General features: G+C 37.8%; 2 protein-coding genes across 19 annotated transcripts; one reads left to right on the forward strand and one right to left on the reverse strand.

The window, feature by feature from the left end:
• Positions 1-1,688: 1,688 nt before the first annotated feature.
• Positions 1,689-78,284, reverse strand: ZNF829 (zinc finger protein 829). 5 transcript variants are annotated; one of them, XM_072769834.1, is made up of 6 exons: positions 24,771-25,346; positions 24,092-24,160; positions 20,188-20,287; positions 16,449-16,575; positions 16,058-16,153; positions 1,689-3,837 (listed from the first exon to the last, which is right to left on the reverse strand). In XM_072769834.1, the coding sequence occupies exons 4-6, from the start codon at positions 16,567-16,569 to the stop codon at positions 2,858-2,860; spliced, it is 1,197 nt and encodes a 398-aa protein (XP_072625935.1). In that variant the 5' UTR covers positions 16,570-16,575; positions 20,188-20,287; positions 24,092-24,160; positions 24,771-25,346; the 3' UTR covers positions 1,689-2,857. The 5 variants fall into 5 exon arrangements, with proteins under 5 accessions (XP_072625935.1, XP_072625777.1, XP_072626012.1 ...); XM_072769676.1 differs by lacking the exons at positions 20,188-20,287; positions 24,092-24,160; positions 24,771-25,346 and adding exons at positions 76,978-77,112; positions 77,279-78,284; XM_072769911.1 differs by lacking the exon at positions 20,188-20,287 and having other exon boundaries at positions 16,058-16,332; positions 24,771-25,348.
• ZNF568 (zinc finger protein 568) lies at positions 24,940-105,825 on the forward strand. 14 transcript variants are annotated; one of them, XM_072835298.1, is made up of 11 exons: positions 25,155-25,325; positions 26,543-26,609; positions 29,826-30,090; positions 30,289-30,488; positions 32,068-32,123; positions 48,092-48,218; positions 48,486-48,581; positions 79,259-79,308; positions 92,699-92,822; positions 93,150-93,245; positions 99,089-105,825. In XM_072835298.1, the coding sequence occupies exons 5-11, from the start codon at positions 32,109-32,111 to the stop codon at positions 100,528-100,530; spliced, it is 1,950 nt and encodes a 649-aa protein (XP_072691399.1). In that variant the 5' UTR covers positions 25,155-25,325; positions 26,543-26,609; positions 29,826-30,090; positions 30,289-30,488; positions 32,068-32,108; the 3' UTR covers positions 100,531-105,825. The 14 variants fall into 14 exon arrangements, with proteins under 14 accessions (XP_072691302.1, XP_072690848.1, XP_072691487.1 ...); XM_072835201.1 differs by lacking the exons at positions 25,155-25,325; positions 30,289-30,488 and adding an exon at positions 24,940-25,058 and having other exon boundaries at positions 29,833-30,090; XM_072834747.1 differs by lacking the exons at positions 25,155-25,325; positions 30,289-30,488 and adding an exon at positions 24,942-25,058.
• Positions 105,826-120,606: the final 14,781 nt, after the last annotated feature.

Here is a 120,606-nt window from a genome sequence, read left to right on the forward strand (position 1 = left end):
GACCTGAGCAGAAAGCAGACACTCAACCACTGAGCCACCCAGGTGCTCCCAAATTACATTTTTTCCACAAATATTGCATACTTTGTCTAGATTTCCACATATTAGTAATCTCTTAATCATGCCCATTTCTCATGTATTCATCCATTTTTCCCCATCAAATTTACCAACATTTGTATTGATATATTTTTTATCAAAGAAATAATTTTTTCTTGAGCTATTTTTATTTTTACTAATACTTTCTCTATATTTGAAGTGGTTTGTTGTTATTCTCCTTTTTATCTTGTACATTTAGTTCATTTTTTAAAAAGATTTGTTTATTTATTTATTCAGAGAGAGAGACAGAGAGAGAGAGGCAGAGACACAGGCAGAGGGAGAAGCAGGCTCCATGCAGGAAGCCCGACGTGGGACTCGATCCCGGGTCTCCAGGATCACAACCCAGGCTGCAGGCGGCACTAAACTGCTGCACCACTGGGGATGCCCCATTTAGGTCATTTATTAATATTCTCTTGGAGTTTGACTATCAGCATACCTAAAACCAGAAATAGACTCTTAACTATAAAAAACTAAGAGTTACTGGAGGTTTTTTTGGGGGGGGGGGGGAGGCATGGATTAAATGGGTGATGGGTATTAAGGGTATTACTTGTTGTAATGAGCACTGAGTATTGTATATAAGTGATGAATCACTAAATTCTACACCTGAAACTAATATTACACTGTACGTTAACTGTAATTTAAATAAAAACTTGAAAAAAATCAGCTATACTTTATCTGAATACCTATTTAGCTGCTCTCAGGTTTTTCTACATAATGTGCTCATTTTCATTCATTTAAATATAATTCAGGGACTGATTTCCTTCTGATTCATGCTATCTGGAAGGATATTGTTGCACAGTATGAAATATAGGTGTAAACGTAGACTTATTCTTTTTCTTTCTTGACTTTTATATCTTACGATTTCTTTTTCCTTTTTAAACTTCATGCTGAACAAGTAATAAATGCTGGTGAGCAGCTTTTCTACAAACATTATACCCACTGGTCTTTCTCATTATGAATTATTTGGAGTCAATTAAGATATATAACATGGTTAAAGTCCTTTGTACAAACAATAATGGTGAAGATCTTGATACTCATATTAAATAACATCTGCTAGATACTCTTAGTAAAAATACCAAACATTTTATTTTTCTTTTGAGAGAGTGAGCTTAAACGAGGGAGATAGCACAGAGGAAGAGAGAAATCCAAGCAGGCTTCTCGCCCACCATGGAGCTTGACACCAAGCTTGATCTCATGACCCTGAGATCATGACCTGAGCCGAAATAAAGAGTCAGAGGCTTATTAACCAATTGAGCCACTCCAGTACCCCTCACTTTACATTTAACTCATTTAATCCTCACAACAATCCAACACATTAGTGTATGTACAGTCGTACACAAAATTATAAAGCAGTACTAACTTTTCTACAAGTGTTGCAAATATTTATGTATTTGGTTGTGTGTGCACAAATCTGTAAGCAAAAGTAATTTTTAAAAAAGGTCTGGAAGGATAAAGAACAAACTGCTAAGAGTGACTACAACAAGGAAACTACTGGCAGTATTTTTCAAGGAGAAAATATCACGGTTTTTTTTTTTCACCAGTTATTTGACATTGAAATGTAATGTTTTTAAAGAAAAACAAACAAAAGCACTACATTTGTGTTTAGAAGGCAACTTTTATAACTGCAAATTTTCAGTATCATAAAGTTTTTCAGTAATATACAGCAAAATGATAATCTACCATAGAAAAATTATACCATTAAGAAGAATGACAGACATCTATACTTACTGAAATAGCTGCAGGATAGAAGCAGGTTATGGTACAGCATGCACATCATGATTACACTAAATAAAGTCTGGAAGGATATGTTGTAATAATTTGAAAGTAGTAATTTTTTTTTTTTTGGTAGGCTTACAAATAATCTTTCTTCTTTGTGTGTGTGTATGTGGTTTGTTTTTTGTTTTGACAAAATGAAAACAATAGTTTTACAAAAGGAAAAAAAAAAAGAGTAGCACTGCCTTTAAAAACAAAGTTATAATTCTGCCAGGAATTGAAAGATAGCCTATGTAATGTAACTTACTATACAATACTGGTACTATAAAAACAGATCTATGGGTTAGAACAATAGAAAAGACAGCCCTAAAATAAAGCTAATATAAACTCAAATATATAACCAAGAAGTAATGTAATACAATAAGGAGGAAAAAATTATTTAAGAAATAGTCTGGGACAGAATCTTTTTTGGAGGTAAGGGACATTTAACAAGTTATGTATAAAAGAAAATTACAAATATGTTAGAAAAACAATGTTAACAGTGTTATGGGTTAATATGTTCAAGCCTTAACCTCTGGCATCTGTGAATGTGATCCTATGTGGAAATAAGGTCTTTGCAGATGTAATCAAGTTAAGATAAGGTCATCAGTGTGAGCCCTAATCCAATATAATTGATGTCCTAAATAAGAGTCTCCTCTTATACAAGACAGGGACAGATATACACAGAATACAATGTAAAAATGCAGGCAGAGATTGGAGTGATGGATTTACAAGCAAGGAATGTCAAAGACTGATGTTATCAGAAGCCAGGAGAAAGACATGGATCAGATTCATCCTCAGAGTCCTCAGAAGGAACCAACCTTACCAACAACTTTAATTTGGGATTTCAAAGCTCCAAAACTATGAGATAATAGATTTCTATTGTTTTAAGACACCCAATTTTGTGGTACTTGGTACTTTGTTATAGTAGCCTAAAAAACAACTATATTTATTATTTTTTCATTACCTGTTTTAAAGATATTATTAAAAGACTATCAACAGGGTTTATCTTTCACCCAGTATGAATTCCTTCATGGCGAATAAGGTCAGAGCGACTACCAAAGGCCTTTCCACATTCTTTACAGTCATAGGGTTTCTCACCAGTGTGAATTCTTTGATGTCTAGTAAGGTTTGAGCCTTTATTAAAAGCCCTCCCACATTCATTACATTCATAAGGTTTTTCATCTGTATGGATTCTCTGATGTTGAATAAGTTCTGAGCTCTGAATAAAGGCCTTTCCACATTCCTTACATTCATAGAGTTTCTTGCCTGCATGAATTCTGTGATGATTAGTAAGTGTTGAGGCACTACTAAAGGCCTTCCCACATTCTTTACATTCATAAGGTTTCTCACCAGTATGCATTCTCTGATGCTGAATAAGCCTTGAGTGTTGAGTAAAGGCTTTCCCACATTCCTTACATTCATAAGGTTTCTCACCAGTATGAATTCTCAGATGTGGAAAAAGTTGTGAACTCTTAGTAAAGGCTTTTCCACATACTTTACATTCATAAGGTTTCTCACCAGTGTGAATTCTCTGATGATCATTGAGGTTTGAGCAATAATTAAAGGCTTTTCCACATTCCTTACATTCATAGGGCTTCTCACCAGTGTGAATCCTCTGATGTTGAGAAAAATATGAACTACAACTAAAAGCCTTGCCGCATTCCTTACATTCATAGGGTTTTTCACCAGTGTGAATCCTCTGATGTCGAATAACAAGTGAGCCACGACTAAAGGACTTCCCACACTCCTTACATTCATAGTTTTTTCCAGCAGAATGAGTTCTCTGATGTTGAATAAATTGTGAGTTCTGATTAAAGGCCTTTCCACATATCTTACATTCACAGGGTTTCTCTTCATTAAGAGTTTTTTGATGTGAAGTAAGAAATGTGGGCTGAATAAAAGTGGGCATGTCTTCGTGAGCAAATATTACTTGACTAAAATGTCTCTTCTTTAGAGATAATATCTTGGTCTCACACATAGATTCCAGATCTGGGGGGGGAAAAAAAAAAGGCATGTGTTCATTTTTCCTATCTTGGGAGAGATTAAAACTTCTAAACAGAAAAAAGAATTAAGGTGAAAATAACATCTGGGAAAGTAAATGCATAAACAGTTCTCAAATATGGCTAAGCAATTTTCAAAACTGATAACAGAAGCATGGATACTGAGGAGAGCCAAGAGAGGAAATTCAAGAGTGATTAGGGAAATAAAGACCTCCATCCTGAAATTCCAATGTGAAATCAGAATTACCTGAAACTTCCATAAATACACCCTGTTTGGGGATACCCTCCATACTTTACAGTGATTCTAATCATATACACATGCTTATAAGCATACACCTCACACACAGCCTCACACTGTATTTTTTATAATTTGTGGATAATTCTCTGACCTACATAAAAAAAGACTATTGAGGAATAAATGTATTAAAATGTATAAATGGAAGATCACAGTCAGAAACTCCAAAGTGTTTGTTGCTGGTAAATTCACATTGGGAGATACCCTAATCTAAAGTCCTGAATGAAACTGACAAGAATGGTAGGCAGGTACTTCTATGGATAAAGCCTGATATATTGGGGATTCAATGAAAATAGTTTGCCTTGGAATTCTCTGATGTTGATTTTGGAAGAGAAAGGAATGGCATCTTGCTCATACCAGTGAAAAAGGAAAGAGATAGCTTGAATATGAGGAAGAAGAGAGTAAGAATGAAATATACTGTGAGAAGAAGAGAGGTACTCCATGTCCACTTTTTTTTTTTTTTGCCATTCTGCGTATCTGCCATGAAAGCACTGCAAATACTGATTCTGAGTTTATAAATTTTAGCAAGTAGGTAAATTCATACATATGGAATCTCTGAGTAATGAGTGTCTATTGTACTTTTAATAAAAAGGGGGACAGGGATCCCTGGGTGGTGCAGCGGTTTGGCGCCTGCCTTTGGCCAAGGGCGCGATCCTGGAGACCCGGGATCAAATCCCACATCGGGCTCCCGGTGCATGGAGCCTGCCTGCTTCTCCCTCTGCCTGTGTCTCTGCCTCTCTCTCTCTCTCTGTGTGACTATCATAAATAAATAAAAATAAAAATAAAAATAAAAAAAATAAAAAGGGGGACAACTTCTGTTAGAAATCACAGACTGAACATGAGTTTTCCATTGCTTATTCATGAATCCACAAGAAAATTATAATAGAAGCTTAACAAGAGGAAAGAAAAACTTCCCTATGACAATGAATACTGGAGAAGAGACAGTAGCAATAAAATCTGGAAGCTAGAAAGCCAATGAATGAGTGAGTGATGAGTGAGTCTGCAGACGAGAGAAAAGCAAACTGAGCCTACAGTAGATGAATTCCACAGCACTAATTGATAGTGCAGATCCCCATAAATGCACAAGAATTAGAGGCATCAGGCATTTTTAATGTGGGGTATACAGAGAATGCTGAAAGCTGAAGAATGAATTCAAAGATTGCATTAGTATTGAAACCGCTAGGATCCTTTCCCCTATATGGGTTTACATTTTCCTATTCTCACAGAAAACTAGAAATATAGAAAAATGGAACCAGAGGGAATCTGAACTCAGGAGCATTAAGCATAGCTGTGGGTATGGGTACTGAACAAAAGATTAACAGAAAATATATTTACTTGTGATAAAGAATGATTCTGGTCTTTATTCCTGGCACAGAGCTTCACAAACCATTGGGATTTCCTGACTGGAAAGTCTTTTGTTATTCACAAGCTCCTTTTGATCAGACCTGAGTTTTCCTAATGCGGTGATTCACAGTGGGCACTTAGCTTCAAGAGGGAGAATCTAGGCACTCATGACTACACAATCAAACCTCAATAAAAAACTCAGGGCAAGGATTGGAGGGAAGCTTCCTGGTTGGTAACTATAGGATGTACCTGGAGGATGACATACCTTGACTTTATGGGTGTAGAATTTCCTATGTTTGGTACCTCCTAGACCTTGCCCAGTGCTTTTCAGGAGTTTTTTTTGAGTTGTTCTAAGGAATTATCAAACCTGAGAGGGTATGTGAAACTCTTAAATTTAGTCAGACAGAAGTACAGATAGCCTGGGGATTCCAGTTGCAAATGGTGCCTGAACTGGTGGGCACCTTGCCCTTTAACTTGCAGATACGATGTTAACTCCAGGTAATGTCAGAATTCAGTTAAAGCATAAGACATCCATTTATTGTTAGAGAATTTGTGCAAGCCACGATACTGAAATAACCCTGTTGATTTTATCCTAATTTAATGCCCAGAACACTGATAATAGGCTCTTAACTTCCTCAACTAGCAAAATAAAGGTCTCTTCTCACAGGAAAAAAATTATGCATAAGAGAAAAGACCAATTACCAAAAGTAGGCTGTCCTTAGTATATTAACCCAACCAGATCATCCTAAAGTAAACAAGACCCAATTCCTAAACACAGAAGTTCCAGTCACCTTTTTAGTATCTCATACTTAAAAATGAGCAGTAAGCCATTGTTTATCAGACATATGAGAAATGTTTTTTAATGTGAAGAAGAGCCCAAAAGACAAAAAAGTATCTGTGAGGAAACAATGCAAGCAACAGAAGAAAATGTCAAAACATATAATAACCTCAGAGAAATAACAGGATTAAACAGGCATAAGATTCTAAATAAAGAAAGACTAAGAAAACACAAAGTTTTTAGAAACTGAAAATATAATAATGAAAAAATATTTTTTAAAACCCCAAAAGTTCCTGTCTAAACTCGGAATGTGCACAAAATTCTGGCTTCCTTTCTCAATTGACCCTGGAGAAATTATAGAGAATTTGGTTTTGTGTGGAACTGATGCAAATTGCAAAATGTCCTAGGGAGATTGAAGACTGGTGCAAACCTGTGTGTATTTGAGGGTGGAGTCTACTTGCCTGAAGAGATGGTAACAGGAGGCAAGGAGAGGCTAGCCCAGTAGAAAAGTTTCTAAACTCTGATTTGTCCTTTCCCCGAAACGCCCTAGGACCAGTGGCCTGTGCCTTTACCACAGAAATTGGTGGCCGCTGCTCAAGCAGCTGAGTAAGTAGAATAATCTAGTGGTAAAGAAAAAGTCCTGCTGGACAGAAGAATGGCTGACTATCTGCTCTCAGGAATCTGTTCCTTTACCTTCTCAACTATTAAAACCCCTAGAGTTGGTGAATTACAAAAAGGGAAGGCATACTCTTCCTGTAGATGCTGCTGCTTTGTAAATGTTGAAAGATCAAAACATGAGAAGAATTACTTGGTAGAGAAGTAGCAAATACAAGTTATTAGCAGTGAATCATTAGGTCTTAGGGCTCGTCATTCTAAGTTCATCCCCCATTACTTAAATCTACCTGGAAGGACACAGACCTGGGTCTATCCCCTGGCATACTGCTAGACAAGGTGATTGATATCCTCTTGGGAACATGAACTCACAGGCCAAAATGGCTACACATCAGAGGGTACAACTGTTATTGAAATAAGAATACAAACTACCATGATCATCTTGACAGATACAGAAAACCTGTAGGATGTGGCCAACACCTATTTATGATAAATCTGAGCAAATTAGCACTGCAAAGTAATAGCTGTAACTTGGTAAAAGTTATCAGAACTATGGCAAAAACTGCAGCTAAGTGAATAACTTTAGATATGCTCCCTAGAAGATGAGGAAAAAGAAATGGATGCCTATTACCAATATTACTAAATAAGACAACCCTGGCAACCATTATAAGCAAAGAAAAAACAAGCGTGAGGATTATAAGAGATAAATCTAATAATATGCAGATAATATGATGATCTAACTAGAAAAACCAAAAGAATAAAAAATTAACTTCAGTAAAGTTTGGACGTTAAAGATCAACTTATAAAAATTAATTAATAGTATTTTGAGTAACATCAGAAAGATGGTGGAATAATAAGTGCTAGATTCTCCTGACCCCCACAAAAACACCAACTTAACAGCAATACATGATCAATTCCCTTTGAGAGAAATCTAGAAACCAATTAAGAGAATCCTGCATGCTATGCAAGTGTGAAGCCAGCCATATCGACACTAGTAGGAAACCTGAAGACACCCTCTCACCATGATCCCTATTCCTGGCATAGGGACATATAACTGGGAGGAAACTTCCAGCTTCTTGAATACAGAAAAGTTGGAACGCCCATCCAATATCTCAACTTTTCTGACTGTCGTGGAGCCTTGATTAGACCTGCATACCCTAGGCTCCTGGGGACTACAGAGAACAAAAGCACTGGTTTAAACTAGCATGCACGCACTCACCACAGCTCCTTTCCCTGCTCAATGCAGAGTGAGTGGGAGGAAAACTTCAGCTCCCAGCTTCTCCCTGGAGAAGGAAAGAGGCGGACTGTGTGTCAAACATTCCAACTTTTCTGGGGTTTGCCTAAAGGATTGGCTTCTGTCTCATCAGTCTCAGAGTGCTGATGGGACCCAGTAGATTCAAGATATCCAAAGGCCACCAAGAACAAAGAAGGTAGTTTGAACTAGCAAACAAACTCACCATAACTACTCCTCCTGGCCTAGGGCAGAATGAATGGGTGGAAAACACCAATTCCCACCATCTCCTTGAGGATGAAAAGAGTTGGACCATGCATCCACTTTTCTAACTTCTCTGGGAGCTACCCAAAGGACTGGTTTCTGTCTCACCTATCTCAGACTGTGGATAGGACCTGGCATACAGTGGGCCCCCGGGGACTACAGAAAATGAAGGGGGTAATTTGAACTAGCATGAAGGCACCAGATCTTGTCCCCTAGTTTAACACACAGTAAATGGAAGAAAAACTCCAGCTCCCAGTTTCTTTCTAGGTGGGGAAAGAGTGCATCAAATGTTTCAAATTTTCCGGAGATTACTTGAGGAACTGGCTTCTATCTTACAGCCCTGGAGGGACCTGACATATTCTAGACACCTGGGAGCCACTGAGAACAAAGAAGGTGATTCAGACTAGCATGCAAACACTTGCCAGAGCCCTTTCCCCAATTCTAGAGCAGAGCTGGCAGACAAAACACTCCAGTTCCCACATTCTCTCTGGAAAGGGAAAGAAACTGGATCACACATCCAATGTTCTAATTTCTTCAGGAGCCCATGAGAAATTGGTGCTTGTTTCAGAGCATTGATGGGACTTGGCATACTCTAAACACCTGGAAGTCACTATTAAGACAGTGGTTTGGATGAGCATGAACATTTGAGGCTCCCAGAAGGTCTGACTGCTGAAGGTCTTCTCTTCTATGAGGCTAATCCATAATGAATGGGACTAGTGGCATTTTTTTTAAACATGTAGATACCAACACAAAGAATTAGGAAAGAAAATGAAGAAACGGAAACATAATCCAAACAAAGAAACAAAATAAACCTCCAGAAAATTACCCTAATGAAAATTAGGCAGAGGAATTACCTGACAAAGAATTTTAAATAACCACCATAAAAATACTCAATGAGCTCAGGAGAACAATGAATGAGAAAAGGGAGAATTCCAGCCATGAGACAGAAAACTTGAAAAACAACAAACAGAAATCTTGGGAGCTGAAGAACGTAATAACTGAATGAATATTTCAATAGATGGATCCAACATTCAATAGTCTAGAGCAAGCAGAAGAATCAGTGAACTTTGACAGGTCTTGTGAAACTCTCTAATCAGAGGAACAAAAAGAACAGAGAATAAAAAAGAGTGAAGAAAGCTTAAGGTTCTTACGAGCACCAAGGAATGGTCCAATATACACGTTATGGGAATTAGAGGCAGAAGAAAGAATAAGAAAACTTACTCAAATTAGTAATGGATGAAAACTTCCCCAATCTGAGGAAGGAAATGGGACATCCAGACTCAGGTAACCAAAGTATTCCAAAAAGATGTACACAAAGAAATCCACACTGAGACGTATGTCACACACAGACATCATCATAATATCTTTGTCAATAGTCAAAGGCAAAGAGGGGTGCCTGTCTGGCTCAGTTGGAAGATTGTGCAACTTCTTGATCTCAGGGTTGTGACTTCAAGCCCCATTTTGGGTGTAGAGATTACTTAAAAAATAAAAACTTCAAAGGCAAAGAGAATTTTGAAAGCATCAAGAGACAACGAATTGTCACATGAAAGGGAACCCCCACAGGACTATGAACAGATTATTTAGCAAAACTTTGAAGGCTGGAAGAAAGCAGGATGATATATTCAAAGTGGTGAAAGAAAAAACTTGTCACTCAAGAACATTATACCCAGAAAACCAGTCCTTTATGAACGAAGGAGAGAGAAGACTTTTCCCAAACAAAACCTGAGGGAGTTCATCACCACTAGACTTGCCTTACAAGAAATGGTAAAGAAAGTTTTCCAACCTAAAATGAAATGATAGTAAACAGCAACACAAAAGAATAAGATAGTATAAAGTCCTGTTTGTAAAGGAAAATATATAGACAAACACAGACTACTGTAATACTGTAACACTAGAGGGTAAATTACTTTTAATTCTAGTATAAAAATAAAAAGCCAAAAGTATTATAAATAACTAGAAATAAAAGTATGTTAACAGACATACCATGAATAGATGTAACTTGACACATCGATAACACTACATACAGGAGAGCAAGTATTTTTGCATGTGATTGAAATTAAGTTCTTAGCTTAGGGATGCCTGGGTGGCTCAGCGGTTGAGCATCTGCCTTTGGCTCAGGTCATGATCCTGGGATCATACGATCGAGTCCCGCATTGGGCTCCCTAAGGGAGCCTGCTTCTCCCTCTGCCTGTATCTCTGACTCTCTGTATCTCTCATGAATAAATAAAATCTTAAAAAAAAAAGTTCTTAGCTTAAAACATATTGTTACAAGATATTTTATGAAAGCCCCAGGATAACTACAAAGAAAATACTTGTAGAGGTTAGAAAAAGAAATGGAAAGGACTCAAAGCATATCAATACACACACACAAAAAAAAGAAAGAAAGAAACAAAAAGACAGCAAGCAAAGAGTAAGAGGGACAAACGAACTATTAAGAACAGAAAATGGACAAACTGGCAACAGTAAATCCTTCCCTATTAATAGTAACTTTAAATATAAGTGGACTAAACCTTCCAATCAAAAGACATAGTAGCTAAACAGATAAAACAACAAGATCCAACTATATGCTGTCCTCAAAAGACTCACTTGAGACTTAAGGACACATACATCGGCTGAAAGTGAAGAGATGGAACAAGATATTCCATGTAGATGGTAACCTAACGACAGCTGGGGTGGCTATACTTATATCTGACAAAACAGGCTTTAAGTAAAAAACATCACAAGAGACAAAGAAGGACATTATTTACTGATAAAAGGGTCAACTCACCAGGAAGATACAGCAATTATAAATATATTTGCACTCAATATCAGAGCACTTACATATATAAAGCAAACACTGGCAAAACTAAAGCAAGACATAGACAAAAATAACTGGACACTTCAATGGCCTACTTGCAATGATACATGAAACAACCAAACAGAAAATAAACAGTGACTTGAATACTATTATAGATTAAATGGACCTAACAGATCTATATAGAACATTTCAATCAATAGTAGCAGGATCTATTCTTATCAAATGCACATGGAACATTCTCCAGGGTAGATCATATGCTAGGTCACAAAACAAGTCTTGAAGAAATTTAAGAAGACTGAAATCATACCAAGTATCTTTTCTGACAACAGTAAATGAAACTACAAATCAATAGCAGAATGAAAACTGGAAAATTCAGATATGTAGAAATTAAACAATACATTAAAAAAAAGATTTTATTTATTTATTCATGATAGAGAAAGAGAAAGAGGGAGAGAGAGGCAGCGATACAGGCAGAGGGAGAAGCAGGCTCCATGCAGGGAGCCCGACGCAGGACTTGATCCCAGGTCTCCAGGATCACTGCCCGGGCCGAAGGCAGAGCTTAACTGCTGAGCCATCCTGGCTGCCCAACAATACACTTTTGAACAAGCAATTGGTCAAAAAAAATAAATTAGAAAATATCTTTTTAAAAAAAGATTTTATTTATTCATTTGGCAGACAGCACAAGAGGGGAGCAGCAGGCAGAGGGAGAAGCAGACAGGCTCCCTGCTGAGGAGGGAGCCCAACATGAGTCTTGATCCCAGGACCCTCGGATCATGACCTGAGCCGAAGGCAGATGCTTAACTGACTGAGCCACCCAGGTGTCTCTAAAAAATATCTTGAGACAAACAAAAACATATTTCAGATGAAGAAAAAGTAGGACAAAGAGGGAAGTTTATAGTTCATATGTTAAGAAAGAAGAAAAATCACAAATATATGACCTCATACCTCAAGAAACAAACTAAACGCAAAGTTGGCATATAGAAGGAAATAATAAAGATTAGAGCAGATGCAAACATAAGACCTGACACTGTAAAACTTCTAGAAGAACACTTAGGGGGAAAAGTTTCGTGACACTGGCCTTAGTGATGATTTCAGGATATGATACCAAAAGCACAGCAATAAAAGTAAAAATAGACATACAGGATTACATCACACTTAAAAGCTTATGCACAGCAAAGGAAACAATCAAAACAGTGAAAAGGCAAACCTATGGAATGGGAGAAAATATTTGCCAAACATGTACTTGATAGTGGTTAATTTCTTCTTTTTTTTTTTAATTTTTAAAAAATTTTTATTTATTTATGATAGTTACACACACAGAGAGAGAGAGAGAGAGAGAGAGGGGCAGAGACATAGGCAGAGGGAGAAGCAGGCTCCATGCACCGGGAGCCCGATGTGGGATTCGATCCCGGGTCTCCAGGATCACACCATGGGCCAAAGGCAGGCGCCAAACCGCTGCGCCACCCAGGGATCCCAATAGTGGTTAATTTCTAAAATATCTAACCAAAAGAACTAATAACTTGACTAAAAAATGAATTAAGAATGTGAGTAGACATTTCTCTAAAGCAAACGTACAAATGGCCAAGAAGTATATGAAAGATGCTCAATCTCTAATCGTTACAGAAACATAAATCAAAGTCATGAAGAAACATCGCTTACTACTTTTAGGAAGGCTATCATAAAAAGAAAACAAGTAATAAATGCTGGTGAGGATGCTAAGAAATTGGAACTCGTGTACACTACTGGGGGAAATGCAAAATGGTGCAGCCACTCTGGAAAACAACATGGAGGTTCCTCAAAAAATTAAAAATAGAACTATCATATGATCCATCAATTCCACTTCTGGGGATTTATCCAAAAGAATTGAAATCAGGATCCTGAGGAGATACTAGTGCTCATGTGTTTAATAGTCAAGATGTGTAAACAACTGAAATCCATAGATGAATGAGTGGATGAAGAAAATATGCTGTATACATACAATGGAATATTTAGTCCTAAAAAGAAGGAAATCTTTGAACACTATGCTACATGAAACCTGCCAGTTATAGGACAAATACAGTTATAGGACAAATACATCTAAAAAGAGCAAAACTCATAGAAGTGAAAAAGTAGTTACTAAGAGTGGTTGGTTACCAAGGACTGGGGTTATAGGAAAATGAGCAGTTGATAATCAGCAAGTATAAAGTTTTAATTATGTAAGGCAAATAACTGCTAGAGAGCTGCTATATAATAGTATGCCTTAAGTTAGCAATACTGTATCATACACTTAAAAATTTGTTGAGAGTAGATCTCATGTTAAATGATCTTATCACAATTACATTTATTTTTTAAAGATTTTATTTATCTGTGAGAGAGCATGCACAGCAGCGGGGAGGGGCTTAGGGAGAGGGAGTAGCAGACTCCTCACAGAGCAGGGAGCTGGACATGGGGCTTGATCCCAGGACCCTGAGATCACAACCTGAGCCAAAGGCAGAAACTCAACCAACTGAGCCACCCAGGTGCCCCTGACAATTAAATTTAAAAAGAAAAAATTTAAAAGGCAGTTGTAAGAATTTACATCCCACCAGCAGCTTGAAGGTGCTGCTCCACATGCTCATCTATCCTTACTAATGTTAGTCTTAAATTTTTGCCCATGTTGCAAGTGAGATAATGATATCCCACTGCAGTTTTAATTTGCATTTCCTTAATAACTAATAAAATTAAACTTTTCACATGTTAAAAAAAAGCTAATAATATTTCTCTGCACCAATAATACCAATTAGAAAATTGTAGATGGGGATCCCTGGGTGGCGCAGCGGTTTAGCGCCTGCCTTTGGCCCAGGGCGCGATCCTGGAGACCCGGGATCGAATCCCACGTCGGGCTCCCGGTGCATGGAGCCTGCTTCTCCCTCTGCCTGTATCTCTGCCTGTGTCTCTGCCTCTCTCTCTCTCTCACTGTGTGCCCATCATTAAAAAAAAAAAAAAAAAAGGGATCCCTGGGTGGTGCAGCGGTTTGGCGCCTGCCTTTGGCCCAGGGCGCGATCCTGGAGACCCGGGATCGAATCCCACATCGGGCTCCCGGTGCATGGAGCCTGCTTCTCCCTCTGCCTGTGTCTCTGCCTCTCTCTCTCTCTCTGTGACTATCATAAATAAATAAATAAAAAAAAAAATTAAAAAAAAAAAAAACAAGAAAAAAAAGAAAATTGTAGATGCTCACAACAGCAACACAATCTACTGGAAAAATCTAGAAAGTAACTGAATAAAGAACAAAAACTTGCTGTGGAGAACAACAGGTTGCAAATGATTTGTCTGGTGAAAAGACAGCCTTAAGGTTACAAATTTATTATCCTGTAAGTCAATAACTAGTTTTTGTATCCAAGTTAGTGATGTGATTCCTGCATTCTTTCTCTCTGGGACAGTATGAACTCAGTCTCTTCCAGATAACTTGAACTAGCTTTACCATTCTTCTGATTCTCTCATTAATGAGCTAAATAAATCTTTCAAATATGCTTATCATACACTTAGAAAAGTTATATTTAACTTTTGAGAAGTTTTATACTCTGATTATTTTGAAGATCCCACCAAGATGTCCAAATGACTTATCTACAGGAGGCAGTAAAGTGTGTGACTTGAGAAGTGTACCTCACAGGCTATTTAAGTCCTAGCAGTCTTCTCTTCTTGGCTGCCTCAGTAAATCCCAAGCAGCAATAAAACTCTACTTTCATTCACTTTCTGTCCACTACACCCTTCTCAATGTGTCTTGCTTGGGTTTTATTGTTAGGCCAAGTCTAGTTTGGGTTCTGGTTTGTGCAAGGTTGGTAAGTTACAGTGATTAGAAATCTGATTTTATGGCTATTTCTATAGGGATAATGGAAATCTGTTTCCAGGGATCCCTTCATTCTTTGTTTTTTTTTTTTTTTTTTTTTTTAATTTTTTTTTAATTTTATTTATTTATGATAGTCACATAGAGAGAGAGAGAGAGGCAGAGACATAGGCAGAGGGAGAAGCAGGCTCCATGCACCGGGAGCCTGACGTGGGATTCGATCCGGGGTCTCCAGGATCGCGCCCTGGGCCAAAGGCAGGCGCCAAACCGCTGCGCCACCCAGGGATCCCTCCCTTCATTCTTTGTTAAGTGAAAACAGAGAATCTGGATTATTATCTTCCCTGTGAGTCTGTTTAAAATATCTTGTGCCTCCCAGAAAGGAAAAAAAAAATTTTGGAGCTCTGCATTGGTGAGTTCTTTAGTTGTTTATCCTACTTTATGGCTAAACTGTAAAACTAAAGTTGTGTCTACAATTGAAAAAAGCTTCTTTTGTTGTTTTATATTACTTTTTTTGGATATAATTGACATAAAACTTTTACCTGATAATAGGGTAAGTGTGAAATATTTTCCTATTTCCAGAACGTATTAATAAACTTAATTATGAAGGCTCTTAACTTAAAGAGGAGTTCACACGCACATGCAACCAAAGAAAAAATAGATAAACTGGATTTCGTCAGAATTAAAAACTTGTGCTTTGGGGATCTCTGGGTGGCTCAGCAGTTTAGCGCCTGCCTTTGGCCCAGGGTGTGATCCTGGAGTCCCGGGATCGAGTCCCACGTCAGGCTCCTGGCATGGAGCCTGCTTCTCCCTCTGCCTGTGTCTCTGCCTCTCTCTCCCTCTCTCTGTGTATCTCATGAATAAATAAATAAAATCTTTAAAAAATAAATAAAAATAAAAAAAATAAAAAACTTGTGCTTCAAAGGACAAAACCAAGAGAGTGAAAACACACTCACTTAATGGGAGAAAATAGTTGTGAATCATACAGCTGATAAGAGACTTGTATCTAGAATATATAATAACTCAAAAATAAAAAGACAACCCAGTTAAAAAAATGGGACAATATCATTACTCTATCATTTCACTCACCTGAACAAAGGCCTCTTGTCAGCTCTCTTTCAACCATCCAGGGCTCTTTTCCTTGTTCCAATAAGGAAATCACAGCTGGCTTAGAATTGGAAAGTCCTGATCACAAGAAAAGACACGGGACATTGTTATGCTGTGGGTGTCTCAGAAATCAGATCCAGTCCCTTGGTGATCAAGAAAAAGATGCCACTATAGGAAGGACCAGAGAAAGATGAAGCTTCAGCCCATTGGAGCTGCTTATTTCCAACTCTTCCATTCCATTCCAACTCAAACCATTCCTTAAGGAACAAGGAGCAGAAATTTAGCTGGTTACTTGAAACAAATAATTAACAATGGAGAAAGGAGACATTTCCGAGGGCAGACTCTGAATTTGGGGGGATAAAGTTATCCTTACCCACTGAAACCAGGTTGCTGAAATTCTCCAACATCACTTCTTTGTATAAATTCATCTGACCAGAGTCCAGGCATTCCCATTCCTCCTGAGAGAAGTTTACAGATACATCCCTGAACATCATTGACCCCTGAAACAACAAACATGCTTTTACAGTTGAAGGAGATTTAAAAAATAAATAAATAAGACGTTAGTAGAGATGGTGGTAGAAAGCTTTATAGAAAGAAACAGAGATTATTAAGCAAATTGAAGGGAACTCTATTATGTCAGTAGAAGAAATATTTCCTGTGTAGAGAAGGATTTATCAAGGAATATGCAAGTAAACATTTTTTATGAAATAGCAAACATACAGCTCAATGGTCAATGCCTGGTTATACTGAAGTGTGCATATATGTGAATTCCTTCCCCCTTCCCACATTTTCCCTTTAAGACTCCAAAGACGGAACAATGTGATGTACTTTTAAAAAAACTTCTTATGATATACTTTTGAGTAAAATTTCAGAATGTCAAGGAAAAACAGAATTTCTAAAAGCTTCCAAGAAGAAAACATGGATCACACAAAAATTTTCAGGAATTAAAATCACAGTGGACTTTTCAACAGTACTCCTTGAAGTAAGAAAAAAAAATATTCCTTTAATATTACAAAGGAAAATGAATTCTGGCCTAGAATTCTTTTTTTTTTTTTTTTTTAAGATTTTATTTATTTATTCATGAGAGACAGAGAGAGAGAGAGAGAGGCAGAGACATAGGCAGAGGGAGATGCAGGCTCCACGCAGGGAGCCCGACGTGGGACTCGATCCTGGGACTCCAGGATCACGCCCTGGGCCAAGGCAGGCACTAAACAGCTGAGCCACCCAGGGATCCCCCTGGCCTAGAATTCTATACCCAGTCAAAGCTAGTGTGAGAATTATATACCAAGCAAGATTAAAACTCAAGCTAATGTGAAGATACATTTGCAGGGAAAGATAAAAATATCTCCAAGTTGCTTTTATTTATTTATTTATTTATTTGTCCAAGTTGCTTTTATTTTTAATTTTTTTTATTTATTTATTTATTTATTTATGATAGTCACAGAGAGAGAGAGAGAGAGAGAGAGAGGCAGAGACATAGGCAGAGGGAGAAGCAGGCTCCATGCACCGGGAGCCCGACGTGGGATTCGATCCCGGGTCTCCAGGATCGCGCCCTGGGCCAAAGGCAGGCGCCAAACCGCTGCGCCACCCAGGGATCCCATCCAAGTTGCTTTTAAAAGAAGCTCCTGGGCTACAGACTCCATCAAAAGTAGGAAGTATTAAGAAAAAGAAAGATACTATATTCAGAAACTACAAGATGCAAGTTCCAGGACATTATCTGGCACCAGAACTAGGGAGCAATGTCTAGAAACAGGAAGACAAAGGACTATGGGAAAGAGGTCTACAAGGAAAAATAAAGACCTAATAATAAGTTTGATCACATGGGAAGTATTTTAGATAGGCAACTGGAAGCAGTGTTGGTAGATTTGGGGAAGAAAAGAGCTACACATATATGGAATGAGGCAACTGAGGAAACAAACCAGTTTACCCTCAGAAAACTGTAAAAATTGTACTGAAAAGAACTTAGGATCTAGTGTACTACTTGGCTCAGATTAATAATATCTGCAAGATCCTAATTAGATGAATATCAATGGTTTAAAGAAAACTTGTGACATAACTCTTTCACAGGAACATGAAGTGAGGAATGGGATGGTAAATATCAAACCATATTTACCTCAAGAAAGTCTCCAGGAATGTCTATTAAAAAAATAGCAATGGAGGCGCCTGGGTGTTAAGCATCTCTTGATTTCAGTTCAGGTCATGATCTCTGGGTTGTGAGATTAGGCCTGGTGTCAGGCTCTGCACTATGTGTGGAGCTTGCTTAAGATTTTCTCTCTCTTTCTCCCTCTGACCCTCCCTGCCCAAATAAATAAATAAATAAATAGCATATTTTAAAAAAAATAGCAATGTAGCAATATGAATTCGAAATATTGGAAAAAAAGGGGCCACCTGGGTGGCTTAGTTGGTTAAGCATCTGCCTTTCAGCTGAGGTCATGATCACAGGGTCCTGGGACTGAGCCCCACACTAAGCTACCTGCTCATGAGGGAATCTACTTCTCCCTCTTCTTTCCCTCTGCCCCTAACCCCACTCCTGCTCTCTCTTTCTCTCTCTCAAATAAATAAAATATTTAAAAGAAAAAGAAATATAGGAAGAGGGCACCTGGATGGCTCAGTTGGTAGAACAAGTTACTCTTGATCTCGAAGTTGTGAATTTGAACCCCACGTGGGGTGCAGAGATTAACTTAAAAATTAAATCTTTAAAAAAAGAGAGAGAGGGATCCCTGGGTGGCGCAGCGGTTTAGCGCCTGCCTTTGACCCAGGGCGCGATCCTGGAGACCCGGGATCGAATCCCACATCGGGCTCCCTGTATGGAGCCTGCTTCTCCCTCTGCTTATGTCTCTGCCTCTCTCTCTCTGTGTGTGACTATCATGAATAAATAAATAAAATCTTAAAAAAAAAAAAAAAAGAGAGAGAGAAAATATAGGAAACCTGCCAAGAGAAACAGAAAAAAATTTGAGGGTATCCACTTGAGGGGAGTGGGATTGGGTGCTGGGACAAAGCTCTGCCATTTTTCATTAAGTCTTTTAAAATTTCTTGAATTTTTTAAATGCAAAATTGGCTGAACATTAATTTAAAATATTACTATCAGGATGCCAGGGTGGCACAATCAGTTAAGCATCCAACTCTTGGTTTTGGCTCAGGTCATGATCTCAGGCTTGTGAGATAGAGCCCTACATCAGTCTCCACGTTTAGCATGGAGTCTGCTTCAGAATCTCTCTCTCTCTCTCTCCCCTCCCCCCTCTGTCCCTCTTGCTCATGCTCTCTCAAATCTTAAAAAAATAAGTAAAACATCACCATCTTAGACAAGAGCATAATTTAACTTTCTTCAAAATTACAGTTCTCTTATGACTGTTACAAGAATTATTCCCTATTAACATAAATTCCTTAACTTTTATAATTTTACTAGTAGAATTTTCCATAATATAAACATTATGAAAAAACCTTGCCATTTTGTTAGGCAAAATCCTTAAGATCCTTTCCAGATATGGTCCTCCCTCTCATACCTTGCTCCATACATCTCTACCATTTGGCTGCTCCTGAATTGTATTTTTTGTAGTAAAACTGTGATCATAAATATAGTACTTAACGGAGTTCTAGGAGTCATTCTAATCAATTACTGTACCTGAGTGGGCATCGTGGGAATGCCTCAATTTGTGGTTTGCTGGGCAGAAGTGCAGTTGCCTTTGGGCTACCCAAGGCTTGTTAACACTTGTCTGAAATAGGGTAGTCTGTAAGGCTAAGTCCCTAAACTTATGGGGCTCTGTGTTAACTCTGGGTAATTAATGTCAGAACTGCATTAAATTGTAGGACTCAATTGGTGCCCCAAAACTGGTTGTTGAAAGATGACACACATTTCCATCCCATAGGAAAAATTAGGTTACTTCTCTTTCATCTTAGACTCCAGGGTCCAAAGTAGAATGAGACTGTTTAGGAGAATTTTTGCTGTTTCTTGGAGTTTAGAGGGCACAGAGACTGGCATCCAGTCCTCTTTTTGGACCATAGGAGGGACAGTGTGATTCCCAACAAAGCAGTAGATCACAGAATCCCCAAGTGTAAGACAGATATTATAAGTAGCCATTCAAGGGCCCCTGGGGGCTCAGTCAATTAATCACCTGACTCTTGATTTCAGCTCAGGTCATGATCTCATGGGATCGAGCCCCACATTAGACTCTGTGTTCAGCATCAAGCCAGCTTGTTCCTCTCCTTCTCTCTCTAAAATAAATAAATAAAATCTTAAAAAAAAAAAAGTAGCCATTTTAAGATGTGTTCCCCATGTCACATGAAAATACAATTAGAGGTTTCCAGCAGGGAATTCTCTGAGAATCCTATCAAAGCACCCTATAAGAAAATGAGTCAGTGTTGAAAATCCAGAAAAGCAAGAGGGACTAAGACCAAAACAGTAGCACCAGTCAAATAAGTCTTTTCCCTTACCTCTTCTTTTCTACCCACTGCAACCTCATAGGAGTCAAAAACAGCCTACTGGATGGGAGAAAAGAAACTTAGGTTGAAGAAAAGTTTAGTGTATCCCTCTTTTCACACTGTAAGCTTCTAGCTTACAGCAAATCTAAACTCAAAGAAAAGGCTTTATTATTATTTTTTAAGATTTTATTTATTTATTTGAAAGAGAGAGAGTAAGAGAAACAGAGAGAGGATGAGCAGGGAGAGGGAGAAGCAGGCTCCTGCAAGCAGGGACCCAATACAGAGTTCAGCCTAGGACCATGTGATCATGACCTGAGCCAAAGGCAGACACTTAACTGACTGAGCCACCCAGGCACCAATGAAAAGACTCCAAATGAATCTTACATATTATTACACTCAACTAGAGGTTGTAATTTGTAAATTGAGACTGACCTTATCACTGGAAAAAAAAAAAAGGATACCAAAAAGTGATCAAAACAATTATAGGGATTACACAAGTTTTTATCCAGGGCAACAAAAAAATTTAGCCCAGAGTTGAAAGTAGAAATTATAAAAAATTTATTTTGCTTGCTTCCTATGAAGTCCTGCTTATTTCAAAGTGCAAGTTATAGGCTGATTTGGTTTTCTAGGTACATATTCATATCATCTGTGAAGTGATAATTTTACATCCTCTTTTCTAATTTTTAACCTAATTTTTTCTCTTGTCTAAGTGCTTTGGTTAATACCAATGCAACAATTTAAATAACATTGGTGATGGTGTATATCCTTATCTTTTCTCTGATTTTAGTATGAATGGTTCAAATATTTCCTGATTAAACATTAGGTTTTAAAAAGGTGGGGGGAGGGTGCTGGGCTGGCTCAGACAGTAGAGCATGCTACTCTTCATCTCCAGGTTTATAGGGTCAAGCCCTATTTTGGATGTAGAGATTAATTTTGTAGAAAAATTAAAAAAAATTTATTAGCTTCTGAGAACAAAATTCATTTCATTCCTTTTATCTTGTACTATAGTATTATAGATATTATATAATAACTAGCATTATTCCAATTAATATTGGGCAACAATCTTCACTATAGAAATGGCAAGTGTAATTAGAGGCTGATGGGAGAGAAGAGCCAGATACTCTGGATTTTGGCACAGGAGAATGGACTGGAAATACTCAGCCATCTTCTAAAGAACTCAGAGAGAAAGGTCTTAAGCTGAATACATTTGGTGTGATTGATTCTTAACCTGATTTCCTTTGCCTCTGTACCAAACACACCATTTTAAAAATTGAGAGTAGACACCTAGAGTATCAACTCTAAAAACAAAAAAGATTAAGAGACAAAAAAGGGTAATGATAAATTCTAATCTATGTTTAATCAGAGCCTGAGAAGGGAAAGGAGAGAGAGAGAGGGAGAGAATAAGGAAGAGGCAATCTTTGAAAATGGCTGACAATTTCTTTAATATAATAAAAAACACCTATCCACAAATTCAAAAAACTCTACAAATCCCAAGCAGATAAAATTTTTAAAAGGCACACTTAGACATGTTATACTAAAATTACAGGAAAAAAAAAAAAAAAAAACTGGGAAAAAGTCTTAAAAACAGCCAGAGGAGGGCAGCCTGGGTGGCCCAGCGGTTTAGCACTGTCTTCAGCCCAGGGTGTAATCCTGGGGTCCTGGGATGGAGTCCCACGTCAGGCTCCCTGCATGGAGCCTGCTTCTCCCTCTGCCTGTGTCTCTGCCTCTGTGTCTCTTGTGAATAAAAAACAAAAAACAAAAACAAAACAGCGAGAGGAAGAAAAGCAAAAATACCTTCAAAGGAGAGAGAAGCTAGAAAAATGGAGACTGTGATACTATGATAGAGCTCATAAATATACCCACACACATACAGACTGGATTTACATGGATTTGGATACATCTGAAATGGGAACAGTGCACTAATATTTGGCTCTGAGAAAGCTAGAGAGGAATTTATAAGACGGAAAAACCTTGGGCCCCACTTTACATCATACATGAAAGCCAGTTGAGGGGGGGGGGATTAAATATATAAATGGGAAAGGCAAAACTTTTTAAAAGATTTTATTTTTAAGTAATCTCTGCACCCAATGTGGGGCTTGAACTCACAACCCCAAGGTTGAAAGTCACATGCTCCACCAACTGGGGCAGCCAGGCAACCCAAAAAGCAAAAGTTATAGCTTTAAGCATAAATATAGAAGGATATCTGTATAACTTTGGGACAGGAAAGGATTTCTTGAAATACAAAAAGTACCAACCATAAAGAAAAAAAATTGGGTAAATTTAATTGTGTTAAAGTTAGGATTTGTATTCATAAAACCACCTTAACAGAGTGATAAAACAATCTAAACAGTAGAAAACTATCAATGAAGGACCCACACTCCTATGAATCAACAAGAGATAATGTAAGAGCAAAAAGGTAAAAGATCTGAAGAGGCAGGTCACAAATGACAAAACCCTAATAACCAATAAACATATGAAATGGTGTTCAATCTCATTATTAATCATGGAAGTCCAATTTCAAAACTGTGTGTGTGTGTTGTGTGCGTGTATAAATAAATATTTAAAGATTTCAAAGTCTGACATAACTGACCTGGAAAAAAGGATAGACTATAACTCATTCATATAAAAAAATATTTATCTTTGAAAAATTGTACTTATAAAGACCATTTGACAACACAAGAGAATGATACTTTTTAAATTTTTATTTGTTTTATGATAGTCACAGAGAGAGAGAGAGAGAGGCAGAGACACAGGAGGAGGGAGAAGCAGGCTCCATGCACCGGGAGCCTGACGTGGGATTCGATCCCGGGTCTCCAGGATCGCGCCCTGGGCCAAAGGCAGGCGCCAAACTGCTGCGCCACCCAGGGATCCCGAGAATGATACTTTTTAGTGAAAGTGTAGGACATAATATGGTAAATGCAATATAATTTGATTTTGGAAAAATAATAAAAATTAATCAAAATATTAACAGTTATTTTAGTGATCAAATTTTGTTTTTTGGTAATTCTGTGTTTTCTCTAAAATAATCATGCTTTTATTTTTATTTTATTTAAGTAGGCTCCATATCCAGGATGGAACCCAATGCAGGGCCTGAACTCAGGACGCTGAGATTAAGACCTGAGCCCACATCAAGAGTTAGTGGCTTAACCGACTGAGCCACCTACGCACCTCATATTTTTATTTTAAAATCATAACAAATATTGCATTTATTTAAGATTTTATTTATTTACTCATGAGAGACACACAGAGAGAGGCAGGGACATAGACAAGAGGGAGAAGCATGCTCCTCGCCGGGAGCCCAATGAAGGACCCAATCCCTGGACCCAGCATATACCCGGAGCCAAGGGCAGATGCTCAGCCTCTGTGCCACCCAGGTGTCCCAAATATTGCATTTAAAAAGAAGAAAAGTCCACAAACAGACGTGGATCCATTTTCCAAATAAGTAAACATTAAATATATTGGTGCTGTTGGGTTTTAATACCAGGCTGGCCTACTCTTTTCTCTAAGAGGGAAATCAGAGGGACCTACAATTAAATGGCATCTTTCTTATCATTTAACTTTCAGAAGAAAGAAAACAAAGAGGAGACTCGAACACACCTTGGACATTGCTTGTAGAAGTTCATTGTGCATTCTTTCCTTCTCTTCTGCACCTAGAGAAGGGCGGAACTGGGAGAGGAAAAAGTAATTGCAAAACACCATGTTTTCCTTATTTCCCAAACTGGTCAGCTCCAGTCCCAGGCCCAGCTCCCACCACACACGGGGGATGGAAATCAGAGGAGAATGGGGCATCCTGCCTAATCCGTGTCTCAGGAAAAAGCTGAGGTCCCTGGTGTCAAGGAGCTATAATCTGACCAAATTTCACAAAGGTTCCCTGGGGCAGAGTCCTGGAGTTACATACACTCTTACATATGACAGGAACCCCATACCAGACACAGTGCCCCATATCTTGGGCACGGTCATACTGAAACCAATGCGACAAACACTGCACACACCTGCACACAGAGAGCTGTACCTGGTAACACAGTTATCATATACCCACCACCGAACAAATACAGTTAACTTACTCTCGTACAGTCGCAAGACACCCCCCTCCCCAGTGCCGCGGGGTCACAATCCCACATCACCATAAGAACACACGCAGTCACAACCCCACAATGATGGGCAACCGATAATCGCACACAGGTCTCAATGTCACAACCTCTCACACACAAAATCCCACAACCTCCCCCTTTACAGGCCGCTCCGCTCGCACGGGTCGGATGACCCAGTTCGGTACCTGCCTCCGGGTTCCTCAACTTTTGGGTCTCCTCGCGTCGCACAGGCACAGTTGAATCAGTTCCTCCGCGGCGGATCGACTCTCACCTCACGGATCTAACGGTCCCGCCAGGCGTGACGAAACGTTCGCGTTCCTGCGAGAAGAGCGACGGGCCACAGGGCCCTCTGGGAAATGTAGTCCGGAGATGCACCCGCGGCCCCGCGGCCAATTCCTCTCAGCGACCTGCCAGGGCCCTCCCGAAACGACTGTAACTGCAGTTCTCAGCCAGTCTCAGGGTTGCGAGGCACGGTAGGTTGGCATCTTCCAGCCGGGCCTTCAGCGCCGGCCTGGTGCATCCCCTTCCTCACACAGGAAACGCAGACAGCTTTCCGGTCGGAAGTTAAATCAGGCCGCTAAGCCTTCTGGGAGGTGGTGTGCTCGGGAACGTCCGTTGGGAGGAGGGCGCGAAGGGATGGTTCGGCGTTAGCGGCGTCTGGCCTGGGCCTTTCTGTCGGTCGCCTTCACTTAACCTCCCAGAAACCGCGAGCTGAAGGCGCATTCGGGCGTTTCCGGCAGGTGACGCTACCGCGTCCCAGCAGCGGGGCATGGGGGAGGGGCTTGAGCTGTTTGGGCTGCGAGGCCGCTAGGCGGCGAGGCTGACGGGGCGGAGCCTCTCGGGAGGCCCAGCGCGTCTGGAGTGGCCACGGTGCAAAGTGCTCGGGGTGGGAATACGCTCCTGGAGAGTGGTTGGACTTGTTGCACCAAGAAACTGTGGTGGGAGTCAGTGTGTGTGTGTGTGTGTGTGTGTGTGTAAGAGAGAGTGTGGTGATGTGTGTGAGTGTGATGGACTAATTGTGATGGGATGTTTGAGGTGTGTGTAATGGCGATGTTTGTGGTTGTGTGTGGTTGTATGGTGTTTGATTGTCGTGAAAGGTCTGTGATGAGCTATTTGTGATATGTGTCGTGGTTCTTGAGTTGACTTCTGTATAGTATTTGTCATACTCGATAACGTCTTGAAAAAAAATTGTATAAAATTTTGTGTTTGGTTTTAAGCAGTCCTCCCTGTCCTTTGGCCACTCCTTAGTCTCCTTTGCTGCCTTCCCTCCCTTCCCCCAGAAGTTCTTGGTTCTGTTCTGTTGCCTTCCAGTTTTCCTGTGGATCTTTTCCAGATTCATGATCTCAACATCATATGGCTTGCATCTTTTATCATATGTATTACTTAGCTATTGCCATGATAGTAATGCTAACAAACTACCTGTAAATCAGTGGCATAAACAGCAAGCATTTATTCTCATGTTCACCTTTTCCTTGGTTCTCTGTGTTCAGCTTATTTAGGCTGTTGTTGGCTGAGTAATTAGACTGCAGGATGGATTTAGATCTGTTCTCTGTATGTTCTTTCTGCTACTCAGGCTAAGAGGACAGTGGTTATCAGGACATCCTTTCATCATGGATCATCAGAGCACAGGACAAACCATACAAACACCCTTAAATACCTCTGCTCCTCCGTATAGTAATAATACATTAGCTAAAGCAAGCCACATGGCTTGGCTTACTTACACTCAAGTGGGAGGACAAGGTAAAGTTAGTGGCAAGGAGTGTGAATATTAGAGGGACGTGAAGAATTGGGACCAAGATTTCAATTTACTGCATTAGGAAACATGCCTCTTTATCCTGGTGAACGCCTTTTACTCCAAGTTCTCTTTTGTCTGATAATATTCCTGTTCAGATTTTGTTATTGTATTATCCAGGAAGTTCATTTTCCAACCCCTTCTTTTTATGTTTTTATGCTTCAGGTCTCTTGTAAAGAGTATATTGCTGGACTTTTTACCCTTTTATCCTGTTTGAATGTTATTTTAATAGGTGAGTTTAATTCATTTGCATTTATTGGAATGCTGATACAAATTTGCTTTCTATTTATTGTAGCTTTTTTGTTGTGTAGATTTAGCTTATTCACTTCTCTCTCTCCACTGCTTTGGTTTCCGTTCTTTTCCTTGAATTTTTAACATGCATACTTAACAAAACCCCAACTTAAGACTTTAGAATATTTGAACTCCAAACTACCCACCCATTTCTGTGTTATCCTTAAATATATTCCTTTCTTCTGATTTTAAATTCTCCAGATTAGTAGAATTCATTTAAGTGTATATATATGTATCCTTTGTACATCTATAAATGTGTATCTGTGTCTTTTTATACATGTGTATATATATATATGTATATATACTTTTAATTGTGATAAAACTTAACACGTAACATAAAATTTTCCATTTTAATATCTGCACCCCCATTTTCATTGCAGCATTATTTACAATAGCTAAAATAAGGAAACATTCATCAATAGATGAATGGATAAAGAAAATGTGGTATATACATAAAATGGAATATTATTCAAAGAAGGAGAGCCTGCTGTTTGTGACAAGAGGGATGAAACTAAAGAACATTATGTTATGGGAAGTAAGCCAGTCAGAGAATTAAGAGGCACAAGAATAGAATAATGGTTGCCAGAGCCTAGGGAGTAGAGGGAAATGGGTACAAAATTTATGTTATGCAAGAAGAATAAGTTGTAGAGGTCTGTACAACACAATATCTATATTAACAATACAGAATTATATACTTTGTTTTGAGTACAGATCTTGTATTAATTGTTCTTCCACAGAAACAAAAGAACTCAAGGAAATTTTTGGAGGTGATGGATATGTTTAGTACCTTGGTTATGGAATTGGTATCATGAATATATATATATATATATATATGTCTAAACTCATCAGGATATATATATATTAAATGTGTGCAACTTTTTGTACGTTAATTATACCTTGATAAAGCTTAAAGCACAAAAACGTTTCACTTTTTTTTTAAAGATTTTATTTATTTATTCATGACAGACACATAGAGAGGGAGAGAGGCAAGGACACAGGCAGGGGGAGAAGCAGGCTCCACCCAGGGAGCCCGATGTGGGACTCGATCCCGGGTCTCCAGGATCCAGCCCTGGGCTGAAGGCGGCGCTTAAACCGCTGAGCCACCCGGGCTGCCTCAACATTTAACGTTTTAATCATTTTTAAGTGTAGAGTTCAGTGGCGTTACATTCATATTGCTGTACCAGTGTCACCACCATTTATCCATAGAACTCTTTCATCTTGTAAAAGAGAAACTTTGTACCCATTAAGCAATAACTTCCCCATTCCTTGGATCTCTCAGTCCCAGAAACTTCCATTCTATTTTTCTATGTGAATTTTTTTTTAAGGATTTTATTTATTTATTCATGAGAAACACAGAGAGGCAGAGACATAGAGGGCGAAGCAGGCTCCTCGCAGGGAGCTGATGCAGAACTCAATCCCTGGACCCAGGATTGCGCCCTGAGCCAAAGGCCGACTCAACCACTGAGCCACCCAGACGTCCCTACTTTCTGTCTATATGAATTTGACCACTCTACATACCTCATATAAGTTGAATCATACAGTATTTGTTTTTTTGTGAAGAGTTTATTTAACTTAGCATAATTTCTTCAAGGTTCATCCATGTTAGAGCATGTCAGAATTTCATAATATTCCACACTATGTATACACTGCATTTTGTTTATCAATGCATTCATCTGTCAATGCATACGTGGGTTTCTTCTACCTTTTGACTATTACAAATATGCTGCTATAAATGAGTGTACAAATATTTGTTGGAATTTTTGGATCCGGTAAATTCTGGGTTTTTTTTTTTTTGGTTTTTTTTTTTTTTGGTTTTTCACTGCCATATTGTTTTCCATAGTGGTTACACCATTTTAATCAACATATTTTTTTGAGCACCTACCATCAATGGCAAAGAGAGATTAAAAAAAAATTCCTGTTTTCATGGAGTTTATAATGAGGGGATACACAGACAATATGTATGATGAATAGTTTATTAGTGATAATTGCCTAGGGGAAAATAGAAATTGTGTGAGGGATATTAAGAGTATATCAAAATTTATTACAATTGAATGTTTCTGTTTTATTCTGTTCTGTCATACAGTGCAAGGATTAGTCTACATTCTTGTATGTTACTTTTTTACTCTATGTAATAAAGGCTTAAAGCAGATGATAAATTAATATTTCTTAACTTAGCCATTTTATTCATCCAATATCATTGTGATGTGAGTATAATTCTAATTTCAGATGAAGAGTATGGGAATCCTAAATTGCAACTCTCTTTTACCTTGATTGCCAGGATAAATAGGAAATGGAATAGCTGCAGCTCTCTTTTACTCCAAACCTGAGGTTGCTGCAAATCTGAATCTTTTTTGACTCAACTTTGTATCTGTCACTACACTGAGTCTACACCTTAATGCTCACAGAAGATATTTGAAGAACAGATATTATGTGAACATCACTGTTGTGTTCACCTTGTTTCTAGAATCTTGGTGTTTCTCTTGAGTACTTAGTTCAACCTAGGTTGCTGAACCTTTGAGTGTTCCTCCAGGTTCTTACTGTCTTTGCATCCAGCAGCTCTGGTCTGTGACTCCAGGAAATGTGAATTATAAGCAAGGAAGCTAATTGTTTGGGACTGTATTAGTTATTTACTATTGTGTAACAAATTACCTCAAAATTCAGAGGCTTAAACAATAATAAACAATTATCTCACACTCTGTGATGGGTGGGAAACAACTTAGCTGAATAGTCTGGCTCAGATATTTCATGAAGTTGCAGTCAAGATGTTGACAAAGTTGTAGTCATTGTTAGGCTAGACTGGGGCTGGAGGATTTGCTTTCTAGATGGCTGGCAAGTTAGTGCTGGTTGCTGGCAGGAGCCTTTCCCTAGGGCTGTTTGAGTGTCTTCATGGCATGGTGGCTGACTTCCTTCAAAGTGCATGATTCAAGAATGTGCAATACAGAGACCTCAATGTCTTTTATGACCTAACTTTGGAAGTCACACAGTATCATTTTTGCAATATCCTATTGGTTAAACAGGACAACTCTATTTAGTATAGGAGAGGTTGAACAAAAACTATGAATACTGTAAGGTAGTGATCATTAGAAGCTACCTTGGAGGCTGGTTACTATAGAGATCTAGTGAGAAAACATCAAGTAAATTGGATTTATATCATAAGCCCACAGGTCCTGCCTCCACAAAGATAAGACAGATCTGTGATGTGAGTAAAAGGAAGCCTGGAGAGCAGGTATCCATCATGGAAGACCTTCTGACCTGAGAGGCTGCAGAGGCCTGAGATTGAGTGGAACCTGGAATTGTTGGATCTACAGCTTATCTTAACCCTTCTGCCTGAGAGGGGAAGGCTTGAATGACATCTCAACCTTCAGAGATCAGCAGTAGCTCTGTGACAGTGGAGCATTTAACCCAGATGATGGAAAGGAGAGGTGAGGTGGCTCAGAGATGGGCACAGTTTATGGGCAGATATATATATATATTTTAAGATTTTACTTATTTATTCATTTATTATTTATTTATTCATTTATTTATTTATTATTTATTCATTATTCATTTATTATTCTTTATTTATTTATTTATTTATTTATTTATTTATTTATTTATTTATTTATTTATTTATTTATCAGACACAGAAAAAGAGAGGCAGCCCAATGTGGGAGCCCAATGTGGGACTCCATCCCGGGACTCCAGGATCACGCCCTGGGCCGAAGGCAGGCGCTAAACCGCTGAGCCACCCAGGGATCCCGGGGCAGACAGATTTTTAAAAAGAGTTAGGAAATTCAGTACTACTACCAAGAAACTTCACTTGAGTGTTACTGACTGCAGGGTAGGCATTTGTTTTTTATTTATTCACTTAACTATTGTTTGATTTTTTTAAAATAACTATTTTAAATGTAATTTCTGTTTTTCTTAGTTTAGATTTTTTTTTAAAGGGCTGTTAAATGTATAATCATAAACAAAATTTCCTACTCTATTCTTTCTCGTCCCTGATCCCACATTTTAGTATTCACTGCACTTTCCTGAATAATATCCTCATACTTGCTTACATACATGCTTAGTTTCTCAGTTTTAGTTGACTTTTGACAATGGACATAAGGATTTATCTCTGTTTTCTATCTAACCTCTTATCTCCCTCACCTCATCCCTCTCCCACCCACCTTCTCCTTGCCTTTCATTCTAATATGGTGTTTTATTAGAGGTTGAAGATTGACCAAATGTCAGGATCTGTATCTATTTTGGGGGAGGCTAGTCAGTTTCCCCTGCAAGAAGTAAGAAGTCTTAGATTTTGCTTGAGGAATATAAGCCAGAACTGCTTTTGGAAGGCAAACACAGTAGGAAATGAAGGATTGGAGGGACACACCTCATCTTTCAATATTACAACTTTCACTTAATTCCCTTATTTTCTCTACATTGCTCCAAACCCTTACATTCAGTTCCCATTCCCACACGCCTGCCTGCAGAAGTACCTAGTGACTGCATTCCTAAGCTGTTCAAGGGTTCTGCCATGGTTTCCCCATCCTTCCCCCACCCTCACTTAAGCTTCAGCTTTCTCTGGTTAAATTAGATAACAATTATCTGTCCAATCTCTAGTTTCCAAAATTTTGTTGACATCTCTTATCTGCTGAAGTCTTCTATATTCTTTCTTTATGAGACTCAGCTTCCTTTGTTCCTTTACTTTCATTTTGGTTGGTTTTGGGAGAGAGAAGGAGGAAATGCAAAAATGTATTTTTAACCTGAAGGCTCTGAATTTTTTAGATTAAAAAAGAAATTGTTTGAAATGTCATTAGAATCATGACTACATTTTATTCTAGCTTTTTATTGGTTTACAGCGCCTAACCTGTCCCTAATTAAAGTTTTTCCAAATTTGTTTTTAAGATTTTATTTATTTATTCATGAGAGACACAGAGAGAGGCAGAGACACAAGCAGAGGGAGAAGCAGGCTCCATGCAGGGAGCCTGACGTGGGACTCGATTCTGGGTTTCCAGGATCATGCCCTGGGCTGAAGGAGGTGTGAACCGCTGAGCCACCCGGGCCACCTGGGCTGCCCTCCAAATATTTTATAGTGCTTCATAAATTATATAATTCTTAAATCTTTATGGTATTTATTATTATGTACTTGAGGTAAATTTTCTATTAAGAGTAAAATAACAGGATCCTAGGGAAAGCCTGTATTTTGAATAGATTCATTGGTCACCCTATACTTAGCCCTCCAGAAATTCCTATCAGATCCTATATGGTAACATTAGTCTTTCTTGTACATTTCAGCATCTCATTTGCTGGTGGTGGTTAACATTTCTCAATGCCCTGAGTATCATTATAGATGATATAGCCACGTGGTACTGAAGATTTCTATATGCCTTTGTCTGGAGCTCTGAAATAAATCTCTTTTATTTCTCTTTCCTCAGCTTGGCATTCTCAGGACCCTGGCCTTTTGGAAGAAGAGGATATGACCCGGTCTCTCGTACGTTTTAAGCATTTATTTGTTTCCTTTGTTATTTTGCAGTGCAATTGCAGTGGGTTACCTAAACCTACCTGTAAATTGGAAAAAACTAAATTGATAAAAATTAAGAGTGAGGAAAAATACAGATAGAAGATCAGAACCAGGTGAAATTTGGAATGTGACTATCCAGAAACAGGTCCATACAAAGTTCAATTTGAATATGAGCTGGAGAAACAAAAGCAAACTGGGACATGAAGTTTATTACATAATTTATACTGTTTATGAGGAAAAGGCTAATAATTAAGGAAAGAGAAAGCTTTTCAAAGATTTTATTTTATTTATTTTTTTTTTTAATTTTTATTTATTTATGATAGTCACAGAGAGAGAGAGAGGCAGAGACACAGGCAGAGGGAGAAGCAGGCTCCATGCACCGGGAGCCCGACGTGGGATTCGATCCGGGGTCTCCAGGATCGCGCCCTGGGCCAAAGGCAGGCGCCAAACCGCTGCGCCACCCAGGGATCCCGATTTTATTATTTTTTTAAAGTGATTCCTATACCCAGCATGGGGCCCAAACTTAGAACACTGAGATCAAGAATTGTGTGCTCTACTGGCTGAGCCAGCCAAGTGTCCCTGGAAAGAGAAAGCTTTTCATTGGGACCTAGGTCAAAGAAATTCCAAAATAATTCCATAATTCTTATAATTTTAAGCTCAGTTTTTTAAAAACTCTGTCCTGGCCAAAGATTAAAAGCTAAAATTACCTGCAAGAGTAAATGGAACATGTTTTTCAAATGATCCTACGTTTATATTTTCTTCTGTTGAAATTTTTTACAAACTGAACTAAAATGCACTAGCATTCTATGGAGAAATCTTAATAGTTCTTGTATCCATAACTTTCCACATCTCTTTTTTTTTTTTTTTTTTTAATGGCCTTGGAGGATACAGTATTATTTGTCTTCTGGCTCATTCTCCTTTGTTCTTGACTTTTTTTTGTTGCCAGCTCTGGAATCCCTCGCACCCCTGTTGTTAAATACTTTCCTTTTTGCTACCTCTTTTCCTCAGCTCATATTTCCCATCCTGAAACACACAAACACACTTCTTTTGGAGTACGATCATGTTCTTGAGATTATTTCTCCTGTTGGCTGAGTGGTTCTCTAGGCTTATAGAGACTTGGGTTCAAATCTAGGCCCAGCAACTTCCGAAGTGCATGATTATGGGCAGGTTTCTTAATCGCTATGGCCTCATTTACATTGTTTGTAAATGAGGATAATAATCATACTTATCCAATAGGAATAATGGGAGGGTTAAATGTACATAATAAGTGCTCCATAAATAGTAAATATTGTTAATAATTCTTAGCCATAGAAATCCTTCCTACCTGAAAAGGCCTTGGGATGTGTTGGCTATATTCATTGACTTGCCTTTTTAGTTTAACATATGAAACCAATGAGATAAACGTGAAGATGTCTGATTTGGGTTCATACAGTTAATCTTTCCCTTCAGTAAAACTACCATAAACACTGTAATAAGGCAAAACTGGGAATAGTTTTTGTAATACATATAACATAAATATACTAACAATTCTTAAAAACTAATAGTTAAGAAAATAGAAAATTATGTGAAGAACATGAAGAGGCAGTTGGAATAAAAGTGGTCAGAAAGTATCTTAAAATACTAATGTCAAAAAGAAACATTCAGATTTGCATACACATTTTTTTAGATGTATTTTGAATTGGTGGGTAATCATCTTTTATAAGAGGATTCCAAATAATTAGTTCACACATGCATTTTCTTTATATAGTAAAAAGCTAGAGATCAAGGCGAAGAGTTGTAATCTACACAAATGGAATACTCTTAGCTGTCAAAAAATTCATAACAATTCCTGTCAGATGTCAGATACAAGAGCCAGATATTTTGGACTATCAAATAGAAATGGACTGTCACTGTTCCTGGATATAAATATAGTCCACAGCAGCTTTTATTTATATGTGAATAGACTACAAGTAGAAAAACCTACAAAGAAGGGAATTAAAGCACAAAGGTTAAAAAGCTGGCATAACTTCATGCATGAAGTGTGCAATAAAGCCAGAATTCAAACCCATACAAAGTAACTCTAAGGTTACACTATGATACTATAGAGATTGAAGCCCACTCCTGAGTGAAGGAATGCAAATTTTGCCAATTAACTGTTCATGTTATTCATTCATTTTATATTGTTTTCCCTTTTCTACTTGAAATTAGGGAATTTTGAGAATGCTTTTCTTGGCAATAGGATTTATATAGGTAACCTGCAAATCTGCCACATTTATGGTATTAGGTATCTTTTGTTGTATAGACACTTTAAATTTGGTTGGTTATATTTAGCACATGATAAATATGTACACACAATAAGAATTCAGTCAACATTAATATACAGCATCAGTATTTAATAGTTCTTTCTTTCCTGAGTTGCTAATGTTGGTCTGTTCTAAGATATCTTTCATAATATTAGGTTTAAAGATAGTCTGTTTTCAAAACTTTATCATATTTAGTCTTAGTCTAATTGGAATTTAATTTTGTGATTGATTTTAAGTAAGCATTTACTGATAATTCTATCATCAGAATTATTTTTACATGTAGAAGACCAATTCCAACACCATTGTTAAATAGGTATTTCTTTTGTGATGCCACCCTTATCATGTACATGCTTAATTGTTCCTAGGCTTTTTATTCTGTTTCTTTAATCTGTTTGTCTACATTTGTACCAGTACTGTACTTTTCTTGTTTTAAGTACTGTAACTTTAAAATAACCCTGTTGCTTAGGCAAGGATTTCTCCACTTCCCACCACATATATGTTGTTGCTAGTCTTTCAGAAAAATTTTAGCTACTTTAGGACCCCTATATCTCTACTTGAATTTTAGAATCAGTTTATCTAGTTCTAAAGGAAAAAAAATCCTGTTGTGATTTTAACTGGAATTGCAAAGAATTTATAGGCTAGAGAAGAATTGAGTGAAATATTCTTTTCTATCACTAAGATGTTTCAAGTTAAGGGAATCTAGTAATATAATTCATCGTATTAAAAGAATCAGTTTCATAGAGCTACTAATTTTTTTAAAATCAGAACTTCAGTTTTTTTTTTTTTAAAGATTTTATTTATTCATGACAGACACAGAAAGAGAGGCAGTGACACAGGCAGAGGGAGAAGGAGACTCCATATAGGGAGCCCAACATGGGACTTGAACCCGGGTCTCTAGGATCACACCCTGGGCCAAAGGCAACACTAAACCACTGAGCCACCTGGGCTGCCCAGAACTTCAGATTTTAAAAGAATCTACAGGGACGCCTGGGTGGCTCAGCGATTGAGTGTCTGCCTTTGGCTCAGGGTGATCCCAGAGTTCTGGGATCGAGTCCCATATTGGGCTCCCTGCATGGAGCCTGCTTCTCCTGTTTCTGCCTCTCTCTGTGTCTCTCATGAATAAGTAAATAAAATCTTAAAAAAAAAAAATAGAATCTATAAAATAGGAGTAAAAGGATACTTTCTTAACACAATATTGTTAACAGTTTTTCTACACGTTATAAGCTAAAAGCCAACACCCTGTTTACTAGGGAAAATGAGACACTAAAGTCAAGAACACAACCAGATTGTCCATGCTACTGCATTTATTTACTGTATTTCTATATGCCTAGGGATATAACAAAGAGAAAAAATAGGAGATAAAAATTGGGAAGGTGCATGCAAAATTATGACAGCTAGATGATAAATATATGGGCAGCTGAAGAGAAAAAACTGAATCCAGTATGGACACAAAATTTATGCAAAAACCAATAGCATTCTGTATATAAACCACAACCAGCTGAAAAATAAAATGGAAGATGGTAAGAGTAGAAACAAAACCATAAAGAAAAAAAGTATCTGAGATATATAGGAGAAAAAAAAAACCTTTAAAATATTAATGTGGCCTGAAACAGGACTTAAGTACATTTTTAAAACACAATTTTTGTATAGGATCCATCATTATTAAACTAATATAACTTCTTTTAAATCTTTAGACTTATCTGAATAAAGATTCTAAATATTTTGGGGCACCTGGTTTCTGCTCAGGTGGTGATCTCAAGTTCCTGAGATCAATCCCCACAACCAGCTCCACACTCAGTGGGGAGTGTGCTTGAGATTCTCTCCCTCTCCTTCTCCCTCTGCCCATCCCCCCTTGTGCATGTGCTGTCTCTCAAATAAATAAATCTTTAAAAAAAGATTGTAGGGATCCCTGGGTGGCGCAGCGGTTTGGCGCCTGCCTTTGGCCCAGGGCGCGATCCTGGAGACCCGGGATCGAATCCCACGTCGGGCTTCCGGTGCATGGAGCCTGCTTCTCCCTCTGCCTGTGTCTCTGCCTCTCTCTCTCTCTCACTGTGTGCCTATCATAAATTAAAAAAAAAAAAAAAAAAAAAAATTAAAAAAAAAAAAAAAAAGATTGTAAATATTTTTCTTAGTATAAGGCAAGTCTATTCAACCAGAGTCTAGAATATATTTGCAAAATAAGAATATAAAATATCCAAGAAAAATATGAAAAAATACATCATGCTCCAAGTTTTTAAAGAAATATTTAATATTCGTACTTTAAGAAAAAATCCCTTTTTAGAAAAAGTTGCCAGTCATATCACAGAACTGATATGTAATTGCCTTTATGCCCTTACTGTAAACTTTTTTAAAAAGATTTGCCCTATTAAGATCTTAAAAACGAAGGAAAGGAAAGTAGTGTAATACCAGGGAGAACCTTGGAAATGTTAAGGCTAGAGGGATACGCATCTTCTTGGTTCTTCTGACAGGAGAAGGAATAGAACTTAAATGACACAAACTTTGAATTTATGCTTTTTTAAAGTTCAACCCCCTTTATTCCTTGTTACTAATATGGCATTTTTAACAACGTAAAGAGAGCTAATATCTTGGAAAAGTTGCCTCTTCTAAAGCACTGATTCATCATTTTTTTTTAAAGATTTTATTTATTCATGAGAGACACAGAGAGAGATAGAGACACAGGTAGAGGGAGAAGCAGGCTCCCTGCAAGGAGGCCCAGGATCATGCGCTGAGCTGAAGGCAGACGCTCAACCCCTGAGCCACCCAGGTGTCCCCTGATTCATCATTTTAAAGATTTTTTAAAATTTATTTATTTGACGGGACACAAGCAGGGAGAGGGAGAAGCAGGCCTCCTGCTGAGTAGGGAGGAGGGCACAAGGCTTAATCCCAGGACCCCAAGATCGTGACCTGAGCTTGAGCTAAAGGCAGATTCTTTTTTTTTTTTTTTTTAAGATTTTATTTATTTATTCATGAAAGACATAGATCGAGAGAGAGAGGCAGAGGGAGAAGCTGGCCCCAGGCACGGGGGGCCCAGTGCAGGATCCGATCCCAGGACTCCCAAGATCACGCTCTGGGTCAAAGGCGGTTGCTGAACCACTGAGCCACCCAGGGATCCCCTAAAAGGAGATTCTTAACCAACTGAGCCACCCAGGCACCCCTGATTCATCATTTTATACAGTCAGAAATTAACCCATATTTACTTCTAGGTCTTCTGTTACTTGTTTTATAGGTTTTTCAGGAATGTAATTTTTTTTCTATGAGATTTGTGCTCATTCACTAAACTTAATGGAAAAGATGTTTTAATGCTAATTTTTTATAGAACTAGTGGAAAATATGTTTTCTGTTGTTTTTCCTTTGTTATGGTTTATATTCCATAGGGATTATCTAGTTGTAAAATTTATTGAATGATTAGTGGGTCCTAAGCTTAGTTCTAAGTGCTTCTCATCTTTTGTCTTCTTTAGTTTTTACATCAACTCATTGAGGAAATGACACTTTACAGATGAGGAAACTGAGGCTCAAATTTGGCTACTGTTGAGGTTGCACAATTAGTAAATTTTAAAACCTGTAAATTTTGATGTCAGACTCTACAGCCTCACTGTTAACCAGGAAAAATGTCTAAATCTAGCTCCACTTTGAAATCCTAGTATGTTGAAAATTTTTTTAGTTAGGTATATGTTAATCAGATGTCTATTCCACTTTTCTGCTTCCTTTGCCAGTAGAACAACAGGCATTTATTCTTATACTTGGAATCTGCACATTGACTGTGTAGGTTCAGGCTCTGCCTTGGGATGCAGGTTAACTGGCCTTGGCAAATCACTGGAGTACATGAACCAAGTCAAGTAAAGAGCTTGCCCCAGGAAGCTGCCCTTTCACCTGAATGAACACATGAGGAGCAGACATGATGAGCCCAGCCCACAGCCCCAGTGAAGGCTATGAGTTGTCTTTTCACTTTCTTGATGATGTTCTTGAAAGCACAAAATTCTTACATTTTTTGATGTATATTTTTTTTCATTTGTTGCTTGCACTTTTGGTGTCATATCTAAAAGCCTATTGCCTAATCCAAGGTTATAATTTTTACACCCTTATTTTTGTTTTTTTGTTTTTTAACATTGTCATAATATCTCTTTTTATTTCACTCCTTCAAAATTTTTTTTCACTTGTGCCTTTGGTTTTTCTTTGTATTGTGGTTTCTCAACAATGAGTATAGTTTTTAGATTAGGGCTTCATTCTCCATCCTCCATATTTGTCATCATCTTTCAACATACCTATCTCCTATATATTAAGTTTTATAATCCATGAACATGGGATGTCTTTCTTTTTTTGTTTTTAGGTTTTTAAAGTGGTATTTTGTAATTTTCAGAATGTAAGTTTGACACATATTTTGTTAAATTTATCCTTAAGTATTTTATTCTTTTTGATGCTAATGTAAGTGGGATTGTTTTCTTAATTTCATATTTGGATGCTCACTGTGTCTAGAAATTCAATTGAGGTTTTGTGTTGATCCTATATTCTGCAACCTTGCAGAAATTGTTTATTAATTGTTTATTAGTTTTAATAGAATTTTCATAGATTCCTTAGATTTTTCTATGTTCAAAATCATGCCATATGAAAATAGTTTTAGGTTCACAGCAGAGTTGAAAGTATAAAGATTTCCCATATACTCCTTGCCCCCATGCATGCATAGCTTACCCATTATCAATATTCCCCACTGGAACTGATAGAGGTATTACAATTTATGTAACTTATATTGACATCATAATTACCCAAATCCATAGTCTACATTAGGGTTCACTCTTGATGTTGCCCATTTGATGGAATTGGATAAGTGTATAATGGCATGTATCCATCATTATAGTATCATACAGAGTATTTTTATTGACTTAAAAATCCCCTGTGCTCTGTCTATTCATTGGTCCACTCCTCCCCCAATTCCCGGCAATCAGCGATCTTTTTTACTGTCTCCATAGTTTTGCCTGTTTCAGAATGTCCTGTAGTTGGAATCATACGGTACTAGCCTTTCAGATTGGCTTCTCTTAGTTATATGCACAATAAAGTTCCTCCATGTCTTCTTATGAGTTGATAGTTCATTTCTTTTTAGCACTGAATAATATTCCATTATCTGGATATACCACTGTTTATCCATTCACCTACTAAGGGACATTTTGGTTGCTTTTAAGTTTTGACAATTATGAATAAAGTTGCTGTAAAAATCTATTTTCCCTTTTTGTATTTTGTTGGATGAAATTTATTAGTGTTTTATTGAGGATTTTTACTTTTGTATTAATGAGAGATAGTGGCCTGTAGTTTTCTTTTTTTTGTCTTAGGTGATATTAGTATCAGAGTAATACTGAGTGTTTTCTCTTCTATTTTGGGAGAATTTGTGAAGAATTGGTTTTAATTTTTCTTTGTTGTTTGGTAGGATACAGTGAAGCCACTGAGCTTGAGCTTTTATTTGTGGGTAGTTTTTTGATTACTCTTTCAATGTCTTTATTTGTTATAGATATATTTAGTTTTTTTTCCTTGATTCGGGTTCATTAGTTTTGTCTTTTAGGAATTTGTCTATTTTGGGCAGCCTGGGTGGCTCAGTGGTTTAGCGCCGCCTTCAGCCCAGGGCGTGATCCTGGAGACACAGGATGGAGTCCCACGTCAAGCTCCCTGCATGGAGCCTGCTTCTTCCTCTACCTGTCTCTGCCCCTCTCTCTCTCTCTCTGTGTCTCTCGTGAATAAATAAATAAAATCTTAAAAAACAAACAAACAGGAATTTGTCTATTTTGTGTAAATCATCTAATCTGCTGGCATACTGTTATGTAAAATATTCCCCCCTAATCCTTTTTATTTCCTTGAGGTTAGTAGTGATGTTTCCTCTTTTTAATTCCTGAGTTTAGTGTTTTGAGTCTTCTCTCTCTCTCTCTTTTAGATCAGTCAAATGAAAGTTTTGTTAATTTTGTTGATCTTTTCAAAGAACCAGGTTTTTGTTTCACTAGTATTTCTATCATTTTCCCATTCTCTATTCTATTGACTTCCAATCTAATGTTTATTATTTCTTTCTTTTGGGTTACTTTGGGTTTAGCTTGTTCTTTTTCCAGTATCTGTGGTTGAAAAGTTAACGTATTGGTTTGCAATCTTTATTCTTTTCTGATGTGGGTATTACATTAATGCAGCTATAGATTTGCCTCTAAGTCTTGCTTTAGTGGAATTACATATAAGTTCTGTTATATTGTGTCATTTTCATTCATCTCATAGCATTTAATAATTTTCATTGTGATTTTTTTATTCAACCATTCATTATTTAGGAGTGTTGTTTAATTTTCACATATTTGTAAATTCACATGTATTCACATATTTGTACTCTCTGGATTAGTCACATTGGTTAATAAATATTTGTCCAACAATTCTAATACTATGATGCCTATGGGCCTCAGTTCAAAGTCCACTTTCTCCCAGTAGTTCTTAAATAGCTGCAACTTGTTGGAGGTGTCCGTTTTCAGCACTGTGCTCCAGATGACTCTCTACGCTGACCTGAAGCCCCGACCACATTCGTGTAGGTTACTGAGAGCAGGTTGTGCTACTTGTTGCACAGCTTGGCGCCCTGCTCAGTCTTGGCCTTAATGCAAATTGCCATGTTGTCATAGCACCTGCCCTGCTCAGCCAGCTTCACCTTCTGGATGAGCTCCATCTTCTCCACGGGAAGGAGGAGAGTGAGGAAGAACACCAATTGGATGGGGACGAGGCATAGGGAGGGCCTTCATGTCTCTGCCACCAGGGCACAAGTCTATTTTTGGTTTTGTTTTCTTTGCCTAAAGGGACCTATTGAGAAAAAATTGCTGCACCAGTGGCAGAAATTAATGCCTGTTTTCTCTTCTAGGGTTTTATGGTTTCAAGTCTCACATTTAGGTCTTTAATCCATTTTTAATTTATTTATCTATATGGTGTAAGAAAGTGTTCCACTTTCATTCTTTGCATGTTGCTCTCTAGTTTTCCCAGCACGATTTGTTGAAGAGACTCTTTTTGCCAGTGGATATTCTTTCCTGCTTTGTCAAAGATTAATTGGCCATATAAATGTGGATTTATTTCTGGATTTTCTATTCTGTTCTGTTGATTTATATGTCTATTTTTGTGCCAGTACCATATTGTTTTGATTACTATAGCTTTATAGGAAACCCTGAAGTCTGGAATTGTGATGCCTCCAGCTTTTCTTTTGTAAAGTTTTTATTTAATTTTATTTTATTAAGTAACCTATACTCACAACCACCACCACCACCCACCACACCACCATCTTAAGCCAAGATCAAAAGTTTCATGTTCTTCTGGCACCTGAGCCAGCCAAATGCCCCTGTTTTTCCTTTTCAAGATTGCTTTGGCTATTTCTTGTTCCATACAGATTTTATTATTGTTCTGTTTCCATGAAACTGATTAGTGGTTTGATCAGGATTACATTAAATGTAGACAGCTGTGGGAATATAGACATTTTTTTAAGTTAGTTATTTTAATCACTATATCCAACATGGGGTTTGAACTCATGACCCTGAGATAGAGAGTCACAAGCTTTTCCAACTCAGCCAGGGCCCCCTGGGTAGTATAGACATTTGAACAATTTTTGTTCTTCCAGTCCATGAGCATGGAATGTCTTTCCATTTCTTTGGTCATTTTTTATATCTTTCATTTGTACTTTATAGTTTCCAGAGTACAGGTCTTTCACCTCTTTGGTTAGATTTATTCCTAAGTATTTTATTATTTTTGGTGCAATTATAAATGGGCTTATTATCTTAATTTCTGCTGCTTCATTATTCTTGTATGAAATGCAGATTTCTGTAGATTGATTTTGTATCCTGCCACTTTACTGAATTCATTTATCAGATGTTCTAGCAGATTTTTGGCAGAGTCTTTCAGGTTTTCTGTATAGTATCACATCATCTGCAAATAGTAAAAATTGTACTTCTTCCTTACCAATTTGAATGCCTTTTATTTCTTTTTAAAGTCTGATTGCTGTGGCTAAGACTTTCAGTACTATGTTGAATAAAAGTGGTGAGAGTGGACAACCTTGTTTTGTTCCTGATCTTAGGGGAAAGGTTGTTTCTCCCCCTTGAGACTGATGTGAGCATGTTAGCTGTGGATTTTTCATATTTGGCCTATATTATGTTGAGGTATGTTCCTTTTAAGTCTACTTTGTTGGGGATTTTTATTATAAACAAGTGTTGTACTTTGTCACATGCTTTTCTGCGTATATTGAAATGATCACGTGGTTCTTATCCTTCCTCATTGTTGTGATGTGTAATAGTGATTCATTTGAGAATATTGAGCCACCATTGCAACCCAGGAGTAAATTCCACTTGATCATGGTGAATGATTTTTTTTTTTTTAAGTATTTTTGGATTTGGTTTGCTAGGATTTTCTTGATGGTTTTGCATCTTTGTTCATCAGAGATATTGGTCTGTAGTTCTCTTTTTTGTGGTATCTTTATCTGGTTTTGGCATCAGGGTAATGCGAGGCTCATAGGCTCTCAATGAATTTGGGAGTTTTCCTTCCTCTTCTGAATTTTTTTGAAACAGTTTGAGAAGAATAGGTATTAACTCTTCTTTAAATGTTTGGTAGAATTTGCCTGTGAAGTCGTCTGGTCCTGGACTTTTGTTTTTTGGGAGGTTTTTGATTGCTGATTCAATTTCATTAATGGTACTCAGTCTGTTCAAATTTTCTATTTCTTCCTGTTTCAGCTTTTGTAGGTTACATGTTTCTAGGAATTTCTCAATTTATTCTGGGTTGCCCTGTTTGTTGGCATATAATTTTTCATAATATTCTCTTATAATTGTATGTTTTTCTGTGGCGTTTGTTGTTATTTCCCCTCTCTAATTTGTGATTTTGTTTGAATCCTTTCTTTTTTTTCCTTGATAAATCTAGCTAGAGGTTTATCACTTTAATTTTTTTTCAAAGAACCAGAACCTGGTTTCATTTATTTGTTCTACTGGGTTTTTTTTTTTTTTTTTGTAGTTTATCATTTATTTCTGCTCTAATCTTTGTTATTTCCTTCCTTCTGCTGGCTTTAGGTTTTTGTTTGTTGTGTTTTGTTTTGTTTTTATTTTTTTGTTTTTGGTAGCTCCTCTAAGTGTAAGGTTAGGTTGTTTATCTGAGGTTTTTCTTGCTTCTTGAGATGGACTTTCATTGCCATAAACTTCCCTCTTAGAAATCACTTTTGCTACATCCCAAAGATTTTGTGCTTTGATTTTCATTAGTTTCCCTGTACTTTTTAATTTCTTTTATTTCCTGGTTGACTCATTATTGCTTAGTAGCATGTTACTTGACCTTCATGTATTTGTACTCTTTCCACATTTTTTCATGTGATTGACTTCCAGTTTCATAGTGTTGTAGTCAAAATAGATGTATGATATCACTATCTTCATTCAACATATATTTTGTCAGGGCACCTGGGTGGCTCAGTCCTTTAAGCGTCTGCCTTCAACTCTGGTCATGATCCCAGGGTCCTGGGATTGAGCCTGCTTCTCTGTTTCCCCCCTGCTTGTGCTTTCTTGCTATCTATCTCTATCTCTTCAAATAAATAAATAAAATCTCTTTTAAAAAATAAATAAAATAACATGTATTTTGTCTGATATATTGCTACTCTGGCTTTGTTTTGACATCCATTTGCATAATAAATATTTCTCCATCCCCTTACTTTCGTTCTGCAGGTGTCTTTATGTCTAAAATGAGTCTCTTGTAGGTAGCATATAGATGGGTCTTGGTTTTTTATCCATTCTGTCACCCTACATCCTTTGAGTGGAACATTTAATCTATTTACACTCAAACTAATTATTGATAGATACATATTTATTGCCATTTTATTACTTGTTTTGTGGTTGTTTCTGAAGATTTTCTCTGATTCTTTCTTGTCTTTCTTTCATGGTTTGCTGGTTTTCTTTAGTGGTATATTTGGTTTTCTTGGTCTTTATTCTTTGCATATTTATTAGTGGTTTTTGATTTGTGGTTACAGTTAGGTTTGTATGTAACATCTGCATATAGCAGTCTATTAAGTTGATGGTCATTTAAGTTTGAATTCATTTTTACTCCTCCTTATATTTTAGGTATATGGTGTCATTTTTATATCTTTTTATTGTGAGTTCTTTGATTTTTTTTACAGAAATACTCATTTTTACTGATTTTGTGTTTTTTACTTTCATACTGTCATTTTTGGTCTTCTCAAGGAGTGCCTTTTAATACAGGATGGTTTAGTGGTCATGAATTCCTTTAGTTTTTGTCTGGGAAACTCTTGATAGCTCCTTCACTCTTAGTGATAGCTTTGCTGGATAGAGTATTCTTGGCTGCAGATTTTTCCCACTCAGCACTTTGAATATATCATGCCATAGCTTTCTGGCTTGGACAGTTTCTGCTGAAAAATCTGCTGATAGCTTTATGAGGTTTCCTTTGTATGTAGCTATCATCTTTTGTCTTGCTGATTTTAATATTTTTTCTTTATCACTGTATTTTGCCATTTCAATTACAATATGTCTTGGTATGGATCTACTTTTGTTGATTTTGTTGGAGGTTCTCTGTGCCTCCTGGATCTGAGTATCCATTTCCTTCCCCAGATTAGGGAAGTTTTCAGCTATCATTTCTTTAAATAAATTTTCTGCCCCCTTTTCTCACTCTTCTTCCTTTGGGACTCCTGTAATAAAATGTTACTACATTTGATGGAGTCACCCAGTTTCCTAATCGGTTCTCGTTTTGCATAATTCTCTTTTTCCTTTTTTGTTCAGCTTGATTACTTTCCATTATTGTGTCTTCTAGGTCATTAATTCATTACTCTACTCATCCAACTTGCTGTTCATTCCACCAAGTGTTTTTCTCATCTTGTTTATTGAGTACTTTATCTCTGCTGTGTTATTCCTTTTGTCTATATTAATGGTCTCACTGATGTCCTCCACTCTTTTGTCAAGTCCAGTGAGTATCCTTGTGATCACAGTTTTAAATTCTCCATCAGGCGGGATGCCTGGGTGGCTCAGTGGTTGAGTGTCTGCCTTTGGGCCAGGGCATGATCCTGGAGTCCCAGGATCGAGTCCCACGTTGGGCTCCCTGCATGGAGCCTGCTTCTCTCTCTGCCTGTGTCTCTGCCTCTTTCTGTGTGTCTCATGAATAAATAAATAAAATCTCTTAAAAAAATCTCCATCAGGCATGTAACTTATATCTGTTTGCTTAGATCTCTGACCATTGCCTTGTCGTGTTCTTTCTACTGAGACAAATTCCTCTGTCTTCCCATTATGTCTAAGTCTCTGTGCCTGTTTCTATGTGTTAGGAAGGTCAGCAACATCTCTTGTTCTTGAGGGTAATTAATGACTTCATGAAAAAGAGATCCTATAGTGTCCTGCTCTGTAGTGTCCCCTGTTCCCCAAGGTCTCTTGCTTTCAGGAGTTGTCTCCAATGTGTGCCACTTGTACTCTGCTGTTGTGTCTTGGCTGCTTTATCTTTCAGGCCAGTTGTCTCCAGAGGCTCTCTTTTCCTTTGTGGGCAGTGTTTGGTCACTGGCCCAAATGTGGTTTGTTTTAACTAGGCGTGCTCTAATCTCTTTGTGAAATGAGACCTATTGCCACTGCCACAGGAACTAAGGCCTCATGGTACTCCCAGGTCAAGAGAGACCATGTTTGCAGGGGTTTGAGCTGGTCTTCTGGGGGTAGGGACCCACCAAACTGGGACTGAGGCAAGTATGACCGGGAAGGGCAGTTCTTCTGGAGCACAGAGGGGGCAGGCTTAGTGTAAGCAAGTTAGGTAGCTAGTGTGGGCACTGCATTGGTTTCTGTAGGTGGCCCTATGCTTATACTGATAAATTGGAGAGGAAAATGGTGTTGGACAGTTCCTTTGTTCCCAGGTGGGCCTTTCTGTAAATGCTGCCTCTCTGGGACACACCGCAAGATGAGCAACTAACTTCCCCATTGTGTGCCCCCGGCGCTCTTCAGATTACTCTTTTCACACTGTATGTCTGTTTATCCTGCCTTTTTTCCAGGAGTAGCCCCAAAGTCCTCCAAACTCTCCTGAGCCACACATGCTGACCTTTAAAACTCTGGGCCTTATGTCTACTGGTTGCAAGAACTCATCAAATTTAGGCCCTCTCTGTCCAAGCCAGTTGCTGTGGTGATTTATTTTCCCCATGTGCTCCCCTGTGTGCTTTTCTGTCTCTTGCCCTTCTTTGTGACTACAGCTCCCTCACTACTACAGGGGCTCTCCAATCTGTGTCTCCACAGTTCCTATTTTCTTTGATGGCCTCTTTACCTTTAGTTGTAGAGTTTGTTCTACCAATCTTCAGATCTATTTCTGGGATATTTTAGGATGATTTGATAGTTATCTAGTATTCATGGGACCATCTAGCTATCTTGCTTTGTATCCAAAAAGTATACATACTGTCCTTTCTTTGATTGTTGTTTTCTTTAGCTATGTTTATAATGAATGCTTTGAAGTTTTAGTGTGTTAAACCTGATATCTGAGCCCTTTCACAAGCAATTTCTGTTGCTTTTTATCAGTGTATGGATTTCCCTCTCCAGTTTATTTTCCTGTTGTAATTTTTTTAAAAAACTGAACACTTACCTTATATATTGTAATAATTCTGGATACTGATTCTCACCCCTTTTTCTCTAAGAGTTTTTATTTTTGTTTACTTATGCATATGTTCAGTGAGAGCATGAGTAGGGGAAGGGCAGAGGGAGATGGAGAAGCAGACTCCCCACTGAGCAGGGAGCCTGATCCCGGGTCTCTAGGATCCTGACCTGAGCCCAAGGCAGATACTTAACTGATTGAGCCACCCAGGCACTCCTCATTTGTACTGAATTCTCCCAAATGTGAAATATGTGTGTTTTTTTTTCCTTAGAGCCTTAAAGATTTTTTCCTTATTTCATGATCTGAATATTGAAGTTTTTAAATGGAGGGGAAGAGTTAGATATATGTGACTAAGTAACATTCTTTTCCAGAAATTTATCATTTGTTTCTTGGCCTCTGTTACATTGCTGTCATTTCTCATCCTCTAATTATAACTAAACAAGAAACAAAAACCTGAGTCCCTTTCTTTGATGCTTGACTTTTGATTCTGTCCTTGGCCCTTTACTTACTATGTATGTTTTCTACAATTACTCCTATCCTTCAGCCATGGATTCAGCTGTCAATATTAGGTTGATGGCTAATTCTTATCTTTCTTCATACCTCTAACTGCATATTGGATATTTCCATCTGGAAGTTCTATAGAAATTTCAAATTTTGCACATTCAGATTTTCATACCTCTCCTCATTCTTCCTGCCTTATTTCTCTTCCATCCCAACTTTCTCCATGTTCCCTTTCTCACTAGGCCACACAGTCACTTGGATAGGTTCTGAGACCGTTACCTGTGAGTCATGTCTAACTCTTTCAATTCTGTCACAAACCAGTACAAATCAGTGACCATTATCTTCAGTTTCCTGTATAATAGATGATGAATGCTTAAGTTTGCTAAGTTAAAAGTCAACATCTTACAGCATATTTCTACAATGATTTGTTTTCTTTCACAGTGTAATACAAGATTAGGTAAACATGAAGATTAAAAGTTCTTAATGAACTCTGATCCCTGGATACTAGCTACATAAGTTCTTACATATTTTGACCACTGCATCTAAGTTTGATGACTTCATATTAATTAGTATTGGTTTTTACAGGAGACAGTGACATTTAAGGATGTGGCTGTGGACCTCACCCAGGAGGAATGGCAGCACATGAAACCTGCTCAGAGGAACTTGTACCGGGATGTGATGCTAGAGAACTACAGCAACCTAGTCACAGTGGGTAAGGGTAGCTTTGCAATTTTTCATGGAATTCCTTTCCATTTTTGAAGTTTATGAAGACTTTAACTTGCCAGGTGAATTTAGCCTTCCTTTTCTTCACATGATTGTATGTATTCATATTCAGGGTAAAGCCTAATTACTTTGTCTCACTTTGGAAATTCCTTTGTCCTCATCCTTCATGGGCCCTCAAGCCACTAAGACTCAGCCCAAGGTGTCAATGGTTGTCTTCAGCATTGACATCCAAGTCCTTTGCTGTTTCCTATAATAGGTTATCAAGTCACCAAACCAGATGTGATCTTCAAGTTGGAGCAGGAAGAGGAGCCATGGGTGATAGAGGAAGAAATGCTTGGGAGGCACTGTCCAGGTGAATAAGTAAAAAGCAGCTCTGAATGAGAAAGCCACAGGACAATTGTTCATGTGGTTGATACCATTTCACATTTTCCAAGATTTTCTTAAAGGCTGTAGTGTTCTAAGGGGACAAATGGTATGAATGGATTGGATTACTATGACATTTCCAAATACTATATTGTTCCTATACTGGAACTATCTCCTTTTCCAAATTTTAAGGGGCTGGTAGTTCCATCTGATTTCAGGATGCCAACCTTCTTTAATTTGTTTAAAGCCTCACTTTCAGGATTATTGTTCCTCTGTGATCCTTAAACTCTCTTTTTCCTTTGTGATTGTAGTTTTAGTTTTATTTCCTTGTTCATTCAGTATTTCACAGATGTGTAATAATTTAAAAGTCTGTTTGTTTCACACTTAGATTTTGTTTCAGTTTCTTTCCATTTTGAAAGTTAATTCCACAAATTAACTTTCATAGATTTGACATCTTTAGAATGTTGAGATTTTCTATTAAAGAACTTGCTCTGTTTTTGTTCATATCTACTTTGTATCCTTCAGAAATGCTTTCCAACTTTTCCCTTTATAGCTTTTGTATATTTCTTAAGTTTATACCTAAGTATTAGATAAGAGAAAAAAAATCAGTACTATACATTATCTCAGTGCTTTCATCACTGTGCTTTCAGTTTGTCATTGGAAAGGAATCTATAAATTCATCTTTAGTTTAAGGTAAAATTGTATTCCTGAAAAACACAAGAGAATCAACTGAAAAGGTATAACAAATAGTAAAAGAATCCAGTGAGATGGCAGGATATCAAATTAACAAATAAAAATCAGTAGCTTTTATATATACGTCAACGATCAAGTGGAAGATATAAAAGAAAGATTTATCATTTATCTTTTTATATCTTGTAGATTATGTTGTAACAATAAAGACAAAATTTATAGTTCTAACAATAAAAGTAAAATACTGTTTGGGGCATTAGCATGTTACAGTGTACAAAACAAAGTCCTGTCCTCATGGAATTTATAAATTTAGTGGAAACTAGAGTCCTTGAGTTTTTGCACATAAGAAAATATTTCTTACCCTTTATTATTTGGTTAATAGTTGGCTGTGTGTAAAATTCTTGAGCCGTACTTTTTTGGTAGACAGTTCCCTGAAGACTTTAGATAATCCTCTGCTATCTCCTGGCTTTGACTATTTCATGGAGACATCTGAAGCCTGATTGGTTCCCCTCATAGATTATTTGATTTGTTTGCCTTCAAGGCCTGTAGGTTTCTTTTTCCTTAAATCTTTAGAACTTTTGTGGTCTATTGATCAGTCAGTATCAGTTTTTCATTTCAACTTGTATATTCATGTTTTTTGGTTCTAATTAGCATTATTGTATAGAGCTGATGCAGATTCCTTTTACAATCATTGTCACTCATCTTTAAATGAGGTTATTTCTTGCTGGACCCACTATTTACAGAAGAGTATTGAAGATTGTCCAGAAAAATGCTCTGAGTAAATAGGAAGCCCTTGTCACTCTTACCAGCCTCCTTTATCATTCAAGTTTTTGTACTGAGCATTGGTTTGCCCTTCACTTTTTCTGAATCAAAGATTATTAGTTGCATGCTTCCTCTTGCATACAGTATCTCTTCTATTCTGCTATGCAAACAGATTGCTTATATAAGAATAATGACTGTTTGCATCTTCTTATTTAGCTTTGTTTTCCCTACCATTTCGTATGGCCAGATGAAGACCATTATGTTCCTGCTACCAGTCCCAATACATCTGGATCCCACTGTTGCAAAAAATAACTAATTCATTCTGCCCATAGAGTGTGCCTCCTGTTTGGAGGAAACTCTGTTACTATTCAGCTTTCTGTCTGAGATAGGAGAGAACAGCCACATTCTCCATGTTTCTTTCCTACCTGGTCCGATCTATCCCCTGCTCTTTATTTTCTGGAGTTGGAGTTTAGCTGCCTTTAGTTTCCCTGAAGATATATTTTCTTTATGTTCTTCTTCATATTTGCAGAGAGAGGAGAGGAGACAGAGATGTTTAATTTGACCATATTGAAACAGGAAGTTCCTCTGCTATATTTTATCCCATGGATCACCCTTCTTGGAAATGTCTTTCATTTTGCTCCTCTCTAAAAGATTCTGTTATCTCCTTAGCTCCTCTTTATTGTTTGTTTCCTGTTCCTTTAGGAAATGTCTTTTATGTGACTTCTTTTCTCAGCCCTCACTGGACATTATCCAGAGCCATTCTGAATTACATAAAGATCCTTTTTCCTTTATGTGCCTATATGACATAGGTGTGTTCCTGCCTTTTAGTCAGTATTTAAGTACAGGAGTGGCAACATTTAATGTCTCTAGTGTTGTGAAACTCTTCACATCTTTGCCTTTAATTATGAGGGTTCTTACCTATTCTGGTTCTGTTATTTAACTTGGAACTCAATTTCTAATAAATGCTCCCCACCACTCATAGCCATTATAGATCGACCTCCATTTTTTACCTAACTTTCTACTTTATGTCTACCACAGTGATTTGGAGTCTTAAAACATACTGGTTATATATTTGATTTCTGAGACTTAATCCACCAAAAGTAGGGCTATCTTATTCTTCATGTAATAACTCATGAATTGATTGGTATAGAGCTATATTTGGAGAGATTTTTTTTTTCTTACTGCTTTTGCTGTTTTAAATATTTATTTTGGGCACCTGAGAGGCTCAGTTGGTTGAGTGTCTGCCTCTTAATTTCATCTCTGGTCATGGTCTCAGGGTCCCGCATGGGGCTCACATTCAGCAAGGAGTCTGCATGGGATTCTCTCTCCCTCTGCCCCTCCCCCTGCTCATGTGCTCACTCTCTCTCAAATAAATAAGAATAAATCTTTAATAAATAAATAAAATATTTCAAGACCTTCAAAGAAAATGTAGAGGATTTATTCAGGTCAGGTTAAAAAGGGCAGAGTCACATGAGATATTGTTGAAATCTTAAATTGCATATGAAGCGTTTTTTAGCAAATAAGGGAATCAGACAGAAAATACCTTAAAAATTTTAAGAGGAGGATTATAAAAGGAATAACAAGATAGAGAAAGTTTTTGGAAAAAAATTTTAAGCGACCTTGGCATTAAAGTTGTTTTCCTGTAAGATTTGTAGATTCTTTAGATTTATTTTAAAAATGAGAACAGGGGTGCCTCGGTGGCTCAGTGGTTAAGTGCCAAACTCTTGATTTTGGCTCAGGTCATGATCTCAGGGTTGTGAGGTGGAGCCCCACATTGAGCCCTTTGTTGGGCTCTGCACTAGGTGTGGAGCCTGCTTAAGATTCTCTCTCTCTCTCTCTCTCTCCCCCCCCCCCGCCCCCACTTGCTGTGTGTGCACTCTTTCTAAAAATATTTTTTAATATAAATAAAATAAATAAGTAAAAATGAGAAAAACATAACATTAAAAGAAAACCAAATCATAAAAGTTTGGAGAGTAAAATTAGTATGACATGTTCATGGGGCAAAACTTAAGCATAGCATGATTGGAAAAGGGGAGACTTTAAAGGATAAGTGAAATGGAGGTTAGGTTATCTCGTGTAGTCAGAGAAGTCTGAACTTTGCTAACCTTCATGCCCTCTTTTGTATTTATAAAATTTTATGGGCAATTTAGTTCAATTTTTTCCCCTTTTTATTTTTTAAATTATTTTAAGGTTTTTTTTCTCTTTTTTTAATCACTGAAGCTGTAGTTTTGCCTTATGTATGTTGGCACTCAAATTACAATACGTTTGTTTATAGGCAGGGACTTAGAAGAAAACTGAATATAAAAATTAAAAAGTATCTAATTATGTGAATTTTAAGTTACCTGGGGTTGAATCTAGAGAAACCATTATAGAGCTAATGATGTAGAGAAGAATATTATTATTTTAGGTAACAGTATGTCAGCCATGAAGAAAGAACAAAAGCAAAACACAACTGAATTTGCTGATAAGGGTAGTTTTAGTGTCTAGAAATAGGATAAACTGATAGTACCTGCTATTAGATCAATGCAGTGAATCATATCTTAAACAAAGATGGCTTGCCTTGTGATCATTGGATATTTATATGCCTTGTTCTTTCTTTATGCACTTATGAGAATGACTTACAATTAGGGCACCCCAGGTGGCTCTGCGGTTTAGTGCCGCCTTCAGCCCAGGGCATGATCCTGGAGACCTGGGATCGAGTCCCACGTCAGGCTCCCTGCATGGAGCCTGCTTCTCTCTCTGCCTGTGTCTCTGCCTGTCTCTCATAAATAAATGAATAAAATCTTAAAAAAAAAAAAAAGAGAGAGAGAGAGAGAGAATGACTGGCAATTAGATGCAAAGTTGAAGCTGTCTCCATCGTTATTACCAGTTTGGGACTGGATTTAGTTTGGACAGCCTAAGCTTCAAGTGTTTTTATACAGAAATAAGGGAATTAAAACTTTATAAAGATAATTTGCCTCTCGTCAGCAGAATGGGTAAGATCTAAACTTCCTAGGATCATATTACAGTTAATCTTGGTGAAAGTAATGAAAATTTGGGTTACAATTTGCTTCTGTAACCTAATACTACTGTTATTATTTTCCTTTTATATTATTTCTTTACTTTTTAATATGCATTTTTAATTTTTCTCAAAGTAATACATGTACTTGCTTTTTAAAAACATAGAAATACAAGGCTTATGACAGTCCCATCATCTAACCTCACATTTTACCTCATTTAGGGAATTATTTTCATTTCAATTTACTTAGCTATTTCTTTTAGCATTGACCTTTATTTCTAAATAAATATACTTTAACAATGTTTATCATAGTCATTTTCAAACAGACAAAAATAGAATATAAGGAATCCTCATACTTAGCTTCAACAGTGTTCAGCATTTTGCCAGATTTATTTATCTGTCTCCCCCAGTTTCGTTTTGGTTTAGTTTGTGAACTATTTTACATTTCATCTTTAAATACTATTGTATATATCTCTAACAAGCAAAATTTATTTAAATAACCACAATATTATTATCACACCTAATAACATTAATAATAATTTCTTACTCTCATCTGATATTTAGTTCTGTTCCTATTTCCTTGATTGTCTCAAGAATATATTTTTATGGTTCATTTATTTGAATCAGGATCTAGATAAAGATTAGCACATTGCATTTGGTTGATATATCTCTTAGTTTTAATTCATAAGAGGTTCTCCTCCCCCTTGCCCGCAACCCATTCCCCCCCCCGCCCACATTTTATTGGTATAGAATCTAGGTCATTTGTCTTTTAGAATAAAGGTCAGCAATTTTTCTCTTTAGAAAGCCAGATAATAAATAGGCTTTGTGGGCTAGATAAGGTCTCTGTCTTATATTTTCTCTCTCAACACCCTTTAAAAATGTAAAAAACGTTCCTGGCTCACAGGCTGCACAAAAACAATCTATTGCTATTTTTTGCCAACCCCTGCTCTAGAATGTCTCACATACAGGATTTGGCAGTTTGCTTCCTCATGTTGTTTTACATACTCCTATCTCCCATTTTCCCTATAACCTGGCCTTATTGTAATCAAGTTCAGTTCTTTGGCAAGGATATTTTGTTGATGGAGCTGTGTACGTCATATTGCACTTTATCAGATTGGTTTATCTCACTTTTATATTGAGATTGATGAATAGAGGCTCAGTCAGTTAAGCATTTGACTTGATTTCACCTCAGGTTATGATCCCAAATTCGTGGGATTGAGCCACATGTCAGGCTCTGCACTAAGCATGGAGTCTGCTTGAGATTCTCCTTTCCCTCTGCCCTTCCCCCCACTCTTGCTCTTTTCTCTCTCAAAACAAATAAAACCTTTAAAAAAGAGATTGGTAGGGGGATCCCTGGGTGGCTCAGCAGTTTAGCACCTGCCTTCAGTTCAGGGCGTGATTCTGGAGTCCTGGGATTGAGTCCCACATCGGGCTCCCTGCATGGAGCCTGCTTCTCCCTCTGCCTGTCTCTGCCTCTCTCTCTCTCTCTCTCTCTCTCTCTCTCTCTCTGTGTCTATCATGAATAAATTAATAAAATCTTTAAAAATAAAAAATAAAAAAAAGATTGGTGAATAGATTCATGTGTTGTGAATCAGGATCCATTAATTTTGAAGATTCATATTAACTTTCACTTAAGGCTTTTAGCAGCCATTGATAATCTTTGGCTAGATCTATTATTTTATTGGAGGTTCCTTCTGCTTTTATTAGCTTTATTTCTCCCATAAATATGAATTCTAGGGGTGCCTGGTTGGCTCAGTCAGTGGACTGTACAACTCTTGATCTTAGAGTTGTGAGTCCAAGTCCCGCATGGGGTGTAGAGATTACTTAAAAAATAAAAAAAAAGAACTCTGTCAGTAACTATTTGATCACCCTGAAATACAGTTTTTACAGGTCAGGAAAGAGAAATACTTGACTCCTTTCCTTTAAAACTTTTTTTTTTTTTTTTTTTTTTTATGATAGTCACACAGAGAGAGAGAGAGGCAGAGACACAGGCAGAGGGAGAAGCAGGCTCCATGCACCGGGAGCCTGATGTGGGATTCGATCCCGGGTCTCCAGGATCGCACCCTGGGCCAAAGGCAGGCGCCAAACCGCTGCGCCACCCAGGGATCCCCAAAACTTTTTCTTTTTAAGTAGGGACTTGAACTCATGACCCTGAGATCAAGACCTGAGCTGAGACCAAGAATCAGACGCTTAACTGACCAAGCCACTCAGTGCCCCTCCTTCAAAAACTTTGAGAATAATGATTGGTGTCCTAGCAATCTCCAGTTTGCCAAGTTAAATCATTATAAATTTATATAATGAGCATTAAAATAAATAATATATTATTCAGTGCATACAAATAATATATATAGAAAGACATTTAAAAGAATATGTGCTTATATATTTGTAACATAAATTATATATTTTATTTTTTAAATTTATATATATATTTTTTTTTAAATAAATTTTTATTTATTTATGATAGTCACAGAGAGAGAGAGAGAGAGAGGCAGAGACACAGGCAGAGGGAGAAGCAGGCTCCATGCACCGGGAGCCCAATGTGGGATTCGATCCTGGGTCTCCAGGATCGTGCCCTAGGCCAAAGGCAGGCACCAAACCGCTGTGCCACCTAGGGATCCCTAAATTTATATATTTTAAACATTTTTATATATATTAATCAGCTCATATTGTTAACAAATATATAGTATTTATTTTAAAGCTCAAATTGTCATATCATTAGCCGGAGGATTCTTTGGTTAATTTTATAAATTTCCTGCTCCAGACATAAAATAACTATTGCTCTAGAAACCCTGTTTCCTTTAGTGGGAAATGATTTGGAAACCACAATCTGGGCATAATAGTTGCTCATTAGTACTAGGTTATCATTGCCTATAGAAATTGTAAGTGGACAAAACTAGGAAAATACACTTTTTAGAAAGAAAAAAATACATGTATTTATACTGATACATCCAATTCAAATTAAAAAGTGCAGAGTTGTTACTTACCTTTTTTGTTTTGTTTTGTATCTTTTATACCTAAAATCTTGGTTCCTTATTGCATTAAAATATTAATTTGCTTAATCTATATATATTTCTCAACCTTGGCATTGCATTGAGCCCAGATGATTCTTTGGTGTAGGGGACTATCCTGTACGTTGTAGGATGTTTATGTAGGGTGTAAAATGTTTAGCAGCCTCTGTGGCTTCTACTTATTAGGTGCTAGGAGCACCAGTCCCCTTTCTTTCCACTTTCCTAAGTTGTGACAGCCAAAAATGTTTCCAGATCTTTCATACATTGCCAAATGTCCAATTTGGGGGCCCAAATTCATCTGTCTCTCTTTCTCTTTGTGTGTGTGTGTGTGTGTGTGTGTGTGTGTGTGTATACACACATATATTCCATATTAACAATAATACCAACATTACTAATAATGAAAAAGATTACTGGGTGGCACAGTAAGTTAGGTGTCTGACTTTTGGTTTCAGCTCAGGTGTGATCTCAGGATGGTGATAGTGAGCCCTGCATGGGCTCCACACTCAGTGTGGAGTCTGCTTGAGATTCTCTCTCCCTTTCCCTTTGGCCTTCCCCTGCACACATGCTTGCTCACTCTCTTTCACACACAAATTAATAAATAAATCTTAAAAAAGAAAAAGACTACTGAATATAGTTTAAGATTTTTTTGGTTGTGTGTTTTTTTTTTTTTCCATTAGGATATAGTCAAACTCTACTGTGTTTAAAGTCACTTGAAGTGATTATGGCCCTAACTTCATAGGTAGATTTACTCATTTCCATTTGTTTTCAGTTTTTAAGAATTATATTTGACTTTCTTCTTCCTTTTTTGATTTAATATTTTTTTGTTAAGTAAAACATACACATGATTCCAATGTCAAAACTACAAAAAAGTCTGAGATGTCATGCTTTCATTCAGGATATATAAATGGAAAAAAAATCAATGTTCAGAGCAGCATTTAGAATATGCTACTTTTTAAATAAAGAGTAGGAGAGGCATATGTGTATGGATATATATTTAATATATATATTTTAAGAGAATATAAGAATAACTCCAAAATTAATAAAAATGCTTATCTGTCAGGCAGTGGAGGAATCAGTGTCTTAGGGATAAGATGGAAGTTAGTCTTCTCTGAATATGCTGCTGTTTGGTAATTTCTAATTATTAAGTTGATACTAACGAAAAATGAGGTTTAGTACTCTTCACCACCACTACTTCCCCTTTTCTTTTTCTTTGAATATATATATATATATATATATATATATATATATATCACAATTTTTGACTGATTTGGTTTTCACTGCTTACTTTGTTCTTTTAGTTGATAGACTATGTTACTGTGCCAAGAAGTGACTATTAATTACATATCCTTATATTTTTTTTGTCATTCCTAAAGTTACTACTTGCCTAATTTTTCTGTTTGCTTTGTTTCCTATATATTTTTAATTTTAATGAGACTCTCAAATGTTCATCTAAGTAGGGGATTCATCAGTGTCATTAGTTTTACTTATTTTCATGCATGAAAGGATAAAAAGAAAATTCTAAAAATCTTCTAACAAGTTTTTTTGCTTTTTGAGTAGAACCTAGCAATTTTTTGTGGCATTGTAGATGCCAATTCTAGAATTTCAGTTCTGTGGGTCTATTGTTTTTAATCTTCTTGTCTCCTACCTGAAGGTAAATACCAGCATTCATGAGGGACAAGCAACAGAAAGGAACTGGAAGTCTTACCATTCAATATAGACAAGTTTACATAATTCCTGGTGTTTTAGTATGAGGCTTCCTTTACATCTACTTCACTTGTTCCTAAGTCTAGAGCCTTCATAGTTCATTTTCTCTAGAGAGTAAGTCTTCCTTTTCCTGCTCAGGTGGTGAATACATGGCCACTTACTATGTGGGTTGTGTGAGAGGAGTATAGGTATTGGCAAAGATTCAGTTACGGAGAAAAGAGCTTATTAGCAGCTAATTTATATGAAGGTATTAGATGTCCTAAAGAACCTCTGGGAAGACTGAAGGACCAACTATAGGATAAGCTTTTGGGAATGAGTCTCAAAGTCATATCAGAAAAATGAGCTGCTAAGTGAGTTCCTTTCCTCACTACGATCAAGAATTTGCTTCTGATGGGGCACCTGGCTGGCTCACTTGGTGGAGCATGCAACTTTTGATCTCAGGGTTGTGAGTTTGAGCCCCACGTTGGGAGTAGAGCTTACTTTAAAAAAAAGGGGGGGGGGGGTTCCTGGGTGGCTAAATCAGTTATGTGACTGCCTTTGGCTCAGGTCATGATCTCAGCATCCTGAGATTGATCCCCATGTTGGGCTCCCTGCTCAGTGGGGAGTCTGCTTCTCCCTCTGCCCCTTCTGCTCTCTCTCTCTTTCTCTCTCTCTCCCCCTCTTTCTCAAATAAATGATGATCTCGGGGTCCTGGGATTGAGCCCCATGTTGGGCTCCTTCCTCAGCAGGGAGTCTACTCTCTCTTCCTCTGCCCCTTCCTGCCGCATGCTCTCTCTCGCTCTCTCTCTTTCTCAAATAAATAAAATCTTAAGAAAAAAAATTGCTTCTGATTGAACCAGGAAAAAGCCTTTATAGCCATAAGCTTTAGAACCATACCACTTTTGTTATAGTATTTAGGTAAAATGCCCACTTTATTTCTAATTTTGTTTCTGAATTAAAATATTGTATGATCAATCTAAATCACATTCAGAACCCTGCATGCAAGCATGTCTAGGAAATAGAATGCACCCTTTGCAGGATGGAAAAACATAGTATGAAGTTGGAAAGATGTACTTAATAATAATACTTGCCTCGGGGAGTGTAACTGTTGCCTATTCAGACTTTAATCCTTTTCAGACATCTCTACCTTTTGAGTACCAAAATCCTCTAATTTGTTAGCTTTTCTAGTGTTTTGAAGCCAAATCACTTTGTTGCTTGACATTCGCATCTTTTTACTACTTAAACTTCTTAGCTCTGCCATTAACAGTTCCTTATATGCCTTTCATCTCCATTCTTTTGTTGAAATAACTTTTTCACCCTCTTTACACTCCTGTTTCCTTTGTTCTTGTGAGTTTGACTTTTTTTTTTTTTTTTTACTGTCATTTTAATGGAATTTCAGGGAGGAGGAGAAATACATACATTCAATCCACTTTCCTAAGTTGTGACACTGTGTTTAACCACAAGTGTTAATATTATCCTCTGGTCATTTTGAGACTCTATCCAGTCATTTATATAGTCACCCTTTCATTTTACTTATTCTGTTCATGTTACTTATTTCTGTCTTATATAAGCATACTTTAAAAGCAATCAAAGCTACTTAGGCCTATCAATGTCAGTTTTCTCTCCATTTCTATAGTAGTTAACATCTTACAACTTAGAAACTAGGGTAATTTGCAGTTTGGATTTCTTTCATATTAGGAGACTAGAATCAACATAAAAGATCAAATCCAAATAGTAGCAAATTTCTGAATGTTATTAATAGTGTAGTAGCTGAAAAATTCAAAAGTACTATTGATCAAAATCAAATAGTAGCAAATTTCTGAATGTTATTAATAGTGTAGTAGCAGAAAAATTCAAAAGTAATCATTTTTGGTCCTCCATTTTAGAAGTTTGGGAAGTTGATGAACAGATCAAGAAGCAACAGGAAACTCTTGTGAGGAAAGTCACATCTATCTCCAAGAAAACTCTGATTAAGGAAAATGTCATTGAATGTAAAAGAGTTACAAAAATATTTCCTTTGAGCTCAGATATTCTTACTTCAAGACAAAACTTCTATGAATGTGACTCACTTGATAAGGGTTTGGAACATAATTTAGATTTACTTAGTTATGAGAAGGACTGTATAAGAGAGAAAAATTATGAATATAGTAAGTATGGGAAGCCATTTTACCATTGCTCATCCCATGTTCTAACTCCCTTTAAGTGTAATCAGTGTGGACAAGACTTCAGTCATAAATTTGACCTCATCAGACATGAGAGAATTCATGCTGGAGAAAAACCCTATGAATGTAAGGAATGTGGAAAAGCCTTCAGCAGGAAAGAAAATCTTATTACACATCAAAAAATTCATACTGGGGAAAAACCATATAAGTGTAATGAATGTGGAAAAGCTTTCATTCAGATGTCAAACCTTATTAGACACCAGAGAATTCATACAGGGGAGAAACCTTATGCATGTAAAGATTGTTGGAAAGCCTTCAGTCAGAAATCAAATCTCATTGAACATGAGAGAATTCATACTGGAGAAAAACCCTATGAATGTAAAGAATGTGGAAAATCCTTCAGCCAGAAGCAAAATCTTATTGAGCATGAGAAAATTCATACTGGGGAGAAACCTTATGCGTGTAATGAATGTGGTAGAGCCTTTTCTCGAATGTCATCTGTTACTCTACACATGAGAAGTCACACAGGGGAGAAACCTTATAAATGTAATAAATGTGGAAAAGCCTTCTCTCAATGCTCAGTGTTTATTATACATATGAGAAGTCATACAGGTGAGAAACCCTATGTATGTAGTGAATGTGGGAAAGCATTTTCTCAAAGTTCATCCCTTACTGTACATATGAGAAATCATACAGCTGAGAAACCCTATGAATGTAACGAGTGTGGAAAAGCCTTCAGCAGGAAAGAAAATCTTATTACACATCAGAAAATTCATACTGGAGAGAAACCATATGAATGTAATGAATGTGGGAAAGCTTTTATTCAGATGTCAAACCTCATTAGACACCAGAGAATTCATACTGGTGAGAAACCTTATGCATGTACAGTATGTGGGAAAGCCTTTAGTCAGAAATCAAATCTCACTGAACATGAGAAAATTCATACTGGAGAAAAACCCTATCATTGTAATCAATGTGGAAAAGCTTTCAGTCAGAGACAAAATCTCCTTGAACATGAAAAAATTCATACTGGAGAGAAACCGTTTAAATGTAATGAATGTGGTAAAGCCTTCTCTCGAATCTCATCTCTTACTCTTCATGTAAGAAGTCATACAGGGGAGAAACCTTACGAATGTAATAAATGTGGAAAAGCCTTCTCTCAATGCTCATTACTTATTATACATATGAGAAGTCATACTGGTGAGAAACCTTTTGAATGTAATGAATGTGGGAAAGCATTCTCTCAAAGAGCATCCCTTTCAATACATAAGAGAGGGCATACAGGTGAGAAACGCCGAGTATACTAAATGAGGGAAGGCCTTTTCTTAAATTCAACTCATGCTTTACATTTGAAACATATTGGTCCAAACAAAAAAATGAAAATCTTTATGGAAAAATTGTAAAACTTCATTGAAGGGCATAAGACTTGAATAAATCAAGAGAGATAATCATATATGGAGATGGAAAGCCCCAATCATAAAAATGTCAGTTCTCTTTGAATTAATCTATAGACCTAATATAGTTCCAAACATCTAACAAGAATCTTCTAGGATCTTTACAAAATGATTCTAAAATTCATGTGAAATGGAAGTCCCTGGATTTCTGAGACAGTTTTGAAAAAGAACAGAGAGGATACATCTTTTACCATATATTACACAAAAGTTAATGGTCATTAAATAGTCTGTGGTATTGGAGCATGGATAGTTAAATAAACAGATTTTACAGGATAGAATGCCTAGAAATAAATAAATGATTATACATGAATGTGGTGCATCTTAGACATGATATCATGAATCAGTAGGGAAATGACAGCCAATAAAATTCATTGGAGGATTTGGTTCTCCATTTTGGGGGGAAAAAAACTACATGCAATCTTACAATGTATAAAGAAACAGAATTCCAAAGGATTTGAACACTGGAATGTAAAAAACCAAAGTGAAGTTCTTGGAAGGAAATATAAAAATGATGTCTCACCTTGAGGCAGGGAAGCATTTTTTAAAAAATAAAAGGACCCTGCCTTTCAATTTCTGTATATTCATTCTAAAGAAACTCACAAATCCCATAAGAAATATATATATGAATTGAAAACAAGCTAAATATTGATGGGGTAATGGATAAATAACGTGATATAGTCAAATAATGGAATAGTATACAGTAGTTAAAAATAGTAGACTAGATCTGTACTTTGCAACATGGGTAGTTGTGTAAAACAGTATAGAGGGAAAAAAATCAAGATCCCCAAATGAAACATTGTATAATGACATTCATGTAAGTTGGAATTAAATCATAAAGAATAGTATTGTTTTTATTATTGAAATATGTATATATTTAAGATGGACTAGAAGGGTACTACATACCAAATTATTGTTAGTATTGTCTCTGCCAAGAGATTAGGATTGAGGGTGTTGATCAGAGGGAGCTTTTAGCTTTATTTGTAATTTTTATGCCTTAAAAAAGATTGATAGCATATAAAATAAATTTTAAAGTTAATGATACACAGTGGCAATATGGATGTCTTGTCTTAATGGTGTTTATGTAGTTATTTTTCAAAATTTGTGGACTAGGGGATACCTGTGCCCATAAAAAAATCATTATGATGGATCCATATGCCATATCAGATGTTGAGCCATTTTATCCAAAATATTTCCAGAAAATTAATAATTAGAAGTGATAGTCCTATTTACTATATAATATGAAATTAGTATACTTTATCAATCTTATGATGCTTTTTTCACATTTTAACATTTCTAAAATTGTGACTCATCTAACCAATTATGTCTTAGGTTTAAGTATATATGTAATTATTAAAAATTTGAAAATCAGATGGCAGTGTGATAAATCAAGTATTTGCCATTTTAGGGCATCATGGTCTACTAATGATCCCTACTCTCTCAGTATGTCTCTTATTATTTGACAATAGATGTGTTAGATTCATAGCTAACTAGTAGGTAATATATTTAGAGTCATTGTGTAGAGAATAAGATTTTCCTGAGAAATTGACTATGTGAGATCAGTTTTCTTGACCTGTAAGTTTCCATACAACCAGGATAGACATTAATATCATTGTTAATCATTACAACATTTTGAAATGAGATAGGGTTTTATTTTCTTGAGATGGCCATAAGCAATTTTGTAACATAGCTTCGCTCTTAATCTACAGATCATTTTACTCCTTTCACAACCCTTGATTTATATGACCTATCTCATTTTGGTTGGAAGTGGTGGTAGTCTCAGACCCTGAGCAGTAATAACAGAGTTCTAAAAGGATCTCATTCCTTATAATAATATATGAACCAACCCTTACTTAAGGTAATGTTTTATCCCAGTATCTCTACAATATTACTTGATATACAGAAAACCATTAGTGCCTTTTTTAAAAGGAGATTAGAGTTGGGGCTATTGATCAAAAGGGAACTTTAACAATGAATGTTTGAATGGTAACTATATTTGTTTGAAGGTGATTTCACAAAACAACTCAAATTACAGCTGTGATATACAAACCTGACTGTATCAATTTTGACTTTTATTAGCTTTCTTTAAAGCTTGACAGTGATTTATTACATTTGTAAATTGCAGGGATGGATTTTCATGAAAACAATTTACCAAAACTTAAGTATCTAAATGAGTATTGTCATTTCATAGCGTATTCTTTAATAGGTTTTATGCTAAGTCCAATTTTGCCAACACATCTAATTTTTGTAGACTTTTATTTTCAAAAATAGTTTTCAAAATTCATGTGTTATCTACGTAACAAAACCTGTGTTTGATGAGGATGTGCAGAAATTGGAAACCTAAAAAAAAAAAAAAAAGAAAGAAATTGGAAACCTTGTGCATTGTTGGTTGGAAGGTAAAATTGTATAGCTGCTGAGGAAGACAGTTTGGCAGTTCCTCAATAAGTTAAACTTCTAATTACCATATGTTTCTGCATTTCTGTACCTAAGTAGACATCCAGAAGAATCGAAACCAGGGGCTCAAATTGATCCTTGTACACCAGTGTTCATAGCAGCATATTCAGAATAGCCAAAAAATGGAAACAGTCCAACTGTCCAGTAATGGATAAATGGATAAACAAAATGTGAGATATACATACAATGGAATATTATTCAGCCATACAAAAGAAAGAAATTCTGACTCATACAAAATGTAAATAAATCTTGGAAACAATATGCTAAATGAATCAACCCAGACTTTTATGTTCTTTTATGAACAAAAATTGTATGATTCCACTTATATGAAGTAACTAAAATAGGCAAATTCATAGAGAAAGTAGAATAGATTGAGATTACTGGGGTGTGGAGGAAGAAATGGAGTTTGTTTAATGAGTAAATTGGTTCTGTTGCAGATGAGAAAGTAGTAATGGTGATTATATAGCATTATGTATGTATTTATGACCACTTAATTGTACACATAAAAATTGTCAAAATGTTAAGCTTCATGTTCTTTTATATTTTAACACACATGCACATATACAAGTTTACAAATACTCTATTTTGTAATGCCAATATCTGAGTTACTTAAGTCATTCTCTGTTGATAACTTTCTCTTGACTCTTTCTCATCTTTCCTATATTTTTGGTTATGTAGTAATTTTGATTGTGTACTGAACATTGTGAATGATATGTTTCAGAGATTCTCAATTTTGTTATAATTTTCTGGAGAATGTTTACTTTTGTCCTATAAACAGTTTTTTAACTTGGCTGGATTTAAAATCCAATTTCTGTTCCCTGATTTTCAGCAGTAGCTGAAATATCTGCTCTTCTGTCTTTTAGCTATTTATTTCTAATTCTTTGGAATTTACATATATTTGTAAGGTTCAGGCATCAAAGATTTGGGCCAAATTTTTATGTAAATGTTGAATCTTCTCTCTGTAGCTCCCTCCTTTCTGGGATTTAACTCTTTTTTTAAACTAGCAGCCTCCAACCTCATCCTCCCACTTCTCAAGCCAATAAGATTGTGGCTTTTTACTTACATTTAGCTACCCTATGCCACAGAGGCTGGGAAGTACCAGTATGTGATAATCTGTATAAATACTAATGTCTCACGGTATACTTCTTTTCAAAGGTCAACTCCCCTTCAGTTTTTGTCTGTTTTTAGGTATTCCCTGATGCCTTCACATTGTGCATGCACGTGTGCAATGTGTATGTGTGTGTGCAGAATATATGTAGTCAAGAGTTTATTATCTTTTATTAATTAGTCTGAAATAAGGTAGCTTTCACTACTAAAAGTGGAACTAGAAGATGACGTTTGAGCAAAGGAAGTAAGGGAATGAGTCATGGAGGAATTTGGATAAAGAACACTTAACTATACAGAATAGAAACTTCAAAGACCCTGCAATGATTAGGGTGCCTGGGTGGCTCAGTCAGTTAAATGTCTTCCTTCAGCTCAGGTTGTGATCCTGAAATCCTAGGATCCAGCCCTGCATCAGGCTCACTGCTCCACCAGGATTCTGCTTCTCCCTCCCCCTCTGTGCTCTCTTTCTCTTTCTCTCAAGTAAATAAAATCTTAAAAACAATAACAACCACAAAGACCCTGCAATAAGACCATGCCAGACACATTCAAGAAGTGGTAAGGAGGGGATCCCTGGGTGGCGCAGCGGTTTGGCGCCTGCCTTTGGCCCAGGGCGCGATCCTGGAGACCCGGGATCGAATCCCACGTCGGGCTCCCGGTGCATGGAGCCTGCTTTTCCCTCTGCCTGTGTCTCTGCCTCTCTCTCTTTCTCTCTCTGTGAATATCATAAATAAATAAAAATTAAAAAAAAAGAATCTGTAAAAAAAAAAAAAAAAAAAAAAAAAGAAGTGGTAAGGAGTAGGACACTATGGTCAAAGTAAAGTAAAGAAAGAAGGGATCCCTGGGTGGCGCTGCGGTTTAGCGGCTGCCTTTGGCCCAGGGCGCGATCCTGGAGACCCGGGATTGAATCCCACGTCAGGCTCTCGGTGCATGGAGCCTGCTTCTCCCTCTGCCTATGTCTCTGCCTCTCTCTCTCTCTCTCTGTGACTATCATAAATAAATAAAAATTAAAAAAAATATAAAGAAAGAAGACAGTAGTAAGTGATGAAGTTTAGAAAGAGATTGAGGGCCAGATTAAGTACCTTGAAGATGAGTTTAGGAAGGAATTTAGGTTTTGTTAAAAAAAAAAAAGGGATAACCATTGGAAGGCTTTAAGCAAAGAATTGACACAATCTGACTTACATTTTAAAGGAATTGTCTTAGAGGACCTAATAATAGAGATTAGAGGAGGAAGTGTGGAAGCACAGATACCAATCAAAAGGCTTGAGGTAATATTCACTTGAATCTGGGTGATAATGGTTGATAATACATCAACTTCTCAATACTAGAAGTAGCAAATATCTTGAGATACTTTCAAGGTAGAGCTGTAAAGACTTGGCTGATAGGTTCAATATTAGTAAATCATATCTTAAACTGCATTCATCACATTGCAGCTAAACCAGACATTTGTTACAAAAAACATAGGACCTCTCAGTGTATCAGAAAACAAAGTTATCAAAGACTGTTGGGCTCATTAGAAGAAGGGATCCCTGGGTGGCTCAGCGGTTTAGCGCCTGCCTTTGGCCCAGGGCGCAATTCTGGAGTCCCGGGATCGAGTCCTGCGTCGGGCTCCCGCAATGGAGCCTGCTTCTCCCTCCTCCTGTGTCTCTGCCTCTCTCTCTCTCTCTCTCTGTCTAAATAAATAAATAAATAAATAAATAAATAAATATTAAAAAGAAAAGAAGTAAAGCTATAGCCAAGATTTTTGGCCTGATCAACTTGAAAGATGCAATGTCCATCTCTTGAGTTGGAAGAGCTGCAGGATGAGCTGTTTGGGGAGTCTAGATGCCAAAAAGTTGCCTAGATTTCCAAGCACAGGAATATACTAGACAGTAGATAAATGGATCTAGAATCCATGGGAGAAGTATGAATAGATAACACTTTCATGAGTTGTTAGAATATTCATTGTACTTAAAGCCAGTGAACTGGATGAGAAGAAATGTAATGACTGACTTTTTGGAACTTTTTGGAACTCCAGCATTTAGAGGTCAGAGAAGTAAAGAGGAAGCATAGGAGACAAGAAAGTAGAGCCAGGGAATTAGGACAAAAACCCAGAGGGTAATGTTCTGAAAGCAAAGTGAAGAAAATGTTTTTAAAAAGAGAAAATTAATTTTAATGAATTTTGTTAATTGGCCAAGTAAAGACAAGACTGAGAAACTGACCAGTGAGTTATTTAGCAATGTCATTGGTGAACTTGATGAGTAGTTTAAGTGGTATGAAGTAAAATCCTGAGAGTAAAGAGAGGAGATAGAGGTAAAATGACTATAGTGATGGGAGACTATAATCTGTCTCACTGACTGATCAAGAAGCAGACAAAGATTATTAGATTTACAGATAATTTGAGCAGCATAATTAACAAATTTGACCTACTGGGAAATATCTAGAACATGCAGCTGACCACTTCAAAATACACCTTCTTTCCAAGGAAACATGAAGCATTTATGGAAGTTGACCATAAAGTATCAATTTCACTCGTGTAATTTAAGAAACCAGACAAAGGAAGAAAAAACCAAACATACCAAAACACAGACTCTTCAGAGAACAGAGAACAAACTGGTGGTTACCAGAAGAAAGGTGGGTGGGAGAAAGGGTGAAATAAATAAAAAGAATTAAGAGTATAGTTATGATGAGTACTAAGTAATGTATAGAATTGTTGAATCTTATTGTACATTTGAAACTAACATAACACTGTATGTTAATTATACTTCAATAAAAAAAAAGTATCAACCAAATATCAGTAAATGACATCTTAAACTGCATTCATCACATTGCAGCTAAACCAGACATCTGTTACAAAAAGCATAGGACCTCTCAGTGTATCAGAAAACAAAGTTATCAAAGACTGTTGGGGTCATTCAAAAAGACATTGGAGTTAACTTGCAAGGAATTTCACTGATCAAAGAGAAGATAATTTTAACAAGGAAAAGAGAAATGACTACAGAGGATTGAAATACAGCAATCTGTAAAAATCCTTACGATCAAATAATGCTGCAAGAAATCAAAAGTCATGTTTGGCCACTAGTGGTAGTGGTACCAACTCCTTATATTGAAAACATGATAATTAAAAAATATCTTCTACTTTCTCCATATGAATTCTATTTCATAGTGCCAAATAGTCCTAATAGAGGTATCAAACAATAATGTATAAGGGAAAGATCTATACAGAATAATTCTAATTCATAATTGTAAGAACACTAGAATTAGAAAATTCAATATTTTACAACCTCAATAAAATAACTGATTCAAGCAGTAAATATCAGTGTATGCTAAAACCTAAATAAAGGATGATTGAGGAAAGGATGTTTTTAGGATACGAAAGTGTCACCCTACATAAAATGCACCTTTAAAGTGGAAAGATCAGTTTCACCACTGGTCAAGCTCAGCCTCAAAGTAGGACAATTAAATACTATATGCTAATTGATGTTACATAAAGACAGAGCCAATAATTTAAGAAATCTAATCAAACTTTTCATTTAATTAATATTATACATAAAATGTAGAGAAAAATAAGTAATGCCAAAAAGAAGCAATCAGGCAAGTCCCAAATGTATTTTCTTTAATACAGCTGACATACTTGATTCGTTACGGCAATGGCATGAAGAGGACTATTCTTGATTAAGAAATACTTGAGGAACAACAATTAAATGCAACGCATGGACCCTGTTTGAATGTTTTTGATGAAAACAATAGCAAAAAGATACTTATGAATATACTGATAACTTACTGCATTTTTCTGATAACTATTAGTGTGGAATACCTTTTTATATATTGTTGGCCATTTAGAGATCTTCATTTGTGAAGTGCATATTATAGTCTATTGCCCATATATTTATTGGCTCATCTGTATTAATCTGTGGATATATGTTCTGGATGCATATCCTTTGTCAGATCTATGCATTATCTTCTCCTAGTAGCTTGACTTTTTTACTTTCTTAATGGTATCTTTTGATGAATAGGATTTCTTAAATCTTAGTGGCATCTAATTTATCAATATATTTTCTTTTATGGTTAGTGCTTTTTGTGTCCAATTTTAAAAATCTTTGCCTATAGCAGGGCTTCTGGGGGACTCAGTCAGTTAAGTCTCTGCCTTTGGCTCAGGTCATAATCCCAGAGTCCTTGGATCAAACCCTGTGGTGGGCTTCCTGTTCCACAGGGAATCTGCCTCTCCCTCATCCTTTGCCCCTCCTTTTGCTCATGCTTGCTCTCTTACGCGCTCTCTCTGTCTCTCTCTCTCTCTCAAATAAATTAAATAAATAAATAAATAATAAAATATTTAATAAAAACTTTTGCCTATGCCAGTATCATTAAGGTCTTTCCCTATGGCTTCTTCTAGAGATTTTATGTTTACCTTATACATATACATATACCTTATACATATAGGTCGAGTTTGAATTACTATGTATAACTTGAACTAAGGATCAAGGTTCTTTTTTTTCCTCACATGCATATCCAGTTGACTTAGCACTGTGCATTGAAAAGACCATTCTTTAACCATTGAATTTCAGTGGCTTCTTTGTCATAAACTAGGTATCTAAATATACTTAGTCTGTTTCTGGACTATTCTCTTCTACTGATAGAACAATTCTGTTCCATTGATCTACCTAACTTATCTTTGCACTAAACCACAGTCTTCTTTACTGTGACTTTAGCACAGTCTTGATATCTGGGAATATAAATCTTTCAGCTTCTTCACATTTCCTTAGTTACATAGATCCTTTGCATTTCTGTACATATTTTGGAATTAGCCTGCCAGTTTCCACAAAAATTGTGCTGAAATTTTTATTGGGACTACATTGAATTTATAGAACAATTTGAATAAAAATTAACATCTTAATCTTAAAATCAGTGAATGTGGGGGGTACCTGGGTGGCTCAGTCAGTTGGGCTTCCGATGCTTGATTTTGGCTTCAGTCAAGATCTCAGGGTCATGGGATTGGCCCCCCATAGGGTTCCCCACTTGGTGCAGAGCCTGCTTGAGATTCTCTCTCTCCCTCTCCTTCTGCCCCTGTCCCTGCTCGCACGTGCTCTTTCTCTAAATAAATAAAATCTAAAAAAAAAAAAAAAAAAAAAGTCTGTGATATATCTAGGCCACCATTCATTCCAATACAGATGGAGAAAGCATATCGGGCCAGTGAGGAAAGAAGGAACAGTTGAATCAGTGGAGCAGGAGAATTTGGTATTTTATTTGGCGAAAAGATGAAATATGACCTTCAAAAATACACAAAAATAAAACCATATAGATGAAGAGTTTTATGTTAAAAATAAAACTTAAAACACTGGTAAAAAAAAATCTAGTTGAATATCTTCTAGACTTTGGGTAAGGAAATTTTTTTTTAAAGATTTTATTTATGTATTCATGAGAAACACAGGGAGAGAGAGAGAGGCAGAGGGAGAAGCAGGCGCCATGCAGGGGGCCCAAAGTGGGACTCGATCCCGGGTCTCCAGGATCACGCCCTGGACTGAAGGTGGCACTAAACTGCTGAGCCACCAGGGCTACCCAATATTTTTTAAATAAAGCACACCAATTATTGACTAAAAATGAAAGAATTGATATATTTGGCCATCTTAAGTGGTCACCCATCAAATGAATTTTTTTTTTTAAGTAGGCCTAGCATTGGGCTTAAATTTACAACTCTGAGATTAAGACCTGAGCTGAGATCAAGAGTTGGATGCTTAACCAAGTGAGCCAACCAGGTACCCTTCAATTGAAATTTTAAACAACAACAACAAAAAGTTATAAATTAGGAAGAGACATTTGCCATAACCATAACTAATAAAGAATTGATATAAAGAATATATATATTTTAAACATTTTTAAAATCAGTAAGAAAAGCAAAACAACCCAATAGGACTATTGACAGGAAACATAAGCACACATTTTTAAAAAATGTATGAGATGAATAAATATAGAGAAATGTTCAGTGTAATTAGAGGTAGAGGAAATGTGAATTTAAAACCACAGCAAAATATCATTTTACATCCTTGTAACTAGGAAAAGTTAGAGTTTAACAATAAGGTATCACTCAAGCCCTCACAAGAAATGGCCCTTCAAATTGAGTAAGTTAAGTAGAGGTTATTACAAGAACTGGTTATAAAAATGTGTCTAGAGTATAGAGAAACCACAATATCCTGAGGCAGAGATCCATTATTACCCTAAGTGTGAGAGGAGTCAGTGGATGAGACTACCAGAACTCCAAAACAATACTGTGGAAGGGATGCTTAGGAACTGAGACCCTTAGTTGAGGGACAGAGCCAACACCACCCTTCCACAGGGACAAAATGGGAGTAGGGGTATAAATACTTCACTCACTCTCTCTGATCTAGTAGGCCTCCCATTGGATGAATGCAACTAGAAACCAGGGGGAAAAAGTTACAAATTAGGATTATGTATATTTGCTATATACAAAGCTGACATTGATGCAGTCCATACAGGTTCCACCTCAGGGCACAGAGTAGGGTGAAGAAGGGTAGAAAATTGATCTGTAGGGGCTGTTCAGCACAAATACCAAAAGTTGGAGAGGATGTGTTTTCCCAAGTTCTGTTATTCATTGCTAGTAGGAACTTAAATTAGTAAGCCATCTTGGAAAATAGTTTGGCAGTTTAATTTTATCTTCTATGGTTGAACATCTACATGCCCAGGAACTCCATTCCTAGGAATACACCCAAGTTCTTACATGAGGAGACATGTACAAGAATGTACATTGCTGCACTGTTCTCAATAGCCAAAACAAAAATAACCCAGATGTCCATCAACTGGAGAAAGTGCTTTATTCTCACAATAGGATACTTACCATATAGCAGTCAAAATGAACTGCAGTGTCACACAACAGTATAGAAAATCTTATAATAAAAAAAAGAAAATCTTATAATATTAGAAGAAACAGTAAATTCCAAAGATTACGTATAATTAACCTACTTATAAAGTGAAAAATAGATGAAAATATACTTTTTAGCAATACATATGAATGCAGTGAAACTACATAAAAGCAAAGCAAAGGATTAACAAACATAGGATTCAGGGTGATACTTGATCCGTTGGGAGAAGTAGGGGCCAGGAAGGGGTTATATATAATTACATATAGGTTATTATCAAGGTTATAGATATTATATTGGGTAGTGGACTCATGGGTGCTTATAACATTATTTAAAGTAAATTATTGATCAGTTTAGGATAAATTATATTGTGACAAATGAGTCCAAAATCTTAGTGACTTACAACAAGGCAATATTTCTCATAATCACATCCATTGTAAGTTGGCAGCTGTTCTGTTCCATATCATCTTTATTCTAGGACCTAGGTTGTAGAAGCAGCACTTCATAGAACATGGCAGTCTCGTGGCAGAGGGAAAAGAGATGGTGAAACCATTCAACAGCTCTGAACTGGCATATGTAACTTTTACACATTTCCATGCCTGATATCAATGGACAGAAAGTACAATCCTGATAATATCAAAATCAACCACACTAACCAACTAAATAACCCAATATACACCCTGACTGGACTTGACGAGCATGGTTGTTGTTTATATAACTATGTGCACCTGAGGGGCACCTGGCTGGCACAGTCAGTGGAGTGACCTTGATCCCAGGGTTGTATATTCGAGCCCTACATTGGGTGTAGAGATTATTTAAAATCTTTAAAAAGGGGATCCCTGGATGGCTCAGCAGTTTGGTGCCTGCCTTCGGCCCAGGGCGTGGTCCTGGAGTCCTGGGATCGAGTCCACATTGGGCTCCCTGCATGGGGCCTGCTTCTCCCTCTGCCTGTGTCTCTGCCTCTCTCTCTGTGTCTCTCATGAATAAATAAATAAAACCTTTAAAAAAATAAAAAATAAAATAATCTTTAAAAAGGAAAAAAAAAAGCCTATGTGCAGCTGAGGTAAAAATATCAAATAAAACCCAGATAAAGTTTAACCGTAGATAAAGTTAAGAGGCATGGATGTGATATCTACATTTATTTTCAAATGAATTGCATTCCTGATAATTCTCAACTCCAAACGATGTCCTAAAACTCAAGTCCAAACGATGTCCTAAAACTCGAGTCCAAATGGTGTCCTAAAATTGAATGACCTACTTCCTAAGCCTGGGTTTAAGATATAATATCTGTAAATCAGAATTTTCAGATGAAATTCTGATGCAAAAGTGTACATTTAGTTGTCCTATGATTTTCAAAGAGTGAGTTGGAAGTCTCCGTTTGTATATGGACTGTGTCCCAAGAATTACTAGTAAGAGTTTGTAAGGTTTTACTGAAAAGAAGGATGGGTACATGCTTTATTTAATCATATTACATTAGCTTCTCTCTTTGAATTTAATGTAGTGGGCCTCAAAGTGTGCTGAAAGGCAATGTATATTTTGGTTAGTTTTGTTTGTGAGGAAGTTTGATTAGTTTGATTTCTGTACAGCAGGGGAAATGGGCAAGATCTCTAATAAGAGAGAATCCTATGTCCTATTGATCCCTACCAGGCCTAGTGAAAAGTCCTTTCACCAGGAAGTGAATGGGGATTGAGTGTGCTGCATCATGCTAAAATGTGGAGGACAGAGGCCAAGATCCTTGTGGAAGAAGATTATTTCCAGTTCAGAAGTGTGAAAATGAAGGGAGAAAGGAAATAAAGGATCGGTGCTATTTTAAGATTAAAATAAACTTTCAGGACTTGTGAAGTCTTTAGCACACTTGAAATTAAATGCGGTAAAAAAATATAGGCTACATCAAAATTATTTTTATATATCTACATAAAACTGTGTTGAGTATTAAACCTACCGAATTGAATTTTAGAGACATTGGATGATAAATGGTAATTTTCATACTGTAGTTCTCATATCTTAAAGCCTATACACAGGTCCGAAATATTTGGAGACCCTTGATTAGTACACAGGTGTCAGGCTGTATGCACACTGTACATCATTATTTTTATCCTTTTCTCAACCCTGACCCATGTGTCTAAAATTTCCCCACCCTTAATGACTGAAGGGTTTTTTTCTTTTTTTTCTCTTTTTAAAAATTGAAGTGTAACTTACATAGGCAAAATATAAAAATCTTAACTATGCATCGTATGTATATAATTGTGTATTTACCACCCAGATCAAGAAATAGAGTATTTCCATTCTCTCAGAAAGTTCCCTTGGCTTCCTTCCAAACACTAACCATTCCTATCTGAGATAATCATTTTTCTGACTTCCATTTCCATAGATTAGTTTTGCTTGTTTTAGAACTTTATATAAGTGGAATCAGACAGTGTTTTTGGTATCAAGCTTCATTTGTTTAGATACTGTGAGACTCATCCATTTTGTTGTGGTAGCAGTAGTTTATTTTTATTGCTGAGTAAGCAAACCATAATTTGTTTATCCAGTCAGTTGTTGATGAACAATTAGCTTATTTCAGGTTTGGGAATATTACAAGTAAAGCTACTGTGAACATTTGGATACAAGTCTTTGTATAGATCTATGTTTTCATTTTTCTTAGATAAATACCTACAAGTGGGTTGGATGTATTCTACCAAATGCATGTGTTTATGAAAGTTCTTAATTTTTGATACTGTTAATTCAGTGAGTAGATTCATTTTTCTTAGCTTTGGCAAGCCATGGAAAATTAGCCACTAATTAATTAAATATACTGATAACTTTGTATACCAACAAATACAGATGAACATCAAGCTGCACTGGCAGCTGCTTTGGACAGAGTGCCAGTAGAAAAGCTAACACAAAGCTTCAGCAGCTGCTTCTGGAGCATAGTTAATGACTGTTTTAGTATTCCCAGAGAACCAGGTGCTGCTTCTCCTCTAACTAAATTTAACAACTGAAAGCAACATGAGCAGCCATTTTATGTAATACTCCCAATATAGCCCAATATAGCCTCTGTTAAATGAGCTTGGTAGAGAGCTACGCTATGACCAGTGCCCCATTCCAAAGTTGTTTCTTACCATTGATAATACCTCTGCATGTTTTAGAGAGGTCGAAGTCACACACAAATTTGTTATATTAGCTTCAACCTTTGTGAGATTTTACTTTCTTGCTGCATAGTGGACAATAACTTTCTAAGATCTGGTATCTAATGTACAAGTGTGATTTCTGCTATGTCTGGGAGTTGCTCGAAGGGGCAAATACTGAAGGTAGAGAATAAGCCATAAATGTTATCTAAAATGTGAGGCACCGAAACTAATCTGATCTTTAAATCAAAACGATAAAGTGAAGGTGGACACAAATGGTGAATGAGTTTGCAGCAGAAGGCAGTAAGGCATATTCCACAGGGTGACTAATGCCCTCATGTTAGAGGTGGAGGAGGAGCACCTCTGAATAAAAGAATTTATCTTTTGCACTTTCTTAAACACGGGTCTAATCTTTATTTAGTATACTCGCCAAGGTGGAACAAACAGGTACTACAGGAGGGAGATTATAGCCAGCCTTGAAATTTTCATTAAGGATGTAAATGTGATCTTTTCTTTTTTTTTTTTTTTAAGATTTTATTTATTTATTCATGAGAGACACAGAGAGAGGCAGAGACACACAGGCAGAGGGAGAAGCAGGCTCCTTCAGGGGAGCCTGATGTGGGACTCAGTCCCAGGACCTCAGGACAATGACCTGAGCCAAAGGCAGATGCCTAACCATTGAGCCACCCAGGTGCCCCTGTGATCTTATTTTCTTGGGAGTCTTTGGTCACATTAATTATAATACAAAAAGCCACTTAGTGATTTATTCAACGACCAAGTAAATATCCCATTACATCTGTTTTTTAAAGTAGTGCTTCTCAAATTATAGTGAAATACAAGGTTTTTTTCTTTCCTTTTTTAAAATCTGCAATCTATTGTGAACCAAGAATTTTGGAAAATATAATAAATATAAATTGCTTGAGGAGTGCCTGGGAGACCCAGTCAGTTAAGCATCTGCTTTTAGCTCAGGTCTGATCCCAGGATCCTGGGATTGAGCCCCCACATCAGGCTCTCTACTCAGCGGGGAGCCTGCTTCTCCTTTTCCCCCCTGCTCATACTCTCTCTCAAATAATAAAATCTTTATAAATAAACAAACAAACAAACAAACAAATAAATAAATAAAGCTTGAAAAAGAAAAAAGACCTACAAAACACAAGCTCTAATTTTTTTTAGCTTTAGCTTTAACAGACATAAAATTAGATTTTCATAAATATAACCAGAACAAACATAACATAGGGAAGAAGAAAATATGAATAACTGTTCACATTGTTCAGTAACATGTGCATAAGAATGAATATGCAGAATATGCAGATTTTATGATATGCAGAATTACTATTACACTCATAATTTTTTGTAAGTCCATAATCATAAGCAAATGAAATATGAAGGAAATAGCAATTCTCCCTATGGTGTCTATATGCACACTTTGAACATAGTACATAATATTTTTCAGAGTTTCTATGTCAAATGAGCTGTTTAAGTTGTAGAGTAGGAACTTCTCTCTCCTGTGCCACCCAACCCCCATCCATCTTTCACTCTTAAATCTGTCCACAAGCCCCAGAGTGTCTGTACTCTTTCTTCTACCTTAGTAAGAAATGTTCCACTTAAAGTATCACCAGCCTCTGCCACTTCCAAGAGTCTCACCTCCCTCACGGGTTCACCTGGGGTTCCTCTCAAGAGTGATTGCTGTCCTAAAGCATTGTCCTCTTTCCCTCCAGAGAATCTGATTTGCAGGTATCTTTAGTTCTGTGATTTTTGTCCATGTTTTAAGCCAGACACATTGTCTCTTTACCTGAATCTTCACTCTGGGATTCAAGTTCGTATCTTTTCTATAGGAAGTAAATTATCTGGTGGTGGAAGCTTGCATTAGGCACAATAGACAGCCTCAGTCTATCTTTTCTCTGCTGATTTCCACCATAAATGTTGGAAGAATTCAATATTTTATTTCCCAGCCTACTTGTAATTCAGGGCAGCCATGTATCATGAATCTGGCTATTAGATACAAGCAGAAATATTTAGGGCTAAGGGTATTTAAAAACATTTGCTTTCTTAATAAAAGGGACATAATCAGCTAGCACAGTCCTTCCCCTTCATTTTTGCTAAACAGTAAAGACCAACCTTGAGTCCCTTATAAAGTGTCATTCCCAGGCACCTGGGTGGCTCAGTAGTTGAGCATCTGCCTTCGGCTCAGGGCATGATCCTGGGGTCCTAGGATCCAGTCCTGCACCGGGCGCCCCATAGGGGAGCCTGCTTCTGCCAGAAAGGAAAAAAATATAACTTTACAATGGAAATCTCTGGCCATTACCACCTTCACCAAATGATCAAATTTAGCATCACTAACAGTGAAACGACACGACCTCATGTTGCCCCTGATGTGATAGAGCAAGAGGACACAGCATTGTCTACGTAGTATCCTTACCAAATGTGTCTGCAGGGACACTTGGCTGCTGCACAGGAGGGTTACCGACTAAGGGAGTGCTGCGCTTTGGGGGGGCGCCGGGAACTGGGAACGAATTCTCAGCCGAAACCTGAACACGCAAACTCGACCAGGAAGGATCGTGGGACGGGCTGAACAGCCCGGGTCCAGGAGGCCAATTAGTTCTTGGTGTAGCCGGGAGTCGTCTGCTCCTGATCCCGCCCTCAGAGCGCGGTGGCTCCTTGTGGAGAAGACTCTGGACTGTCTGCTTTTCGGCTTTTAACTGCCGTTCCTAGAGGCCTCTGAGCACTTCCCGGTTTGGAGCGAGGGCTGTTGCACACGGGTCAACTTTGAGGGCTCGGGATGTACAGGTGGCCGACCCGCCCCCCCTTTCCTCCACGGTGGGCTACGTTTCCCAGGAGCCTCCACGGTCCACTTTTTTTTACTCCTCAGCAGCCTGCTCTCGCTGCTTGGACCTGTCGCTCGCCCCGGTCCTCAGGATGCTCAGGCGAGGCCGGGCTGTCGGTACTGGCCTTCGCTGAAGCCTAGGAACGCGAGGCGACGCTCGGCAGAGGGGCTGCATGTTTCCTGCCCTGGACTACATTTTCCTGGGGTCTCTGCGGCATTTGCCACTTCCGGCCGAAGTTGGCTGGCGGGTGGTGAGTTGGCGGGAGTTCGGGCGTGAGGGGTCGGGGATTCCGGGCGGCCTGACACCGGCTTGGGGCGGATTCGACCAGACTGGAGCGTGAGGACCCGGGAGAAGTGCGCGGCGAGGGGCTCCAAGGGCGGGGCCTGAGTCCTACACGTGAGTGGCTGTCGGGCTTGTCCAGGCCGCAGACTCGCGCTTGAAAAGTAGAAGATGTTGGGGAGGCTGGGGACTGTCGAGGCCTCTACTCTTCACTGGCGGGAGGGCGGCGTCAGCCGCGCACCTGGCGTGGGCGCCTGGTGTCAGGCTGGCCCTGTCGGAGGTCAGAGGTGTCGCTGCTGTGTGACCTCCATTGTCCTGCGGCCAGTGCCCGCGGGGCGGCGGTTAGCACAGCACGAGGGGCCCCCTCCCGCCCAGTGCCAGAGCCCAGTGGCCGGCGCGTCGGAGCCGCCTTTGGAGCTAGAACTGGAAAGGCGCCCGCTGTGTACCTTCTTGGTCGGCGTTGAGCGGGGTCATTGAGTGGATGGGTGCTGGGGCAATCTCAGACCCCGCCTACCTTTGGAGCCTTTTTTGCTCGCGTGGGATTCAGGATCCCAGCCGCAACTGACCAGGGTCTGCCGCTCCCTCTTCAGCGGTGAGTGGCCTTCTCCCCGCGGCTATTTCTGGTGTCCTGGGGGTTCTTCAGAGCTTGGGCCTGGAAGCCCTTCCTTCCACTTCCCTGTGCCTTTTATCCTGAGGCCTCAGGGGAGCCAGGCCCAGAGCCCATCCAGTTTTAGAGGACAAGATGTGGGATTCTGATAGATCCATGTAGGTTGTGTTTTAGAGCCACAAATCTGGGCTCAGTGTAAGATACAGGGTCAGGAAGAACCCAGTCAGGGAGACACCTGGGTGGCTCAGTGGTTGAGCGCCTGCCTTGGGCCCAGGTGTGATCCTGGGGTCCCAGGATGAGTCCCACATCGGGCTCCCAGCATGGAGCCTGCTTCTCTCTCTGCCTGTGTCTCTGCCTCTGTGTGCGTGTGTGTGTGTGTGTGTCTCAAATAAATAAAATCTTAAAAACAAACAAAAAACAGAAGAATAAGAACCCAGTCATGCTCCTATGGAAGAAGGCGGCCATATTCTGGGGTTCTTTCCCAGGACGCCCATCTGGGCCCCTAAGGTTGCCTGCTTTGTGTGATGATAGGAGTGGGGGTGGGGTTACAGGCTTCTTTGGTTTTGGGCTCACTCTCCATGCTTGGAGTGGAGCCAGGGTTTGCTCTTACTTGGCTTCCTCTGAGCTCTGGGAAGGGTCTGTTGTCTCATAGTTTCTTAACCCTTTTCCATCTTTTTTATTCTCTAAGAATCCAGAAGAGGGGAGAAAAGCCACTGCACATCAGAAGTCATGGCAGAGGTAAGTTGTATTTGGCACTCTCTTCTTGGAAGGAGCTTCCTTGTTTTCAAAACAATATCCTATTTCAGGATTCTACCCAAGAGACTTACAATAATAATTTGGAAAAAGGGTAAGAGAGAAGGAAACCAGATTTATGGAGTTTTCCTAAACCAGACAGGAGTCTAAACCAGGAATGTCTGCTTTGCATAAAACATCTCATTAATCTAGAATTTCCATTTCCTTGGACTTCATTCATTCCCAGAATAGTTGTGACATGTGTCTCACTGATTTGGCAGGGGAAGATAAAGAACAGTATGGAGTTACTTACTTCAGTCTCCCTCGTGTCTTTGTTGTTTGCTTCAGAGTCATGTGCCTATTTGCTTGCCCAAAAGAATTTTTTTTGCTTCCAAATTTCTTAACAGCCTGCAAGACCTGCCTGCCCTGTCAGCTCTACATACTTTTTCCCCCCAGGATAGAAATAAACTAATTCCTCTCTTTATAATGACTAAAGTAATATAGGATTCTTGCAATAAATTTAAAACTTGAGAAAGTTTAAGAAAGTTTCTCACCTATGGTCCCACCATCTAGAGATAGTCATGATTAATATTTTCAAATTGTGTCTGTACATATATGTAGGTATGTACTTTTGTTTTCAGAATGGGATCCTGCTGCTGATAGAAGCAACTAACTTATTGTTTACTTTAAGCCACTTACAATTTGAAGTTCTTTACATGTGTTGTCTTGTTGAATCCACATTAACAACCCTGTGAAAAGGGTGTGACTGTATTTCTTCTTCTGTATGCTTTTTTTTCCTTCATATTTTAACCTCTCTGAAATCAGGACTGATTTTATAGTTCCTGGTAAGTCATAGTTTCATTGATGGCATTTTTTTTTTCTTCCCTGGTGTATAAAGTAATGGTGGCTTTACAATCAGTGGTATCTCAGAATTGATGAAATATGGTATTATTCTAAGTTGACAGATGAGGAAATAGATTCTTTTAGGTCACTCAAATTCGAAAGATTCTGTTAGGTCACTTCAAAATCCTAGTACAACTGGGATCCCACTTGTCAAAGAGTGTTATCTTTTTTGGTTTATGCACAAGTTTGTATGTTAAGCTTATTCTCTGTCATTTGTAAGTTGTTTTACAAATATTTTTTCTAGGGCACCTGGGTGACTCAGTCGGTTAAGCATTTGCCTTTGGGCCAGGTCATGATCTCAGGATCCTGGAATTAGGGCCCCACGTAGGGCTCCCTGCTCAGTGGGGAGTCTGCTTCTCCCACTCTCTGCCCCTACCCCCCCACTCATACTCTCTCTCTCAAATAAATAAATCGCATCTTTTTTAAAAAAAAATTACTTTTCGGGCAGCCTGGGTGGCTCAGCGGTTTAGCGCCACCTTCAGCCCAGGGCCTGATCCTGGAGACCCCGGATCGAGTCCCATGTCAGGCTCACTGCATAGAACCTGCTTCTCCCTCTGCCTCTGTCTCTCTCCCTCTCTCTCTCATGAATAAATAAATATTTTTTAAAAAAATTACTTTTCCACAGCTAATCTATTTTGTACATGTTTTAGATTCAGAGTTTTCAAAAATGTTTTCTTCCTATATGTCATGGCCTTCCCTACTACAAATATAGAAGTCATACAGGGGCATTTGGGTGACTCAATCAGTTAAGCATACGACTCTTGATTTCAGCTCAGGTCATCATGATTTCAGGGTTGTGGGGTTGAGCCCCATATCAGGCTCCATGCTCAGCACAGAGTCTGCTTGAGACTCTCTCTTTCTTTCCCCTCTCCCTGCTTGTATTCTCTAAATAAACAAATAAATATATAAAATCTTAACCAAAAAAAAGTCATACAAACTTTTCTAAAGTACTTTGTCTTTTGCTCAAACAATTTAATCTTTAAACATCTGGTGTGAGATATGACCAGCAAATGTTGGCTGTAAAATTCCTAATTTGGGGTGTTTATTTAAATTTTTCTTTTCTGATACTTTGGAGTAGTCAGTTTTAAATAATGGCATAATATTTGTAGTATGTTCAGAGTTTTTCCTTGGATGTGTCTGAGTGTGGCTTTTCGTTAATTTTGGTTGGTTCTCAAGGGTTCCTCTCTCTCAAAAGACTAATAAAATTCTCTTTCCATTCTGGATTAATCTGTTTCTTCCTTTCTCTGACTTTTTTTTTTTTTTAATTCTGTGAGAACTTGTTGAGTCTGTCTTCACATTCCCAATCTGGCCAGAACCTTCCTGTGAGATTCTTAGAGGAGAAACTACACCCTCCCTATCCAATATTAGTACATCTTGGTAAGGAAGGAACTCTACCTTCCTTTGCCCTAAACCCTTGACAATGGTCCATTTCTTCCTTTATTTCCTCCTCTACTCAGAGTGGTGGATTGTCCTTTCTCTGTATTAATGAGAAGCTATGCACTTAAAAAAAAAAAAAGTCTTCCCCTATTTTTGCTATGGGACCATGGGCTTCCTCATAACTTCCTATATATAATGTGTTCTCTACAAGATTTGCAAACATGATAGTAATGGAAATTCAGGTGGATAGTGCATTGTGCTCGAATTGGGCTCCCTGGCTCTACTTTTACTCTTTGCCAATAAAATAGTCCAGTTATGACACTTCCTTTATTAAGTGAATTATTTTCAGGACAAAGTTCTAACTCTTTCACATTTATTATACATTTATTATAAAGTACATTTCTATATTTACTGGAGCACCAGTCCTAGTATTGGAATAAAGCGGTAAGTAAGGATGCAATAAGTCCTGCCAGGGATGACGTGTCAGCCAAGACCTTTCTGTCCTGGCCCCTTTGGACTTCTCCAGTATCACTTCTGTCTACCCCTTCCCCAGAATTCCTCACCAGTTACCTGTCTGCTCCTCAGACATACAGGCTATGTAGTTAATTTCCCTCTCTACCTTCCCCTTATCCTGTGCTCTACTTGGAATGCTCTTCAGTCTGTTTTTGTTTGTTGGAATCCTTTTTTTTTCTGGGCCCCAGAAACTTCTGTGTGTTACATGAAACTTTCACATACCCCTTAACCTAAATAAGTTACTATTTCCTCATTTCTCCTAGCAAGATTCGTCTGCCTGTAATTAGAGGTAATTTATCCTGCTTAGAATCCCTCACCTGTGAGAACAAGTGATGTTCTCATGATGTGATCCTTCTTTTCAATCTCATTTCTCTGCTCCTTCTCACTCTACTCTAGCAGTTCCCATAATGCACAGTGCTATCTGCTGGCTATATTGCACAAGAAACACAAGAAGGGATATATCCCATACCACTGCTTTCTCTGGATTCCGTGAAGCCTGCTTCAGTCTCTTGATTATGCCTGGTGACTGAATGACTATGATGCATCTGTCACAGTTCTTATCACACTATATTGTAACTGACTATTTTTATAACTAACTTTTTAAAACTGCTTTTTATTCAATACCGAATAGCGACAAATGTATAAGGTATGAAAAGTAACTAAACATCCATATTTAAGATGTAAAATGTTGATTATTGTTAAAAACCCTGTCTGGGCCATAAGTCATCCCAGTACAGTCCCTAGAGGTAATTTCTGAATTTTGTGTTTTTCATTCCCTTGCTTTTCTTTACAGTTAACCATATGTGTTTGTTTTTATTTTTATTTATTTATTTATTTTTAAGATTTTATTTATTCAAAAAAAAAAAAAAAAGATTTTATTTATTCATGAAGGCACATACACAGAGAGAGAGAGGCTCAGAGACACAGGCAGAGAAGCAGGCTCCATGGAGGGAGCCCGATGTGGGACTTGACCCGGGTCTCCAGGATCACGCCCTGGGCCAAAGGTGGCGCTAAACCACTGAGCCACCCAGGCTGCCCTGTTTTTATTTTTAAATTTGATCTAAGTAAAATTATACAGTTTGGAATCTTCTGCTATGTGATTATCGGTCTCTTAGTATATATTCAGGAAATCATTCACATTGTTAATTTACTATATAACCATCCATTGTATAAATATATATCTATCTTTTATATTACAGACACTACTCCTGTGAACATTCTTGAACTTGTATCATGTACAAGAATTTCTCTGGGTATATAACTAGGAATAGAATTCTTGGGTCAGGGCAGCCTGGGTGGCTCAGCGGTTTAGGCGCCTACCTTCCGCCCAGGGCGTGATCCTGGAGTCCTGGGTTTGAGTCCTGCGTCAGGCTCCCTGCATGGAGCCTGCTCGTGTCCCTGCCTCTGTGTGTGTGTGTGTGTGTGTGTGTGTGTGTGTGTGTGTCTATCATGAATAAATAAATAAAATCTTAAAAAGGAATTCTTGGGTCATAGAATATATGCATCTTTGGCCTTACTAGACACTCCACAATTGTTTTCCAGTGTTTATAATCATTTTTAAACCCTGTTATTTCATATTCTCATCAGTACTTGATATTGTTAGACTTTTAAGTTTTTACCTATTTGATGGGTATGCATTGATATAGTATTCTGATTTTAAAATTGCATATTTGGGATCCCTGGGTGGCGCAGCGGTTTAGCGCCTGCCTTTGGCCCAGGGCGTGATCCTGGAGACCCGGGATCGAATCCCACGTCGGGCTCCCGGTGCATGGAGCCTGCTTCTCCCTCTGCCTATGTCTCTGCCTCTCTCTCTCTCTCTCTGTGACTATCATAAAAAAAAATAATAATAAAAAATAAAAATAAAAAAAGATTGCATATTTTGGTATGCTAAATGAGGTTGAGGCCCTTTTCATGATTTCTCTTCTCTGAAGTACTGTTTCATGTCATTTTCTAATTTTTCTATTGAGTTTTAGATTTCCAAGGTTTTTTTGTTGTTGTTCCTTTTAATGCTTTGTAAGTATTTCTTAAATATTATAGATTCATCCTTTGTCAGTTATGTGTGCTATACATGCTTTCTCTCAGTTTGTGGCTTGACTTCTAATGTTAAATGGTGGTAGAAATTCTCGGTTGTAATGCCATCACGTTTAACAGTTTTCCTTTCCTTTACTAATTTATTTAGGTCTAGTTTAAGAAATATCTTCCTCTATGAGTAAAGGTACTCTCCCATGTTTTCTATGAATGATACTGTTTTGCTTTTTGTGTTTCAGTCTTTAACTCACTTTGGATTGATTTTAGGATATGATATATGGTAGAGGTCCAGTTTAACCTTTTCCATTTGGATAATTAATATCCCAATATCATTTTTCTCTAGTGTTCTGTTTCTCTGTCTCTGCACCAAAACCACATTGTCTTAATTAAGACAGCTTTATAATAATGTTTGATACTTGGTAAGTCATATTCCTCTACTGTAATCTTATTCTCTAGGAGTCTGTAAGCTATGTTTTGGCCTTTGGTTTCTCCATATAAATTTTAGAATTGGCTGATCAAGTTTGTAGAAATCCAGTTGGCATATCAATTTGTACTGCATTGACTCTGATCAGTTTGGGGAAGGTTGGCATTTTCTATAGTAGTAAGTCTTCCTCTCCCTCTAGCTGGTATTACTCTGTTTATTTAGGTCTTATATTATGGTTGTAATTAGAGTCGTATATGTCTTTTATTAATTTCATTCTTAAGTATTTTTATATTTTGTGTTTTTTAAATGGTATTAATTTTTAAACATTAAACATCATTTTCTTATTGTTCCTCGTGTACAGACATGAAACTGATTTTTAGATACTGATTTTATATCCATCCAACTTGCTGATTGCTCATTTATTCTGATATCTTTTTTTTCTTAAAGATTTTATTTATTTATTCATAAGAGACCAGAGAGAGAGGCAGAGACATAGGCAGAGGGAGAAGCAGGCTCCTCAGAGAGAGCCCAATGCGGGACTCGATCCCAGAACCCTGGGATCACGCCCTGAGCCAAAGACAGACACTCAACCGCTAAGCCACTCAGGCACCCCTCATTTATTCTGATATCTTATAGATTCTTTTGGATTTGGAGTCATCTAACTACATAATCATATCATTGATAAGTGAGGATATTTTTTGTCTGTAAATAATTGTATTATTTTAAAATATTGATCTTTTCCTTTTTTAAGTTCCTTATTCTAAACCTTGCCTTACTGCACTGGTTTTCCTTGATAAGATGGAGAGAGGCTTCAAGTGCAATGTTACATTAATCATAAACTTCACTTCATGGAATGTTATCATTGGTCTGAGCAAGGCCATCTTCTTGTTCTGATTATTTATTCATTTCTTATCTTCCATTCCATTTGCCCACCCCTTGGCAATCCTATTAATGTGCATCTTTATTAGCATGAGTTCATGCAAAATGATTGTTTTATGTTAAGACCCAATGTGATGTTTTTCTGAATCCTCCAGATGTGGTTGAGAAGAGTGTTACTTGACTTAGCTGTATTATTCTATATGTGGCAATTAAATCAGGTTTGTTAATTTTGTTATTTTTTATAATTTAAATAATTTCTGTTTTTACTGATTTATTTGTCTGTTGTGCCTATCAGTTATTTCAAGTGATGTGTTCTGTCATAATGATGAGGATTTATCATAATTTTGTTCTTCTTTTTTTTTTTAAAGATTTATTTATTTATTTATGATAGACATGGAGAGAGAGAGCGAGGCAGAGACACAGGCAGAAGGAGAAGCAGGCTCCATGCCGGGAGCCTGACGTGGGACTCGATCCTGGGACTTCAGGATCGCGCCCTGGGCCAAAGGCAGGCGCCAAACCGCTGAGCCACCCAGGGATCCCCCAATTTTGTTCTTCTTTATTTTATGTATGTGTATGTGTGTCTATATATAATACATATTTATTTTTTATTAGGGAAGCATACAAGTTGTATTTTCACATTTTACCTCCAGTCTTTCTGAATATTTATGTTTTGGATGTGTTTCTTGTAAACAGCATATATCTGGGCTTTGATCTTTGACTTTTATCTTTTAATGAGATCATTTAGCCCATTATTAATTGCTGATATAAGGGCATCTAGCTGGCTCAGTCAGTGGAGCATGTGACTCTTGATCACAGGATTATAAATTCAAGCCCTATGTTGGGTGTAGAGATTACTTAAAAATAAGATCTTTTTAAAAAAATTACTGATACAATTGAAAGTATCATTATTGGCTTAGTTTGTGCTTTTTATTCTACCTTTTATGTATTTCTTTAATCTCATTTCACTTCTTTATGAATTTTGAAGCTATAAACTAATTTCATTTATTTTGTGGTTACCTAAGAAATTTTTTTTAAGATTTTATTTATTTATTCATGATTGACAGTGAGAGAGAGAAAGAGAGAGAGAGAGAGAGGCAGAGACACAGGCAGAGGGAGAAGCAGGCTCCATGCCGGGAGCCCGACGCGGGACTCGATCCTTGGGCCAAAGGCAGGCGCCAAACCACTGAGCCACCCAGGGATCCCTACCTAAGAAATTTTAATGCATTTTAACTTACCAATATCCAAAACTAAAGAACATCTTTATGCTCTTGCTAAATAGTATAAGGAACTAGGATAATCTGATTAAACAACTTATATTGTTGTCAGATATTTTAATTCTACCCTCTTTTTAACCCATAAAACATTTTTAGTATTTTATATATTTGAATATTAGCTTAGGTTATCCATTTATTTACCACTTTCTTTGTTCATTATTCTTATTAAACCCTCTATCTTGGTATCACTTTTCTTCAGATGGAAGTACATATTTTAATGGGTTTCTAGGGCATTTGGTTTTGGGTTTTTTGAAAATGTCTTGATTTGCCCCCATTTGTGAAAGATAATTTTCTCTCAGTTGACAGTCTGCTGTTTTATGGTTTATATTGTTTCTATTGAATAATCATAGTCAATCAGACTGGTGTTTCTGTGTAGATAATCTGTCTTTAATCTCAAATTGCTTCTTTTTTTTTAAGATTTTATTTATTTACTCATGAGAGACACAGAGAGAGGCAGAGACATAGGCAGAGGGAGAAGCAGGCTCCATGCAGGAAGCCCAATGTGGGACTCAATCCCGGGACGCCAGGATCACGCCCTGAGCCAAAGGCATACGCTCAACCACTGAGCCACCCAGGCGTCCCTTTCAAATTGCTTCTAACATATCCTCTTTTAGTGTTCAGCAGTTTTGATATAATTGTCTAGGGTTTCTTTTTATTTATTCTCCTTGAGACTCATTGGGCTTCTGAATAAGACTCATTGGCTTTCTTATGCTAGTTCTGAAAATTTCTTATCCATTCGGTCTTTTTTTTTTTTTTCCAAGTAAGTTTTATGCCCAACTTGAGGCTTGAACTCATGACCCTAAGATCGAGAGTTACATGCTCTATTGACTGAGCCAGCTAGATACCTCCAATAGGTCTTTAGTTACTGCCTTTTCTCAGTTTTTTTCCTTTTTCCTTTCAGAACTGTGGTTAGACATCTGTTAAACCTTCTTATTTTTTCCTGCCCTCTCTTATGCTTTCCCATATTGTCTTTTTTGATAACATTCTGCATAATTTCTTTTTATATCTGTAGTCCAGTAATTTTTTTCTTTGGAGATATTTATTCTAGCCATTGTATGACTTAATTTTAAATATTGGGTTTCTTTGTTCTAGAAATATTTTTTCCTTTAAATCTACCTATTTTGTGGGGTTTTTTAAATTTTTATTTATTTATGATAGTCACACAGAGAGAGAGAGAGAGGCAGAGACACAGGCAGAGGGAGAAGCAGGCCCCATGCACCGGGAGCCCGACGTGGGATTCGATCCCGGGTCTCCAGGATCGCACCCTGGGCCAAAGGCAGGCGCCAAACCACTGCACCACCCAGGGATCCCGTGGTTTTGTTTTTTACCATCTACCTCCTAGATACCTGTTTTATAGTCTTTGTCATTATCTATGTAATAAATGAATCTTTGCAGGTGTGACATTTTCCCCCTAATATTTTTATTTTTATTATGAAAACTTTAAAATATAATGGAAATTTGAAACAATTGCATGATTGATTTTCCCGACTCTCTGATCCTGCTATTATGCCTCTGTGTGTGTTTTATTTTTATATCATTTTTTATTTAGGTGAAATTCACATAACATACAATTAACCATTTTATAGTGTACAGTTTAGTGGTGTTTGGTGTTTAGTATATTCACAATGTTGTGCTGTTTTATTATTTTTGACATTTGGGTCATTATCCTTGGAATTCTGTTTGTGGATTCTTGAGCCCTGGTTGAAGGTTGTTCTTCTAGACCAGGTCTGTGTTTGCTTCTGCCAAGAGCACTGCCAAACCAGAGCCACTCTAAAGTAGATTTACAGATGGCAAGTTTTATAGATCACCTTAGTAATATGCATGTGAGCCACAGACCTGTGGGAGGGCTGACTTGTGGTTATAGTTCCTCAGGGGAAAATGTTTTTTTTCCACCAACTGCCAGGATTCAAATCAGGCTGTTTTCCTTGTAGTCCCCAAGAATGGAAGTGTTGCTTCTACTTTTTCTTTATTTTGTGGGCATGGTCCTGGAGGTCCCAGGTCTTTACAGGGCTGCTGAACCAAGATGACCATGAGCTTTGACAGTCAAAGAATGGGGAAGGGGGGAGACCAAGCCTATAGCTGGTCAAGATGCGAGTCTAAATGGTACTGCCCTGGGGCAGCCTGGGTGGCTCAGCAGTTTAGCGCCTGCCTTCAGCCCAGGGTGTCATCCTGGAGACCTGGGATCGAGTCCTGCATCGGGTTCCCTTGCATGGAGCCTGCTTCTCCCTCTGCCTGTGTCTCTGCCTCTGTCTGTCTCTCTGTATTTCATGAATAAATAAAATCTTTAAAAAAATGGTTCTGCCCTGTAAAGACCTGGGACCTCCAGGACCATGCCCACAAAATAAAGAAAAAGTAGAAGCAACACTTCCATTCTTGGGGACTACAAGGAAAACAGCCTGATTTGAATCCTGGCAGTTGGTGGAAAAAAAAACATTTTCCCCTGAGGAACTATAACCACAAGTCAGCCCTCCCACAGGTCTGTGGCTCACATGCATATTACTAAGGTGATCTATAAAACTTGCCATCTGTAAATCTACTTTAGAGTGGCTCTGGTTTGGCAGTGCTCTTGGCAGAAGCAAACACAGACCTGGTCTAGAAGAACAACCTTCAACCAGGGCTCAAGAATCCACAAACAGAATTCCAAGGATAATGACCCAAATGTCAAAAATAATAAAACAGCACAACATATCACTTATTGATAAATAAGTGTCAGTGGCTCAGCATTCTCCTGTTGGTTCTCAGTTTGATTCAATTTTAGCTTCTGAAGATTACTTTTCTTTTTTTTTTTAAGATTTTATTTATTTATTTGAGAGACAGAGATAGAGCACGAGCGAGGAGGAGACAGAAAAGCAGGAGAAGTAGGCTCACAGGAAGCCTGATGTGGTGCTCGATCCCAGGACCCTTGGATCATGACCTGAGGCACCCAGGCACCCCAGTTACTTTCTTTCTTTGCCAGATCATCATTGCATCCTAAAATGTTTTTAATATTCAGAACATTATTTTTCAGTTGTTGATTTGGTCATGGGAACCAGCCCCCTCAAAGCTTGATATCCTGTGATTGTCTCTACTTTTTTTATTTTCCTTCCTGATTCTTTTTTTTTTTTATTTTATTTATTTATTCATAGAGACAGAGAGAGAGAGAGGCAGAGACACAGGCAGGGGGAGAAGCAGGCATCATACAGAGAGCCTGACGTGGGACTCGATCCAGGGTCTCCAGGGGGCTACAGGCGGCGCTAAACTGCTGTGCCACCGGGGCTGCCCTCCTTCCTGATTCTGAGCTTTTTTAAGGGCAGGTGCTAGATCTAAATCATCATGTCCTCCAAGCGCCCACACAGAGCCAGAGTAATGGGAGATTTTGATATTTTTGGATAAAAGAGTTTTGTTTGCCGAACTGCTTCTTCTCTTCTACTTTTGATTGCCCTTCCTAGAGCACTGTGCTCTGTAGTGACCTACAGTGAGCAGACCAAGCATTTTCTGCTCCTCTGAGTGGAGCTCCAGTCCAGAATTTCTTTTAAAGGATCTTCAGAAATCCCTGGCTGCATCTATAAGAGCCAGAAGTAGAAGACCATGAGCTACAGATTTGGAGAAATCTAGATTCAAAACCCTGCAATGCCACTACTAACTGCAAATTTGAGTAAATGACTTCACTTCTTTGAGCTTAAGTTTCCTTTGAATTAGGATTCATGGGCTCTCCCGAGGATTCATACACATAACTCACCAGAAGCTTAAAGTGCTTAACATGCAATAAATGTATTTGAGATACAGTAAATACTCACTGTCCACAATAAGGCTAGTGGTAGCAATACAAGTGAATAGTATCAGGTAAGAAAGCCATACTTAGGGAACTTGTGATCTTGGTTGGGAACCAGAATGTGTTGGCTATGAAGATTATGAGAATTGTGATTTCTTGTATACCATCCAGGTGGTTGGTGGCAGAAACCGTTGTCCAAGGCTGGGCCTGTCCAAGTGTCCTGTGCTTTGGGCTGGAGGCTCCACCATGTCTTTGGGATGCCTCAATGGCTGAGGAGCTCAGTGTCTTGTAGGTTGTAGAACAAGGATCTGCCCAGGGCAGGTGAGAACAGGCCCTTCTGGGCTCAGATCAGTTGGGAAGGTTGTTTCCTCTAAATACATTGTGTACAGTTGGGTCTTCTGGGGTTCAGGGCAGGCAGTTTTGTTATTCTCCCTAAAATCAAGAAAGACAGACCGTGTGTGTGTGTGTGTATGTGTCTCACTCACACACACACACACACACACACACACACACACACGGAGTGTGGGGGAGAAAGAAGAGGTGTCAAAAGCAGGAAGATTGGGGCAGCCTGGGTGGCTCAGCGGTTTAGTGCCGCCTTCAGCCCAGGGCCTGATCCTGGAGACCTGGGATCAAGTCCCACGTCAGGCTCCCTGCATGAAGCCTGCTTCTCCCTCTGCCTATGTCTCTGCCTCTCTCTCTCTGTGTCTCTCATGAATAAATAAATAAAATCTTTAAAAAAAAAAAAAAGGCAGGAAGATTGAAATAGGAAAGGGGAGGAAAATTCATTCTCGGCCTTTGGGGGGGGACTCCAAGGTCAGTCTGGTGACTCAAGTAAGGCTGCTTTTGCTTCTTCCTCCTTTGCCTTCTCAAGCTATTTCTCTAGGATGAACCCAAGAAATAAATGATCTGTTTCTGCAACCCTAAAAGCCATTATTTATGTGAAATGATATTTCTCCTCTCCTTCATTGAATGCATTTTTTATTTTGAAAGATTTGAACAGTGGATTTCTTTTTCCTAAAACTTCCTGCTTCCCTAGGCCCCTCCAAGGAACTTAACCTGCTCTCCAGGTCTTCTTCTTCCAGTGAGTGATGCCACCAAAGGCTGCTGTCCCATAAGTGCTCCTGTGTTCATCAGGAATACTGGTGGAGTGGAAATCCTTGCGAGAAATTTTATGCCTTCCTTGTTAGAGTGGTCATTTTATGAAATGGTTAAGTGGGATCTCGGGTTTCAAATTTGGGTTTTCTAATTAGACAAGCAGGTAATTGATGTTGACTTGCAGTCTCAGTATTTGCCCATATCTATAACTCTTTTGAGATTTTTAAGACTGAGGATACGATAGAGATATGATAGATTGAGTGTATGGAGTTATGTGATATTCCAAGAAGTCTGTGCCAGGTAGACAGCAATAAGTGGGTCCATTTTGAACTTCTCTCTGTATGCTCATCTTGAGTCACATCAGTGTGAGTCTGGATCCTCCTCTATCAGTTCAGGCAGATCAGGAACAAGGAGAGTATGATCAAGGACAATTTATGGGAACAGGAACAATATAACCAGATGCATAAATTGTTGAGAAGAAATGACTCATACTGCAAAAGAATGATAGAGAACTTGTGCAAAATAAGATGGAAATATCATACAAGCTGGTAAAAATGATACCTATTTTAGAATTTTTGATCACATGGAAAAGTGATCAGCCTTTAATATTCTGGTATATTTATGGGTATAAGTTTTTAAGAAATTATTAAATTGTAAGTAAATCATCATATAAATCATCTAGTTATATTCAGATCCTGTTTTCAGAAATAGAAATTTTATAAGATATTTTTGAATGATTCAGACTTTTAAAAAGTCTTTTTTTGTTGGGAGAATAGAAAGGAGATAGTCACAGGTGTTGTATGGTGAACATAGAGTATGCCATGTGCTTGTATGTATAGTTTTATTTACTTAGGAAACACCAGTTGTCTGAACTTTGGTTATTCCCAGACCTGGGGGGATAATGGAAGAGGTAGAGCCCAAGAGATTACTTCTGTAGTTGCAGGCATGCTTAAGCATGTATGTGTGTGCCAAGAATGGTGTACTCCAATCACTCTTATTTCCACACTGAACCATCCGTGTTAAAGGGCCCAGCACAGTCTATTTTCTCAATATTGTTACCTTACTAAATTGCTTTCTCCATTTTCTTTTTCATTCAGTTGTAAAGATTTTACCCATCAGTTTCACAAATAGCATATTGATCTTTGGTTTCAGGGCTTCAAGTTCAAAGATGTCGCCATTTACTTCTCTCAAAAAGAGTGGGAATGCTTGCACTCTGCTCAGAAGAGTTTGTACCGAGATGTAATGTTGGAGAATTATAACAACCTGATCTCACTGGGTAAGTTATGTGCCCCCCCCACCCCAATTTTAGAAATAGCCTTCTGGAATTTTATGTTCTTTGTTATGAATTTCTCATGAGTGCTTCTCAAATGTCTGGCAGAATTAATGATTCTTGTTGCTTCCCAAAGAAGGGATTATCCCTCATGAAGTTAGAATCGGCTGTTCCATTGGACAGTTTTTTATTGTTGTTCCTCTGACTTTTATCCCTTCCATTGACCCTTAACCTACTTACTCTTTCTTAATAATCGTGGATGATTTTAATTCTGGTACACATACAATATAACTTTGTCTTTTTTTTTTTTTTTCTTTTTTCTTCTTTGGGCAGGACTTTTTGATTCTAAGCCAGATGTGATATCCTTACTGGAGCAGGAGAAGGAGCCCTGGATGGTTAAGAGTAAGGAACCAAAAGAATGGTGCCCAGGTGAGTGATGGTGACTCCTATGGGGAAGACCATGACTGGTGTGGTCACCCAGGGGCCATTGAGAAGGCAGCACATATGAGCTATTGGTAGAAAAGCTTGCTGATACATTCTGAGATCCAGAGAAAAAAAGAAGGATGTTTCAGCATAAGGCCTCAAATTTTCACTTCATTATCACTCTTGCTATCCTCCTTATTTGCCTCTGATTTCAGGAAGGAAGCCCATTCTTCCTTCCCTGAGATAACTGTTTTCCCTGTACTGTGTGTCCAGTTTTGTCCTGACTTATCCTAAAATTCATATATTTAAAATATACTGTTTGGGGTTTTTAATATAGTCAGAGAGTTTTGCAACTGTGACAACAATCTAAATTTAGAAACTTTTCATCACCCCAAAATGATACTCTATACCCATAAGCAGTCATACACCTAGCCCTAGTTCTTTATTTCTGTAAGGTTGGTAGTGATATCCTTCTTTCATTCCTGATGTCAGTATTTGTCTTCTTTCTTTTTTTTCTCTTGGTCAATCTAGCTAAAGGTTTGCCAGTTTTGTTGATCTTTTTCAAAGAACCAATTTAGAGTTATGTTGATTTCCCTATTTTTCTGTTTTGTTCATCTCTACTGTAATCTTTATTATTTTCTTCCTTCTGGTATCTTTGGTATCTAGTTCTCTTTATCTCTTCTCTCTTTATCTAGTTCCATAATCTGAGTTGAGATTTTTCTTGGGTTTTTTGTTTTTTGTTTTTTAATAGGCATTTTAAGCTGTAAATTTCCCTTATGATCTGTTTTAACTATACCCCATAACTTTTGGTATGTTTTTCTTTCACCCAACTCAAAGCATTTTCTGATTTCTCTTGTGATTTCTTCTTTGATGAGTATGTTGTTTTCTGTTTCCTTGTTGATCTTCTGGCTAGCTAATCTATCCATTATTGAAAATGGAGCATTGAAGTCTTCAGTTTGTTGAAGAATCTTTTTTTTTTCAATTCTGTTTTTGCTTCATGTACTTTGGGCCTCTCTTATTAGGTACATACATGCTTATAGCTGTTATCATTTCTTTTTAGCTTTTTATTTTGAAATAATTTAAGACTCAAAGGAGTTACAACAATAGTACAGAGGTCACTTGTACCCTTCACTCAGCTTTCCCTAATGATAACATCTTACCTAATCCTAGTACACTTGTCAAAACTAGGAAATTGATATTGGCACAATAGTAGTAACGAAACTCTACACAGACTTTATTCAGATTCCACCGATTTTCAAATATACTCCTTTTTTATTTTTATTTTATTTGGTATAGATTACTGTGAAATTTTATGTCACATGCAGATACATGTAACCACAACCACAATTGGGATACAAAATCTTATATTTTTATAAAGTATTTTTTTTTTTTTTTTTAATTTTTATTTATTTATGATAGTCACACAGAGAGAGAGAGGCAGAGACACAGGCAGAGGGAGAAGCAGGCTCCATGCACTGGGAGCCCGACGTGGGATTCGATCCCGGGTCCCCAGGATCGCGCCCTGGGCCAAAGGCAGGCACTAAACCGCTGCGCCACCCAGGGATCCCTATAAAGTATTTTTTAAACAATGCTATATGCTTAGTTGAATAAAAGCCAGATATATAGCTTTAAGAGTCAGTGTTGTTTTGATTGTATAAAAAGAATGCTACAGAACACTGGATGGAAACAAAAGGTAACGATGAATAACCTAGGAAGTAGCTAGGGTCAGGAAGGATGCTAGGTCTGCTGGAATTAGATTCAATTGACCTTGTAGAGAAGAAATTGACCTTGTCTTAGTCACAGGCCCCTCCTGGGAATGATGTGTCTGATGGAGAGAGAGGCCAAGTGTGATTATAGTTTAAGATTTGGGGTCCTGGGATCCCTGGGTGGCACAGCGGTTTGGCGCCTGCCTTTGGCCCAGGGCGCAATCCTGGAGACCCGGGATCGAATCCCACATTGGGCTCCCGGTGCATGGAGCCTGCTTCTCCCTCTGCCTGTGTCTCTGCCTCTCTCTCTCTCTGTGACTATCATAAATAAATAAAAAAATTAAAAAAAAAAAAAAAGATTTGGGGTCCTTTCTGGCCCTTTCTTGAATTCATGAGCAGTGTTCAGGCCAGGAAGAGCCAGTCTCACCAGCAGTCTGCAGAAAACTTAAGGGCTAATTTAAATCCCTAATCACTGATAACCTTGCAAGTTTCCTTTTTTTAGAAACCTAGCCTGTATAATGGCCAGAGAAATGAGGGGTCTATTTAGGGAAGATGGTTATAGGTAAGGCAGTATTGTGAGAAAATATTAGGGGCAATATTATCAGACTGGTAAGATTTTTCAGATCATGACAAATGATACAAAGCTGGAAGGAGGAGTAAGAGGATCTGGGCAGTATGGTGGGACTGCTGTACCAAGGTAGAAGAATCTATTCAGTGAAGGCCTTAAGGAGAGAGTCTTGGGTGGATGTCCTGGAAAATCTGAATGGAGGTCCACTTCATGCAGGGCCTTTGCAGTAAGCCTAGGAGGTTGGATTTTTTTTTTTCCTGAGGACACTTGGCAGCCATTGAAGGTTTTAAACAAGATAGGAACGTGATTGAATTTGATTTCTAAGACCTCTCTCCAGCTGTGCCGTAGAGACTGAATCAGAGGATTCATGAGTAAAAATGGTGAAACTTGGTAGGAGCCTGTTTGGGAAGTCCAGATGATTTGGCCTTGCACTAGAATGAGATCATGGAGTAGGGAAAGCGGAGAGACTGAAGATCAATTTAGAGGAATGATTTTATAACAGTGAGCAGTGATTGTGCAGGATAGGAGCAATGGGAGCATCCTTGATGGATGTTACTTTTTGATTTGAGCATTCTTTTAAGGTCCAAATTTATGATTCAAATCCATGCTTTTTACAGTTTTCCTTTTCCACAAGATTGTTTTTCCAAAATATTTAAAATTACAGTATTTTCTGACATCTGATGTCTGGAACTTCCCATACAGCATAAAGGGCCAAACTTCCCATACAGCATGAAAGGCCAAAATCATTTTACCAGTCATTATATAGTTCTTGCTTTTAGTGCCCCTCTCTGAAGTATAACCTTGTAGCATCCCCAGTATAAGTGGCATTATCATTGGATTGCAGATATAGATCATACATTAATCACAGAAGAATCTTCTTACCAGTTGTTCTAAGTTTATTCATCTCTCTAGATTTTCCAACTGTTTATCTTTTCTGCAACTTGCTTTTGGCTGGTCCAACTACTCTGGACTTTAGCAAGAACAAAGAGACTATCCTAAGCAGCAGGGTGCCTGCACAAGCTGTGACAACTTACACGAAGTATCTCCTTATGTCTCAACCTCCTTGATTTCTTTTTTTTTTTTTTTAAGATTTTATTTATTTATTCATAGAGACAGAGAGAGAGAGGAAGAGACACAGGCAGAGGGAGAAGCAGGCTCCATGCAGGGAGCCCGATGCGGGACTGGATCCTGGGTCTCCAGGACCACACCCCAGGCCGCAGGTGGCGCCAAACCGCTGTGCCACCAGGGCTGCCCAGCCTCCTGAGTAGTTAAGTAACTGTCCAATGTCATACAACTAGCAAGTCATGGAACTAGGATTCACACCCAAGCAGCCTGGATCTTTGCTCTTTCTCACATCATATAACTTCTCATAAATGGTTGCCATAGTTTCCTCAGTTTCCATTAGAATTTTTTTAGAATTACATAAAACAATTCCATTGTTGTGTAAAGGTAACAATCTTCTAGGAGACTAGTATAAGCACATGTACAAATATATTCTAATGATGCTGGCTTGTTTATGCATTACTGCCATGTGCATGGGAAGTGCTGTGGAGAGGGCAGTGAAGCTGTGAAGGAGCAGAGGTAGGAAGACAGTTCCCTCACCTATTAAATAATTAAAAACATGAAGTGATTACTCTGATTCTCACTGTTGTAATGTCATTATCTTTAGCATGTCTACCTTTATTTGCACTGGAATATCCTTAATCTAGCAATTAGTTTAGTTAACATTAATTGAACTATGTGCTAGGGATTGGTTATATCATGGTGAGTGAAATAAGTATTATGGTAGTTCTAGGGCTACTTTAGGAGAAATATCAATAGATAAATTAATAAATGTGTAATTGCAGAATTAAGAAAAAAGATTACGAAGGAAAAAAACAGGGTACTTGACAGAAATATTTACAATGAAAGAAACTGGCCATGCAGGGATTCTGGAGCAGAGCACTCATGGCAGACAAAGCATTTCCTAATAGAGTCTAAGATGAGAACGTAATTGCCATGATAGTCCATTGGAAGCCAGTAGAGTAGGTACAGAGTGAGTGAAGGTGAGAGCATCTTAAAATGAAGATGACTAGAGAAGCAGGGTTCAAATAATGCAGAGTTTTGCAGGTCTAGTGAGGAATTTTGTATTTTATTATAAGTACAGATGGGATGAACTGTGTTTAAACAGGGAGTCCCACACTTTGAGTTGCCTGTGAATCCCTGAGAAAGATTAATAAAAATGCCAATTCATGAAATAGTATTTACTCTGCAGATACACTGAAGGACAGATAGGCAATACAGAAGTAAACAAGTTAAAGTATAATATCTTAGAGTTTAGAGGTAAAGTATACTGATGTCTGCAAGATGGATGGATGGATGTAGAGAGAGAAAGATACATGATGAGGCAAGAGCCAAATGTTTATTAATAGAATCTAGGTATGGGAATATGGGAGTTCACTGTCTCAGTTCTTTTAATTTTTCTGTATATTTGAAAGTTCTCATAATAATGTTGGGGAAATAGATGATATGTGATGATAAATGCACTGCAAAAAAATGCAGTAAGTAGAGTAATGAGGCCCCTGTTTTGTAAAGAGAGGTCTCATGTTTGAGTAGAAGTCAGAATGAAGTACTTGAACAAGCCATATTAATATGGAAGTTCTTTACAGGCAGAGATTCTGAAGGAGTAGTGAGCTTCACAGGTTTGAAGAACATCCAGTTGGTCAAGAGCTAGAGCAGAATCACTTAAAGGGAGATCTGCTATGAGGTCAGAAAGAGGTAGTGTAAGGCAGGTTTAGGGAGGGTTTTGTAGGCCTATAAGGACTTTGACTTTTACTCTGTACCAGATGGAAATCCAGTGGAAACTGAGGCAGAAGAAAAGCCTAATCTAGCTTACTTAACAAGAACGCTCTGGCTTCTGTCTTAGGTGTGGGATATTAAGAGGGCAAGAATGAAAGTAAGGAGCCCTGTTAAGAAAGTGTGTTAACTTGGTGAGAGATGGCTTTGGACAAGGTAGTAGAGATACTGGTAGAAGTAGTCAAAATCTGGATATATTTTGAAGGTAGAGATGAGAGGACTTGCTGTTAGAATGTCCTACTCCTTTAGATTCTCATTTAGTGGGTGCCTGGGTGGCTCAGTATTTCAGCGTCTGCCTTTGGCTCAGGTCCTGATTTGGGGTCCTGGGATCGAGTCCCCCATCAGGCTCCCTGCGGGGAATCTGCTTCTCCCTCTGCCTATGTCTCTGCCTCTCTATGTGTGTCTCTCATGAATAAATAAATAAAATATTTTTAAAAAAAAAGAACGATTTTCATTTAGTTTGTCTGCATGGTTCCTGGACATCATATTTGTAACGTTCCTCAGCTAATTCCGAATTTCACAGAGGTGAAGAACTACTTCTTCACAAGCTCCCCTCATTTTCTTTATTCTCACCCCCCACGCTCCACATCCTAGGCTTTTTTTCAAATTTCAGAAAGTGCTGTGTTTAGGAGCTGTTTAAATTATTCACTAATATTTTTAGTTTGCCATTTCTACCTTAGAACTTTCCTATCTCCTGCCACATAAAAATACTTCCCATTTTCTTTCTTGTTATCTTACAGATTGGGAGTCCAGAAGAGAAACCAAGAATTTATTTTCCAAGGAGCACAGTAATGAAATTAAATCATTGCACATGAAGATAAAAAGACTTACAAGTTCTGACCTTGAGTGCACTAGGGTCAGAGATAACAGAGAAATCAAATGCCACTTGGAGAGACAACAGGAGGGACATTTCAGACAGGCTGTCATAGCCTCTGAAGAAAGGTCTGCTGCCATTCAGTGCACAGTTCAAAGTGTACCTCAGACAATTCATAGTAGAGGGAAAACCTATGAATGCAAGGGATGTAAGGAAACTTTCAGGTGCCAATCACACCATATTCAGTATGAAAAAAGTCATAATAAGGAAAAAGACCCTAAATGTGGAGAGTGTGGGAAAGTCTTTAATAGTAGGTCAAACTTGATTAAACATCGGAGAGTTCATGAAAGCAAAAAAAGTAAAGAAAATAAGAAATGTGCCTTTATCCATGGCTCTGAAATTACTAAACCTCAGAGCATTAATACTGGTGAGAAACCTCATAAATGTAAGGAATGTGGGAAAGGCTTTCATTCTAGTACACAACTTAGTAAACATCAAAAGATCCACATAGGTGAGAAACCCTATAAATGTAAGGAGTGTGGGAAGGCTTTTCCATCTACCTCACAACTTAATTTACATCAGAGAATTCATACTGATGAGAAATACTATGAATGTAAGGAATGTGGGAAAGCCTTTACCCGTCCCTCACACCTTCTTCGACATCAGAGAATTCATACTGGTGAGAAACCCCATAAATGTAATGAATGTGGGAAAGCTTTTCGTTATGACACTCAACTTAGTCTTCATCAGATAATTCATACTGGTGAAAGACGTTATGAATGTAAGGAATGTGGGAAAGTATATAGTTGTGCCTCACAACTAAGTCTACATCAAAGAATTCATACTGGTGAGAAACCTCATAAATGTAAGGAATGTGGGAAAGCTTTCATCTCTGATTCACATCTTATTCGACATCAGAGTGTTCATACTGGTGAGAAACCATATAAATGTAAAGAATGTGGGAAGGCCTTTCGTCGTGGCTCAGAACTTACTCGCCATCAGAGAGCTCACGCTGGTGAGAAACCCTATAAATGTAGGGAATGTAGAATGGCCTTTACTTGTAGCACAGAACTTATTCGACATCAAAAAGTTCACACTGGTGAGAGACCCCATAAATGTAAGGAATGTGGGAAGGCTTTTATTCGAAAGTCAGAACTTATTCATCATGAAAGGAGTCATAGTGGTGAAAAGCCCTATAAGTGTAAGGAATGCGGGAAAGCCTTTGGTCGTGGCTCAGAACTTAATCGACACCTGAAAATTCATACTGGTGAGAAACCTTACAAATGTAAGCAATGTGGGAAGGCCTTTATTCGTGGCTCACATCTTAGTAAACATCAGAGAATTCATACAGGAAAGCGGAGTGAATGAAGTCATGTGGGAAGGCTCAAAATGTTACTGACCTCTGCAATGTCATACTAGTAAAACACAAAAACCTCTGATTTTTAAGGAATGTGGGAAAACCTTTGAAGATAACAATATCGGAGTTCACACTATGGACTTTATTTGAGGGCTGGAATTTATCTGATAGGTGTTACTGCTGAGATACTTTATAAATGTTAGGGATTGAGAGGGTTTTATTTATGTTCCAAAATTTATTAAACATCAGATTCAATTGGCATAAAAGTGAGAAAACTCCCTGAATGTAAGGAAAGTGGGGAGGCTTTGGAAGGCAGTTAATGTGTCAGACAGTTGTACAAATGTTTCTCAACATCAGGGTCATTTGCCCTGTGGGAAATCAGAGGGTTCATAATATGTAAATGTTATAAATATAGGAGACCAATTTGCTTTAGCTAACAAGTTATTCATTTCATAATTCATACTTGAGGAAGGCTACAGGAATGTTAAAAATGCAGCAGATTCTTCTGTCCCGCTCAAATCTTAAGTATTTGCAAGCTCATCCTCTAAAATGGAACTGAAGCAGAGTAAGAAAGGATTTAACCAATATTCAGTCTTTACTTGCCTTATAGGGCAAATTACTTAACTGGGTCTAAACTTTCTCACTTATAAATTAGCAATATTAGCCCCATCTTGTTAGTATTTTTAAGATTAAATAATTACATATTACATACTGTGGCTCATATTTAAAGTGTATTAAACAAGAGCTGCTTTTATTTTCATATTTGTGGATAGAAATCAGAGAAAAGCCTTATATGTGTAGTGACTATAGGAACATTTTACATCATCTTTTTATTGAATATCAGGTAATTCCTTCTGGAGAAAAATTAAAAACTGAATCTTTCATTCATCTTGCCCTCTTGCCTCACTAGGGGAAAGGAAATAAGGCAAGTTATAATTCAGAAAGAATGACAAAGAGACAACTATATGTTGAAATTTGTAGGCTGCGACAAAGCTATTCCTAGGAAAATTGACTTCTTTTAATATATGTAGAAAATGTGGACAATTAATGGCCATGATTCATTGCCAGTTCACTGTACTTGGTGAACTGCCGGTTTTAATGGGTTCCCTGAAAACACTTGTTGAAGTAAGAGGAATGAAAGAGTGAATGAAGAAGCATTCGACTCTAGTGTGTAGAAAAGCTAACAAATTAAGAGAGCAAAGCCAAACAAAACAAAACAAAAACCTTGAAAACATATTGGGATGGGGGGAAAAAATCCTCAAGCATCGTTAATGAGAGAAAATGTAACTATAAAAAGGAAATTTTAAAGAAATAAGGCAGTATTGTGGCAGACACTGTTGGTTGCCTATCCATGCTCCCTCTACCAGGAGCACTGCCTGTTGCCCATCTAAAGTCTAGGTCTTGCTCTCCTAGTTTGCTTTGCATCTGCTTTGCATTCCTAGCCATAGAAGACCTGAGCAAAAGTCTGCACGTATGCTTTAAGTTTTCTTTCCTAACAAAATAGGAAATAGTCCTCTTACATTACAGGATGCATGACTATATGTCTGTGCAATACCTGGAATTGTGGCCCATGTTGCTGTCAGATGTGGTGAGAGGCTAAGATTGGCACAGCAGATAGATGGGAATTACCTGCACTCCTGACATTTTTGGGCTAATGAAATAATGCAGAGCTGTCCTGTCTCTGGGTTTTTAGTAAAATAAGAAACTTCATGCATGTGTTGTAAGTTTATACTCAATTTTTTATGATAGACTTGAGTCCTGGAAAAAAAATATTTTTACATATTTATTCACCTTAATATTTAGTAAGATGAGAAAATGTTTATATTCAACTTTTTATAGTATATCTGAAATTGCGGGAAAAGCATTAAATATTTTTAGACAAGTGTATACACATATTCTATTTTGATTAATAAGACACAGGAAATGTTTTCTTTTTTACTTCTAACATTGTATAGAATGTATTGATATTCAGCTTTTTTAAAACATGTCTGAAATCCTGAAAGAGTATTTTTCCTGAATAAAGTAAGAACCAATAAAAAACTGATTAAAGAGGTATACCATGATTCCTCTAGTATCAGCATATCTAACAGATAAAATCTTCTAGTCTCCAAGATACAGTCACAACTATGAGGGAAGCATAACTCTTTGAAGAAATTTGGAAAAGGACAACATCCAAATCAAATCAGCTATAAAAACAATCTACTATATTTATGGTATATGAATATTCCAATTAAAATAGCAAGTCAAGGGCAGCCTGGGTGACTCAGCGGTTTAGCGCCGCCTTCAGCCCAAGGCCTGATCAAGAGACCTGGGATTGAGTCCCACGTCGGGCTTCCTGCATGGAGCCTGCTTCTCCCTCTGCCTGTGTCTCTGCCTCTCTCTCTCTGTGTCTCTCATGAATAAATAAATAAAATCTTTAAAAAAATAAAAAAAATAAAATAGCAAGTCAAATTTAGCAGCCTATTGGAGGAAATGGAGGGGGGGCAGTTTAGTCCAGAAAAAAATAGTTCACGACCTGTCCCAATTGTTTTGTAATGTAACGTATAAAGGTAGTATTTACACATTGAAAACTAGACCCTAAAATAACTATTTCCCACGGAAAGCAATAAATGAGAAACTATTATAGCATGTATGTTCAACTGCTATGAAGTCACTGCAGTTATCCACTTAATCCTACCTCCTGGGTTACCCACACATTAGAATAATTACCATCAGTGGATTCCACTTTAGCCTCACACTTTAGGAAATAATACATACTTCAGATAAGTTTAATATAAACCTGAGTAAATTAAATCAATCGTGGATAATGTCAGCCTATTGTGGGACAATTTATAATAAAAATTCAAGCATTTAAATTTTTTTTAAGTAAGCTTAAAAACGTAGGGCTTGAACTCAAGACCCCGAGACCAAGAGTTGCATGCTCTACTGACTGAGCCAGGCAGGCACCCCTACCTAAGCATTTGTTAAAGGAGGGAAATCATTGCTAAATTTTATCTGCACTGGCATAATTATTTCATAAGTCTGTTCTTGAAAGTTATACATACTGTTTTAAGAGGACAAGTTATGGGCAGCACAGGTGGCTCAGTGGTTTGGCACCTCCTTCAGCCCAGAGCCTGATCCCAGAGACCCGAGATCGAGTCCCCCGTCAGGCTCCCTGCGTGGAGCCTGCTTCTCCCTCTGCCTGTGTCTCTGCCTCTCTCTCCCTCTCTATCTCTGTGTCTCTATTGAATAAACAAAATTAAAAAAAAAAAAAGGACAAGTTCTGCCCTAAGAAGAAATTGAAGAATTAATAAAGGTAGGCAAAACTAGGCATGACATGATGCTGGTTTCATTATAATTCCTAACATTTTTTCAGTTATAAAAAATGTTAAGAGATGATTCTCTTTTAGTTTTTGCCTATGTATACACATTTCTCTTTTCAAGACTTCAAAGTTGTATTCTAATTTTCTATAACGTATAAAAAAACAGGTATATCGTAAAGATTTTTAAAAAATCTATCAGGGTGCTGGACTGACTCAGTCTGAAGGGCATGCAACTCTTTTTTAAGTGGAGGGACACCTGGGTGGCTCAGTGGTTGAGCATCTACCTTTGGTTCAGGTCGTAATCCCGGGGTCCCGGGATCAAGTCCCACATTCATCTCCCCACAGGAGCCAGCTTCTCCCTCTGCCTATGTCTCTGCCTTTCTCTGTGTATTCATGAATAAATAAAATCTTTTTTTAAAAATTCTTTTGAGAAAGTGAGTGACAGCATGAGCAGCGGGGAGAGTCAGAGGAAGAGGGAGAAACAGACTCCCTGCTGAGCAGTGTGCACAACTCGGTGCTTAATCCCAGGGCCCCAGGATCATGACCTGAACCAAAGGTAGATGCTCAACCACTGAGCCACCCAAGATGCTTAATCACCTGAGCCCCTCAGTCACCCCAAAAGGCATGTAACTCTTAATCTTGTGGTCATGAATTCAAGCCCTATGATGGATGTAGAGATTATAAGTAAGTGAAATTTAAAAAAAAAAACGACAAAAAAAACCTATGCTTACTCTCTGAATTGCCAATACCAACAGCCTCCCACGCTTTTTGCCATACTCAAGAAGCACGGCCATATCTAGGAAGTTTGTTTTGGTGGTGTAGTGTGTGTGTATAGCATAGCTGGAACAGAATTGTGCTTATGTATTGAAGTGCAGTCTTCTTTTCTCACTTGGTAGCAGACCATGACTGGACTTCCTTCCAGTCAGAACCTGCAGGTATAGCTTTTTAGCTTTAGACTCATTCATGATAAAGACATAATATATGCAGCCCAGTCTTCCACTAGTGAAAGTTCAGATTTGTTATTTTACAAATAATTGGAAAACAGTTTTACTACATACGTATTGTTTCATGTTGGTGTTTATATTTCTGCTGAGTGGATAGATTCCCACCAGTTGGATCCCTTGCCTTACAGCATGGTATATTTTAAATGCAATAGTTAATACCTCATTATTTTCTGAAGTTTGACATTGATATAGGAATGTATGTCCATTCCCAACAACTTCAACGAGGACTGAATCTTGTTAAATTGAGTGAAGAAAAAAGTGCCTTTAATTTGCATTTTCTTAACTGCCAATGAAGTGGACTATATATCATGCCTAAGAGTTATTTGAATTTTGTTTTTGTGAATTGCTTGTTTTTATGTATTCTCTTTTTTAAATTGAAGTAGTTTTTGAAGCAGTTTGTAGAAACTTTGTTTTGTCATATACTTTGCAGTTGTTTTTCTTAGTCTGGCATGTATTTTTTTTTGCCTTTTTTAAAGGCAAAAGAAATCAACAGACTTTTTCTGTGAAAGACCAGATAGTAAATATTTTAGGCTTTGTGGCCATAAAGTCTACTCTGCCTTTGTAGTGTGAAAACATACATAAATCAATGGTTCTCAACCAGGGGTAATTTTGCCTTTCCTACTCCTAACTTGACATTGGGCACTGTCCAGAAACATTTTTGGTGGTCACTTTGAGGGGGACGGCTGCTGACATCTGTAGGCAAAGGCCAGGGATACTTTGAACACCTTACAATGCATAGTACAGTGCTCACAACACATCTATCTGGTCCAAAATGTCATGAGTGCCAAAACTGAGAAGTTCTGAATTTACACAATCAACAGGCCACATTTGGCCTGCAGGCTGTAGTTTGCTCACCCCTGTTTTAAATAATTCTTTTTTGCTGTATGAGATCTACTTTTTTGGTTTTGTGCCTGAATTGTTTCTTTCTCTTAACTTTTCCAAATTTTCTTGTTTTATGCTTTAAAATTTTGACTAAATAAAATAATTCAGAAAAACAGTAGCACCTGTGTAACTGCTGCCTACTAATTAGACATCTAATTGTCTTTCATTAAAATTTTATCAAAGAAGCACTTAGGTGGCTCAGTTGGTTAAGTGTCCCACTCTTTGGCCAGGTGATGATCTTAGGGTCGTGGGATTAAGCACGCGCACACACCATCAGGCTCTGCATGCTCGGTGTGGAGTCTGTCCCTCTCCCTCTATTCTTCCCCTGGCTCGCTTGCTCACTCGCTCTCTTTCTCTCTCAAAATCTTTTTTAAAAATTATAGAAGTAAAAAATAAAATAAAATAAAAATAAAAATTATAGAAGTAAGTCATTTCAGAAATAGGCAAAGTTTTCTCTTTACCCTTCAGTCCTCCCTGTGTCTATAGAGGCAATAAGTGCACATAGTATCTATAAAACTCATACATGGGATGCCTGGGTGGCTCAGTGGTTGAGCTTCTGCCTTTGGCTCAGGGTGTGATCCTGGGGTCCTGAGATCAAGTTCTGCATAGGGCTTCCTGCAGGGAGCCTGCTTCTCCCTCTGCCTATGTTTCTGTCTCTCTCTCTCTCTGTCTATAATGAATAAATAAAATATTTTTTAAAAAGTAAATGTACACACAGATAGTGCATATTATCATGGGTTTTTAAGTAACCCAAAATGATCATACATCTTTCTGTAATTTTTCTTTTTGACAATATGTAGGTTCCAAAACTAATGAAAAATACCCCATTTTTATGTGCTGTGTTGAATTCAATACAGTTTATTCACTGATGTCTCTTTATTCATGAAATAGAGAAAAACAATTGCAGATAAAATCCTTTCTATGTATTTGAGAGAGAGAGAGCAAGCGAGCACAGGCAGTGTAGAGGAGGGGCAGAGGGAGAAGGAGAATCACAAGCAGGTTCCATGCCCAATGCAGAGCCCAACATGGAGCTCAATCCCACAACCATGAGATCACGAACTGAAATCAAGAGTTGGACGCTTAACTAACTGAATCGCCCAGGCATCCCCTTTCTATATATTTTCAACAGCAAGGAATTAAGTAAAGCGTATTTTATAATTTGAAGAATTTTCAGAAGACCAAGGAATTAGACTTAAGGACTGTTTAACACCCCCCCCCCAAAAAAAAGCAGTAAGGATAAAGGCTCAAATACATATTACTGTATTCAAGTATGTTCAAGGAAACCTGCTACTGCCACTTAATGCTCACCATCTAGTGTTCTAGGGACTGGATGTTAGAAACTTCTCTTCAGGTACCTGAAGAGAACCAGTTACTCCTGCCACTGTAGATCTTACCCCTCCATATGCCACTGTCACCCCATATGCTCACTTCCTCCACATCCAAGGTTCCCGTAGTACCTGAGTTGCATGCCAACTCCTAGCTGCAGTGGAATCCAGGTGAAGTATGTGGATTGTGATGAGTAATCACAATTTGGGATATGGCAGATTCAATCTAGTCTGACACTATCCCATTAAATCTGGTGAAGCAAGAACTTTCTCTGATCCCGAATGAAATGGACAGACCACGCCTGACTTTGAGTCCAGTGTAGAGATGATCTGTTCAATTTTGCATTCTTTTTCTGGTTTGTATCTACTTTAGTGTTCTTTTTTTTTCTCTTAAACTTATTCTAAATTTTTTTTCTTATCTAATCTATTAATGTAATGAATTACATCACTTGAGTTTGTTAACTGTTTCCTCATGATTTGGTTCAGAATATGTATCTTTGCATTTAAAGATTTATTTGAGACAGATGGAGAGCATAAGAGAGCGCATGAGCAGGGTGGAGCAGGGTGGAGGGGTAGAGGGAGAAGCCGACTCCCCACTGAGCAGGGAGCCCTATGCAAGACTGAATCCCAGGACCCTGGGATCATGACCTGAGCCGAAGGTAGATGCTTAACCAACTGAGCCACCCAGGCACCCACATTTATGAATTTTTGACAAATACTACATCTCTTCCAGGCATTATATCGGGGAGTACATGATGTGACTGTCCTGTTATTAGTAGTAGTAAATTCAATCCTCTGATTAAGATGGTGCTTTCCAGGTTTCTCCACTAGAAAGAATATTTTTCTCTCGTAATAAGTAGTATGCAAGGGGATGCTTTTAGACTATTTTAGACTATTAAAATAAATATGCCATTTATCATATATTTAAAATTCATTGATGAGGGCAGCCCGGGTGGCTCAGCGGTTTAGCATCACCTTCAGCCCAGGGCGTGATCCTGGGCACCCGGGATCAAGTCCCACGTCGGGCTCCCTGCATGGAGCCTGCTTCTCCCTCTGCCTGTATTTCTGCCTCTCTCTCAGAATAATTTTTTTTAAATCTTTAAAAATAAAATTCATTGATGATTCTTCATTGAATCATTACTGTGATGGTCAGATCCTATATGATTCTAATCCTTTTGGAACGTGTTGGAATTTGTTTTATGGCTCAGCATAGTCTCAATTTATATAAAACGTCTTTGCTTGCTTGAAAAAATGCCCACCCAACTCAATATTCATGAGGCTGCTCTAAATGTTGTGCAAAGAATTATCAGTTTGATGAATTAATATGTATATGGGTATACATACATTGACGAATTAATATGTATAAAGTGTGTAGAAAAAAAAGAGAGAAAAAAAGGAGAAAAAAATAATAAAGTGTGTAGAACACATCCTGAGTGACCTGTTAACTGTTGATGAGGACAGTAATACACATACTATTATGTAAAAAAAAAATGTTAGCTGCTATTGTTATTATTACTTTCATCAAGACTTGTGAATTTTCTACTACTGTATAGTAAGTAATAAAATTTCAACAACGTTCTATTATGGGGCAGCCCCGGTGGCGCAGCGGTTTAGCGCCGCCTGCAGCCTGGGGTGTGATCCTGGAGGTCCAGGATCGAGTCCCACATCGGGCTTCCTGCATGGAGCCTGCTTCTCCCTCTGCCTGTGTCTCTGCCTCTCTCTTCGCTCTCTCTGAATGAATAAATAAGTAAATCTTTAAAAAAAAAAACATTCTATTATGGAATTGACTTTGCTTTCAGGCACAGTCTCCTACAAGGAAGGAAATCCAAAGAGAAATATTTTTTTCTCTGCTAATACTCAAGAGGGGAACTCCTCTAAGTATGGGTAGAAACTGGCAAAAAGAGTTATCCATAGTCTTAACTGCTTTTAAAGATTACTTGACACATTTTGGAAATCAATGTTTTGTGATAATATGGTGGAAGTGTGACAACATAAAACTGGTAGTCTACATGGATAACTAAAAAAGGAGCAGAATGACCAGAGAAGTGAAGAGACAAAGACTAGTGATTGCATACAGTGCTTATTTCTGCTCTCTCTCTAAAGTCCCCTTAAAATGACAGTAATGGGGCAGCTCAGGTGGCTCAGCAGTTTAGTGCCACCTTTGGCCCAGGGTATGATCCTGGTGACCCAGGACCGAGTCCCACATCAGGCTCCCTGCATGGAGCCTGCTTCTTTCTCTGCCTGTGTCTCTGCATGCCTCTTTCTCTCTCCTCTCATGAATAAATAACTTTTAAAAATAATAATAAAATGACAGTAATGGAGGGGCACCTGGCTGGCTCAGTTGGTTAAGCACCTGCCCTCAGCTCAAGTCATGATTCCAGGGTCCTGAGATTGAGTCCTACATCAGGCTTCTGGCTCAGCAGGAAGCCTGCTTCTCCCTCTCTGCTGTTCGCCCTGCTCATTCTCTCTCTCTCAAATAAAATCTATTTTTTATGACCAAAAAAATAAATAAATAAAAATTTTTAAAAATTTAAAAATGACAGTAATTGAAAGTATAAAATGAAAAGAAGAGAGGATGGAAGGGAATTTAACCATAGAAACAACTGTCGGGGCAGCCCTGGTGGCTCAGCGGTTTAGCGCCACCTGCGGCCCAGGGTGTGATCCTGGAGACCCTAGATCCAGTCGGGCTCCCTGCGTGGAGCCTGCTTCTCCCTCTGTCTGCGTCTCTGCCTCTCTCTCTCTCTCTCCTCTCTGTGCATTCTCATGAATAAATAAAATCTTTAAAAAAAAATAGAAACAGCTGTCAAGAGGGAAGATGGAAAGCATATGGAAGATTGTCAAGTGATACTGCAACCTTAGCTATAAGCAGTCTGGAAGAAAATCACATAGAAAAAGTGAGATAGTGGCACCTGGATGGTTCGGTGGTTGAGAATCTGCCTTTGGCTCAGGTCATGATCCCAGGGCCCTGGGATCAAGTCTCGCATCAGGCTCCCCACAGGAAACCCGCTTCTCCCTCTGCCAGCGTTTCTGCCTCTCTCTCTATGTCTCTCGTGAATATATAAATAAAATCTTTTTTTTAAAGATATTTTGTACCACAAAGTACCAGAAAGGCCCCCAGCAATCCCACTGACAACAGAGGCAGTTGAGCCACTGCCTAAAATTCCAAGGGAAGAAAATCCTTCTCTCTGACCAGAGGAGCTGTGTTTATAAGAACATATGGGGAATCCTGTTGGCTTTTTTCTCTCTTTACCCTTTTACTGCTTGGCCCTACAAGTTGACAGAAAATGCATGGCAGAGAAATAAGCAAATGCTTCACCTTTCTACCCAGAAGACAGAGAAGTGGTCTCTGAATTAGAATGTGTTGGGAAGATCAAAGAAAATGGAGCTCAAGAAAACAATCCCATAAAGTTGAAAATTTCATATGAACTCCTGGAGATACCCCCAAGCTGTGCATTCATGATTCTGACCCTAAGTAGCACACAAAGGCTTTGAGATGTAAGGTAGACCACCACCCAGTTCTCAAACTGGCCACTGGGTGGCACAGAGGTGAAACAGCTCTGAAGAGAATTTCAAAGACCAAACATTAAACTGGTGTTGAAGCCCCAGTGCACAGAAGGTAAACAGGAGCTCATGGCCTGAACCTTACTGGGTCGATTGTCTGCTAACAAACAAAATATGATTTAAGCGAGACCCAGAGAAACAGAATAGTTAAAATGTCCAAATTACAATCCAAAATTACAATTCATGGAACCAGGAAAATCATACCATCTCACAAAGAAAAAGCATAATAAAAGACTCCAAGTCTGAGATGATACAGGCATTGGAATTACCAAAGCCTCTAAAGTAGCAATTATAACCACGCTCCAAGAACCAATGGCAAATACACTTGAAACAAATGGAAAAATAGAAACTCTGCAGAGAAATAAAAGATATAAAAATACCTAAATGGAAATTTTAGAACTGAAAATTATAGTAACTTAAATAAAAAGTTCACTACATGGGCTCAATATCAGAATGAATATGATAGAGGAAAGATTAAGTGAACCTGAAGGTTGATTAATGGAAATATTCTAATCTGTATAACAGGAAAAAAAAATGAAAGAAATTATCAGGAAGAAATAACAATTTCCACAATCTCAGAAAATAGAAGCATGAGAGAACACTAATAACTCATTCTATAAGCCAACATCATCTTAATGCCAAACCCAAATAAAAATTAAGAAAGGAAAACTACAAACCAATGTCTTTCATGAACATAGATGTAAACATTCTCACAAAAAAAATTAGCAAAGAATCCAAAAATGTATTAAAAGATTATACCATGACCAAATGGGATTTTTTCTAGCCGGTCAACATTCAAAAATCAATTGATGTAATCCATCACATCAACAGACTAAAGAAAAAATCATAGGATTGTATCAATGATACAGAAAAGCATTTGAAAAAATATGACACTCATTCATGACAAAACAGACCCAGAAAATTAGGAAAAGAGGAGAACTTTCTCAACTTGATAAAGAGCTTCCACAAAAACCCCACAACTAACTTTATAATTAATGGGGAAAAACTGGGTACTTTCCCCCTCAGATCAAGAACAAGGCAAGGATATCCTTTTTCATCACTCCTTTTCAACATCATACTGGAAATCCTAATTAGTTCAGTAAGACAAGAAAATGAAATAAAGGGTATATAGATTGGAAAGAAAAAAATAAAACTTTATTTGTTCACAGATGACACAACTGTCAATATAAACCCAAAAATCAACAAAACTTTCTTCTTTTGGTTTGCATTGACCAATCCAGTGTTAGCCCAAAAAACACAAAGCACTCCACCACAGATTCTAATAAAAGGCATGTGTCCCAGATCCTATCTCTCTCTCTGTACTTGACTTCCAACACAGGCCCTTGATGTTTGCTATGTACTTTCTCCAAGAGTATAAGTAATAATTTATTTCAATTTCTTGTATGGTTGACTTACTATCCAGCACCTTTGTGCTCCACTTAACAAGTGTTAATTTGACAGACTCATAACAAAATCTAAGACAATATGTGCAGGATCTATATGCAGAAGACTGTAAAACTGATAAATCAAAGATCCAAATAAGTGGAGAAATAACCCAAGCACAATATTGTGAAGAAGACAATTGTTCCAGATTTGATCTATAGATTCAACACAATCCCAATCAAAATCCCAGAAAGCTATTTTGTATATATCAGCAAAGTTATTCTAAACTTTATATGGGGGCAGCCCCGGTGGCTCAGCGGTTTAGCGCCGCCTTCGGCCCGGGGCGTGGTCCTGGGGACCTGGGATCAGGTCCCGAGTCGGGCTTCCTGGATGGCGCCTGCTTCTCACTCTGCCTGTGTCTCTGCCTCTCTGTCTCTGTGTCCCTCATAAATGAATAAAAGCTTTAAAAAAAATAAAATAAACTTTATATGGACAAGCAGAATAGCCAAACAATACTAAAAAAAGAACAAATTTGTACAACTCACATTACACATTTTCAAGACTTACTATATAACTACAGTAATCAAGGCCACAAAGTACTTGAGAAGGAATAGAAAGAATACATCTGTTGAACAGAAGAGAGTCCAGAAATGGACCCACATAAATACAGTCAACAGATCTTTAACAAAGCATCAAAGTCAGTTGAATAGCAAAAGGGTAGTCTTTTGGGGATTCCTGGCTGGCTCAGTTGGTGTAGCATTTGACTCTTGATCTTGGGGTTGTGGATTCAAGCCTCACGTTGGGTGTAGAGATTACTTAAAATCTTTTTTTTTTTTTTAAGATAGTCTTTGTAACAAATGGTGCTGAAACAATTAGACATACATATTTTTAAAAATAGACCCAGACCTTATATTTTATAGAAAAATTATTTAAAAGTTTTACTATTTGTAGATGTATTTTTTGCTTTTTCAAGGAAAACACTCATTTTCAAAAGCAGTTTTGTTACGGTGTAAGGATATACGTATATGCTTAGGGGGAGGACTCTTTTCCTTTTACATAAAGGAAACCAATGCAAATCATGTTGCCTGAAGATGTTTACTTTAACTTACTTAAATACTAAAACATTTGAAAACCTAAGATTTTCACTTATAAAATTATGGAAAATCAAAATTGTATCATAATGTGGCATTTAATTTACCACAGCACCAAATAAGAAAAAATTAAAATTTTAGTGCCATGAATGCCTAACATTTAAGAAGGTGGCCCCAAATCAGAAAGTAACAAAAGATTGTAATAGTTTCAATCATTGAAGAGTTGAAACTATTCAATAGTTTCAATAGTTGCAATATGATTAATATCCCCTTTTTTTAAAAAATTGTATTTATTCATGAGAGACACACACAGAGAGAGAGACAGAGACACAGGTAGAGGGAGAAGCAGGCTCCATGCAGGGAGCCTGATGCGGGACTTGATCCGGGGTCCCCAGGATCAGGCCCTGGGCCGAAGGTGGCGCTAAACTGCTGAGCCACTCAGGCTGCCCTAATTTCCCCTTTTTAATATTGAAGTTTTATATTTTTTTAAAGGACATACTATTGTGTGGTTGGGAATGAAGGAATAGAAAATACAGTTAGGTACGAGAAAAAATGTAATTTTTTTAGTATAAAGGTAAGTACAGGGGATCCCTGGGTGGCGCAGCGGTTTGGCGCCTGCCTTTGGCCCAGGGCGCGATCCTGGAGACCCGGAATCGAATCCCACGTCGGGCTCCCGGTGCATGGAGCCTGCTTCTCCCTCTGCCTATGTCTCTGCCTCTCTCTCTCTCTCTCTCTCTCTGTGACTATCATAAATAAATAAAAATTAAAAAAAAAAAGGTAAGTACAGGTCATTTTATATTGGTTCTTACTCAACATACTATTAATACACATGTACTAAGGCAAAAGGGCTTTCTCTCCCCATCCATCACTCACACACAAATGCAATGGCCCAGGACGTTACTATTTTAATTACCGGAGAGTTCAAAGAGATGTACTAATCTGATTACATGGTAGTTTATTCCCTACTCCCACCTGCCAACTCCTACTCTATGTCTTTCGTTGGGTTATATGAGAAGGATTCAGGAAAATTTCAAGATAATGCCCTACTCCAATGGAAGAGGTAAGCTAATGGGTGAAATTGAACCAAAGTGAAACTGTAAAAGGGGCAACTCACTGGCTCATTCAGTAGAACATGCAACTCTTGACCTTGGGGTTGTAAATTCAAGCCCCACACTGGGTATAGAGGTTACTTAAAATCTTTTTTAAGAAGTGAAACTAAAACCAAAAAAGTGAAACTATAAAAGAAATAATTGACATGACAAGCTATACTAAAATTTTAAGTCACAACATAGAAAATTGGGTGGATACTATAATTACAATGATTTTTACCTCCCAGTTATTTATTTACCTCTTTTGTTTCCAGTTTTTGGCTATTAGAAGTATGCAATATATTCTTTTAAAATTGAAGTACAATTGACATCTGTGTAATACATTGTTCATTGAACAAGGGAGATTCTCTGAGAGGACTTATTCATCCTTTCTATGAATGCAAAAAAACAAAACAAAACAAAACAAAAAACACTTGTGCTAATTTACCTATTTAGTACAACAGGTTTTACTTTTATTTGTAAACCACAACTGCACTGTGATAGAGCCTGGTGGCTTTCAGGGGTGGAGAGTATTTTCAGAGTTCTTTCAGAACTCAGGCATGAAGAAACATTGTATTAAGGGAATTGGCGGTGAATTTTTAAAGAGAATAAAGGACTGACTGCTCAGCCTGAAACAATCTGTTAATGACTTACAGCAAAAATGGAAAGTGATTAGTTGTTCCTGGTTTTCGCTGATTGAACTAAAAATATTGTCATAAGTGATCTTTAGGCTTTAATTGAATAAAGGAACAATTTCCTTAGAGGTAAATCCAAATTAGCTGTGGTCAATCAGTTCAAAACTTTTTTTCCCCCCAAACATAAACCCTAAAAAAAAAAAAAAGAAAGAAAGAAAACCAAACCCTGCTTATCTTCAGGCTAACGTTTTTATTGAGGTTTTATTTAATCAAATGTGTCAGTGTTTTCCAGCCAAATACCACCAGAAACAGTCCTTATAGTCAAACAAGCTGGGTTTACTGCTCATTGCAGTAAATGGGAACACAGAACACTGGGTTTGTGTTTATTGATTTAGAGAAGGTTTAAGGAAGTGGGGCTTTGTTCCGGATCGGACATTGTCAGGAATCAGAGCAATTCTACAACTACACATCTTTTTCTTTTCTGAGGAAGGAAGTCTAAAGGAAGGCTATAATTGTAATTGGTAAAGAAGTAGCATTCATATTATCCAGGAGTGTTTAGCATTTTGTGGCGTAAATAATGTCATGTTTTATGTGTTTAGATATGATTACAGAGTAATCTCGCTTTTGTTTCGATCCGTCAAGATCACAGAGTTGCCTGTTGCTGTTGATGTTATGTGAACCCATTTATGATCAACAGAAAAGCACCAAGATATACTTGACAGTATCAGGCTAGCTCTTGCATGTGTGCAGCAACTTTTCTCTTTCTCACGTGTATAAAAAGTATACATCTTTTTTTAAAAAAAGATTTTGAGAAAGAGAGAAAGAGAGAGTGCACATGAGCAGGGGGAGAGGGAGAGGCAGAGAAACCCAAGCAGACTCTGCACTGAGCACAGAGCCCCACACAGGGCTCCATCTCATGACCAGGAGATCATGACCTGAGACACCCAGGTACCCCAAGAGCATAAATCTTAAGTGTACAGCTTGATGTCATTTTATCAACTTTATTGATTTAATTTATATACAATAAATTACACTTAGTGTACAGCTGAATTTTGAAAGGTAATATCCATGTAACTACCATGACAAGTAAGATGTAGAACATTTCCATTGACTGGGAACGTTCTTCATGGCCCTTTTTTTTTCTTTTTAAGATTTTATTTATTGGGATCCCTGGGTGGCGCAGCGGTTTAGCGCCTGCCTTTGGCCCAGGGCATGATCCTGGAGAGCCGGGATCGAATCCCACATCGGGCTCCTGGTGCATGGAGCCTGCTTCTCCCTCTGCCTATGTCTCTGCCTCTCTCTCTCTCTCTCTGTGTGACTATCATAAATAAATAAATAAAATTTAAAAAAAAAGATTTTATTTATTTATTCATGAGACACATGGAGGCAGAGGGAGAAGCAGGCTCCTTGTGGGGAGCCTGATGTGGAACTTGATCCCAGGACCCCAGGATCCAGGGCCCTTTAGAGTTAACCTCTCTTCCACCACACCTGATCCCAGAAAACCAATGACCTGCTTTCTATCATTATAGATTAGCTTGCATTTCCTGGAATTTCACAAATAGGAATCATACAGTATTTATCCATTTGTGTATGGCTCTTTCACTTCGAGTGCTTTGGGCATATGGTTTTATTTCTTTTGGGTATATTCCCAGGAGTAGAATTCTTCAGTTAGTTTATATTTTACCCTATTAGAAACTGCAACCATCAACAGAGGTCCTTTTTACATTCCCACAGACGGTATTGGAGAGTTCTAGTTACCCCATAGTCTCACCAGCACTTTGTACCGTCAATCTTTTTTTTCCCTTCCCCACCCTCAGTATTGTAAATCTTTCTAATTTTAGCTATTCTATTGCTTGAGTTACAGTATCTCATTGTGGAGGGTTTTTTTTTTTAATTTTTTAAATTTATTTATGATAGTCACAGAGAGAGAGAGGTAGAGACACAGGCAGAGGGAGTAGCAGGCTCCATGCACCGGGAGCTGGACGTGGGATTCGATCCCAGGTCTCCAGGATCGCACCCTGGGCCAAAGGCAGGGGCTAAACCACTGTGCCACCCAGGGATCCCCTGGAGTTTTTTTTTTTTTTAAGTAGACTACATGACCAACATAGGGCTTGAACTCATGACCCTTAGATCAAGTGTCAGATGCTCTACTGACTGACCCAGGTGCCCCTCTCTGTGGCTTTTTATTTTTTAAAGATTTACTTATTTGAGAGAGAGAGCACATGGATGCATCTGAGTGGGGAGAGGGGCATAGGGAAAGAATCTTCAAGCAGACTCCACACTGAGCATGGAGCCTGACATGGAGCTTGATCTCACGACCCATGAGGTCATGACCCGAGCTGAAACTGAGTCAGACACTCAACCTACTGAGCCATCCAGGCACCCTCTATTGTGGTTTTAATTGACGTTTCCATGATAACTAATGATGTTAAGCATCCTTTTTTTGTGCATATTGGCCACTCTTGTATCTTCTTTTTGAAATATCTAATAAGATTGAAGATTTTTGTTGCATGTTAGTACTTACCTCAAAAAAGCAAATAGGGTTCAGAGGCTGAGGTTCTGAATGTATTGGTTAGAGCAGAGAAATAGCAAGTAACACTGGGGTATTGAGGAGGTAAAAGTCTGAAGGACTACACACCTAAATAATGTAAAGGTAGAAAAATCTATTGTTTTAAAAAATATGACCTATAAGACAAGATTTTTATTTTTAAAAGATTTTATTTGTTTGAGACAGAGGGTGTTGGTGGGGGAGGGGGTGGTGAGAAACAGGACAAGTAGGGGGAGGAGCAGAGGGAGAGGGAGAAGCTGACTCCCTTCTAAGCAGGAAGCCCAATGCAAGGCTTGATCCCAGGATGCCAGGATCATGACCTGAGCCAAAGGCAGACACTTAATCAACTGAGCCACCCAGGTGCCCCATTTACTTTTTTTTTTTTTTTTTTTTTTTAAGATTTGAAAGAAAGAGAGAAAGAAAAAGACAAGATTTTTAGAGAGGAGGGACATCTTCCCCATAGTTGAGATGCAACCTTAAGACTTGCTTCAATAGAGAGCCACATAATAACTTAGGGAATTGATGAGAATCAATTAAAAAGAAACCTGAATATAGATTAATGAATAGGTACTTCAGATTATTCATTTTCATTTCCTTTCAAATATATCTTTATCAAAATCTCCTGCTCATCCCACTTCAGATGAAATATAGGATAAGAAAATAACCACCAAAATTCCCTGGGATATGTAGTTTGTAGCATAGCAAATAGGAAGTCTGGTTTAAATTGTGTGTGTGTGTGTGTGCACGTGCTTATGCGTGTGCCAAAATCTGGGACAACAGCTTAAATCTAAAGTGGGTACTGATAATAGGATGATCAACTTTTTAGAGAGGCAAGCTGGGGCATTGCCATATGAAACAAACAAAAAACTTCCCATAACAATATGATATATAATAATAATAAACATGTATTAATATGAAAAAGTTTTATTTGAAATTAAATATTACTGTCTTATTTACTTTTGTCATATCCACACTATCATTTAAACAAAACTAGAGAACTAGTTAAAAGTGGCAATAATAATTTTAATAGGATTAAATAAAAGTAAAAGAAAATACTGTTTTTATACAGTTTCTTCCTGTTTTCTGATTCAGCAATTTATTTTAACTCTGTTTTGAAATTTAAATTTTCTGGTCCATATTACTGCATATATATTTTTAAGTAATTGCTATACCCAGTGTGGGGCTCGAACTCATGACCCAGAGATCAAGTGTTGCATGCTCTACTGAATGCACCAGCCAGGTGCCCCATTATTGTATATTCTTAAGATACAAAGATGTCAGGGGCAGCTGGATAGCTCAGTTAGTTGATCGTCCAACTCTGGGTTTTGGCTCATGATCATGGTCATGAGATTGAGCCCACGTTAGGCTCCATGCTCAGTGTGGAGTCTACTTGAGATCTTCTCTCTCCCTCTACCCCTCCCTCTAAAATAAAGAGAAAAAAGGACATAAAGATGTCAGACTTTTAAAGAGAAGAATGGAATTGTAATAGAACCAATTAAGCATATATTACCTGTATACAAGAAAAATTAATTGTATGTTTCCTTCTATCCTTTGGTGTAACAGGATATTTTTACTTATTTCTTTTCCCAATAATACTTCTGAACTAAGATATTATTTTTCTTGTATATTGGTAAAATGGAATATAGGCAAAACAAAATTCCCCTTGACTTGTAGCTCTGCTTACACAGATTCTTGGTGTCAGCCCAATGTGATGACATCAAATACCTTCTCAACAAAAGCATTTGAGCGTGGAATATAGAGCAAGAGCATGTTTTTAGACTTTGTAGATGATGAGCACCTATAAGCAAGAGCAGTTTTTAGACTTGTAGATGATCTTTGGGACCCTGGAATGTCCTCCCTGATAGGAGTATCTTTGTTTGTTTGGGAGCCTTAAGCCACCAGACAGTCTAGCACTGTGAGTTATGTTGGGGGATTTAGAACACACCATTATCAGTTATGACCTCTGGAGAAACTGGAGACTAAAGGTAAGAGTTCAAACCTTCAGAATGAGCTAGAGACTAAAGATCAGCTTCATGGGAAGAATGTAATTGACCCCCAGGAAAAACTCTGGCAACCAAAGGCTCAGGAAAGCTTTCCTATGGGAATTACCCCATGTCATAACCAGGATGAGGTAATGCCATCCCTGACTCCAGGGAGAGGATGACTGGAAGCTCCACATTTGGATCCCTCCTACAGTTTGCCCTATGCATCTCTTCCGTTAGCTGATTCTAATTTGTATCTTTTCACTGTAATAAAACTAATCATAGGTGCACTATTTTCCTGAGCTCTATGAGTTATTCTACTGAATTACTGAACCTAAGAGTGGTCATAAGAACCCCTGAATTTGTCAAGAGATCTGTATAAATCATCACAAAAGAAAATTTAAGGAGAACATGTTCACACCAACAGACGACAAACTGGCTTCTGACAAAATCTAGCAGGCATTAAGTTAAATAGGGACTGAATGAAAATAGTTATGTGTAACAAAGGCTATTTACTCTAAATCAAGGGGCATTACACGAAATGTTTACTTTTTTTTTTTTAAAGATCTTATTTATTTATTCATAGGGACAGAGGCAGAGGGAGAAGCAGGCATCATACAGAGAGCCTGACATGGGACTCAATCCACGGTCTCTAGGATCACGCCCTGGGCTGCAGGCAGCGCTAAACCGCTGCACCACCGGGGCTGCCCTACACTAAATGTTTAAATAGATACATGATGGCATGTCTGGGTGGCTCAGTGGTTAAGTGTCTGCCTTCAGCTCAGGGCGTGATCCTGGAGTCCCGGGTTCGAGTCCCACATTGGGCTCCCTGCCTGCTTCTCCCTCTGCCTGTGTCTCTGTCTCTCTCTGTGTCTCTCATGAATGAATAAATAAAATCTTAAAAATAAATAAATAAATAGATACATGATTTCCATTAGATTGGAAAAAATGAGAGAAAGGTATCCTCACTAATACTGTATTCTGTAAATACCAGCTACTGGCATGAGAAATGTAAATAAATATAAATATTGCGGGAACTTTTTTCTACTTGCAAATGCTATGACCACATGGCAGAAAATGTAAGACCAGAAATTAAAAGAGTAAGACTATCTGGAAAGTTTGAAAATACATCTAAATTTAAAATGTCAGCAAAACAATAAATTCCATAACACATTATAATAGCTGCAATGTTTATAAATGTGTAATACCTAGAATATTTTACAAGTTATGAATAATCAATGAGATAACCCCAAAGAAACAGAGAAAATGCATGAATGAAAAAAAGC

The sequence above is a fragment of the Canis lupus genome, chromosome 1, assembly GCF_048164855.1.
Source record: "Canis lupus baileyi chromosome 1, mCanLup2.hap1, whole genome shotgun sequence".
NCBI lineage: Eukaryota > Metazoa > Chordata > Mammalia > Carnivora > Canidae > Canis > Canis lupus.

What these genes read in the sequence shown, in the direction of transcription:
- ZNF829 (XM_072769622.1), bottom strand. Translation starts at nt 24,124, where the DNA reads ATGCACAATGAACTTCTACAAGCAATGTCCAAG. An exon ending in TTCTACAAGCAATGTCCAAG is followed by an intron (nt 16,576 to 24,091) that starts GTGTGTTCGAGT and finishes TTGTTGTTTCAG; the next exon opens with GGGTCAATGATGTTCAGGGA. An exon ending in GACAAGAGGCCTTTGTTCAG is followed by an intron (nt 3,838 to 16,057) that starts GTGAGTGAAATG and finishes TTCCCCCCCCAG; the next exon opens with ATCTGGAATCTATGTGTGAG.
- ZNF568 (XM_072835201.1), top strand. Translation starts at nt 30,015, where the DNA reads ATGACATCTCAACCTTCAGAGATCAGCAGTAGCTCTGTGACAGTGGAG. An exon ending in TAACAACCTGATCTCACTGG is followed by an intron (nt 92,823 to 93,149) that starts GTAAGTTATGTG and finishes TTCTTTGGGCAG; the next exon opens with GACTTTTTGATTCTAAGCCA. An exon ending in ACCAAAAGAATGGTGCCCAG is followed by an intron (nt 93,246 to 99,088) that starts GTGAGTGATGGT and finishes GTTATCTTACAG; the next exon opens with ATTGGGAGTCCAGAAGAGAA.